We start from the raw sequence: 144,179 nt of genomic DNA, 5'->3' as shown, positions 1-144,179 counted from the left end.
TGGCCCCCTTAGAGTGGTGCCACTGGCATCCCTCTTGTAGAGACATAGGAGTGACCAGAGCGCTCAGCTCTATGGGAGCGAAGACTATTGGGGATATGTTCCTGGACGGGAAAGCTACGACATGGGAACAGTTTGTGGGGCCTGACTTTACCGGAACTTTGTTACGAATATTTCAATTTCATAGAATGAGGCACGCACAGACAGACGTATTAGGAAACGATTTAGATGAACCACCGAAAGTTACAACACTCACATATGTTATAAGGACTGACACACCAACCAAACTTGTATCAAAAATTTATAAATTAACACTGGGGTATCGGGAAACCTTCTACACTAAGGCGAGACTAGCTTGGCAAACGGACGTAGACAGGGAGATAGACGATGCTACTTGGAAGTACTGCTGTGAAAACTCGAAACGGATCTCACTGAATGGGAGACATAGGCTCATTCATTTTAAATTCCTAAACAGGGTGTACTACACACCGGAGAGACTGTGTCAATATGGACTGCGTGACACAGCTAAATGTGATCGATGTGAAGAAACCCGAGCGGATTTCTTACACTTAGCCTGGTTGTGCCCGGGGATGAACAACTTTTGGGTTTTGGTGTTCAGAGACCTAAGTGATATTGTTGAACTACAACTTGTGTCTGACCCCATGCTGGCCTAGTGGGGTACTCTAAGCGACTCGCAAAGGTAATTCGCAGGTTGGTTGACATGGGTTTGTTAATCGCTAGACGCAATGTGGCATGACGCTGGTCCAAAGGCCCGTCCCCTGCTATTGCAGACTGGAGCAGGGACATGGTGTATTGTAGCATGCAAACAGAGATCTTCTCCCCCCGCGCCGTTGACCTAAAAATTTCTGGGCGCTATATAAGACATATTTGTTGACTAAGGGGGAGATGGCTGGTGGAGAAGGGGCAGTCGCATGCGAGGGAGTGGAGGTGGTAACATAATAACTTCAGGAAGGCACTATTGCGGTGAAAGGAACTGAGTTGCTAGCCCACAAATAAATGTTGAGATAGTAGGTAGAACAGGTACCCGGGGGCCGCAAGTTGAAATGAGAGTGGTCTGTTCTAGGAACCACGTTACACGAACTGTCACTAAACATGAGGGTATTTACTGATAATGTGCTATGTGCAATGGCTGCTGATATGATTGCAAACTGATGCAATGCGCACGATTTCCTTCTGTACACACCTGTCAATATGCTGAAGAGTGTCATGTCTCTTTATTATGATGAAACTGTCAATAAAGTTCTTAGGAAAAAAAAGTGAAACCCTAGTCCTTCTAATCAAGTCTGGAATGAAACCATTCAGGAAAATGAAACTAGCCCAGCTGCCACTGACCAATGAAGACACAAGAAGTGAGAGTGACAAAGGCGTCAATCAACAGTAAGTAATGGGTGGGCTCTAAGCCCTATTTAGCAGTAGCTGCTGCTACTGAACAGGCGTGGAGGGGCGGGCGGAGGTAGGTAAGAGGAAATAAAAATTTTAAAAAAACACTTACCTAGATGCTGCCAGCCAGCCCGCCAGCCGTTGCCTCTCCTCCGTTCTCTTCTACCGGGCAGCAGGAAGCACGCAGCCTACCAGACTCCCCTGACCAAACACAACGTTGCCTTACAGCAGCGTTGTGATTGGTCTTCGCGCTGTGGTACTGTGCTCAGACAGGAGCTGGGAGGCTGGGCATGTTCTCCATGAAGGCTATAATGCAGCCTGGGTGGAGAACATGCAAAGTGCGCTTGACATTTTGGCTGGCCCAAGACGGCCGGCCAAAATGGCATATGCATGTAGAAAATGCCTACCACTCCTCCCCAACCTCGAAACAGCCCAGTCCTGCACCGCCCCTCCCACCCCACCCCCCGAACCAACTGAGCCAGTACACTTAAATAAAATGATATGACAGTAAGTTACTATCATTTTTTTTGTTTGTTTTTAAATGCAAAGTGGGGCGACGCTCCTCTGCCTTAGCGGAGGAGCCGCCACTGCTTTTTAGGTCTGTTTACAATACAATAGATCTCGAAGAGACAGCGCATGCATGCTGCATTAGAAGAGACGTAAAACGGCCAGATGCATCAAAATACTCTTGCTTTCCCTCTTTAAAGCAAGGCCTTTGCCACCAAGCTAAGTTTTATTTTACTCTTCAATGATGTTTCAGCCTAGAAGCTGATGTTCAGGTGTACTCTGAGTAACCACAATAAATATGTTTGTTATATACTTCTGGTACCAATGATCAATGAACAACACAGTGGTGACTAGGTGGCTCTCCTTCCTACCTGTTTAACTGCAGTTTGCTGATTTCCACATACACATGTAAACCCTTTCTTGCCTAAGCCTTTCTCCTATCGCCTTTGCATATGCAAACAATAGACTATTCATCAACATTCCCTAACTGAAATACATGTGATTCAAAAACTAGCAGTGCCTCCACTCTACCAAATGTCTTTCAGGGGCTACAATTTCTTCTAGGTGCTATCTGAGAGAAGTGGACTCACAGATAACTGAAACTATTAATAATTCATGAAAAAATAGGCTGTCAGACTCCATTCGGGGGGCCAAAGGGCGGACATAAGGACTTTTGAACCTGGTTTCCGGGGGTCCGTCCTACTATGACTGTGTTAACCATGCCTGGTACAATCTTTCAGCACTTAATTCTCACTGTGGTGAGGGCAAGCAGTCAAAGGCAGGCCTGCTTGGTGGACAAATATCCTGAGAGATGCAGCCTTGTGGCAGGCAGTAAAATCATCCAGCTCGGGATCACACATCTTTGAAATATTGTTTTGTTATTGTTCCTCAGACCCAGCCTTTGAGCAAGCTGTTGGGTCTCATAGAAAGTAGCAATATGGCTGGCTCCAAGCATGAGTATCCAAAACAAAGGCACAATGAAGTGTGAGATCTCAGCATCTGGCTATTATCAGCCTTCCCAAAGCAGTTATCAGGGACAGACAAAAAGCCAGGCCCTGCTCAAAAACTAGGATGTGTCATTTCAGCTGCTGTCTTCATGTGTCTTCTGGAAAGGCACAGTAAGTGCTACTTTAGAACTTGTGGGTCGTTTGTGATTTTATTTCCTCGAGGGCCATTGCAAGGTTTCCTTTATTTTTGTGACCCTCCATGGTGAGTGGTTAGCTGGGTATCAAGCTGTGGGGCTTCCTCATTGCAGGTGTGTGGCTGTTTATGTCTATCTGAGAACTTGAACCGGTCTCAACACTACAGCTGGCTGGGTTACCAAGAAACTGATTCCAAACAGAAATCTAGTCTGGGGAGACAGAAATCACAGACCCAATACCTTCTTGTGCAAATGAATAGTGACATAACCACTTCTAGTTGTCCCCTTCTGCAAACTCTCACACTAGAAAAGTGATCAGACTCCTCCTCATTCGAGGCATGATCACCACTAGCATTCTCGGTACAACAACCATCGAATCGAGGATTCCAGTGCTGACCTGTATGATGTGGATGCCTCTCCATAAGTCAAAGACTTTAATTCTCTAGTAAAGATTACCTGAGTGCTGTCATATGTCCACCCATGCCCTTAGCCAGAGATCCTTCACAGGGTGGCTTTACTGATGGCTTCACCAGCTTTATCGTTTCTGAAGCTCATTTGAGATGTAATGAGACTCACAGCTGGCATGAACTTTTCATGGGGACGGGGTGGTCGGATTGGTTAGTATAAGTGGAAACATTATAAAGGGCTGCTTTCAGAGCTGATTGGCCTACACTTGAACGAAGAGCAAGACCTGAAAGTTCCAGTTTCACCCATTGTCCGTGCAAGCCAGCCATGACCGACTGGCCCTCCAGACCAGTCCATAGAAAAACTGCAATACTATTTGCCATGTAGTGTAATACACCTTGGCAGAGTTCAAATCATAATATGATGTGCCCACACTGCTTTATGTATCTTAATATCAGAGCCATAGGAGTGTATGGCAATCCCCCCCCACCATCCACCATAAAGGATAGCTCCGATACTATAGCCCTTGTGACGCCACCCATACCGGATGCTGCAGTCAATAGACCCATCCACTATATGTTCAGAGGAGGTAAAAGTCAGGATCAATGGGGTAGAAGTGGAGAATGGAAGTGAGTGGATGGCATCCCCATACCTTGCACTACTATTACTGTGGATGCGTGCTCCATTCAGTCTGTGCATGAGTCATGAAAGGATGGTACCACCTTAACTATGAGCTGAAGACAAGCACAACAGAAAGTACAAGCAGACCCTTTCAAGTACAGCTGGATGAGGTATTGTAAAGATGTCTGTTTTGTGAAAAAGTTAACAAATGTGTTAGATGTTGGGTTTCATGATGAGGCCAGACTGCTGGGGAGACATATCTGTCTGGATTTGGCAGCTATCTCTCTCTTTTGTGTGGGTATTCACACCAAATCAGTATTTCGTTATACAAATCTTAGCATCCTTTTGTCTCCTTGGTGACAACAGCTGTCTTTAAAATGTATCAACAAAGCCATCTTCCCTTCTGTTTTAAATGCTGAACCATTTCTATTCGCATTTAAACGGTATCTGTTGAAAAGAAACAAGTGATTTACAGCAAATACAAATTAAAACATTCTTTCACATTTTGATGTTTAGCATTTGCATAGTCAGGAGGGTGACTCAGAACCTCACTTCCACTGCGTAGAGTCCTGTTTTTGTTTTTATTTCAAATAAAGAAAGCTTTAGTTGTAAAGTAGTCCCACATGCAGTTCAATTCAAGCACTGGAGTGGTGGCAGAAGGATACAACCAAAAGGCCAATAGCATCACATAAATACTCGACTGGGCTGAGACAAAACACGATTGAGAAAGTCTCAAGTCAATGGCTGAAAGAAGACGGTGTAAGGAAGTCATTGATTGAATGGGGAACACCCAAAGCCCATTCTATGTATATTGTAAGCAATAGGTCTGGTTCACACATATCCTGTGAAGAGCCAGACCTAAAAAAGACATATCATCGCAACCTTGGATGGAAAACCGCATTTATATCCCAACCCATACTTTCAATTACAGACAGGCAATCTGCAAGAAAACAGACAGCAACAGGCCGACGCGTCCCTTTACAAAAAAGTATGTCTTCATTAACATTTTAGACAATTAGTCAACTGTACAAAGATATAGAATGGCGACAGCAGACTTCTCCAGTAATCATATGCAAGGATAAATATATATTCCACCTCCATAGAAAGGAAACACAACTGCACTGGAGAGTGACGAGGTGGGCAATACGGTACGGAATCAGTATAAACAATCACATTCTATCATATCCACCAAACGAGGGCGGTGGGGTCGGGGGGGGGAAGCAGTTTCTTGGCCCAGGTAAGAGGCCCACTCAGGGGAGCAAAAACCCTGAGTGGGCCACCCACACCTTCGATCAGTGCACTACCTCCGCCACACCGCTCGTTTCACCGAAACACATCTCATTCTACAGTCTCTCCAAGAAATACATTCGCCACTATGAGGCATAGACCATCCACACTTCTCCTGCTGCATTGGTTACAATTCGAAGGAATGGTCGAGAGATGGGATCCCGCTGAGGTACGAGAGAGGTCCACTACAGAGTCCGCCGACTCCTAGCCGTGGTCGTCCCCAATGTGATTAATCATCATGTCCCACAGGTCAAGGTCTCTCTCCGCATGTTCATCCGTATGGACCCTATGGACAAACACTCCATCCACAATGGCCCACTCCAATAGGTCTTTCTGCATTTTTCATGTGTCGGGGGTGCTATCCAAACTCAGTGAATGGCTATCTGGTGCCTGGTAAGCACTAGGGCTAAGAGTGCAAATGTATAACTCATCTTGCGTCCCTTCCTAGGGAGAGGCAGGAGACCCAACAGGCAGTGTTTAATGGTGACAGTCAAGCGGACCATAATCACCCAGATTACCATGGAGCTGACCTCCCCCAATATGGTCGCAACAGCCTACAGTCCCACGTAACATGGGTAAATCCGTCCGGAGACACCCCACATCTAGCACAATCTGCGGCACGGGTGGGTGAATGCGATTAAAGAACTGATGAGTCAAGTAAGCTCTGTGAAGGTAATAGAATTGTGTAAGTTTAAATCTCGCATTACTTGCAGTCTCACATACCTGTGCCCTTGCTCTACACCATTCTGCATCAGTCATAGGGATATCCAGATCCGCATCCCAATTATGACTTGACATAGCTATATCAGTTTACCTATCTCCTTTCATGGCTGCATACAGTTGAGAAACTAGCCCCTTCTGTGACCCGGGGTCCAACGGGACACCTAGTGTCTGAGACTCTTCCGGCTTATCCGGGTACCCGGCCCACAGATCATGGGCCATGTGCGACAGAGCCGCAAATTGTAAAAATTGTCCCCGGCAAATCCAGAACGGCTCACCTGCTTCTGCCAAAGGGATGAAGGTGCAATTTAGAAATAGATCACCCACGTTTTGGCAGTTTCCTTCAATCCTGGGTAGTACATTGATGGTGTCTTTGAGTTACAAAAAGAGCTTGTGCCACCAGAGTGAAAGCATCTTTGAGTAAGACCACATCATAGTCACATAGCTAAAACCTTCACTAATAACATAACGTCAGCATAAGACCCTGGGTCATTTGGGTCCTAACCCGGTTTCGGCAGTATAATTATTAGGGCCTCCCTCATGTGGTCCAGTAGGACTCCCACTGACACCGCCTCCTGAGCTGTTTCCAAACATTCGGGCAAGAGGTCTGGCAAGTACATCTGATAGAACTCGACTGGTAGGCCATCCAGGTCAGGGGACTTGCCCCAGGACATGTCTTGGAGAGCCATCCTCAACTCCTCTAGCTGAATGTCTTCCTCTAAGCCCTCCCTGTTGGTTGCCGACAAGTGTGAGATAGCAACATCTATTAAGAACTCCACGGATTCTAAAGACCTGTCCCTCATGGGTGCTCCATAGACCCCAATCAGATAATCCCTCAGTATCCGGTTAGTAGCAGATTGGCCCCCCATCACCGGTCCATCTGCCATCGTTAAGAAGAGTATCACAGGAGGGGGCCTCACATGCCACAACAGCCAGGCCATCATGCAACCCCAATGGTCTCCTTCCCTGTGGAGCCGCTGACTGTAGTCACGCTGCTTATGGTGGTTCACTCTATCCCATATTTGTTTCACTTGTCAATGCGCAGCCACAAGGTCCTCCAGATCTTTCCCTCCCACCCCCCGCAATCTCTGTTGCAGCTGGGCAAGTTGGGCTTCACCCTCCCGCAACTCCCCTTTGAACTTCCTCCTTGTCCCATAGATTTTACTCATGCATTCCACCTTACTGGTGCTCCATTCAGTATCCCGGCCAATTAACTTCAAAAAAGCCCTGTATGACCTGCTGCACATCTACCTGAAACTCGGGTTCTCCCAATGATTCTGGCTGATGCCTCCAAATCAGGATCAGCGGGTGGTGTCTACTCATATCACATTCTAGCAGTAGAGGGGCGTGATCAGAGAGGAACTAAACCAGATATCGTGCACCCCTAACAATTAGTGCCCACCCCATGGCAATAAGAAATCGATCTAGTCTTCTATAGACATGGTGAGTGAGGGAGTAATCAGAGAACTCCTTTCCCGCTGGGTGTAGGTCTCTCCAAATGTCCCTACATTGTAATCTGGGCATACTCTCCACAAGGCCAGCTGACATAGCTGGCTTTGTGCCTTCATGCTGTCGGTGGCATTCTAACACACCATCCAGTACACAGTTAAAATCACCCTTCCCAAATAATAGGCATATCCACATAATGAAGGAGTTCAGTCTCCAGAGCCGGGAAATAGACTCTGTCGTCCGTATATGGGGCGTAGACATTTAGGAGGTACAATTCAGCCCTGTTCAACCTACCAGCCAAATGACCTAGGTGCTGGCACGACCAACTGGGAGCCTCCCATATGGATACCCCCCTCGCATACGAGGAGTACATTGAAGAATACAACCAGCCCCTCCATTTTTCCTGAAACTTCTGCACTTACACCTCAGTTAAATGTGTTTCCTGAAGCATGGCTATGTGGATCCCCATATGTCTCAGATATGTGTGCGTTTGGTAGCATTTTATAAAGGTACCCAGCCCTCTCACATTCCACGTTAGAATTCGAGTAACATCACCCATCTAATATGTGCAGTGTGGTTATACCCCTGCCACCCACCCCCCTCCTGCCTTCCCCTATGTCCTAGATGCCGTCCTCTCCATCCCATGTAAATTAGACCCACTGGAAATAACTACCCTCACCCTTTCCGGGTAAACACAACAATCCTCAACTCGTGTCCACCCAGTTGGACCAAACCTAATTGGCCCATCAAATCACAACAAGAACATTGAAACCAAAATCACGCGTCACACCTGCTCGATAGTCTATTGTATCACCCAAGGGCCGAAACCTGAGCCCAGGTCAGCATCCCCCTTACCTGACTTTGGGTGCCACTATGGGGTCCCTACCATTCACACTCAGACAACCATACCATCCTTCACACTTCACACAAGTCACTATACACACCACTCACATCACTCAAATGTAAGTGAGACTCAATCACACCAGGGTAAGGGGGCGTGGCTATGATATAATATATATGTCACACACCTACCACTATTAGAACCCTCCCAGGCACCCAAGACCCGACATCTACTTCACTCCCGGGGGCATCCAGTGCACCACAGAACATACAGATCAAAGAAGCCTCTTAAACCACAGACATATCACACTTCATAATCTCCTATTGATTCAAACAATTCAATAATTTTACTATTAACATACAAGAAGGATACAGAGTCATTGAGTAGGTTGTCTTCACTGTCTCTCTCGATGGGGACCCAGCACAACTTCACTGCTTGGTTCCCGACAGTTCAGCATCTGTGGGCGTTGAGTCTACCAGTCGTTCCATGCTGGTGCAGCAGACTGCGCTGAAGTCACTGATTCCACGAGGGCCTTGGCCTGTCCGCGCTCCTGTCGGCACTGCACTAGGTCCAATGCGCCCTCTCTTCAGACCACCACTCGAGACCCAGATCCAGACCGTCGTCTCCATCTGCTGCGCTTGCTGGTTTTTGCCGGCATTCTCCTGGTGTCTCCTGCTCCCCTCTACTACCCTGCGCCGTACTCCCTACTCCATCTGGCCATCTCCACGTACCTCCAACCAGTTCCACACAGCCTCCGGTGACGTGAAAATATGTGTGCGGCCATCACGTACAACTCTCAATGTAGCTGGGAACAAGAGCATATATTGAAGTGCCAAGGATCATAACTTCTGCTTCACCCCAGAGAATCATTATTTTTGTTGCTACACAGACCTGGTGTAGTCCGGTAATATACGGATTACATAGTTTTCGAAGGAGGGATCTCCCCCTCTGTGTGCCCCTTGTAATATAGCGTCCCAATCTCTGTAATTCAGTAACTGTGCTATGATGGCATTAGGGGTGGCCCCGGAAGAGTGGGGGCGCCGTGTTCCAGAACAAAAATTGAGGACAAATTAATAGCTGGGTGTTGCTCATGAATCCACTTTTCTAGGAACAGTTCAAGACTAGATCCCTCCTCTTTCTCAGGAAACCCCACAAAGCGCAGATTGCATCTATGGGATCTGCCTTCTGCATGTGTGGCCCGTAGTTCTAACTTTCGTGTCCAAAGTCATCACAGTTGCTTTTAATGTCTTCAGTTCCGCTTACAGTGTGCCACCGTGCTATTCAGTTTCAATAGAGCATTCTGTTACTTTCCGGACACCTGCATGGAGAGGATTCATGCCAAGTGCCATTGCATCAATTTTATGTTGTGTTGCTGCACTGTAGGTCTCAATGGGCGCCAGGATCTGGGCTCCAGTAAGACCATTGAGGGGTATGCAGAGCATCAGCATCTGTCACTCAGGGGGCCTCCGTTGCTCCGCGTACTGATCGATTGTGGTCTGCTCAGTTGTGCGCGATTTCTTATCGCGAACCAACGTGTGTCCACAAGGGCAATGTCTCCCAGTGATCCAGCCGAAGAACAGCGCAGGATTTATGACAGTACACCCCAGATTGTAATAACACCACAGTCACTGTATCCACCAATCTAGTCTGAGGAAGGGGGCATTATGTCTTTGGGGTCTGGATGACGCTAACCGAGGCCAGTTATGAGGGATCAAGTCACCACATGGGGTAAGGAGCCACCCTCAGTATGGCCAGCTCCTATGCCCAACCAGCAAACAGAGGGCCTTGCAGCACCCAGTCTTCAAGCACCCCAGCTACCAGGGCTATGCTGTAGGCTCCACGCCAGTAGATAATCAGTGCTGCTCCCAGGCAGTCCAAAGCTGAAATTCTAGCAGCCATAAATCTTAGGCACTGTCCTCGCCCATCTCATTGCTCCTCAAAAGACAGGGCCCCGGCAGCGCCCAGCATGGGGGAGAGAGACTCCCAACTCATCCACCACTCCCCTCAAGCTTTGGTGTTCTCCACAACTGCCCCACCGCTTCTCGGTCCAATGGGGCAGTTTCACAGCAGCAGCAAATCCGTATTTCTCCACGGCCACCTCTCCCTCTCCCTCTCTGCCCAGGCCATCCGGCCAGCTGCAACATTCTCTCCGGGGTCCCTCTGCTCCTCTTGCCACTTCCATGGTACCTGGAGTTTTTTATTGAGCCCCAATCGGACATAGTTCTGTCAGCCACATTGTCTTTGCTTTACAGCCCGGAATTCCAGGCAAGCGACACAGGTTACCAACTGCAACATCCCGGGCCACTCTGGTCAAAACCTTCGGAGTACCCAATGGCCAGGCTCAGCACCTCCAGCCACTGTGCTACACCAGCTTGTCTGGTCACACTTCACTCCTGGCTGCCACCCGGGCAGTGTGGCCCAATCCAGTCCACATCGTTAGGGCTCCCCAGGTCACTCACGAGGTGACACCTGTCCCTCGGCCAGACATAGCACTTCCGAGCATCCCACTGCTCCATCTCTCCCGGGTGCCCTCCTCACTCAGTGGCTTCCTGGGCAGCGCAGTCTAATCTGCTTGCGCAGTCCTGCCGCCTAACTTACTTTCTGCTACAGGGGGGCGCGCCAAGGGGCCAATGGGATCTATTCACCATGGCCGTGTTTCATAGACTGCAGCTCCTGGTCGACAGGGCCCAATAATCCGCCTGGGCCAGGAGATTTATGCAGGATTCTTATTTACGGGTTGGGAGCACTAGCTCAGTGCGTCCGATCGGCCATCACGTCCTTAACTTAGACAGGATCACGTTACTCCTTCTCTCAAAGCTCCTCCGTGGGTACCAGAGGTAGGAGAGCAAACAAGATGTAAACCCTTTACATGTCCTTGGATGGGACTAACCTTCTTAAAATCCAAAGTCAACACATGCAATCTGGAGGGAAACATTAGCTCAACTATGGTGCCACGACTGATAACGCCTCTTTATCAAAGAATTTGCCTAGGTGACAGCTCCTTCTCAGTACAGACTTGGGAGCTCTGGACAGCACTCCAAAGAGGATAACTATCATCTTGAATTCACAAGAGGACAAATTATACAGCTTTTCCCAAATGCTGAATTCAATGGAATACCATCACACAGTTATTGACTTGTTTGTATATGCTGCTAGAGATCCAGGGCCTTATTTATGAGGCCTTGTGACAGTTTTGCGCTTCCGTTGCATCACTTTTGGAGCCGCATCAGCGGCGTAAAACATGTCCCCTGTTGCGCCCTATTTACAATGTGACGCATCTAAGCAGATGCGTCACTTTGTAAACCCCTGTGCTACATCATACCTGCGTCAGGTATAATGTATGTGGGGGGCATTCCCACGCAAGTAAGCCTCGTAGAAGTGGCGCAGTAAAATCTACGAGATTTCACTGCGCCACTTCTAGGACGCAAATGCATCGATATCTTACGCCTGCCTTACAGCAGACGTAAGACTGACATAGGCCCTTTCACATGGGGCTTCCCCCATGTGAAAGGACACATTGCTGGAGTTGCGTCACTTTTGTGAGAGACTCCAGCAGTGCGTCACTTTTGCACCTACAGATACATCAGAAATACTGACGTATCTGTAACTCCTTGCGACATGATGCGTCAAACAGTAAATATGGCGCATCCATCATGTCGCAAGAAGGGCGCACTGAGAAGTGAAGCATCGCTGCTTTCACGCATCACGCAGGTTCATTACTCACCTGTCAAGAGATAAGAAAGCACTATGGAAAGCTGTAATCAAATGCACTATAAGCAGCCTGCCTTAAACATTTACTGCTTGATGGACAAACGATTATAAAGACATGAATATGTGATTTATGTGATAATTGTATAAATATGTTTACATGTATGCATATCTATCTATCTATCTACCTATTTTTTTTCAAAGGTATATTTAAGTTTTGAATGTTACAGCAACTAAAACATACTTACTGATCTCCATGGTGTGCCTCGTATTTTATACCAAAAATCGAAAAAGTAAATACTAGGTTCTACATTTTTTACTGATGTATTGTGGCCACAGTAACATAAGGTAATATCATAATGCATCCTTTAATCCAACTCTCATTATCAACAAGCTCCACATTGCTTCTCTGATGAACAGAAATATGTCGCTAATTTCATTCAAGCCCTTGTACATTGTTCGTCCCCTGTCTTCTGCCAGCAAGATAGGTTGTAAATGGGCCCCAATGTCTCTAAGATGCAAGCCCCTAGGCAGCAATGTGCAATACGTTTCTGAGGTTTCATTACATGATGCTAGATGTCTATCTACATATGTATATTCACTGAAAAAAATAAAGGTTAAAATAACTTTATAGCTAGGTGATAATGTCAGTTAAAAGAAAATGTTTCGAACCATAAAAAAAACACTGAAATTCACCAGTTATTGTTAAGTGAAGAAACTACACGTCACCCCAGTAATGTACAGTGTTGGCACCAATTATGAAATTTCAGATCTTATCAGTGATGTTATTTGTGATGTCATACAACATGTCTTAAAAAATGTAGTATGTGACGTCATAAGCAGTGCATGGCAAGGTGAGTCATACTTAACTCTAACTGAGGAATTTCAGTGTTTCTTATAGTTTAAAATGTTTTGTTTTAACTGACATTTTCATCAAACTATAATATAAGATATTACTACCATTCTTAACTACATCATCACTTTAACTTTTGTTTATTTCAGTGAATTATTTAGGATTTTTTTAAAAGTAAAGTAAGAGATTATTATCATACCTTACTATACCCACCCAGCTGAAAGGCCCTGCTCCCAACTCCACAGTTGCCTGCCAACATCCATGGATGAGCAACGCCCTAGCCACCCCATTTTTTCTAGCCGCATTGTGGGTCCGAGGTTCCCCTGCAAATGTACACGGGTCTGTTCTGTGCATTACTGTGGGTCTGCAGTTTCATGGAATCGCAAAAAGTATATAATTTTAAATTGACCGTAGGAGTCAGGGTACCCCTACCCTGCCCACTCATGTGTTTAAAAAAACCATTTCCTAGTGCATTATAAGAGAGTGCACGCATCCTAAAATGGCGACCTCAACGTTGCGGCCAGGTAATCAGATCACGGAGTTTGTGCTTGCGGATCTGCAAATCCTTGCAGACACTCCTCAAAGTTATTCATACATTTTGAACTGTAATTTCTCAAAAACCCATACTTCCTCCTGAGGGGAAAACCCTGTGAATTGCTGGGCATGGTGGGTTAATCTCCTTATAGTTTCTCGGAGCACCATCATTATTCCATTAACATTTTTTGCTCAAAATAATATTTTACTACCCCCATGTAAGTCGTCCTCCCACACCTGTTAGCTGTTCTTCATTTTGGGCCAGTGTGAGCACCGGAACTTGTTTGGGTGACTGGGATTAGTTTTTGATCATCAGACAGCGGCGCGAAGCAAGAGAGAGAAAGGCAGAAGAGAAAGGAGGAAGTGAAAACCAGTGACAAAGGGAGAAAGCAGTGATGAAAGAGAACAAGAAAGGGTAAGTGAAGAGACAGGAAAAAGAAGGTGGTGGAAAAGAAGTATAAGGGGTAAACGAAATGAAGCCCATTTAGTATTCGGCAAGTCCCGCATTAGGCAGTACGGGTGGTGGGCTACTAACAAAAACTTTGGCCTCTGCACTAATTTATTGTTCCAAATTAAACACTTTCATAAGCTTCCTTACTTCAATTCATATACTTATAATCGCCTGCATAAATATTCTCTTTTTTGCCTGTAAGGGGGGATTCTGGGGCTGCTGCTTCGCATGCTCCTCAACTGTGTTTGGTATGGGATGGAGGACTGGGCATGTCCTGGCTCCAGGGGTTGATGGTCTGGGTTAAACTCGACCTCGCACTAACCCCACTATTTATTGTTTAACCCTTGAATGTAATCTTTGTCATTCTGTTCCCAGTACTGGTAGGAAATGTTGCAAGTTTGTCCTTCAAGGAGTATTAGTTTATTGTCTCATTGTAGTAAAAAGGTTTAAAGTCTCCAGGTGCAAACACTCTCTTTGCTGCCCCGCCGGCGAGGGTGGGAGCTGGCAGTGGGTTGAAGACCCGCCTTGCCGAAGACAACACACTGATGAGGAGTTGGGGTCTGACTGAATCTTTACCATGTTTACTCTCTGTCCAGTGCCCCCAGGGTTCTACATGCAAACTGGAATATAGGATACATCAATTTCACCCACCTGCATTCACTGCAAAGAGATGGCTACAGCAACTAGACCCAGGTGGGCACCAAACAGGCTATTCAAGTTGCAGCCCACTCGCGGCTTATCCTAAAAGCAGGCTGTATCCTGTCTCTGTATCAAAGAGACTGCACATCATATCGATAATGCCTGGCTGCCCCCAGCAGATTTGCCATGAAGGTATCTCAAGCGCAAGAACAATCGTCAAGGCCATCCATGCATAAGAAATTGGCCAGTTGCACATCCCTCCACAGACAACACTGAAGGGAGGAATTCCGACTTTCTTGTTGATGGTTAACCTTGCTTCAGACATTCCACCAAGACGTCTGCTTGTTTGCCGACAGTCGCAATGCCACTTAATGATATGGAACTGCCACGGAGAATAGCCGTCCCACTCGATGCTGTGGAACTGCCGCAGGGAGGCACCATGCCACCATGCTATAGCACTGCCAAAAATAAACATCTTGTCACACCATGCTGTGGCACTGCCACAGTGAGTCACCATGCCACCATGCTATTGCAATGCCACAGAGAGTCCTCATGCCACTCAATCCTTTGGAACTGCCACAGAGTCACCATACCGCTCAATGCTGTGGAACTGCCGCAGACAGTCACCATACCACCCTGCTATTGCACTGCCACAAAGAGTCATCACGTCACACTACGCTGTGGCACTGCCACATAAAGTCATCATGCCACTCAATCCTGTTGAACTGTCACAGAGTCACCATACCATTCAATGCTGTGGGCTACCACAGAGCATGTCACTCAATGTTGTGGGGTTGCCACTAAAAGTCTCCATGCTACTCAGTACTCTGGGCCCACCGCAGAGCATGCCTCTCAGTACTGCGGCGCTTCCACAGTCAGTCACATGGAACTCAATGTGTTGGGTCTACCAAACAGCACACCACTCAGTGGTGTGGGATTCCCACAGAGAGTCTCCCTTCAAATCTACTCTGTGAGGAAGACACCAAGAGTGAAGATGATGTGAGACTTGTAAAAAGTGTGAGACACTCAATGGTGTGAGACTGCCACAAAGAGATTTTTGCTTGCTACTGTGTTGCAAAAAAAAAAGGGCCAACATGACAAACTTTCCAGAAGGCGGCTGTCTATGGGGTGGCTAAGCTACAACTTGCGGCGGAGGGAAGCTTGGAGAGGATACGGCAAACCATAAAACTGCCTGAGAATCAATAAAGACAAGGACGCTGGAAATTGGACTCTCTTGATTGTCAGGGATGGATTGAGAACAAACAGGTGTCTTAAAAATATTTTTATAACTTCCACACATGGCACCGAGTGAGCGAGTGCAGCATATAGCCATATATGTCTGTATGGGGTTTGGGCTATTTTACCCAAATATTACTTCATAACAAATTGGAACAATATCCAATTTCTATGATAGTTCTGTAAATTTAGTCTGGCACAGTACACAGAGGCACTACCTCCCCAAAATGTACCTATGAGAAAATTGTGTGTTTTTTCTTCTCTTTGGGTATTTTTGGGAGCTTGGCGGGTGAGGATCGCATATGCTATCTATGCCTAAAAGAAATTTACCTGCCCCCAACCTACCAGGGTTTTTTCACCGTGTCCCTCTTCAGGCGTGCCTGGGGTGTTGTGCAGGACAGTGTACTGCCTCATTCTTTCCTGTGAGTACACAGGGCGCTGACCCTAGTGTGACCATTCCAAACTAACCATATGCAGGAAATTAATCATTTTTAACAATTTTGCTTAATTAAGATGTGCTTAATGCGGACCCCGGAGAGCAGAGTTATAATCCCAGCTTCATTCTTAAACATATTAGGTAACTCTGGGCCATTTTCCTTTTTTGAAGAATCACCTGCCAACAGTGCACGCTCTGAGAAAGGTATTGTTTACAATAAAGGGCTTGAAGCCCACTCATTGCTTACCCTTTGTTTGCTTCATCATCACTCTTGTTTGCTGCCTCCTACTTGTCCAGCGAGTGACAAGCATCACTTCCTTTTCTTTCTGTGGAGCATGGACCAAGCTCAGATTGCTTCCTCTTGATTAATGTCCATCTGCTATACACGATATGATTGAGGTACTATTTCTTCTTACGCTCTCATTCCCCCTTGTCCATGGTGCTTTTTCCCTCTACCACCCACCCTTTCTACTTGTTGCTACTTCGTTTCCCACCCATCCCTTCTCTGTGTTGCTGCCCCCGTCCCCCCACCCGTCTTTACTTGCCCGTACCCAGGGCTTTGAGTGGGCCGGGTCCTGCCGGTGCTCACAGTTCCAAAAAGCAGCTGCTGAGACGGGTCTCTTTCGGGCTCTCCATTTTTGCCGTCACCCTCAGGGTGAAAAAAAATTCTTAACTCTGCAGCAGTGTCACCCTTCACTGCCTCTGATGTGATTTCAAAGAGACTCCTTATAGTTCCTTCACAGCCTCATCATCTCAGAACTGAATCATTTTCAATATTCTATACAATGAAGCCATAGTTGTTCCTTATTTAACTTACACAACTAACAACCTTTGGTGTTCTAGGTGTAATGTTAGTTGTTGTAGTATATATCTGGATGCAATAACAGAAGCAGCAAAATACCAAGGCTCAGGGCAGATTTTTAACTTGCCTATTTTTAAGCCACGCCCTTAATGACATCGACCACGCTCCTCTGAGAGACCCCCTAGTTTTTCCACCTCACTTAAAACCCTGCCAGTACCGGAAGTTTGCCAAAAATCACAAATGTTTAGCAAGAGACCAAAGACCAAATTAAGCACGGTATAAAATCACAATTTACAAGAGGCTGTATGTGGAGACTGAAAGAGGCATCTGTTTATTTCATGCAGTCTGAAACTACCGGTTTTCTTATACAGTCGCACAGGTTGCAAAATGCTATACTGTTGTAGCAATGTTGTGCCTTTTGTTGCAGTTTTCTAGTGCGTGTACTCGACTCGAAAGTACTGGAGGGCTTAACACGAGCACCAGTGACATACACTCGGTCCCATTCTTTACAGGATTGTTTTGCAAGTAGGCACACCTATGCCTCGGGGTTAACACGCCTGTGTGGTCGCGAGGCAGCGATTTGGTCTACTAAGGTATTACGTCACTGCGTCAGTAGTCTCCCTAGAATTGTATTGGCAGTTAGGTTTGTTGGGGGTTTCCGTGCCAGTGTAAACGGTGATCTCACGGCCTCGGTCTCTGCAAACAGTCGCCTCATACTTACGAGTGCCTACAAAGCTTTTTTTACACAGAAACACACAGCTGAACACACAACAGCATTGCATCCTAAGATAACATTCATGTGCTTGTAGTGATACATCCTCCCGTCGAGATGAACTGTGGAAAATTGTTTTTAAATGCCACACACTGACAGTTCTTAGTCACGGCCTGTCACCCGGAAGTAGGACATGAGGTCTGCACGCTCCTGTTTTCTCCATGGGAGTCAAGAAGACAGTCCTCAGTAATTATAACAAATAGCAGTGTGATGGAAGGAATACTTGCATTAATCCTAGCCACTGGCTACCATTTATGGCCGCATTCAGTCCATTGTTTTCACCCACAGTGCCACCATAGACAGAGAACTGACATGTGCAAGTCTCGCCTGGGCCTGCTCTAATAAGAGCAGCCCACCCTGAACCACCAGGCCAAGTTCCCTTCAGAGCGAAATATATTACAAAGAACCCGGGACCGGTTTCGGCCTCCTTAGGCAGAAAATGCAAGTTGCCTGTGGAGTGTGGTGGCTACCTCACTCCATGCCATCATGAATAGTTTTTCCAATCCCGGATCATTGCTATCAAGTGTGTCCTAATCAGTTCAAGAAACACAAATCTGGACTGCAACACACAGAATCCATTAGGTAGTCAGACTATAGCCTAGGATTGGAGACAGTGTCCTGGATGACATGTAGTAGGGTGGCCACCTTGTTGTGACACTTCACTGTGGAACATCTGCTCCAGTTTGTAGGCATAAGAAGAAATTCTGCAGGGAAGACCTCCCCATAAGTCTCAATCCATATGCGGTTGGTGAACATTGAGGCGTAGCCTCAGCTTTTAGCAGCACCAGTGGAACAAAGCTGCCGCCCTAGACCCTGATTCCTCTGAGGAGGGGTGCCATCCAGGACCGAACCCTTGCAGTGTGGTTCAGGATGGCATCAGGGTTAGTCATAGTGCAAGGGAAGACCAGGCAGTTGACGAGACTGCCGCCACCCCATTCACCTCGCACAGCAGAACCATGCTGCTGACCGTGCCACGCCGTTGGTGATCAGGCAGCGATTTGTATTGCGTTGGAGAGGTATAGTTTGGGATCCCAGTGGCTCCAGTTCTGCACATGGGGTAAAGACCAGCTTGGGTGACAACTGGGGGGATCTGAGGGACATAGGAGGAATTTATGAGTGGATAGTGGGGATAGTGGGCTTATGACTACGAGCTCTCGCTAGAGAGGGGGGGGGTTGTCTGGGTTACCGCATCCTTATTGGATTTGTAATGACAACCTCATCCAAATCTTCCAATATGTGACCAACATTAAGGCATACACTTGAAATTTCAGTCCAATCTTATCTCCCCAGTGAATGTTTGATGGCCACATATCTTGTGTATGTTTCATCATGCATGAAGAATCATGCATTATGAAGCTACTTTTAAATATGGATGTATGCCACTGACATCTAAAACACTCATGGACTATGAACAGCCATCCTTATATTCCCATCCGTTTAATTTACTCTACTCCTATTTACAAACAGGACCAAACCCCTACGTCAATAGTGCTCACTCTCCCTTCAACCTATCTTCAGGCGTCAGCCATGTAATTTCAGTACTTTCTGCTTCAAGCACAAGCTGAATCAGACATTTTGTTCATGCAAAGGTGGGCAATGCATATTTTTTGCTGCAGTCCTTTTTACGTCTCTTGGAAGTGAGACCTCAATGGGTCCTGGGCGATCAGTAGCTACAAAGGGGTGATTGTGGTAGGTGCTGCTGCCTTCCAGTGGTGGCCTAGTGCCTTGCTTCGTGTTGCCCTTGAGTTGGATGGTCATATGTATGCACTTTCACACTTGGAGCTTCACGTTTGGTGAGTGTGGGTGGCCAGGAGGTGGCACATTATTTGGAATTCAGATATAGTGTGATACAAGTGATCTCATCCAAATACTCGTCAGACCTGATTCAGGTACAAGTAGGAAACCTGAGCAAGAAACTACTTACAGTGAATGCCGCTGCACAGCCATACAAATGAAAGTATGTGTACCATATACATGCATATAACCTTGTATTAGTATTATTCATATAGATTTATTGATGATTAATTAAAATCATGCAATTTAAAAACAGTTGCAATATCAGTTAACTATATGTTAAAAAAACTAACACTAACAATACCACATAATCACCCAATTTATTTTTCCTTTTTAGTGTAAAGATAAATCTCTGGGGGTAAGGCTTTATGCTTTTAAAAGTGCCATCCCCTGTTGACTGAGTTTAGGCTACAAAGAAGTGGTGCTAAGAAACAACCAATCAGACTGGCGTGCCTTTCCTCAGAAGTAGATTGAGCTAAGTTTCACCATTACCCATAGACCAATCAGAGACATGGATTGGTCAGGAGCAAGCTAAATGGAATCTCGCCATGCTTCCAGCTTTCTCCTTCAGAGGGCTCTGTCCAACCAGTCTGTAGCCACTTCGTAATCCCAAAAAACAAGCATATAATTTTGCGCTTTTGATACTGATGAGGAGAGATTTAAGGGACATCGCAAAATAGCCTAGTTCCTCCACGGTAACAAAGTATAAGATTATTAGTCGCAGTCCAGGTCTACAAGATCTCTCAATATGATGCAAGCCTAGACCTTTGCCTTAAAATCTAATAAACTTAATAGCAGTACTTGAAAGAGACCCGTGAGTTGGCTTTTTTTTGGATTAGATGTATGTAGATCTCTTCCACGTCCCTACTATAACCGGTGTTTGGAGTTATGTCATTAATAAAGGATATTGACAATTAGATCAATATTCATGGCCTTTTAAAAAGGAACATTGGAAGGCCACTTGAACCTGGATTCTATGTCCGGACTGGAGGCTCCGATTATGCTTCTCATTTCTTTACTGCAAGAAATTCAGCAACCAATAAAATAACAGAAAAACAAAACACTACAATACCCATGAACACTTGCATGTTACATGAGCAACCATAGAGTCTCTCCCTATATAAGCTCAGTACAAAGAAACAGTGTCCTCTTTCTTTGCTGCTCCACAGCCAGTTAAGTACTCACTCAATTTGGAAGGCCACTTGAACCTGGATTCCACCAGACCTACTGGCACTTAAGGTCTCTACCAAAATTCAACCTTGACCCCGGGTTGGTCAAACCACATCTCTCTCCAATGAACCACTGACCTGTACAGAGGTGACATTGTCAATCCTTGATCTTTCAAATATATTTTGCCCTTCGGCTGTGTGCAGCAGGGTATTGGCTGGAGATGACAGGAGGAGTGCACAGCCAAAGCCATGAACAGCAAGGCAGTTGGCTGTAAGTTAGGTGTATGCTCAAGTAAGAATATGATCAGAAACTCACAGAAATTCACTGAAAAAAACAAATGTTAGTGACATTATAGCAAGGTGTGGTAACAAGATCTTAGCTTATTTTAATTAACCCCCAGAAAATCACTGACAAAAAAAACAAAGATTAAAGTGAGCTATAGTTAGGGATTGAAATGAGATAAAAACTAAAGTTTAAAAACAAAAAAAACACAAAAATTCACAAGTTATAGTTTAAGAAGCTAACTATAACAATCTATACATATATATACGTTATAGTTAGGCTCACAATTAACACACACAAAACCATTGAAATTCAGCATTTATAGTTAGAGTTATCTCAAGAAACAATAACTTGCGCCTCCACCATGCACAGTTTTCTCACCAATAATTTTACAGCAAATGTTGCACTGATATTATCAATGATGTCATAGAAGATGTTATGAGTGATGCAATATGTGGGGTAATTAGCATGGCAAGGGTGCAAGTTATAGTTACCTGAGGGCACGAGTTATTGTTTGTTGAGATAACTAGAGCTTTAACTGCTGAATTTCTATGGGTTTGTGTGTGTACATTGTGAACCTAACTATACCGTCCCTATAACCTTTGTTTTTTTAGTGAATTTCTAAGGTCTTTTAAATTCTGTAACGTCCCAGTAACCTTTGCCTTTTTCAGTGAATGTCTAAGTTTTTTTTAATGCAGCAGGAGGCTGGCAACAGGGCCTGGCCTGTTGCTTGTATGCAGCCAACACCTCGCCGTTCATGGCCTTGTGTGGGTGTGGAAGTGGCTGTGTGGGTCTGTGAATGGCTGGATGTATTGGTGAGTGAGTGACTACATGGGTCTGTGAGTGGTTTTGTCTGTATGTGAGTGTTTTGGAGGGTGTGTGAGTGTCTGTATGGGTCTGTGAGTGGGTGTGTGAGTGGCTGTGTGTGTCTATGAGTGGTTGTGTGAGCAGTTGTATGGGCGTGTGAGTGGGTGTGAGAGTGGTTCTATGGGTATGTGAGTGGGTGTGTGAGTGGCTGTTTGAGTCTGTGAATTGATATGTGAGTGTTTCTCTGGGTATGTGAGGGATTTTGTGATAGTGGTTGTATCGGTCTGTGAGTGGGTGTATGGGTCAGTGAGTGGGTGTATGAGTGGCTGTATGGTTCTGTGAGAGGGTTTGTGTGTATGAGTGATTTTGAGGGTGTGTGAGTGGGTGTGTGAATGTCTATGGGCCTGTGAGGGAGTGTGTGAGTGGCTGTTTGGGTCTGTGAGTGGGTGTGTGAGAGCCTGTGTAGGTCTGTGAGTGGGTGAATGAGTGGTCATGTATGTAAGTGTGTGTGAGTGGGTGTGGCTGTATGTGTCTGTGAGTGGGTGTGTGAGTGGCTGTTTGGGTGTGTGAATGGGTGTGAAAGTGCCTGTATTGGTCTGTGAGTGACTATTTGTCGGTGAGTGGGTGTGTGAGTGCTGGTATGGGTATATGAGTAGGTGTAAGAGTGATAGGGTGGGGGTATAGTAGAGTGTGTGTAAGTGGATCTGTGAGTGGGATTATTAGTTTTTTATTGGGTGCTGGATCTGCAGATCCATCATGGATTTACACGGGGGCCAAGCTGAGCACCATAGTGGATCTGAGTATCTGCAGATGTGTAAAAAAAAAGTGTTGGGGCAATTTCTTGCCCATCAGAGGTCCCTTACACATGCCTATATTACAGCCATGAAATCAGGGTACCGCTACCCTGACCCCTTCAAAATACATTTAATTTCTATTTTGAGGCCCTGGAACCATGTCTGGATAGATAAAATGGTGGTCACAACTTTTCTATCAGGTTGAGGCCAGCCAATCACGGCACTTCTGTTGGTAAGTGGATCAGTGGATCCACCGTGGTAGATCCACGCCCTTAGATATGCAAATTTCTTTTTTCTTTAAAAAGTCCAAAACTACTGAATGGATTTCCACCAAATTAAAAAAAGAGTTCTTATTGGACCACGATCTGCAGGCAAGCAGGCAGGGAAAGAGGTGAAACTATTGCTCATGTTTGCAGGGAGCTGCTTTTCTAGCAGCTCTCTGTGCGGAAGAGCAGTGCTGGCTTTTGCAGGAGATGGAGTGATGGCTGAGACAACGGAGACCTTGAGGCTCCTCCATGGTCCACATCCTGCACACTGGGTGCCCTGGGTGGGTCCAGGGCACCCAGGGACACATGGTGAGGCCCTGGGGGATTGGGTCACCCAGGCCGAAATGAGCCCAGGGAGGGGGGCCATGTGACCCTACTCCCCGTTATATTTCAGCCAGGCCCCGGGGGATGAGGTCCCCAGGGCTAAAATTGGCCCAGGGAGGTGGGCCGCGCGGCCCCCCTCTCCCATTCAATTAAGGCCGGGCCCCAGGAGTTGGGGTTTCTAGGGCCGTTCTGGTACTGATGCTCATTTCACAAAAATTACACCTCAACAGTAAGCACTTACACATATAAACATAGCAGGTACCCCCACTGAAGCTTCAGTTCTGTAAAGAAAGATATGATTCTAACTCCTGGGCTTGGCGAAGGCAGAGCAAGTGTGTTTCCTTGGCAATTCCATATTGAAAATCAATTTGAAATGCTTTGTGAAGGTGAATGCATTATTGATCTATTGGAGCGCAATCTGTACGTGACTGTGACGAGTGGATTCTTTCTTGTCCTGGTGACAACAGAGTCCATGGTTCTCTCTTTAAATGACTGAGTATGGAAATGCAGAAATCACTTAGAAGCTTCACCTGTTTGGCCCCACCAACCTTAGTAGTATGCAGTCTTCCTGCCTTTTGCCAGGATGATGGACAGCCTCACAAGTGGCCCCCCAGCGCATTTCCTGACGACTTTGCTGAGGAGATCTTGATGCCAAGAAATATGATGACATCTCCACCAAAAAAAGAAGCACTTACTTCATATAGTTAAGAGGAAGGACCCTTGTTTGGTAGCGATTTACCTCTTTGCACTCTAGTTATCTTGTCTATAGGAAGATTTATGTTATCACACATTTCTGGATAAAGACGCACAAGGAACAATCGCATTGCCAAAATGCACACAACGTCACTGGTGACATTTCCTCGTGCTCCATTACGCAGCTGTAGTGCAGAATACGTACTGTACATTTACCCAAGGAGGTAGCACCTAGTAATTAACCAGTAGAAAGTACTCCGCTTGGATAGATACTTAGACACCCACTCACATACTCAGGCAAGCAAACACCCATTGACAGACCCACTCATACACTGATACACCCACTCACCAACCCACTCAGACGCTCACACACCCACTCATAGAGCTACTCAGACACTCTCCCACGCACTCATAGACCCTCTCAGACACTCACGCACCTACTCACAGAATCACTCAGACACTCTCACAGCCACTCACAGACCCATTCAGACTCTCATGACACACTCAGACATGTATACCCACTCACAGACCTACTCAGACACTCATGCACCCACTTACAGACCCATTCATACTCTCTCACCCGCACTCACAGACCTACTCAGAGACTCCCATACTGACTCACAGACAAACTCATAGACTCACACAACCACTCACAGACACCCTCTGAGACTTGCGCACCCACTCACAGACCCACTCAGACACTCATGCACTAACTCACAGATCCACTCAGACACTCATGCCCTCATCACAGAGTGAAACGTGACTCGACAATCACAGACCCACTCAGACACTCATGCACCCAATCAGACACTCACACCCACTCAGATACTCATGCACCCAATCAGACACTCACACCCACTCACACACCCATTGAGACACTCACTCACACACCCACTGAGACACTCATGCACACACTCACTCACTCTCAAAGGTTACAGGTTACATTTAGGAAATACAATTTTAGAAAAACAGAAATTCACTTAAAAAACAGGTTACGGGAACGTTATATTTAGCAAATAGAATTAATACATGTAAAAATTGACTGGAAAAACAAAGGTTACAGGAACGTTATAGTTAGAAAATAGACTTTAAAAAAACCTTAGCAATTCACTGAAAGAAGCAATGGTTATAGGGACACATTTCACTCATACAAAACCAGTGACATTCAGCAGCTATAGTTATCTGAGCGAGCTAACTATAAGTTATGCCCCTGCAATGGACTGCTTATGACCTCACATATTACATTACTCATGACATGTTCAGTGACATCACTCATGACATCACTGATGATATCTCAAATGACATCACAGATGACATCACTTATGACATCATTCACAGAACCACTCACATAAGCACACATCCACTCACACACCCAGTCACATGCCCATACAACCACTCACACACCCACCCACAAACCCACACAGCCACTCACACACCCACTCAGATTCATACAACCACTCACACACCCACTCACACACCCATACAACTTCTCATATAGCCAATCACTCACCCATACAGCTAAGAGTTACCTAGTCATCCATACAGCCACTCACAGCCCCATCACTCACCCACACAATCATTTATATACCCTTTCACACATTTATACAACCACTCACATGCCAACTAACACACCTATACAGCCACTTACACAGACACTTACGGTGCACAACAACTACTCACACACCCACTTGCACTTCTATACAACCACTCAGATACCCATTCACAGACCCATACAAGTACACAACCACCTACTCACCCATAGAGCCACTCACACACCCTCTCACTTACTTAAACAGCCACTCACTCACCTATATAGCCACTAACACACCCACTCACTCACCCATACAGCCTCTCAACACTGCCACTCACTCATCCATACAAGCACTCACATATGCACTCTCACAATCACTTAAATACCCATTCACACATACTCCCACATACACTCACTCACCCATACAGCCATTAACAAAGAGAAACACTCTCCAATACAGCCACTCACACCCAAATCACATAACCAAACAGCCACTCACTGACCTATACAGCCACTCAGTAACCCACACAGTCATTTACACACACACACACCCACACACACGCATCCAGTCACTCTTACAGCCCCTTACTCGGCCATACAGCCACTCACACACCCACTCACTCACCCATGCAGCCACTGAGACACCCATTCCCTCACCAATACAGTTACTCACTCTACCACACAGCTTCTTAGACACCCACTTATACATCCATACAGCCACTCAGACACCCATTCACACACAGATACATACAGTCGCACATCCACTAATATAAGATTTGTTAGAAGTAGTATCACTCATTGGTAGTACAGCTACTATACTAAATTAACTTTTGTAGTAGCTTAGTACATATGTTTAACGGTCATAAACTCTTAGAAAAGACAAACTCACTGGATGATGTCATCAGTGATGTCATTTGAGATGTCATCAGTGATGGCATTGACCATGGCATGAGTGATATAATATGTGAGTTCATAAGCAGTGCATTGTGGCAGTGTACGTTATAGTTAGCTGAGCCTAACCTTAACGTCCCTGTAACCTTTGCTTTTTCAGTGAATATATATATATATATGCATGATCAAGGCTGAAGGGCTGAAACGCGTAGTAGGGGATGGAGTGCTTATATTAAATACCTTAATATTAATTTTGAGTGCACAGAACTTTTTTGTGGCAGAGTTCATTTAGATTTTTTGGCCGGGGGGCCGTGACTGACGCCATGCATCGACCTAATGTTAGAAGCATGGCACTTGTGGCACAAATTAATCATATATATATTAATTTTCTCCGCGGTGTGAATGTTATTCCCTGTCGCTCGTGCTGAACTGAATATTTTGTAATGATCGCATTTGGGCAAACCGTGACATCTTTTCCGCAGCTCATTCCATTGGTCCAATGCCGGGAGTTTTCATAGCAATATGATGAAATTGCACACACAATTGCGAACTTCAATAAGGAGGTGGCCAATGAACTGTTGATTATTATTTGACTGCCAAGCGGCATTATGGGAGAGTTAGTTCTTGCGGGGAAGAGAACACTCACCGGGTGGCGGGCACTCTTGCTGAAATTGCACACAATTGTGTTTAATTTTCTCCACGGTGTGAATGTCATTTCTCCATATCTCCCTTCCACTTGTGCTGAACTGAATACTTTGTAATGATCGCATTTGGGCACACCATAACACCTTTTCCACAGCTCATTCCAGAGGTCCAATGCAGGGAGTTTTATGTTTTATTCAAAGCAATATGACGGGCTTGACAAGGTCTTTGTTTTATTAGCGCTTGGGATGAAATACAGCACCATGTTATGTAATCATATTTTACTTTCATTTTATATTTAGGGCTTCATTTTGTAGAGTGATTAGTGCCATTCTCTTTATTTACAGGTGATGTTCCCTCTAAAGGCTGGTGATTTATTATGTGCACAGGTTTAGATACGTATAATATTTATTATAGAATGGGTTTGCATTATGCTTCACTGTGTTTTAAAAATAATTGCACTATGCATTTTTTTAAACATATTTGTCATGCGATCTTGTAACTCCACCAGTCACATTCTTTGATGTCAGGAGTGTGTTTATATATTGTGGAGTGTCTATATTAGTGCACGTCAAAAAACGCAAAAAAACGCAAAAGTATTTCTTTTATGTTTATTGAGGTCTTTGAGGGGGAGGGACTATATAAATTCACAAATGTATGGCACTGATTAGATTGAAAAAGGCTTCAATGAAGCCAAAACGCGTCTCTCCAATCTTGGGGTCGAGCGTGACTAGTGACAATAAAGAAAGCCATATCGCACATCCTCGAGTACGTGCCTTCTTGCTTGCAGGAGTGGGATGGTGTGTGTATATTATATATATATATACACACACACTGGAAAAAACAAAGGTTAAAGTGATGTTGCTATATTTAGGTGAAAATGTCAACTCGCAAGAGTTGCTCAAAACCAACCGTCCAGATATACAAATATTTTTGAGGCGTAATATCTAGAAAACACCTAAACGGATTTACACCAATTCACAAAAAGACACTTTCTGGACCAAGATCTACCTACCTGCCAAATTTGGTGAAATTCAGCAGTTCTTGCCATCTTTTTTTCCCAAAAAGGTCTATGGAAAATGCATGTGCATTTTGTGTTTTGGGACCCCACCTTTTATCTCGGCCCCCTACTTGATGGATCACCCAGATACTTTCCAGGAAAGAGGTGAGGCGAATGAACTTTTTATTGGGAAAGTTTCATGAAGACTGGTCAAATGGTGCCAAAGCTATTAGAAAACCGATAACTGCTTTTCCTACGGAAAAGGAGACCTAGCTATAACTTTCCAGTGGCGACCACCACAGGGTAATTTATATATATATTTATCAAAACCAAAGACTTAGATAAACCAGGCAACAAGGAACCCTTCAACTCCACCACCTTGAGATTTGAATTATTCATCAGCACCCCTTTAGTAGACTCAGACTTACATAAAACAGACAACAAAGAATCCTTCAACTCCACCACCTCAAGATTGGGATTATTCATGAGCAACCCTTAGGGGACAGAACTGAATGAACTGGGTACATAATTTTACTCATGGGCATAAATGTGGAGTACCTGTGCAAACAGTGAGGATATTTCAATTATAGGGGAGGGCACAATAAGATGCAGTCAACCTAAGGCATATGGATATGAGAACCGTAATGGATTATCCTGGCATTAAAGCCATAATAGTTAAGGTATTATACCTGTGTCATATTGTTACAAACATACTAACCATGGCAAAAATTATTTCATTATTGTTATCACATTGTATGTATGGATTTATTTCATATTATAATGCATTGAAGCAGTTAATTGGAACCATGAACAAGTATGTTGTCTATGCCTATCATTTTGGTTGTGAGCACTGGCACTTTAAATTGGTGAAGTACAGTCTTAGTGATGTCATGTGATCAAGGCCAGTCATGGTGGACTCAATGTGAGATAATTAAAAAGAATTTTGCACGCAAGCCGGATCTATGCTCGTTTTTATTTCCAGGAGGAGATTGGTAGATACCAAGGAAAACACACACCCACCCACGTACACACACACACGTACACACACACACACACGCGTACACACACACACACACACACACACACACACACACACACACGTACACACACACACACACACGCGCGTACACACGCACACACACGCACACACACACACACACACACACACACACACACACACACCCCCTAACGGACCAAGATCTACCTTCCTGCCAAATTTGGTAAAATTCAGTTCAGCAGTTTTTGCTATCTTTTTTTTCCAAAAATGTGTATGGAAAATGCATGGGCGTTTTATGTTATGGGACCCCACCTTTTATCCCAGCCCCCTGCTTGATGGATCACCCACATACTTTTTTAGGTAAAAGCTGAGATGAACGAACTTTTATTGGGAAAGTTTCGTGAAGACTGGTCAAACAGTGCCAATGTTATTAGAAAACCAATAACTGATTTTCCTTTGGAAAAGGAGACCTAGCTATAACAATCCAGTGGCGACCACCATAGGGTAATATATATATATATATATTTATTAAAACCAAATACTTAGATAAACCAGGCAACAAGGAACCCTTCTACTCCACCACCTTGAGATTGGAATTATTCATGAGCACCCCTTTAGTAGACCTAGACTTAGATAAAACAGACAACAAAGAATACTTCAACTCCACCACCTCGAGATTGGGATTATTCATGAGCACCCCTTTAGTAGACCTAGACTTAGATAAAACATACACCAACTAATACTTCAACTCCACCACCTCGAGATTGGGATTATTCATGAGCACCCCTTTAGTAGACCTAGACTTAGATAAAACAGACAACAACTAATACTTCAACTCCACCACCTCGAGATTGGGATTATTCATGAGCACCCCTTTAGTAGACCTAGACTTAGATAAAACAGACAACAAAGAATACTTCAACTCCACCACCTCGAGAGTGGGATGTTTCATGAGCACCCCTTTAGTAGACCTAGACTTAGATAAAACAGACAACAAAGAATACTTCAACTCCACCACCTCGAGATTGGAATGTTTCATGAGCACCCCTTTAGTAGACCTAGATTTAGATAAAACAGACAACAAAGAATACTTCAACTCCACCACCTCGAGATTGGGATGTTTCATGAGCACCCCTTTAGTAGACCTAGACTTAGATAAAACAGACAATAAAGAATACTTCAACTCCACCACCTCGAGATTGGGATTATTCATGAGCACCCCTTTAGTAGACCTCTTTTAGCTCAATTCTCATGCTGTCTGGAACTGCAGGAGCAAGGGGCAGGTACCATCAGTCAGGACTCAGGATACAAGTATTTTGCACTTTAGCAACAATTCTGAAACATAGGATCATTTATTAAACTTGCATATCTATGACATAACATGACATGGCCTGACATGACTTTGGGAGTGTGGTGTAAAGGAGGTCAAGGATCCCCACTTTAGATCGTGCACCGAACCTCTGGGGGGGAGGGGGAGTTGGCATTCTGTACAAGACCAGCCCTTGCCCATTACTATGTCCTGCTTAGCAGAGCTAACATTGAAGCCTATCATGGACCTCCTAACCGTACACTAAGATGGCAGGCGTGTGCTCAATGCGTGCAACAATAAAATATCTTCCTGCACACCCTACAGATGGCAGCTAGTCCATATCTGACAACCATTCTGGTCAAGCTTCCACTAGTAATACAATGGAAATCACCTGCATGCACTAGAAGATATGCAAACACTGACAGTTAACAAACAGGAAACACACCCAAACAGAAGATTTCCACAACTGACGTACCCGCGAGACGCAACACACTCTGCCCCATTTTCACAATAGGTATCTTGCTTACAAAGCTTACAAAATGTTCACTAAATATGTGGATTCAAGTGGAAGCTCGAGCTTAGATTTAAGAGGACACTAGGGATAAACATAGGGCTTTGTCAGACCAGCAGAGCGTCAGCTAGGAGGGTGCTGGAGTTGTGGTTTCTTATTTTAGCTTGGATGAACTATGGATCAGAGCGGCAGATTACGGTAATTTGCAGGTTACTGTGCGGTGCTCCACTTTTATAATTATGGACCTGTTTAAGTAATTTGCACTAGTGTTGTAATTTAACAATTTCACCTAAGAAAGCAGCTTCTGTGGTTCCCAGGAACTTAGTAATTTAGGGGGCTCATACAATTATACTTGATTTACCTGTCGATGTAGGTTATGATTACAGTCTAATTTAAAGCACATACAAACTCCATGAAAACATTATTATCGTTTTGTTCATGCTCCTAACATTTGTGAGCTGGTTGTTGTCACTGAAACATGACTTTGTGAGTGCGCCCACAGAAGAACCTGCTTCATTAGTACTCATATCACAATTATACATCACAGTTCCATTGCCTTACTATTGTGTTGCTTTTGTTTTGTTGTCGTGTTGTCCTGTTATCGGTGTTTTGTATTGTGTTGCTGTGTCAAGTTATCTTTGTGGTTTGCTGTTGAATTGTTGTCTTGTTCTGATGTTTTGTTATTGTGCTATTGTAATGTGCTGTCATATTGTATGACTTTTTTAATCTGAACTACGGCATGACTGTTGAGTTCTATATTACCTGTCACTCATTACATCTAATCAACACAAATCCACTTTCGTGCTTTAGTGGCAGTAGGTATTAAACAGTGTCTCCTTTGAGTAATGCTTTACTTGTCACCAAGAGCATTATTGGCATTCGAAAATATGTAATATGACGTCCATTGTTTTATAGCTGTGAACAAAAGTGTTATTTAGCTGTGGTAAAATGGCCCACTACTCCTGCAGAACTATCCTCTACACCTGGGGAATTTGGGACATGAGCTGGATAGGACAACATCATACCTGCTGAAAAATGACAAGCACATGTCCCCTAATAACGGATTGCTAAATTCTAAACTTGACTGTGGACTGCAAGTGGCAGAATTCAAATAGAACTCCTGTTCTAGGCTAGCATGCAATCAAAAGACTTGAGAGCAGCCGAGTTAGATCCTATGAGGTTCGGATTTTTTTTTTAGAGTTTCTGGGGTGATCCTATTAAATGTGACACTCAGTATTACAAGTTATGGTGGATTTGTTTGCATCACTCAACACTGTGGACAATGCTCTCTTTATTAAGGAATGTCGCCCCTCACCGTGAAATGGTTTATTTACATCCTTTTTACAAGGTGGAATGCAACATGTTAAACTTCATTGGTCTACCTCTGAACATATATGTCCCTGCATTATTGAACATATATATATATTTGACCCCTTTTTGACTTCACCATACTTGTCAGCGGTAGGAGGACCACTTTCAATTTCACAATAGAGTTTCCAGCTCCGCCAGTGCTTTGAACCTCTCCAACTAGGTTTGAAAAGGGCTTTGGATGCATTGAAAACTGTCTCCACTTTAATGGTTGCAAGACAGAGCCTATCTTATTTGCTGGCGGTGGGGGGGGGGGGGGGGGAGGAGGGGGGGGGTCTGGTTTCCAGCCCATCTACTTGCCTTAATTCTTGGATTTCCTTTTACCTGTAGCACACTAAAACACTCTGGGACTGTGAGTTACAGCTGGGTGCGAATAGAGGGTAATAAACAGGTTGCAATAAACGTATGCACTTCTCAGTGTTATTAGCCTATACCTATAACACGGTGTAAAATAACAGAGAATAACATGCGCAAGCTGTAATTGCACCTGTTTTCGACGCCTTAATAATTTTTGCACACTGGTTGGATTGGGCATTAGACATGATGGAAAATCTAGCTGTAAGACCCCGGTCTAACACAAGCGGAGTGCAATTTGTACCAATCTCCTATGGTTATTAGTAGGAATGTCTCACCCCCAACCAGTGGTGGCCCCTCCATAGGGGCGTTTGGGCGTTGCCCCACTGCTTTCTCGCAGTGCTAGAAGCAGAAACATAAAATGGTAAAACGACCATTTTATGTTTCTGCTTCTCGCACTGCGACAAAGCGGAAGTGATGGGTTGGGGCGGGCGGTCCTGCTCGAGGGCAGGGGGGGAGAGGCTTGCCCACTATTGTGGGTACTGACTGTTTGGTCGGCCCCTGGAGCCGACCAAACAGCCAGTACCCACAACAGTGGGTAAGCCACTCCCCCCTGCCCTCGAGCAGGACCGCCCACTCTCCCTTTTTCTCTATGCAGAGAAAATGGCCAGGCTGGGGCGCTCTCCTGCTGCGCCTTACCAATTCACAACGCTGCCATTGCAGCGTTGTGATTGGCTTGTGTAGGGGAGGGAAGCTGCCTGTGGCGGCTTCCTGTTCCTGCAGAAGGAGTGGGACCTAGCTGCACCAGATTACACCGTGACCCGACCGGCCAGCTAGGAGCGGAGGCGGCTTGTTAACCGGTAGTAAAGTCAGTTTCATTTTGAATTTTTTATACCCACCCTCCCTCCTGTGAGCATGCCGGCCATGGCTGAGCTGCGATTTCCCCAGTGAATGGACGGGATAATCATGACCCGCGCTTCCCAAGCCCTGTTTGCCGCTGCCTGGGGCACAGGGGCCTGGCGATGTGTGGTCCCAGCCTTTCCACGCTTGTCGCAGGCTGCCCCCGGGATCAGGAGGCACCCACGGCTTGCCTGCACCTGCACCAGGCCGGGCTCCGCTGGAGCTTGTAATCATCTTTTTGAAGCCATTGAGGGCACGGCCGAGTGAAGTCCGCGCGGCCCTCCGAAAGCCGCTCCTCTGAAAGAGAGGCAGCATGGGGATGCTCTCGAAGCCCCCGGCCTGCCAAATTCCAGCAGAGCCCCTAACAATCGCTTCACACAAGCTCCGCTTCTCTGTCGTGTGTAGGGAACCCCATACTATTGAGAATGCACCTGTATTAGCACCTGCATTCCCCTGATGACGGAGCGTCACATATGCCTTTTATGTGCAGCAACTTTCTTTCAAGCGCAATGCACAATCGGTGGTGCTCACCAGTTCTTCAGCCGTTCGTTTGCACCGCTTCGGTCCTGCCTTGATTCTCGCCCTTAACCCCTGGTCCTGGCCATTGTGACCTCCCCGCAACAGCAAAGCCCGATCAGCCCTGAGCACATGCAGCACACACCAGCCTTTGCCGGCACTTCCAGAGGTAAGCGCAAATAATGAAACAGCGTGAATGTGGGTTATGAAGCTGCCTGCTGTTTGTTTATTACTTTATTTGTGAAAGTGAGGCAGATGTTGATGAGCTGCTTCAACTTAACTGAGAAAGGGGGGTTGCAGGCTGGGGAGTTTGTTTTTCTGCACAATTTAGCTCCCACGTGCCTATTGGTACTTTAAGTACATCTAAAGTCTCTGTAGGTCTTCCTTTCCGCATTTTAAACCTACTTAAAGCTCATCCCTAACTTTTACGCCCGCCACTTTTAAATGTCACCAGCCACCACTGCCCCCAACCCTGTGTTGCTCAGGTGTGCTAGTGTAGGGGGATTACCATTCAACCTCACCTTACATATGGTTGAGGAAGGCGAAAATACACACTATACGTACATTGCCCAAGTTGCTTTCTACTCAACCCTCGCGTTGCCCAAGTGTGGAGAGCCTTTAAACTTTTAAATGCCTCTTGTCCTTCATATTACAGAAGTGCTGGGCCTCTACAAGCAACCACCCAAACCTTGCCCAGGTCCAGGCATGATCCTCCTGCCTTGTGCAAGAGAAGGGCAGTTCTGGTACCTTAACTACCCCACCTTGTTAAACGGCCGGATTAGTATATGGTCGATACCAAAAATCAAAATTGCCTTGCCAGAAACCTGCAAAAAGTCGCTTGTACGTGGGAGAAACCCAGTTAAACCTTCTTTTTGTTGGATAATTTTCCAAAAGAAAAAATGGAGAGAAAATCTCAAACAAAAAATGTATTTTATTTTAGGAAATTTAGCTTGCAGGTGAAGTGGTCAAACTTTGCAACTGCACGAGGTTGGAATATTGCCGATTGTTCTGCAGCTGTTGTAGGGTTCAACCTCAATATCTGAAAAATATGGAATTTATGGGGGCTGGCAGCACCTTCTTCAAATATATGCCTAGTTTTTGGTTATATATGAAATCACAATGCCTGCTCGTAACCTGGCTTATCTAGGAAAGAGGTTATACTTTGCATTGGAAAGAAAAAAGTAAAAATTTGGTATTATAATTAGGTTTTAGATCACATACGTAATCACCTTCATAGCTCATAATCATATGGAAAAGCTTTGATAAGAGTGTCTTCTGGAGTCTTTCTAGCATCCTCTGGGAAGTAGGTGAAATGTTGGCTTTGGGTATAAAGGGTGCATGATTCAGTTTAGAAGGAAATTCGCTACAAACAAACAAACCAAACCCAACTGCCTGAAACCTATTTCTTCAATAACGCGACAACGTAGAGGGGAATAGTTGCCTCCTCTCTACTGAGCATTCACAGTGTGCAGAGAAAGGGGCAATAATATATGACTAGGAAATAAGTCATTCTTCATTCTATTTGACTATGTGTCCTTAGTTTATAGTACAAATAGATAATATGCAATTATAACAAAATACATGAATTAGTCATAAAATGTTAATAGGATAGATACAAACGACAAATATACAAAATGAAATATTAAAAAAGACCTTCCAAACAGATGAGTAAGCCATGAGTCTTATACATAAAATCCCACATTGATATTTATTCAAATATAAACCGCATTCATTCAATCACTCATTCGGACACATGGACAAGACAGAGACAAGAGACAAGACTGGCCAGCTCAACAAGAGCCTAATGTACATAGACCCAAGAATACACAAACATATATTAAGAAAGATTCTGTAACAAACTGTTTCCTAATACAGTGCTGTAAAAATATCAGCAATGGCTGTTATATCTATTAAATTGTTATGTACAATTTATAAACATTTATTTTCCAAATTGAAACAGAGACTTTTAATGGCATACAGTCTTGTAGGATAGTTGCACCAGTCGAGTAGGAAAAAGGCGCTGATGCGTGTTTCGGTGTATAACCCGGATACAAGGGTCACATCTTCTTCAGGGCGCTGTGCAGATAAAGAGGGGGGCAACAATCGTCTGGATAATCTGTTCTGGGCTCAACTGATCGCCCACAGTCACTGGCAATGAAGCCTTGTTAAATAGAAAGAATCCAGCTGAGAAAATGGCAACCTCTGAATAAATATACAAGATGCAGAGCAAGGAGCGTGATGGAGAAGATAGGGACCTGAGCTGTCCAGGTGCGATGGATAAAGGGGAATATATATATATATGATAAGCAAATATCCATATGCAGGGTGGAGATTCAGAGAGTCATCAACGGTAAGGATGGATCCGATACAGAGGAGTGCGAGCCTCGCAGGGCAGGTTCTAATTATCTGCCCACCGTAGTCTCAAGAAGATGAAATGTCCCTTCTGTGTGAAGCTTTATAGAAGGAAAGTCGCAACTGAGATTAAATCTGACCAAATAATTTGGTTCTAATTAATGCTGGGATAGACATATGTGTAATTGTAATTGTAGTTATTTATAATTACCTCTCACAAGGCGTTGGCGTGCTTTTCGGCGAGTAGCACACTACTCTGGAACGCAAAAAAGATTGGTGGTGAATTAGTATAGGGAAATATGAATTCATTTGAGTGGTGGACCAGTGAGTCAGTTAGTAGGATGGAAAAGGATAATGGAGGGAAAGAAGAAGAAAGAGTCTAGAAAGTGTTTATTAGGAAATCATAGTAGTAGGAGGAGGTTTGGCATGAGTAAAGGAAAGATGGAGGGGGTAAGAACCTCTTGAAATGGTTTAGGGAGTTCCTAGTAGTAAAATGAGGTCTCACATGAGTCTAGGGAGGGATACATAGGGAAGAATTTAAAAAGGATTGTTTAGATGATCTTAGCAGTAAAGTGAGGTTTGTGGTGATGTAAGCATGTATGGAGGAGGGAAGTCTCTGGAAGGAGGTATTTTGGAGATCATAGTAGTAGAATGGTGTCATGGGGAAGAGGGTGTAGGCGACTCAATACCTTGGACCTTCCACTCTGCTCCTGCATCACAAGACTCACTTTTCTTCCTTTCACAGGCTGCCTGTGAGTCCTGCACCTTGGAAAACTTCTACAAGTGAACCAGTGGGGGCGGGACTTGAACTTTGGCCCTGGAAGGTAGAGTTTTATTAGCTCCAACTCTTCAGCGTGGTGCTTCAAGCGTCAGAAGAGGAACGTCGAGTCAAAGCAGGAAATCCGAACTCGGGAATGAGAGAAGAGACGTCACGATGGACACGAGAAGCGGTGCCAAGCGGACCCCGTATCATGATGAAGAAGGACGAGCTTGCCGAAAAAGATGAGAGGAAGCTGGGAGGCTACTGTCCGCATGAGTCGCCCCTCCACGTTCCTGGAGGAATGTGGCTAGCCGAGGTATGTGCTTGTTTGCGGGGAGGAACTCGAGGCGGGAGACGGTTGATTGGGAGAACGTTGGGGTTTGAGACCTAGAAGGTTCTCCAGTCTGGGAAGATGGCACAGTAAGTCTCAGGTCACGCTAGTCCCTTCTAAAGCTTTAAACAGTTGAGCAATTCCCTACTAGATACGGACCTTCATTGTTTTTTCCTTTTATTTATTGGTATTTGCCTGAAAAGATGCTCGGACCGGGTGAACAATAACACGGACGAGAATCAAGGACCTTATGTTTCTTTACTGTGCACATGGTGATGGGACAGGAATCTTGAATGAAACTGGGTGTACTCCCTTATGAACCCATTTCCCTTCGTACTATTGATACTGCCAGTGAGCACTTACCTTTGGCTTTTTCTTCTTCCTCCGAAGGCCATTCTTCCTACACGGTGGGCTCGGGTCTCCTGAACCTGGAAAAGAAGACAAGAAGAAGAAATTACCCATTAACTCATGTGACCAGAGCCTTAAATAAACAGATGATAACGTATAAAGACTACAGTCTTTCGTCTATTATTTAAAAAACAGTTTCAACATAATCCTCTCACTTGACCACAAAGGTGAAAAATGGGTTACTTTGGAGATCATAGTAGTAGAACGAGGTTTGGGATGGGTCAGAGAGTGAAGGTAGAGGATATACTGAGAAAGGTATAGGGTGAAACATAGGGTGGTGCATTAGAGAGACGCAATGTGTATTTTTTCAACTGTAGGAGTAAAGTAATAAATATAGAGATACATAAGTACATAGAAGGTAAACCTGTATAAACATAGAAGTTAAATATAAAAATGTATACGGAAGGTAAAATACCAAGATTTACATTGTATTTAATCAACTCAGACTTATAAGTGTTGTTATACTTTAAACTAATTTATTTGTGTGTCAGGTGGCCTCTTCCAGAGACTTCTCTGTGATGTGGTTTATGATTCAGACATAATTGCAAGGCAGAGCAACAATGAATTTCTTTTACAGGGCTCTTGTGTTACTTGTTTAAAAGAGGAGTAAGAGGTTTTTTTGGACCTCTTATAATTGAATGCATTCACCGTCAATCACCTGGTTGGAGAAGTCATCCATTTTTAGGTCATGCCCACAGCTGTCTGTTGTTAAAGAAATAATGCGGACAACACAGTACATAGCGTAGGCGTTGGCTTAGCCCATTACTCAAGATTGGATGGCTTTCTTGTCTATCTCATTTCCTTGCTCTTGATTTGATGGCTTTTCTCTCTATTCTTGTGTTTGACCTGTCCAAGGAACATTTCATCGTCACAGCATGGCATGTATCCCACCACTGCTGATGTCATATTTACATTGTAGCGTTTATGAGGGACTATTTTCTCTACTTTTCTATTCTCACTGCTCTCTCCTCCTCCCGCATCCCCCACTCTTTAGTTAAAAACCACCCCTCCTACAGAGCCTCCAGAAGGGGGTGGGGGTAGTTTTTTAAAAAAGCAAACTGCTTTGGGGGCCACTCAGGGGAAAATACAAGCATTAGCAAAGCCAATTTGTTGTACAGGCGAGATCTATCAGCTTTGCGAGTACTTGCTATGTTTAGCGGCTTCATAAAGTGAACACCTCAAAACTGAGTAGCCTCTAGGTGGTAGAGACTTCGGTCAGTACTTTGCTTGAGGTTAGTGCATACTATGAATATTCCTATTCAACCCGTTTTCGCACTATTTTCAAAATGTCTTGAATGTTCTCATCTGAGTTTGATGAAACCTCAATCATTTCCATGGATTGATTTGATGTCTTCTCTCAGTGCATATGAACCGTCTTTTTCCGGCACAGGCAGGAGCCCTGAGGGAGGCACCCTTCTGTGACCTTTCCATTAAAAAGTGGAGAAGAACCAGAAACTAGGAGAAGATTGGGACACATACATTAAAAATTGAAATAAAGTTTGGCCTAATTCATGTACCCCTTTGGCTCATGAGGATTAAATTGATATTAATGGAGAGAAGCCATCAGTCAATCAATTGGTATTATAAAGGATTCCATCAAACTCAGATGACAACATTCAAGACATGTTGAGAATTATGAGACAATAAATTGGAAATAAATATTCATAGTATGCTCTCTGCCCTGAAGAAGCAGCTTACCACAGCAAAACATGTGTTGGCTGTAGCAGCTGTAGTGATTTTTAATTCTTATGGAGTATGGGTGATCATCTTATGAAAAACAGACTTTGCAAAGTACAAATTAAGCAACAGAATATGATGGCCCTCTTGTACAATGTGGAAATGCTATGATGTTTATAGGACAACATGCATTGAAGGTCTTTGCTAGGTTTTAAGGGTGTGTGTGATAACTAATGGATACAAATTATAAAGAGACAATTCCTCATACATTTTCCTAATAAAGGTATAACATTATATACAAGGATTACCGTTGTTGCCTTCCATAAAAAATGCTAACATTTTGGATAATGCTTCCCACACATGTATAATATTTGCATGCATAGTATTTGACTTCAATTATCAGTCAGTAGGGTTACTAATTAAGAGGGTGGTAGCAAGCACAAAGCCATTGTCATCTGATAACCCAAAATTATAAATCTTCTCCAATGTTTCTTGTGTTGTTCCTTCCCCTCCCACTTCTCCCTCACTCACTATAAACACTATGCAGATGCATTGCATGTGCAGTGGGACTGGGGAGACCTCATCACAACTTGTTATACATTATCTACCCACACAAGTCTAATTACTGCTCCCTCTTTTTCTGCTGTTTTCTCAGTGTGCCCAATCCCCGTATGCGTCTCTTCCATATCAGGTCCTTCTTTCTGTCCCTCTTCCTTCCTATCTTTTCTTTAGCTTTCCCCCCTTTTGACGCTGCCTCTTCCATTTTCTGTGCCTCAACTCCTTGCTGGTTGATGTTATAGGGGAGACCCAATTAGCACTATTGTCTCTGGGAGTGCTGCCTCTAGCTAAGGTGCAAAAAGAACATTTGATAGACAGAATGCTGATCATTGTCAAACATTCACCCCAGTACAGAGATCTGGGCCTAAATCCATTGTTTTTCGCTCCCCATGCCATTCCAGTTTAAACCCCGCCATATGCAAATCAGTATTGACCCTGTTCCCTGTGGGAACAGTCCAGCCCGAACTGCCAGGCCAGGTCCTCCCTGGACTGAAAACAAGAAGCAAAACGTTTGCTTTTGCTAAGGTGCAGCACATCTGGTTTGCATTCTTTGGTGAAGGCTTGTCTACCAAACCTCTGTTTACTGGGCATGTCTCGATCATCTGGAGCCCTCAGTCACACTTATTTGGGTAGGCTGTCAGTTCTGCCTAGCTAAGGTATCTATAAATCCAGACATTCTTAGGGCTGAGGAGAGAGTACATTGTCTTCCACTCTCCTGTCTTGGATGAAGAGCACAGTGTCTTCCACTCTCTACTCTCGGATGCAGGAGAGATAGATGGTTTCCATCACAGTCTCATGAGTAATGGATTGTAGTGTATCATCCACTTCCCCTGAGCAGAGGAGTGTCCAAACTCTGCCCTCTTGGGTGAAGAAAACATGTTATTTTCCACGTTCCATCTCTTGGTATGGAATAGTACGGTCTTTCACCACTGCTCTTAAGAGGGCAGAAGTGTATGTAGCCTGTTTTCACCTCTGCTGCCTAGGGGGCAGGAGAATAGGGCATTTCTACTGTCACTGTCACTGTCTCAGCTGTAAGATTTAGGACAGGATGGACTCTTCCAAATTTTCCTCTTTTGGTAGCTGGAGACTATGATGAATTCCATCACTCTATGGCCCTTTGAATGGGTCCTGTAATGCTGGCCCCCAAGGATACTGTTAACTGCTGGAACTGCATCCGTGGGGGTCACAAAAGGTGGTCCATTAGGACTTGGACCTTAATTATCTACTGGGAATGACTGGGGAATAAGATTTAATACAGAGAATTCTCTGGGTTACTCCTCATTTCAGGATAGATTTTTACCTGTTGAATTTAACTGCTTTGAGCTGCACGACTGCCCTGGGGAAACTGGTGTTTCTGAGTTACTTGTCATCCTGATGGTGCCTGCGACTGCAGTTATCAGGCCCTTTGTATATTATGAGCAACTATTAGGTAAAGGAGATGGTGGCATCTTGTGCTTACGCGCTCATGGGGGCGGAAGAGTAAGGTGTCTTTTGTTTCCCCGCTCTTTAATACCAGAGTGAGGAGGCTGGCCTCCACTTTACCTCTGTTAGATTCAGTTCTAGTGCGGAGTGAGGAGCTGCGTTCACTTTTCCGCTCCTCGTTAGAGGCAAGTGCTATGCTTTCCACCAATCTATCCTGTTGCGGTGGGGGAGGACAGTTCCTACCTCCACGGGGCCTTCCGGCCCACACATTGACCTGTCAGACAGGCAAGTAGGGCACTGTCTGAATGCCTTACAGGCCAGTCCGATCCTGCCTAACACGACTAGGCGCTAAGTCCGTTGCAGTTACTGGAGCTGGGTTCTTACTCCATATATAGGTAGTCTGCCACAGGTGGCTCTTGTGACCATAACTCATCACCTTCACTATGAAAAGTACCCACGCGACGAACAGCCGACCTTGCTGTGCCCGTCCACGGCAGTCTAGAACTGAGCACACACACCTGCGTCATAAAGAAAATGAAGAATCTCTTCCGGGGGAGGGGCTGACGTAAATCGCGTGCATGCAGGTGACGTGAAGCGTATAACCCTGAGGCACGCGCCTATTATTCCAATGCCTCGTGCCTTCTCACGTCATAATTTAGAGAGAAGCACAGGATACCCCTGCTCCGGTCATGAGAGGGAAGTGTTATCGCTTGGGTACCACTGTGAGTTAGGAGCTGGTGCTGCTCCCACGCATTCTTGTGTTTTATGTTTCTGTTCACAGAGAAACGTTTCTTTTTTGCTGGAAACTGTTCACCGTAGGTAAACAGACTGTATCATTGTTAAAAAAAACTATGAAGGTAGGGGGCGCTACATGGTAGATAGTGGGGGCGGAATTTACGAATGTCTGTGTTAAGACGAGAATAGGAAAATGGGTAAAAATCCATTGAAGGGGCGCTAGTAGTGACCTCAGAGCTGAAATCAAAGCATCCCAAGCAGAGGCAGACAAAGCTCCATGGAAACCGGAACGCAGCTCGCCCCTGGAACCAGCCAATCAAAGAGAAGAGTACAAGTCAATACATCAGACACTTCAAGTGATCATTGTCAATGGGGCCTCGCTTCCTACCAGTCCTTAAACGTCCTATGCAGTATAAAGGACTCTCATATACGGCATTCAGTATAATGGAATCTCGTATACAGTATTTATTATACTTTTTTTCTGTTGAATGTATGGAAGGTAACCTGGTTTAGCAGCTGTGGGACATCTATCAAAAAATTGGAAATGCCCCACCCCCTAGTTAGATTTCATAGCCCTTTATACAGTGAAAATAAAGAAGGGAAGGCAACCACTAGTTTTGGCTGATATCTCACATCTGCCACAATTCTAAAGCAAACAAAAAACATCTTGTAGCTCATAACCCTATAATTAGGCACAGCCTTTTAGATGCGTGGCCAGAAATAGCTTCTACGAACCAAGAGGAAACACCTGGTGGTAGCTAAGGACTTCGGAAAGGCGGTTCTGGAATGGAATGGGGAGCCAAGGTTATGCCAGTACATTTCATTACTGTCCAATAGAAAATCTGACATGGCTGAGGTGCATACAGAATATCTTACCTTTAATCAGCTACCTGTCTGGTGGGTGTTCATTCAAGCCTGCACCAGTCTAATACAAGGATTTCACACACCTCTCAAGGAATATTGTGCAACATCTTTCAGTAGTTCCAACTGTTTTGACAGGATTTTACTATTAAGTTCTCGTCATCAAACATATCTGCTTATGCAGCAGCACTTTGTTTAATACACAATCCTACCAAAATAAAAAACTTCGAACTCAACCCTATTTTTTAGAAACACAGTAGTTGTCTAGCTGTTTACTCCTCCCACAACCCCCTCCCCCCCAAAAACCCGCCCTACTTGAAACAGCACAAACAGAAGTTGATGATGAGACCACCTGATAACTTAGGACCAAGAACTCTATAGTAGCATAACCTTGGGAGTGCAGAGAAATTTCAAATGTTAAGGGTAAGGAAGGTGAAACTGTCAAGTGTAACTCAATAGTGGTCCTGCAGGGGCTGTTGTTCCACTGACAGTCTGTCAATACCCTAAACTGTCGGTACTCATTTGTTTCTACTTATATACATAAAAGGAATGCACAATGTTGCTATGCAACACTTTCACCACATTGTGGATCTATTTCAGGAGGTTCAACCCTCTGGACTACTCCTCTGCTGATTGTAGATAAAGATGAAAATGTAATGTATATATAATTTAATATCTGGATTCCTCCACATTACACCTTATAAACTGTTACATAAAGAATAATAACCTTAAGTGTATTCAAAATATTAGTCTTAAGACTATTATTTGGAATTGCTGGCACCACAAAATTGGGAGTGCAGGAGTTTGGGGCTACCCTTCCCTGAAGTTAGGTCCTGTGTGCTGCGTTACATTGGGCGCTTCATATAGTTCGCTGGATGATTTATTTTTTAGATTTGTCTGGGAGTGGGCCTGCCAGTGAATGCTTTGTTTGTTAGTGATGCTGGGTTGGTTTGCTCTTCTGGGATCCACAATGATATCTAAAAAAGGGTTCTGAGCAAATTAGATTAGAGCCACCACTCCCATCACTGTCCTTGTAAACGCAAAACACTCTTGTGATACAAAAAATGATTTTTGCTTGTTTATTGTTAATGTCCAAAGGACATACATACCATAATTCTAACTCAACGCTCCTGGTTCAGATATCCCAGTAAGCAATAGCCTGCATGTGTTTCGCTCCTTTCTAGTCAACCCATGAGATTTCTCAAGGCTAAGCAGTAATTGTACATAATGGTGGTAAGCACGCAAAACACGAAATATGGTGTATATGTACTTTATAGTTCACCAACCAATAAAATACTGAGCAAATTGGATCCCAGGAGATTACAAAGAGGGTGCTAAAGTGCCATTTTAGTGATCAAACTCAACAATTACGGATGAAAGCTACTACCAGAAGTCACAACAGTGCCAAGTGGAGAAGTCATTAGCAATTTTTTTGTGCTATTAAAAAATGTATGTAACATAACCCATGGTCACCAGAGACAAACTACAATTGTAGGGGCCACAACCCTTTATGCCAACAGCCAGAGCTGATTTTTCCTTTGCAATCCCATACATGAAGGAGCTTCTAGGTCCATATTATAATTAGCATAGGCTCAGGATTGGCAGAATGCGTCACAGGCAACATAACATGAGTTTGTAAAGTGCATGCTCATCCATGGGTATCTTGGTGCCGAATAACAATGTTTATTGTTACCCAACTTAATGGCACTCTGTCAACCAATCAATATAGGCTTCATTCGTTTTTTGACAAAAAAAACATAGAAGCAAAACATCCTAAAAACAACACATAAGCTAGAATCCAATCATCAATAAATAGAAATAAAAAAATTCGATTCCGTATAACAGCCATAGAAAAAAATTCAATACAAGCATATACAGTACTTCTTAAAGAGTTAAAATCACAGCAAAGCCATAGTATACTTACTCACAGCTATTTCTCAATCTTACAGCAGCTTTCAGAAAGCTAAGTAAATTAAGAACAACATCCCCTGGGAGCAATTGCAAATTCATAAGGGCTGGTCGGGCTTGAGTAAAATTCGACCTTTCAAGTATCGCTTAATGTACGCCTTCCTGGGCACCATATAAAGATTACAAAACATAGTAAAATGCAAGGTATCCTGCGGAGACCTGTTGCAGCGGCAGGATATGAATCTGTGGCCCATATTCCTACCTCGAGGTTAAGCTAACAAAAAGGGCAAAAGGTCCAACCTAAACCTAGATAGCAAAAAGCAATCATTCCTACTTTTATGTTTAAAACTTTTTTATTGAAACAAAACAAACCATGGGGGAGGGGGATAGGAGGCAGGATACATGGAATACAGTCAAAGAAGAGGGGATGTATCTCCAGAGGGTTGGCAATAGGTGGCGCGGTGGCTCAGAGGGAAGAACACAGTGACTGAACGCTAGAATTGCAAGCTGTGGAATCCCACGCGCGTATCCGAGACCCCAAAGCTGAGCAAGAGCATCCCCCCCCATCAACACCTCAACAGAACACCATCCCCGCCCCCCCATCCCCCATCCTCCCATTAACAAAACAACAACCCTCCCCCCTCCCCCCCGTCCTATGGTCCCGCATCAAAGCAGCCCTAGCCAGGAGCCCCGCACTCCCCCCCCCTCCCCGGGGGTCCCCATCTCACATGTAAGCTAGTCCGCCGGGGTCACCGGCGGCCTCAGCCTGAGAAGCCTAAGGTACCTCGGGCAGGTGAGCTCCCGGAATTCAGTGGACAGCAGCGCTAGAAAGGGTTGCCATAGCTCTTCAAATTGGTCTATCTCCCCCGCAACCGTAAGCGACAGCTTCTCCATCCCCAGCACGTGCCAGAGCCTATGCAACCAACCGGTGATGGAGGGGACGGTGGATGTGCGCCAGTGGACCAGAATGTTCTGAACCGCAGACCCCAGCGCTATTGCAATCTGCCTACCCCTGCGTGACTTCAGTGGGTACATTAGGGCATTGGGGAGGCCCAGCAGGACATACGCCGGGAGACGCGGCAGCTCTATCCCAAAGTGCTCATCCACCTCGTCCAAGACTTCTTTCCAGTAGGCGGTCAGCACTGGGCAATCCCATAGAATGTGTGTAAGGGTACCTTCCTGCCCGCAGCTCCGCCAGCACCCCTTGTCAGTGTGTTTATGCATTTCATACAGTCTCTCCGGGGTGTAGTACCAGTATGTGGACACCTTAGTGAATGTCTCCGTAAGGCCCGTGTGGTATGCAGAGTGCCGAGCCCGATACGCAATTTGGTCCCATTCCTTGTGGCTGAGTGTCCTACCCAATTCCCTGTGCCAACGCTCCCTCCCCGGGTTGTAGTAGTGAAACGGCGGGGGTTGTAGGTGTTTATACAGATCAGTGATCAGTTTAGCGTCAGAGGTCCGAGTAGCCAACCACCGCTCGTACGGTGTAATTGGACGGGCAGCGGTGGCACGCACCTGAGGCTGGAGGGCCCAATGCCGAACTTGCATGTAGCGCAGTCTGTCCAGCTCCGTCAGGCCGAACTCCTGGCGGAGTTGCTGAAAAGGAACCACGCCCTCCGGACCATAGATCTGGAAGAGTGCCCTGCAGCCCGCCCGTACCCAGTGGGAGAAAACCCCCGGCTCCATCCCCGGGGAGAAGTCCGGGTTGCCCGCAATGGGCGAGAGCGGCGAGGGGAAGGTGGTGAGGCCCCGGGTTTCGCAGACCGCGTCCCACACACGGAGGGGGACCCGCGTAACAAAGGAGGCGTAAAGATTAGGGGGGCGGTGCGTGCGGCGCAAGAATGGGACCTCTTGTAAGGTGCGGCCCGCCACTGCCTGGTCTTGAAAAAGCCAATGTTTGTCGGACTCCCACCTGCTCCACTCCACCAGATAGCGAAGCTGTGCCGCCTGAAAGTACTTACGGAGGTCCGGAATGCCGAGGCCCCCCGCTTCCGGAGCGAGCGTGGAGAGGACCCTCTTCATGCGTGGCCTGCGGCCCTGCCAGACAAAGCGGGAGATGTCAGCCTGCATTTGTCGGATCCAGCCCACCGGGGGCTGGAGCGGAAGGGCTCGGAAAAGATATAGTATCTGGGGCAGCACCGTCATTTTGACCGCCGCGATTCTCCCCAGCCAGGACAGCAGGCCTTTGTTCCATCGGCCAAGCTCGTCCTTGATCTTCCTGCTGAGGGAGGCATAATTGGCCGTAACCATCTCCGATAATGTAGGCGCCAGCAAAATCCCCAGATACGGCACCGTGGACGAGGACCACTGCATGGGGAAGAGCCGTTGAAGATCCCTCCTGGTGTCCGCAGCCAGGGACACGTCTAATGCCATCGACTTGCTCATATTCATTTTGAAGCCGGCCACCCCCGCAAAGGCGTCCAACTCTCGGAGGCAAGCAGGTAGCGACCTCCTAGGGTCATCCAAAGTCAGCAGGACATCATCCGCGTAGAGACTCACGGTGTGGACGTACCGGCCCATCCGGACCCCGACAGCATCCGGATTATTACGGATCCTCTGAGCAAACGGCTCCATGTAGAGGGCAAACAGGAGCGGCGAGAGAGGGCAGCCCTGCCGCGTGCCGCGCTCGATGGCGAAGCCACCAGAGCTACACCCGTTTACCCGCACCGACGCTGAAGGATGCTTATAGCAATTAAATACCATGGTGCGGAACTTATCGCCGATTCCCAGTTTTGTGAGGACCCGCTCAAGATACGGCCAGTGAACTCTGTCGAAGGCCTTCTCCGCATCAACGGACAACAACATCCGCTCCCCCGAGATCCTTGAGGCCTTCTCCAGAACATGCACCACTCTCTTGGTGTTGTCAACCGTCTGTCTACCGGGCACAAGACCAGCCTGGTCCGCCTCCACCAAATCGGGGAGGTGTGGACCCAGTCTGGATGCGAGAATCCCCGTGTACAACTTGAGGTCGACATTTAGGAGCGAGATGGGCCGGTACGAGCCGCAGAGGGCCCGATCCTTCCCAGGCTTCGGGATTACCGCGACCGTCGCCCTCAGGAGATCCGGAGGGATGGCTCCCGGTTCGGAGAAGGAGTTAAACAGCCGCGTAAGGACAGGGGCCACGGTCGTGCAAAAAGTCTTGTAGAAGAGCGACGTGTACCCGTCCGGGCCCGGGGCCTTGCCATGTTTCAGCCGCGCGATAGCCGAAATCACCTCCTCCACATGGATGTCCCGCTCCAGGTGGTCAGCCTGAGCCGGGTCCAGTACCGGGAGGGTCACCGACTCCAGATAGCTATCGGCATCCCGTGGCGGGGAGGGCTCCTCAGCATATAGCGCCTCGTAGAAGCCGCGGAAAGTCTCCGCTACCTCCGCGTCCCCGGAGACAACCCCCCCGTCCGCACCCACCAGTTCTTTCACCACGCTGCGCTGTTGCGCGACCCGGAGCCGGTGTGCTAGGAGCTTGCCACATCTGTCCCCCCCAGTGTAGTAGGCATGTTTCAAGCGTAAGGCGGCGTACTCCGCCCTATCAAGATCCAGAGCCGAGAGGAGCTTCCTCGCTGCCTGCAACTGCCTCCATACCCTCGGCGCTCCCGTACGGCGGTGGACCTGCTCAAGCTCCCGGACTTGAGCTGTCAACTCATCCCTCTTCAGTTGCCGCTCCTTATTCTCGGCTGCAGAGATAGAGATGAATTCCCCCCGTAAGACGGCCTTCAGTGCCGCCCATTGTGTCGCCTGCGAAGTGTCAGTGTTGCTGTTGTGAGTGAGATAGTCCCGTATGACCTCCCCGACGCGTTGTACCACCGATTTTTTGTGTAGAAGTGTGTCCCGGAGGCGCCACGCCCCCCGAGAGGGGGAGGCCGCCGGCCACCGGAAAACGCCGGTGACTGGAGAGTGGTCAGACAGGGACAGGACCCCGATGTCCGCCGCCGTGGCAGCGGCACGCATCGGTCCACTCACCAGGAGGTAGTCCAGCCGTGAGTAGGTGCGGTGTGCGTGCGAGAAGAAAGAGTAGTCCCTATCCGTGGGGTGCAGGGAGCGCCAGAGATCATGCAAGTCCATTTCCGCAATCCGGGCCTTCCCATCCTGGGACAGCTCCCCCGTCTGCGGGAAGCGCTGGGCCGATCTGTCCATCCCAGAGTCAAAGACAATGTTGAGGTCTCCGCCCAAGATAATGTGTCGGTCTGGGGAAGCAGTGACATCCACCAGCGCGGAATCTAGGAAGCGCTCCTGATGCTCGTTTGGGCTATAAACGGAGCCAACTGTAAATGCTATGCCTCCCAGGCGCATGCGATACGCAAGGAGCCTCCCCTTCTGTTCAGCACACTTATGCAACACCTCCCCCCGAAAGGAGCTCGCTAGGAGAATGGCCACCCCCGCTGTCTTGTTCGCTGCCGAGGAAAAGAACTGGGTGGGGAACTTAGCTGAGCGCATCCTATGGCAGTCTCGGGGCAATAAGTGTGTCTCCTGCAAAAGGCAAATGTCCGCCTGCGTCCCCTCCAGCAACGACAGGATCGCTCTGCGCTTCACCGGGTTATTCAGACCCTGAACATTAAGGGTCACTACCTTTAGGCCCGGCATTCCTCACAGGGATCGGGAGCGCCATGCAATGGGTAGGGAATCAGCGGGCGGGGCGCGCGGGGCCGCAGCGCGGGACAAGCCAAAACAAAACGGGCATAGACAACATCGGACGGGACCTTCCCAACCCCAAAACAACCCCCTCCCCCACCCAAAACCCACCCTCGGCAACTAGCCATCCCCAAACTCAAACACCCCATAGTCTCAGTCAAGCCCCAAAGGGCAAGTCCGTAGAGAAGAGCAAAGTGGACGTCCGGCCACTCACCTCCCCCCGCTCCCCCCAACCCCCCCGCCCCGTGCCAAGCATGTTAAGAAGCTAAAGACATCTCCCCCCGGAGTGCGTGTTAGGCCGTCAAGGCCACGCTAGAGGAGCCGGTTGAGTCCCCGGCCGCCGCCCTCAGGGCGTCAGCCCTATCCGCCCTAATGGTAGGGGAGTCCGGGCGCCCTGCACTGGTCGCTGAGCGCCGCCTCGTTGACCTCCGCCGATTCCGTCCCTCCGAGGACCTCCACGACGGCGTAGCTCCCTCCTCCTCCGCTGCCGTGAGCCCCAGGACACCACAAATGTCTTGCAAGGAGCGTAGCTGGTGTAATACTCCGTTCCACCGAAAAATCAGGCGGAAGGGGTGACCCCAAGAGTACGGCGTCTCATGCTCGCGCAAAAAGTCAGTGGCAATCCTAAAGGACCTGCGTTTCTGCAGAGTGATGGCGGAGAGATCCTGGTAAAGCGCCACTGGCCGATCCCGAAAGGTCAGGGGCTGTTTCCTGCGGGCTTCAGCCATAATACGCTCCTTTAGTGAAAAGTCGGGCAGGAAGGCCAGAATGTCCGGCGGGGGTGCCGATGGCTGGCGCTGACGGCCAACCCTATGCGCCCTGTCGATGCTGATGGGAAAGTCCGTAGCCTCCCCCAGGATCTCTCGAAACAGGGCCCGCAGGTAGCCCCCCAGATCGGACCCCTCATCCGCAGTCGGCACGCCCCGCACTCGGATGTTGTTCCTCCGAGATCTGTTCTCAAGGTCCTCAGAGTGGGCCTGGAGCTCCACACACTGTTCCCGGAGGCGAAGAACGTCCTGCTGGAGATGGGCTATCTCCTCCGCTCGCTGTTGGCCCTCCGTCTCCGCCGCTTCCACACGCTCACCTAGGCCCTCCACCTCTCTGCGCACTTCTCGGACCTCGCTGGCCACCTCCCGCTTCAGTGTCTGAAAGTCCTCCCTGAGGGAGCTAAACAGTTCCTCCATAAAGGCCCTCGTGACGGGTGGCTCCCCTCCAGTCACATCTGCCGGAGCCCGGGAGGGCCCCGGTGAGGGCTGTGCCCTGTCCCGCAAGTGCTGGGCCCTGCCAAGCATGTACGGTAGAGTACGGTCCCCTTTCTTCGGGCCTCCTTTTCCAGACATCGCCAGCTCCGCAGTCGGGCACTGGTCCAAGTGCCCCAGGGAAGCTCAGCCGCCGGCTAGCACTCGGCCCGGGTATCCCCCACAAGTGAGGTCGCTGCGTCACAGGTGACAAAATGGCGGCCTAGTCCGGTCACCGGCAGCCGCAAGAGCTAGCGGGAGACAACCAAGGAGGCCGCAGCGGAGGGGTCCCAACAGCTCATCCCTCCGGTAGGCAGCCCAGCAATAGCGGGAGGTCGCCCGCCGCCAGCAGCCAGGACTTCAGCGGAAACCGCCACCACTGCTCCTTCGGGGACAAAATGGCGGCCGGTCGGAGCAAGCCAAAACGACTAGGCCCGGCGACACCTCTGGGGCCCCGAGGCACCCCGCAGTAAAATAGGTTCCACCCCCGGCTCCCGATTGTCACGCACAGGGGGCCAGATGGTCCGACCCCATCAGAGAGTCCGCCGTACCTCGGCTAGGGGTCAGGGCTTCCGTAGTGCAAGGTGTCGCCATCACCAGCCCGAGTGCCGGGGCACCCGTCCTAAGCCGTCCACACCGTTGGGCCCCTTCCTGCCAGGCTCCTTCAGTCACCGTCAAGCGGCGGGCCAGATCCCCTCCAAACCGCAACTTTCAGCACCAGGCCCAACCGAGGCGCCCGGACAGCTCTTCAATACGCTCCGCCCCTCGGGCTCGCCGCCGTCGTCCCTTGATCTCGGGCGAACTTTTGGGGGGGTTCCCCCGGGGCGATCCGGACAAAAACAGCACCGGTGTATGCCCCTGATGTTCCGCCACGCTCCTCTCCCGCGCTGAGCCTCAGCGGGGGGAGAGAAGCATAAGAAAAGGGCTTTAGCTTGGCCGGGCCGGAGGAGCTACGGGAGGAAGCGTCCGCTCACCCCGCCATCTTGGCCACGCCCCAATCATTCCTACTTTTGACAATAAGGAGATATGACTCTGTAGATGGCACGGTTTCAACATATTGTGGCGACGAACACAAGGCTTCAGCAGGGCAATCTCTTCTCGAGGCAGAAATCTCTGAATAAAGAAGTATTCTTTCACCCATTTATGGTCAGCTTTAGATATTCCATCTGAGTTACTAAATAAGTCCTCCCTACCTAACCCTGAAAAGAGTCCCTTATACCCTTGTATGCCGAGGACGTAATGGTTACATCCTCGGCTGTGGCGCTGGTGTGCCGAGGCCGTAACCGTTGCACCCTCGGCACACCAGCCAGAAATCCCTCTGCTGATTCCTTTTTTAGTTTTTCAGCCTCAGGAGCTGGGGAAGAGCTTCTCCAACCTCCCAAGGCATTTTCTTCCCCAATGTAATGACGATCGTGCACATGGTGCGCTGATGCCATTACATTAAAAGTGAAACTAAAATTTGCCGATCGGCTCATTTTAGTTTCACTGCTTCGGTGCCGCAGTCCCTCGAGCACCGAAACACACGGGAGAGGTATTGTTGGAAAGAGGAGAATCTCCCTTTCTAATGGTACCCTTCCCTAGAGGATCCCTGCATGGGGATTGGTGCAGGAGGCCGATCCCCAAGCAGGGATCCACCACTAGACACCAGGGAGGGAGCGGCCCCTTGGGCAAATGCTGTTGCTCTCCACAACTGTTTTGGGCATATTTAGTGTTTCTGTCCCCCCTGGGGGTTGGGCAGAAAACCCACTAGGAACCAGGGATTTTTAAAAATGTAAATTTAGGGGTGGGGGCTACCCTGAATGGGCATGCCAAAGCCCTCACCCCATCCAGAAATAGGCACAGTCTTTCTGCCCCTCGGGGGGGGGGGGCAGAAAGCCCACTAGGAACCAGGGATTACATTGTGATGTAAAGTTAGTGCTGGGGACTGCCAGTGCCCCCCCCCCCCAAATAGACGCATGCTTTCTGCTCCCCTTGGGGGCAGAAAGCCCACTAAGCACCAGTGAGTATTTTATTGAGCCAAAGTAGGGGTGGGGCCTGCCTAGAATGGGTATGCCAATGCCCCCACCCCACTCAAAAATGAATGGACAATCTTTCTGCCCTCCCTGGGGGCATTTGGGGCAATAGCCCCTGTGCTGCCCCTCTGGGAGGGCAGAAAGCCTGCTAGGAAGCCAGGACTTCTTTTTTTAAGTTGTTCAGAGGTGAGTGCTGCCCAGAATGAAGATGCCAATGTCCCCACCCCCTAAAAAAATATTTAAAGTCTTTCTGCTCCCCCTTGCGGGGCAGATGGGAGCAATAGCCCCCAATCTGCCCCGCGGGGGCAGAAAGCCCACTAAGCCCCAGAGAGCATTTTTTTAAGACAGAGAAGGGGTGGGAGCTGCCCAGAACAGGCATGCCAATGTCCCCACCTCCCTCAAAACAAATTAGGCACAGTCTTTCTGCCCCCTGGGAGGCATATGGGGGCAATAGCCCCCGATCTGCACCCCAGGAGGGCAGGAAGTTCACTAGGCACCAGGGACTTTTTTTGTTTGCATATTAGGGGTAGGGGCTGCCCAGAATGGGCATGCCATGCCCCCCCCCCAAAAAAAATAGCCATAGTGGGGCAGATGGGGCACAAGCCCCCAATATGCCCACGGGGAGGCAGAAAGCCTACTAGGCACCAGAGATATGTTTATGGGCATGTCAGAGAGCGACCTCGTAGGCAAGGGTCGCTCCCCTTTTGTTGTGCACACATTTTGTCTCCACAATACGTTTTGGGCTCACCCTGTTGCACATACTTGGCCCACACACACAAGTGAGGTACCATTTTTATCGGACCTGTGGGAACGCTAGGTGGTAGGAAATATTTGTCGGCCTTGTGATCCCACAACTTTCCCACACAGAAATGTGAGGAAACTGTGATTTCTTTTAGCTAAATTTGAGGTTTACAGGGGATTGGGCAGGTAAATGTTGGGAGATCTACACAAGCGACAACTCCCTGGACTCTGCCAGGTGTTTAATTTGCAGAAATGTCTGGGCTTGGTAGGTTTCCTTAGATGAGCGCCGACCCCAGGACCAAAAACCCAGGTGAGTCCTTTGCAAAACCAGGTCTTTTTGTGATCAATAATTATGGAGTCTCCACAGTATGTGTTGGGCCATTTCCTGTCGCGGGCACTAGGCCTACCAACACAAGTAAGGTATAATTTTTATAGGGAGACATGAGAAAGGGCTGCGCGGGTGCAAGTTTGTGGCTCCCTGCAGATTCCAGAACTTTTTTTTTACAAAGTTTGAGGTTTGCAAGGTATTCTGGGTGTCAGAACCTGGTGAGAGTGACACAAGTCACCCCATCCTTGATTTCCCTGGGTGTCTAGTTTTCAAGAATGTACAGGTTTACTAGGTTTCCCTATGTGCTTGGCTAAGCTAGGATCTAAAATCCACAGCTAGGCACATTGTGAAAAAAGGATTTTTTCACTGGAAAAAATGATGTGTCCATGTTGTGTTTTGGCCCCTTTCCTGTCGTGAGCTCTAGCTCTACCCACACAAGTGAGGTACTATTTTTATTGGGAGACTTGGGGGAGTGCTGGGTGGGTGGAAGTTTGTGGCTTCCCGCAGATTCCAGAGCTTTCCATCACAGAAATGTGAGGAAAATGTGTTTCTTTTGACAAAATTTGAGGTTTGTAAGGTATTCTGGATAACAGAACCTAGTAAGAGCCACACAAGTCACCCCATCCTGGATTTCCCTGGGTGTCTAGTTTAAAAAAAAAAACAGGTTTTCTAGGTTTCCCTACGTGACGCTGAGCTAAAGTCCAAAATCCACAGCTAGGCACATTGTGAAAAAAGGGTCAGTTTTCACTGGAGAAAATGATGTGTACACGTTTCCACGTTGTGTTTTGGCCCCTTTCCTGTTGCAGGCACTAGGCCTACCCTCACAAGTGAGGTATCATTTTTATTGGAAGGTTTGGGGAAATTCTGGGTGGGTGGAAGTTTGTGACTTCCCCCAGATTCCTGAAATTTCCATCACAGAAATGTGAGGAAAATGTGTTTTATTTCACAAAGTTTGAGGTTTGCAAGGGAATCTGGGTAACAGAACCTGGTGAGAACCACACAAGTCACAACCATCCTGGATTCCCCTGGGTGTCTATGTTTTAAAAATGTACAGATTTGCTAGGTTTCCCTAGGTGCAGGCTGAGCTAGGGCCCAAAACCCACGGCTAGGCACATTGCAAAAAAAGGGTCAGTTTTCTGTGCAAAAATGTGATGTGTCCACATTATGTTTCGACCCGTTTCCTACATTATGTTTCGACCCGTAGACTAGGCCTACCCACACAAGCGAGGTGCCATTTTTATCTGGAGACTTGGGTAAATGCTGGGTGGGTGGAACTTTGTGGCTCCCCACAAATGCCAGAACTTTCCATCACAGAAATGTGAGGAAAATGTGTTTTTTGTAAAGAAAGTTTGAGCTTTGCAAGGGATTCTGGGTAACAGAACCTGGTGAGAGCCACACAATTCACCCCATCCTGGATTTCCCTGAGGTGTCTAGTTCAAAAAAATGTACAGTTATACTAGGTTTTGGTAGGTGCAGGCTGAGCTAGGGCTCAAATTCAACAGCTAGGCACATTGCAAAAAAAGGGATCTTCTTAGGTGGAAAAAGGTAACATGTCCACGTTGAGTTTTGACCTGTTTCGTGTCGCGGGCACTAGTCCTACCCACATAAGTGAGGTACGGTTTTTATCAGGAGACTAAGGGAAATACAGAATTGTAGAACAAGTGTTATTTCCTATTGTCTTTTCATGCATTTCTGCCTTCCAAATGTAAGACAGTGTGTAAAAAAGAATACATTTAGAAAAATGCCCTCCAATTCACATGCTAGTATGGGTACCCACAATTTCAGAGCTGTGCAAATAACCACTGCTTCTAAACTCCATATCTTGTTTCCATTTTGTAAATACATAGGTTTCCTTGATACCTATTTTTTAGTCTTTATATTTTACCAAATGAATTGCTGCATTCCTAGTACACAATGAAAAACCATTGCAAGGTGCAGCTCAGTTATTAGCTTTAGGACCTCGGGTTCTTGGTGAACCTAGAAGGCCTATATATGCCTGCAACTATAAGGGTCCTGCGGACGTAACAGTAATTTGCTTGAAAACATCTACCATAATTAGAATAAGTTACAGGTGAAAATTTAGGCGCTAATAGCAGTTTTTTTCAACTCAATTTCAATATTTTATCATTTCAACTGTTACTGTTGGAAAACCTTGAAGGATGTACACAAATGACCCCTTGCTGAATTCAAAATATTGTCTACTTTTCAGAAATGTCTTGTTTTCCAGGGTCCATGTTAGACCTGGCATCATTGGCGTGAGTCTCCCTTCCATTTTGTCGGATTGCCTCCTCTGTTTTTGATATGTTTTTGCTGGTTATATGCTTTGGGCACTGTGCCACTGCTATTCAGTGCCACCGTGCAAGTGCTCCCTATGTTAAATTGATGTATTGATTAGTGACTCCATGATTAGGTTATTTTATTTACTTGTCAGACCCTAGTACAGTGCACCATGTGTGCCCAGGGCTTGTAAATCAAATGCTGCTGGCGGGCTTGCTGCACTGGTTGTGCCACCCACAGAAGCAGCTCGTAAAGTTTGTCTCAGGTCTGCCATTGCAGAACCTAAGTGCAGTCTGGTACTGCCATGCTGACTGACCAAGTGCACCCGCTTGCCACTCCCTAAACTTTCCCTTTTCTTCATATCAGACACCCCTATGGTAGGCCCAAGGGCAGGGTGCCTTGTAAGTATAAGGTAGGACATGCCCTGGTGTGTGTTGTCCTAATAGCGAATTACAGCCATTTTCGTTTTTCACTAATGCAAGGTTACCTGTTCTCCATAGGCCAGAATGGGCAGTTAGATTATTACATCTTATAATTCTAACTGACTCGTGGAACATGGTAGAAATTCGAATTTAGCATGCCTGAACTCAGAATGATAAAATACATCTTTTAGTAAAGTTGGTTTTAACATTCTGTGTTTGAAAATACCACTTTTAGAAAGTAGGTATTTTCTTGTATAACTATCCAAAGCCTGCCTCTGCTAGGTTGTGTATTTCTTGTCTGGAGTTTGAGTGACAGGGCTGGGGAATTCCAGGAGACAGAATGAGTCAGCCCAGTGGTGAATAGGGAGATCTGCATCTAGATGGGAGGGAGGAGTTGCACCTGGGACCTGAATAGGGCTGGGCCTTCCCTCCACAATGCTGGCTCCACCTCCTGGGGTGCGGCTGATGTTTCTGCCCTGCACTGTGAAAGAAGAGAAGGAATCATGTCAACAAAGTGCTCCAGGGCTGTGCTTTCCCTCCACAATGCTGGCTCCACCTCCGGTGGGGCTTCTGATGTTTCTGCCCTGCACTGTGAAAGGAAAGAAGGAGTCCTGTAAACAAAGTGCTCAAGAACTGGTTTGGACTAGGCAGAGGCCTCTCTGCCTTCAGAGAACAAAGGATTTTGGGGTATAAATATTGGGACCCAGACCCAAGAACTTTAGATCACTTCTGGAACAACAAGAAGAAACCTCTGCCAAGGAGAAGAACTAAAGGAAGCTGTAGGAGTGGACTGCCCCCCCTGCCAGTGTGCTGTGTTGCTGGGTTGGCCTACAGTGGTGTCTTCAGTGCCAAGGAGAGGAGAAGGAACTTTGTGTGTACTTCATCATCTTGCAGAATATTTCTCCAAGGGCTTGAACTTGTGCTTGCCTCCTGCTGAAGTCTCAGGGACAACAGACTTCACCACCAGCTCCCCTCTGAATTTCCTTGCTGGGAATTCTATCTGCAGAAGCCTGCGTGTCGCTGGGAACTGGAAGCGCAACGCAACGAGAAGAAGCATGTTGCTGCCCCAGCTGTAGTCATCACCGGAGAAGCGTGCCGCCGCCGCATCTCCCAGAAACGTGCCTTTGTCGCGGCTGTCTGCTGTCGCATCACTGGAGAAGCGCGTTGCAACCGTGAGGGTCGCCGTCGCATCATCGGAGAAGCGTGTCGTAGGGCCTGTCGCGGCTCCAAAGAACGAGAGTCGTCGCAAGGCTGCCAGGCGTGTCGCATCGTCTCAACGTCGCCGCATCAAGGGCTCCATCTTATCTCATCACACCGGATTGTCGCATCGCATTAAGGCGCCATCTTCTGTATCGTAACCAGGCTGCAGCACGAGAATCTACGCATCACCTCCTCTCCGGTAAGGATCAAGACGCATGCCCTACTCTGCGCAAGCATTGAGGCGCGACGCACCATCTCCCCCGAAGCAAGGAACCGATGCATCTCCAACGCTGTGAGCCTTTTGTTTATTTTGCGTTACGCATCCAAGTACTTTTGTGAGAACTGTGTCGCATTTATCACCAACTTGAACTAAGCTAATTCTACCATCTTGAAACCAATTTAAAGTACAGTATTGTGGATTTTTGTCGTTTGTGGTCTTGTGTTAAGTCTATATAAAGAATACTTATTTTTATAAAACCTGTGTGGTGTCCATCTGTAGTGTTTTCACTGTATTACTGTATATGTTCACAAATGCTTAACACACTGCCTCTGAGATAAGCCTGTATGCTCGTGCCAAGCTACCAAGGGGGTGAGCAGGGGTTATCCAGTAGTGTAATCCCTTTCCCTGACTTAGAAGCAAGGGTCCCTATTTGGTCAAAGGTACCTACCTCTGCCAACTAGAGAACCCCAGTTCTAACAGTCCATTATTGGTTTTTCACCTGTTTCTGCCGCTAACAGGAAAGAGGTTAAAGCACAAAAATAGGAAAAATAGGCTATGTCCCAGTAAAATGCCAAAACGGTGTAGAAAATGTTGCTTTTCCAACCAAAATCCATCTGTTCCTGAAAGCTGGGAACATGGTCATTTTAGCACCGCAAATCCTTTTTTAAAACCGTTTGCAGGGAAAAAAACTGACACTTTCTTCTGCAGCACCTTTTTTCCATTGTTCCCAAAAACTCAAACTTTAGCTTTATTTTGGCTAATTTCTTGGTCCCCTCCAGGGGAATCCACAAACCCTGGGTACCTTCCGAATTCTCCGGATATTGGGAAAAAAGGACGCAAATTTGGCATGGATACCTTATGTGGAGAAGACGTTATGGAGGCCTAAGCCCTAACTACCCTAAATATCCAAGAAAGGGTGTGGCAATGGGGGTTGCAGCGAAGCGGTTCAGCCATAGAATATATTGTGAATATCGCCGGCCAGAGGACCTGGTGGAGGGCAACCTGGGACGAGCCGTGACGGTGCTTCGGACTCAGATGGCGTTCTGGAGTACGCTTGCCCTGTCTGTCACTGGCCGAATAGCGCTAGTCAAGATGGTAGTGCTGCCTCGGTTGTTGTACTACTTTGCCAATCTGCCGTTGTACTTACCGGCGTCTTTCTTCGCAGGCCTCATGCGCTCCCTCCGGGATTTTGTATGGGGAGCGGCACGCCACAGGGTTGCGCTGCCCAAACTATGCCTTCCCGTTGGCCAGGGCGGGCTCGCAATGCCCTGTCTTGAACACTACTATTTGGCGGTGCAGTTGCAATGGGTGGCCCGGTGGCTGGCGGACAGGTGTCAGGAGGATACTGCAACGGCGGAGGGTCCTCCGATGGCAGTGGCGGAGCTTCTGCGGATCTTTCACCCGACGACAGGTGCTTCACGACCAGCACCGGTGCTGTTAGCGGTGGCGTGCAAATGCTACCGTAGAAGCCTCCGGCTCACCAGTGCCAGGATCCCTTATGCCCCAGCTATGCCCCTGGAGGGTTCCCCTTGTGGCCGGGACACACTTGGGGCCGCGGAACTGAGGGACTGGCATGCGGTGGATATCCACACTTTAGAGGATCTCTACCGTGAGGGAGAACTGTTGCCGTTCGCGACCCTTGCGGAGGAGACGGGGCTGGTGCAGGGCCAGTTCCTCCGCCATCGGGCCCTGGTGGAGACGCTCACAGGGCACTGTGGAGACCTACGGGAGGAGCCGGAACAACACTTGGTGATGCAATATCTCCACGTCTTGGGCCGAGGGGGGCACCTGATCAAGTGGTTTGCCGCGGCCTTACGCACACATGCTGTGCCAAGCCTGGGGGCACTACGCGAGAAATGGGAGGGAGACCTTGCCCGCCCCATGGGGGACAAAGAATGGGAAAAGGTGTTACAAGGGCCGAGGAGGGTACCTAGAAATATGAGATTCCGCCAAATACAGTTCTTCGTCTTGCATAGGGCCTACCTAACGCCTGCTGCCATTAATAGATATTTCCACCGTGTGGATGCCAGCTGTCCCCGTTGTGCGGAGGTTGATGCTGATCTGCTTCACATGCTGTGGGGCTGCCCGGAACTGAGCACATACTGGCAGACGATACACGGGATGCTCCGTAGGTGTACGGGACGGGAGATCCCCCCTGAGTGGCCTACTTACCTGTTGCACCTCTTTTATAGGTCGCCCCCGGTCAAGGTAGCATCTCGTTTTATAGATCTGGGGATCATAGTGGCAAAGCGACTCATCACTAAACGCTGGAAGGCAGACGCTGCGCCACACGTGCGGGCGTGGCGCGGCTCTTTTCTAGTCTGGGCCAAGGCGGAGGAGGTGGCACTTCGGAGGGAGGAAACACTGGGCCTCCGGATGACACCGATCGCATCCCAACGGGGAGAGATGCTGCAGGTCCTGCTACAGTCTGATGGGGTGACTCTGGCTGGGGACGAGGGCGAGCTGCAGGAACCGCGTTAGCTGCAGGGAGGTAGTCCGATCTGACGGGGTGCCGCAGCGCTGGGGTTGGTTTGCTTGGATTCTGGCGTCCCTACATGCCGCAGCCCGGATGATAGTACACATGACATTCCTGGGGGTGGGGGCCGGGGGAGGGACTCGACGGGAGGGGGGTTTGAGGGGGAAGGACGCCTAGAATTAAAACAGGAGAGCTGCTGTTGGATGTTGTTTTCGTTGTTCTGTGGCAGGAAGGACAGCTCCCCAGTTGCAGTATGGAAGCACAGAGATGTTTGATTATCGATCAGGGGGTACACTGGGCAGCATACGTCTTTGGCGAACGAGACTGCGACTTGCTACTTTCAGCTAGCACAGAGACTGCAACATCACGCGTGATGATAGTTATCCTTCCAGACTCACGGGTTACAACTTTAGTCAATACTGAACGCCCCTCAACTGGTGTAAAGTGTTATGATTATATGTGATATGCTCTGAGACCTTACTGTGTATTAGTTGTAATTATGCTCTTTGCCATTCTGAACTGCATTGTATGATTTTTTGCTGCAAAACTTAAAACTTAATAAACAGATTTCTAAATAAAAAATAGAATATATTGTGAATAATCAAGGGCAGGGCCGGACTGGCCATGGCAGGCATCAGGCATTTCCCCGGTGGGCCGCCAGGGTGGTGGCCGGTTTTGGGCCCCTGGGGGTCAGTTTTTGTTACCAGGGGCCAGCAATATCGGTCCCCTGCAACAAAATTGTCCGAAACCGGTCCTGGCAAACAGCTCAGCTGCACCATGGGGGGACCAGCCAAGCAGTTTGCCAGGGCTGGTTTTGGTTCCCAGTCCGGCCCAGATCAAAGGACATACAATCCTTTAAAATCTCCTTGTTTAGTTTGATTCCAGGCCGTAACTATATGTCCCACCGGATAGAAAGGAGGTGAAATGCTGTGGCATCAGTTATGAACCCCACTCCCAGTTCTTCGTGCACCAAAAGTGTAGGGGTACTTTTTGGGACACACAGTAGGCGTCTCAATTTTTTTTCCAATGTCTCCAACTCACCCTGTTTAACGTACCCACAAATCTCTCTCCCATAAACCACTTTGGAGATACATTTTTCATGGTAAATCTGCAATACAGCCCCAGTAGGTCTACTACCCAGCCTTGAAACAAAATTAAAAGCAGACACATTTGCCCATATAAAATCCTCCTTCTTTCTACTAACAAGGGAATGACAACTCAATGCAGAATCAAACTTCAAGTCCAAGTAGGAGACAACTCTGGCCTTTGGGAGGGAGCAGGACCCCAGATTAAACCTATTCAATTTTCTAGTGCATGGACCAACAACCATCAGAAAGGATTGTTTCTCATTGACTGATAAGTCCCGCTCCTCCCAAAAATTAGTAAAGGAGTTCAACAGAAAATGCAGGTCCCCTGCGGTTGTAGCCATGAGGACTGAAACATCCGCGTATAATAAAACCGGCAGACAACAGGACCCAACTTGCGGACAGTCTGCTTTCATATTGACCAGGGCCTGCTCCACTTTGTTAACATACAAATTAAACAAAAATGGGGCCAAAATACAACTCTGTCATACTCCTCTTTTAATGTGGAAACTTTGTGTACACTTTAGATCTTTAGAATAGTGCACCAAGGCCATGGTGTCATTATGAAGATCTCTTAAAAACAGGACAATATCCTATTCCACCCCAATAGACAACATAATCTGTCAGAGTTTTGTTCGAATGACACAATCGAATGCTGATGTAAGGTCCATGAATGCTAAATGGATGGAACCAGGACGTGCAACAGTGTATTTACTTAAAACCAAATACAGGTTCAGGCACTGATCCACTGTTGACCTACCTGAGAGAAAAACATACTGGATTCCATATAAAAGTTATTTTCATCATCCCACACAGAGAGTCTGTCCAAAAGGATACGCCCCACAAACTTGACTACTGAGTCCAACAAAGAAAGGGGCCAATAGCAATGGGGGCTGTCCCCCTTTTTAAAAATGGGTATGATAATATACGATGGCCATGACCTTCGGGGGCCTGCTATTACTGCTGCATTAAACAGGGTAGTAAAAACTGGGGCGCAGACCACAACATCATTTACAAAGAGATCATGAGGAATTCCATTGGGGCCTGGTGCCTTGTTTCTAGCTAAGCACATAACACCCTTTTTGACCTCCTCAAGACAGAATGTCAAAGCAGCAGTCCCTACCACCTCACCCCCACAATTGTCGATGGGAACTGAGTTATAGGATTCCAAAAAGTAAGGTACCCAGCAGTCTTCAGTGATATGTGCACCCAAGGATGCAGCTGTTCCTGGTGCAAGAAAGGGACTATTAACTATATCCCAAAATTTAGAACTGCATTTCAAGGTACATGATCAAATCCATCCAGGCCTTCTCCTTTAGTCATTTTTATGCCTAACCAACTCCTGTTTGTATTTTTTTGTACATTTTTTAACTAAAACAGAAACCCTGGACTTAACACTCAAAGAACTCTTGAGGTTCCTTAACGCCCGGGAGCATCCTTTGTCAAACCATCTAGGCTCATGTTACTCTTCCGGGTCACAGGTACTTCCAATTAGGGGCGGCTCCTACGTTTGAGCAGAGGAGCGTCGCCCTTCTAACCAAAATGCTGAAAAACAAGCCCTAGAGATGAAAAATAAAATGGTAATAAAGTTAATTTATTACCTTTATATTTTTCATCCACCCCATCCCGAACCGAATGTCAGGAAGGGGTGGAACTTGTTGCATGGTAGCAGCAGGGAGGAGAGTGTGCTGCCTGAGCACTTTTCAAAGTGCGCATGTCCCTTTGGCTGGCCGTCTTGCGATGGCCAGCCAGATATGCACACTTTGAAAGCTCTAACCCAGCTGTCTTAAGACTGCTGGGTTAGAGCAAGTGCAGGGCTCCAGTGTCCTTGGGAGTGGCGAGGGAGGCCGCTCCCTCTACTCCTCGTGCTGCTCTCATGCAGCATGAGAACAGCGCCGGGATTCGTTAGGGGAGTTGCTGAGTGTCCTGCACTGGAGGAGAAGAAGAAAACAGTACCAGAGGGTGGATGACATTCGTGCAGGAAAGTGTGTTTTTCTTTTTTTTCTTTATTTAATGTGTCCCCCAACCATTGCCTGCCCCACCCCTCTATAGTGCTGTCAGCCACGACTGCTTCCAATAGACTATATACTGCATTAGAAATCTCTAGAAAAGCACCCAGAATATCACAAGGGATGCTCCTGTTGGACGTGCAAATATCAAACTCCTTATCACAGTGGGAATATGGAGACTTATAAAAATATCAGGTATTTAGGATCACTTCAGTCTCCTGGCCTCATGTATAGCCTTAGTAACCCCTTTGACTCCTACTCTTTGAAGTTCAGCAATAAGCAATAACAACTTACTTGGGACAACAGTAGAGAACAATAGAGCATGCAATGTGGAGACTCCTGCAGATAACAGATCAAACCTCCCTTTAATTGCCAGAGAAACAGACATAATCAGTTCCTCCTTAGGTCTGCCAGCCTGTGTTTCAATCGCTGGATGAAAAAAGGTCTTATAGCTCTCTAGAAAGTAGCAATTCGAGGTTGCCCAAGTCTCTTGAAGACAGATCACTCCAAACCCTTGAATGAAATCCAGCGACTTGGGATCGTTGAACTTGCCAGCAGGACCTACAATGTTCCAACTGATGAATTTACATTCCTTGGTGTTAGAGTCTAATGGGGCCTCTTTCCACTGTACTGATGAGTCTGTCAAATCCCCTACCGATTGAACATCTGCAGCCAGTCAATCACAGGCATCCAGGGAGGTCAGGGGGCAAATCTGTTTGAAAGATCCATCTCAGGTGGAGCTACATACTGGTCGACCCAAGCCGGGGCATGGCGCCTCAGGACATGCCACTGATCTAGCTGTATAGCACGGTCCGTGGTACTGGTTTGTACAAAAAAAACATGGGCAGGGCTAGGATTAAAGTTACGGGACCGCTGCATAGGGATGCCTGGTGGATGCTAGAATCTTTCCCACCACAAATGGCATATTAAAGTTAATTACAGAGTCTCCTTCAAGGGTTTTCTCAGCTTTACCTAACCGGTTAACCCATCGTACCGTATTAATGTAGCCTCCAACCGTGTCCCCCAATGATGAGTTTGAGTCTAACCAGTGCGTTACTTTATTCTTCAGTTAATCAAAGCTCTCGGAGGAATCAGCCATGCGGGGGGACATTACCCAATTCTTCAACATAGGGTGTAGCGTCAGGGAGTAAATTAAGAATAAAAGATTTTGTTGGGGGAAACCTTGACTCACGACTAGAGGAGGTATTGTCACAACCCCTAGTTGTAGCATCTTGCCTTGAGACATGATTCTGAGCACAGCCCCCACTGTGCACTCCTACCCCTGTGGTAGACAGGGGGGTTTTCTTATCTCACGTCTGGTGGGTATGAGACCAAGTAGAAATGGAGATACCCTGATCCCTCGTTGACTCCACATCCTTTTCCCCTACCACATACTACAAAGGCTGCAAAGCAGCAACAGTGGAAGGACGGGTAGAGACAGGGATGGAAGTAGGAGCTCCCATGGGTTGCGTCACCTTGTTCCGCTTAGAGAGGTCCCATTCAATTGCTGCTAGATGATGACATATAGTCTTCAATCTGATGTCTGAAGCAGCAATTAAAGTATTACGGAGAGAATCCATTAAAGTCTAGGGTTCTCATCCCTAGGTTACTGATCAATATTGACCCTTGGGCACTTAGATTTTCCGCTAACCTCCAATCTCTTCCTCTTTCCTACCACTCTAAAACCGTTGCTCAGCTCTTCCTGGACAGCCGGTTCTGCAGAGGAAACAGCGTCACAGGGCATTGAAGCAAGGGGAGCTTCCAAAACAGAGTGTACTGGTGTATGACCCGCTCGATCTCCACTCAGCAAGGGTGAAGTCAGCGTGGACCTGTGGTCCAAGTCTAGGAGAATGTCTGCTTGGTCAAGAGGCAGGGAAGTGGGGGAAGAAAGGGATAATCTGCGGGCAGCCAACTTGATCTCCTTATCAATAATGCCCACAGCACATTGCAGAGAGGCATTCATAGTTGTAACCGTATTAATGCGAGCCTTAAAAGCACAAGCATGACGCTTGAGTTTCCCTTTCCTCATATCCAGCCCCAAGCTAGTCCGACGGATGTCCAATCCCCGAGATTTTACCTTGGCTCTGAGAAAGCAAATTTAACGAGGTGGCACCTCAGTCACTCCTGTTTCATCCCTCCAACATACACAATTGAGGGGGACAAGGTATCAGGAGACTCGCTGTAAGGAATAGACCACTTTTAATACCAGCTCACAAGCAGTCAAGCGGGCATAAACAGCCAAGAGGCATGTTAAACAAGCATTGGCATAGCCAATAGGTCTCGCCTTTGGGACCTTATAAGTGTTTAGCTATGCAACAGTTGCATAACTAAATACTTATAAGGTCCCAAAAGCAAGACCTACTGGCTATGCCAAGCGGCCGTGCGGCCGCGAAAGTAAAAGTGATCGCGATCACGATCAAACATCAAAGCGGCCGTAAAAGTGAAAGTAATCGCCGTAAAGCGCGGCGCACGCTCCCGCGCACATGCACTGTAGCTCTAGGCTGGCCTGGTAGCACTTTTTGGAGCCCTCTCAATAAGTCTCGCCAGACCAGCGCATGCGCTGGGTCAGGCGAGACCTTAAAATGAAAAGGGGGAGAAAGAAAAGACCTCTTACAGGCAGGCTGGAACACACTGATGAGAAGGGGTGCAAAAGTAGCCATTGCACCCCTCAAGAAGACACAACCACACTCTGCCGTCTAATTTGAAGAGATGGAGGAAGTTCAGCAGAGCACCAGCAACTGACTCCACCCATACACCGAGCCCAGAGGAGGGCCCAGCCCTGCCTCCTCCAAGCTCCGACAGGCGCAGGCGGACCCACCCTTGGCCTGGGCTTTGTAGGAACCTGGTCAGGGCCCTCTTCTCACTAGTAACAGGATTATGGGACACAGGGTCCCGGGCAATGGGACACAGTACACCAGACGTCCCGCGCTGCGGTAGGTGGAGGTGTGCTTTTTATCACGCTGTGCGGGGAAACTGGACATGGGCCCCACCTCCTCACTGGCAACAGGATGATGGGACACAGCACACAGTCCACCAGACGTCCTGCGCCGCAGTAGGTGGGTGGCGTTTTTCAGTGTGCGGTGTGGGGAAACTGGCAACGGCCCCTCCTACTCACAGGCAACAGAAGTATGGGACACAGAGTCCCTGGTAACAGCACACAGTCCACTGGACGTCCACAGTAGGTGAAGGACGCTTTTCAGGGTGCAGCGCGGGGGAACTGGTCATGTGCTCCTACTCACTGGCAACAGGATTATGGGACATAGAGTCCCGGCAACGGCACACAGTCCGCCATACTCACCACAATGGCACTCATATCATCCACCTTGGGAGAATGAAAGGCTGAGTAGACAGCTGGGTTGTGAGCTTCTGGCCATATGGTAAAATACAGTAGCACAGTAGCACACCACACTCAGAAAGATGAGATGTGGTGACCCGGAAACAATTCAAGGTCATGCACAGCTGTACACTGCCACTGAGTTTTGAAAGTAGCACACCCTTCTATGGAGAGTGATTTTTTTGAATAAGCAAATAAATTCAAGTTAGATTCTACATAAGAATCTTACTTACAAACCAAGCAGGGGTATAGTTAAATCAATTATGTTAGAGGAGTATGGGTCTGAGATTTCTAATCAAGAAATGTGGTGTACCCAACCAAAAAAGAATAGGCTGGGCTTGGCCCACTGGACGGGATAATGAACAGGGTGCTTTTTGGAGATATGTAGAAAAGTAAGACCAGTCAGCACAGGGCCCCAGTGAGATAGTCTTGACTATGTTGTCCACTACAGTCCAGGTGCTCCGCACAGCAGTGTGCCCAAAGGTAGCAGCCCTGACACCAGCACAGACCTAGTATCAGCTGCCCAGGCTTAGCAAATGCAGGGAGAGCAGTGAGTGCCCAAGGTATATTAAAATCAGAACTAGGGTGTCCGTGGGAAATGGTGTCCTCACACCCTACAGGATTACTCTCCCTCTTTTATTAGAGTGTATGTTTATCTCTTTTTGCGGGGTATTTAAAAAGCCATGAGAAGTGGGCCTGCCCTGTTGGGAGGTCATCTTACACGTTGGTTTGCTGACTCACCCCAGGTGCATGCCGCTATACCACAGACATTGTTGTGACAGTGCTGGGAGACTGATTTAGGTCATCAATTGCACTACAAAAGAGTGGAATATGCTTTTAGCGGACCCTACCTACATCCCTCGAATTGCCAGATTTTGACTGATACAGCTTTGTATTATACAGAGGTCATACCTAACGCCTGATAAGATCAATCGCTATTTCCATAGGAAGGATGCTGCCTGCAATCGCTGTGATCAGCTCTATGCGGATATTCTCCACATGCTGTGGTTATGCCCCTCACTGCATTATTACTGGAGTGAAGTGACGCGCTATCTGTTCACATGTACAGAGAGACAACTTAAACATACTTGGGAGTTTGCCTGGTAGGCCTTTACCCTAAGGACAAGAAACATAGAGCAACCACATGATTTCTGCAGCTAGGCTTCTTAGTGGACAAGTGACCGATCGCCCGGCGCTGGAAGTCCTGCTATCCACCATCGGCAGAGGCCTGGTCACGATCTGTCATCTTTGGGCTAGAGCAGAGGTGTATCCCTACATTGGGAAGTTAACCTAGGCCTCCGCAAATACCCCCTTTCCTCTAACTGGAATGCCATTCTGGCCCACCCTCAAGTCTCCGTACAGGTTGATGCGGAGACACACGAGAATGCTCACCCACTGCCTACACCTGCAGAGGTACATCCGCATAGCCATGATGCTGTGATCAGTAATACAATATTATGGTCAGGACTACAGTGTATTACACGAGCAAATTGGATGTATTATTAAAATGTAGCCATTGAACCCCTGATTGGCATTGCTTTTGCCTAGAAACTGTTGGCCTTTGAAGGACAGTCTTATGATTCTATCACATTGTGTCACTGTAGAGACCAGCCCCATTCTCAACTGGATTATACTTATACTGTGATTTACTGTGTCCTAATATTGTAATGTTTCTATACATAAAAACAGTGGCGTAGCTAGACCTTTGACGGCCCAGGGTGGTCCCTGCATTTACACCCCCATGGTGGCATCATTGAAGAGCGGGAGGGGGGTGCTGGTGATTCCTCGGATTGCCGCACAGCAACGGCCGCCACTGAAGAGTGGGGGGAGGGGGGGGGGTGGCGATTGCCACCCCAAGACGGCAGGTAAGAGCTAAGGAGAGGTTGCTGCCCCCAAAATTTGTGCCACTGGGGGCAGACCACCCCCCACCTGCTATGCCACTGCATTAAAAATGTATTAAACAGATCGAACAAAAAAAGGGAGCATTCCCTCTATTCACACTGTCCTCAAGGGTGCCTTGTCTCATTAAAAACGTATTATGCACCCTGGACAATTCTTGTCTCCACTGGTGGATCAACATATACTCTAATAAAATAGGGTGAGTAATCCTCTGTGCATGATAAATGTTACATGTTGTATGTCCTGACCAATAGGGATAGGACTCCTAATGGTACAATTACAAACATCCAGGGTTTAGAAATAGTCCTGAAAAAAGCCTTGAACTCATAGAGGCCAAATGCATAAGGCTGAAACATGTTGACTCTTTATACGGTAAAGGGACACTATATCCAGCAGATACTCTGTTGGACTTGGCCCTTCTGGCAAGTTCACCCCTAGAACTTTTTGCATTATCCTAGCCTTTTTCCTGTGTTGTACTAGTGGTTTTAGGCCTCTAGGCGCTTTTACACTGTGTCCCAGTGGAAAGTGCGTGCGCTCTGGGTTACATTGAGTGAGAATGACCTGCCCTCCCATCGGAATGCATGGGGGATCTGAGTGACCATGTTAGTTCCTGATGCGTGGGGAGTGCAGGGCCGAGTTTGGTATGTGCGGACTCGTGTGATGAAATGCTGCGCGATGATGTGTGTGGCGTCAATGTACCTAGTGTGGAAGTGCCACTTCTAGAAGTGGGCATTTCTGTGTGCAGTGTGAGATGAGTGCCTTGTCTGGCGATTGGCTGCCTGAGGTCATGTGATGAGCTAGGGAATCCCCAGAGTCAGGAGGAGTCACCCAGTGGTGAATGGGGAGATCAGCAGCCAGATGGGTGGGAGGAGTGCACCTAGGACCTGAATAGGGCTGGGCTTTCCCCACACAATGCTGGCTCCGCCCCCTGTGGTGCGACTGATGTCCCTGGCCTGTCCTGTGAATAGGGAGAGGGGCTGAGCAAAACAAAGTGCTCAGGAACCAGTTGTATCTGGTTCGCCCCTTCCCTGCACCTTTGAGAACAAAGGATTTGGTGTATAAAAGAGGGGCTGTGACCCCATGAAAATGTTCTCGTCCTGACTTGAATCTGCCAGGGGCGTGCTGCTGCTGGGGCCCAGGAGGGACCGCCATGGGGGCTGCCTCCCTGCTGGAGGATCCTGTGTGCTGGCCCCTGGGCCCAGCTCTGCCCCTGACACCTCTCCTGGACTTGTTCTCCTTTGCTGCAGGACTTTTGCCTGCTCCTAGCGCCTGGTGAGCGCTTTATCCCCTTATCGAGAGCCAAGCGCTTTATGGTTCCCTGAAGAGGAGCGAGCAGGCTTTGCAGCGCTGGGCTGCGATCTCCGCCGAGGGAATCCCGACGTAGGGATTCCCCCGTGATGCTGGTCTCGCGGGTGCCCACCCCGCATTTATCGTTATTTAGTGGGTGCCCACCCCACATGGCCGCCTCTTTTTATATTTGAATAAGCGGGTGCCCACCCCGCTGTACGTGGTCACGAAGGAGGGAGCCTACCCCTCGTTTTACGCCACCGAAGAAATCACTGCCGCGGCCCACAGGAAGCCAGGTATCCTTGCCTGGGACGTGGGCGGAGCCTGCGGTGTAGCAGGAAGTGCCTGCCCAGACGGGGCTCCCGTGCGCTGTTGGGAGCCCCGGTGCACACTGAAGAAAGTCCAGGCGGGAGCCCACCCCGCACTGGACAGCGCCCAGAATGAAGGAGGCAGCCAGGGGCCTCGCGGGCCCTATCCTGAAGTCCCGGTCCCGAGACAGGGGACCGGGTGAAGCCTGGTGCGACAGCAAGGCGGGGCTCCCACTAGGAGGGAGAGCCCCACCAGCGCGAGGCGGATGGCGGTGTGCAGAGAGGAGGACGGGAGCCTACCCCGCCTCCACGAGTCCTGGGGAGCGAAGTCCCGGGTCCCAGGAGGGGGCCAGGGTGAAGAGTAACACCGCCGCCACCGCCGGAGTGTCAGGAGCAGCGCCTGAAGAGTCCGGTGAGTGGGGCTGTGTTTGGTGTCCGGGGAGGGGTGAGACCGAGCCCCCCCCCCAGGCTGCCGAATGCCCGAGAGTGCCAGTGAAGGCACAGTGTTCCGGTTTCCTGGGCGGCCCCGTCTGGCAGCGGGTCACCCCCACGATGGGGCATGGTCATTCTAGAGCCCAGAGAAGGCTCCAACGGTTGGGGCAGTGTTTAATTTAGAGCGCTAGTGCGCTCAAGCTTCGGGGGCATTTCCTTGGTGTTCTGAGCCCACGAGGCTCCAACGGGGCATATTTGTTTAAGAGCCTAGAAGGCTCCAACGCCGCATTGTTTGTTTAGAGCCCACGAGGCTCCAACGTTGTCCCAGGGCATATTTATGTTCTAGAGCCCACGAGGCTCCCACGCTGTTTTGGGGACATTCCAGAGCCCAGAGAGGGCTCAAAAGGCGCAGTGGTGCCCCGGCTCATTTTCCCAGCTGCCCAGCACTTAGTGGGCAGCTGCAACGTTTAGGTTGTGGCCTTTACGCTTTGGCTTGCGCAGCCTGCGTAGTCTAGCCCTGACTCTGCTGGACAAAGGGCGTTTGAGCCCCTGAGAGGCCAGGTTGGCCTAGGGGACAGGTCTAGGTGATCTGTGCGCTATTTGTTATTATTGCCAATATGATTTATGTGCTAACGTGATTGGGTGTTAGGAAATGTACTGTGTATAGCATGTTTTGCGCACCCTGTGTCTTATACCTCTAAATGTGGTCATTTCTGCCTCGGAGGTTGTTTTACCTGTTTAGGTGGATGTTAGGGAGATTGTACTTCCCTGTGCGATATACGCCCCTAGTGTAGGTACACTTAGGTGGTTAGGTCTAATGCGTTAGACCAATGAGAAATTGCATAATGTGTTTATGCCCCTGTGATGGATGCAGGATAGGTTTTATACCTGATGCTAGTGTGATGACGCTGAGGTCATTATTGCGCCAGTAGTTACTGGTTGTGCTCTACCGTGCTAATTTGTGTTACAGTTAGTATATGTCCTATATGTACAAATTGGTGATTTGTGCTAATTCTGACAGTGGCCCATGTGGCCCTGTCCCGTGTAAATAGTCCCTTGTAAAATTCTGCCCAGTGCCAGTTGGCACAGTGTAAATTGTGTGAATATTATCTAATGTGTTTGGTACAATACAAAGGCTATTTTTATATAATACCTTGTGTGGAGTTTCTTTTGTGGTGGGCCTTGGGTGTTGTTGCTGGGTGCGCGCGCAAACGCTTTACACATTGCCTCCGGGATAAGCCTGACTGCTCCGTGCCACGCTACCAAGGGGGTGAGCAGGGGTTATCTTTGGCGTGTAACTCCCCAGCCCTGACTAGAGTGGTGGTTTCTGCCTGGCTTTGGCGCAAGCCCTAGCTAACTAGAAATCCCATTTCTAACATACTCTAATTCTGATTTTAATATACCTTTTACTCACTAATAAAGGGATCCCTGGGTGACCCTATGTTAGAAATGGGAGGTCTCTAGTTGGCACAGGTATGCACTTGCGACAAGCAGGGACTCTCAATTCTAAGTCAGAGTAAGGGGATCACCCTTTCAAACAACCCCTGCTCACCCTTTAGGTAGTGTGGCGCAAGCAGTCAAGACTATTCTCAGGGCGTCATAGGTTAAGCATTTGTGAACACATACAGTAATACAATGACACACCACAAATGGGCACCAGTCAAGGTTGTATCAAAAATAGGTTTCTTTATATAAGGCTTAGCACAAGACCAGAATAACGATTAAAATGACCACAGTATTATTTTAAAGTTCAATGTTTTTGTAAAAAGGCTTAAAATGCAAAAATAGGCTTCTATTACTCAATTCTGCTTCTTTTCAGGCTTTGTACGGTTCGTACCTGGGTGTACGACTCGTCCGCATTAAAAACAAAGAAAGTACGAGTCAAACAATCGGTGCGGAGTCCGGGACGTGCACACTGCAGTGCGAACAGAACAAAGTACCTTAAGTTCGTGGGGTCCGTAACGGACAGTGCGGGACAAGTTGATGGGTCCGGGTCGTAGTTCGGCAGCGTATTCGGTCTGGTCCGGTCGCGGCGTCGTGACGCGGCGTTGGTACGGGACCTTCAGGGATACGTGCGGACGATCCGGATCAGCTTGCAGAGTCCGTGGCGTCGGCGTTCGGGCCGTACCTTCGGTGCGGATCAGCGGCGACACTTCTCGGCGTCGTACAGCGTACGGGGATGATCAGCGTACGGCGGCTTCTCGGCTCTGAGTACGGCACGGGCAGTACGTTAGCAGCGTACGGACCGTACCTGCGGGACGATGGAGCTTGGGTCCGGCGTACAGGGTTCGGCAACCAGTGATGTACGTCTGGAATCGGCAGGGAAGGTTAGATGCAATGCAGCCGGGAGGGATACAGTGCGAACTAACGCTTTTGGATCAGCGTAGACGCACGGTGCCGGGTGGCAAAGACACGGCTTCGCGGCGGATGTAGTACGAGGCGTACTGGGGCCAAATCCAGCGGGAAACAAGCACAGATCGTCCAGGCAACTCAACTTTAGAAGGCAGATGAGTCCAATGGTCCTGGGACTTAGTTCAGGGGGCAAGCTCTTCTTCCAAGCCCCAAAGTACAAAGTCTCTTTCAGTCTTTTCCTCTCCTTTCTCAGCAAGGCGCCAACTGCAGGCCAATCCCCCAGGTCAGGGAAAGTTACTCCTCCTTCAGCTTCTTCCAGGTCCTTCTAGTCAGGCAGAGTTCCTTCGTGGTTCAATCAGGATCTGATTTCTTAGGAGCAGGGCTCCTACATTTATACTCAGTTTATTTTGTCTGTACAGGCCAGGGGGGCCTTTGCATAATCCCAGTCCAGTTCTTTTCAGTGAGGAGCACTTTGTTGTTGAGACTCTGGCTTCTTCTTTCAGCAGGCAGGGCAGAGACATCAGACGCTCCCCAGGGGGTGGAGCCAGCATTGTGGAGGCAGAGCACTGTCCTATTCATAGTCAAGGTGCACTCCTCCCACCCATCCTGGTGTAATCTCTCTATTCACCACCTGGCAGCCCCAGCCTGTCTCCTGGAACTTCCCAGCCCTATCACTCAAGCTACACACAAAGAAGACAGCCCTCCCCTCCAGAGGCGGACTGAGATGGTTAGGCACGCAAAGGCTAACTTTCTAAAAGTAGCATTTGCAAACCCAGGATATTAAAATAACCTTTACTAAAAGATGTATTTTATTATTCTGAGTTCAGGCATACTAAACATGAATTTCTACCATGCTCCCTGAGCCTGCTAGGATTATAGAGTGTTATAATTTAGCAGCCCATTCTGGCCTATGGAGAGCAGGTAGCCTTACAATAGTGAAAAACGAAAATGGCTGTAATTCACTATTAGGACATGCCACACACCTCAGTGCATGTCCTACCATATCCTTACAATGCACCCTGCCCTAGGGCCTACCTTAGGGGTGACTAACATGAAGGTAAGGGAAGGTTTAGGGACTGGCAAGTGGGGACACTTGCCCAGTCAGCATGACAGTACCAGACTGCATGCAGGTTCTGCAATGGCAGACTTTAGACACATTTTACCAGGCTGCTTCTGTGGGTGGCACAACCAGTGCTGCAAGCCCACTAGCAGCATTTGGATATACAAGCCCTTGGCACCCCTGGTGCACTCTACTAGGGACTGATAGTAAACCAAATAAGCCAAACATGGAAGTCAATTCACATAATACATTTTACCATAGGGAGCACTTGCCCTGTGGCACTGGATGGCAATGTCACAGGGCCCTGAGCAGCTAACACCAGCACAAAAATACATTGAGGCACAGACAAAAATGGAAGGGTGACCCACGCCAACGGTGCCAGGTCTAACACGTGTCCCCTCCAGCTGAAATGTGGGGAGAACTACCCTACCCCAGGGAGTTCTTTATCACTAAGGCGGAAAAATCTGGAAAGACCATCAGCGTTGGCGTGGTCTGTACCGGGGCGATGTTCCACCGTGAAATCCATCCCCTGTAGGTAAATGGACCACCTAAACAACTTAGGATTCTCACCCCTCATCTGCATCAACCATCTGAGGGGCCTGTGGTCTGTTTGAACCCGGAAGTGAGACCCAAACAAGTAGGGTCTTAGCTTCTTCAATGCCCAGACCACAGCAAATGCTTCTCGCTCAATCGCACTCCACTTTTGTTCCCAGGGAAGTAACCTCCTACTTATGAAGGCTACAGGTTGGTCCCAGCCCTCCTCAGTCATCTGTGAGAGAACAGCCCCTCCACCATGCTCTGATGCATCTGTCTGCACAAGGAATTCTTTGGAGAAGTCAGGAGCCAAGAGCACGGGCGCCATGCACATGGCAGTTTTCAGGGTGTCAAAGGCCTTCTGACAGGCGTCAGTCCATATCACTTTCCTGGGCTGCTTCTTCGAAGTCAGCTCTGTCAAGGGGGCAACGATGCTGCCATACCCCTTGATAAACCTCCTGTAGTACCCTGTGAGTCCTAAGAAGGCCCTCACCTCCGTCTGGGTTTTTGGGGGCTCCCAAGCCAGGATGGTTTCGATCTTGGGTTGTAGGGGCGCCACCTGGCCGCTCCCTACTTGGTGTCCCAAGTACACCACGGATCCCTGCCCGATCTGACACTTGCTTGCCTTGATCGTGAGGCCTGCCTTGCGCAGTGCCATCAACACTTCCCAGAGACGTTGCAGGTGTTCTTCCCATGTGCCACTGAACACCGCAATGTCATCCAGGTATGCGGCGCTGAACTCGGTCAGCCCAGCCAACACCTGGTTGACCAACCTCTGAAAGGTGGCAGGGGCATTCTTCATCCCAAATGGCATAACCCGGAACTGGAAATGCCCATCTGGTGTGGAGAATGCGGACCTCTCCTTTGACCCATCAGTCAAGGCGATCTGCCAGTACCCAGACGTTAGATCAAACGTGCTGAGGTACCGTGCAGCCCCTAACCGATCGATGAGCTCATCAGCTCTGGGGATGGGGTGCGCGTCAGTCTTCGTGACTGAGTTGAGTCCTCGGTAGTCCACACAGAACGGGTGTGGCACCCGGCGAGGCAGCCTTTGGGACCAAGACCACTGGGCTGGCCCAAGGACTGCTGGAAGACTCAACCACCCCTAGAGCAAGCATCTTTGAGACTTCCTCCTTGATGCAGGCTCTGACCCTGTCAGTTACCCTGTAAGCTTTGAGCTTCACAGGTAAGCTGTCTCCTGTATCCACATCATGGACGCACCAATCTGTGATACCAGGAACCAGGGAGAACAGGTCAGGAAATTGCCCCAGCAGCTGGCGGCAGTTATCCTGTTGCTCAGGGGTCAGGGTGGGTGAGAGGTTAACTCCATCCACTGACCCGTCTTGCTCTGAGGCTACCAAGAGGTCAGGAAGAGGCTCAGACTCCTCCTCCGTCCCATCATCGGTGGCCAAGAGCATGCCCACCTCGGACCTCTCCAAGTGGGCCTTCAGTCGATTGACATGTAGGACCCTTAAGGGGTTCCTAGGGGACTGCAAGTCCACCAAGTAGGTGACAGAACTCTTGCGCTCCACAATCTGAAAGGGTCCTGTCCACTTGTCCTGGAGTGCACAAGGCTCCACAGGGGCCAGGACCCATACCTTCTGGCCAGGTTGAAGCTCAACCAGAGTGGCATTCTGATCGTACCACCGCTTCCTCTCCTCCTGGCTGGCTTCCAGGTTTGCCTCAGCAAGTTGCCTGAAACGCCTAGTCTGGTTCCGAAAGGCCAGCATGTAATTGTATACATTCTGGGGAGGTTTCCTGGGAGATTGCTCCCAGCCTTCCTTGACCAGACTAAGAGGTCCTCGCACGGGGTGGCCATACAGGAGCTCAAAGGGACTGAACCCCAGAGACTTCTGTGGCATCTCACGGTAGGCAAAGAGAAGGCATGGTAAGAGGACGTCCCACTTACGCCTCATAGGCTCCTCAAGGCCCATAATCATGCCCTTTAGGGTTCAGTTGAGTCTTTCAACAACCCGTTTCCTTGGGGATGGTAAGGAGTGGTGAACTTGTATGTCACACCACACTCTCGCCAAAGGGACTTCATATATTTCGATATGAAGTTGGTCCCCCTGTCAGACACCACCTCTAGAGGGAATCCCACTCGTGAGAAAATTCCCATCAGTGCCCGTCCCACCACGGGGGCCGTCACTGTCCTCAGATTGATGGCTTCAGGGTACCGGGTGGCATGGTCCACCAAGACCAGGATAAACCTGTTGCCCATGGCTGTCTTGGGGTCCAGTGGCCCCACAATGTCAATCCCCACTCGCTGGAATGGGGTACTGACCACAGGGAAAGGTTGGAGTGGAGCTCTCAGCTTCCTTCCACTCTTACCACTTGCCTGGCAAGTCTGGTATGTCCTGCAGTGAGTGTCAGAACTCCTGCGCATTTGAGGCCAATAGAAGTGGGTGACAAGCCTTTCAAAGGTCTTGTCCTGCCCCAAATGCCCTGCTAACGGAACGTCGTGAGCCAGCCCCAGTCGGAAGGCTCTGAACTTCTGGGGTACCACCAGCGCACGGGCTGACCCAGGTTCAGCAACCTTAGGCTCTGAGTATAGGAGGTCGTTCTCCCAGTAGATCAAGTGAGTACCGGACTGATCACCATTGGCCTGGGCTGCAGCCTGCTGCCGCCTACCCACTAGAGAGGGGCACTCCTTCTGCTCCCTGCAGAACTCCTCCCTGGTGGGGCCTCCTTCTTGCTGCCAATGGGTCAGCTCAGGCAGGTCCCCCAGTTCGGCTATCTGTTCCCCGGTAGGCTCCAGGGCATCCCCCTCAAGGTCTGCTTCCTCCTGGGCCGTGGGAACTTCAGGAGCCGGTTTCCCGTGCCTCCTGCGCCCTCTCTCTAAGGCCGGTTCCTGGGCCTCTCCTTCAGGCTCCAGGGCCCCTCAACACCCCTACTGGCTGCCATTGACCGGGTGGTCATACACGCCCAATCAGGTAAACCCACCATCCGCAGGTGAGTTGTCTTCTCCACCTTTTCCCAAGGGGAGCTCTCCAAATCATTTCCTAGGAGACAATCAACAGGCATGGCAGTTCTCACAGCGACTTGCAGAGTACCAGAGACCCCCCTCCCACTCAAAGGGAACTTGAGCCATTGGACACTGACTCTCTGTGTTGTCAGCGTTGACAACACGGCAGAATGCGTGTGGGACCACCTGCTCTTGAGACACCAGGTGTTGCTTGACAGCAGTCACACTGGCTCCTGTATCTCTAAGAGCCCCCACCCTCTTGCCATTTATGGTCACCCACTGCCCATACTTTTGAGTATTGGGGGCAGTTGGGCCTCAGGGACCATCTCACTGTCTCCTAATGAGACTAGGGTCATCTGTACGGGAACCCCCTCCCTTTGGACATCTACCTCCCTCCCAAAGGCTACACTAGCCACCTGCTTGGGGGGTGGAGCACCAGAGGGTGCTGGTTTACCATACATGGGGCACTTGGGATCCATGGAATAGTGCCCCAGGTTGTTACACTTCTAACATCTGGGGGGCCCTCTTTGAACAGGGTTACCTGTCGGGGCCCCGGTCTGCTTCGGGGGTGGGGGTGGCTGAGAACCTTTCCCTTGGTTCCCTTGGGAATTACTTTGGGGCCCTCTGTAGAACTCCCTCTGTTTACCCCTGTCCCCCCCCACTCTTCTGCTGGGGACCCTGACCACCTTTGGCGGGGCCTCCCATGGGACCCTTGTGGACCCTGGTGCTGATCCAGCGGTCCGCCTCCTCAGCAAGCTTCCTAGGGTTAGTCAGCTTGCTATCGATCAGGTGCTGGCGTAGCTCAGGAAAACAATTATCAGACAAGTGCTCCCATGCAATTAAATCAAACAGCCCTTGGTAATCATTCACTTTGCTACCCTTCACCCAACCATCTAGCGCTCTGGAAAAAAAAGTCACATATTCTACATAAGTGGTACCAGGTTTCTTTGTGCAATCCCTAAATCTCTGCCTGTACAACTCAGGAGTTAACCCATACCTTGTCATCAGAGCTTCCTTCATGTGTGGATAGGATGTGTGGACATCAGAGGGGAGATCCAGCAGTGTGTCCCGCCCCTCACTCAGGAACCTTCCCCACAACCCCGCTCCCCAATCTTTCTCAGGGACCCGGTGGGAGGACATGGCTACTTCATAGGCCCTGAACCACTGCCCAATATCATCCTGTTTATAATACTCTTTCACTACATCTTTAGGAATATGCACCCTTGACTCTGTTAAATTGCTGCCACCAGAGGGAGCGTGGTCTAAACTCTTGGCCTTGATATCCAACTCCCTAATTTTTACCTCATGCTCCATGGCCAGCCTTTGTCTTTCCATTTCCATTTGAAGTTTTGCCATCTCCACTTCATGTGCTCTTGCAGCAATCCTGTCAGCCATCTCCTCTGGCGACAGGCCTCTGCCAGGCTCAGAAACACCTTCTGGGGGTATCACCTCCTGTGCATTCTCTGGGAACTTTGATTCGTGCCAGGCCCTCAGCGCCTTTATGTACTGATCCTTGTTTGTTAATCCAGCTTGTTTAATTCTGTACTTGGAGAGATATCCTTTCAAGACTTCATTTGTGCACTTCCTCAGTGCCTCCTGTTCCCAATCTATGTCATCAACTCCAGAGAATATAGAGGACGCTCCGCCTCCATTGACTGAGCTAGGCATGGCTTCTTAAAGTGGAGATTCTTCAGCAAAACAAAAATCAATACTGTGTGGCTGCGTTATCGGTCTGAACTCACTACGTGGTGTTCACTCAATCACTGTACATGAATCACAAATGCAAATTCAAATCCTCACCGCTGACCACCAATGTTAGAAATGGGGGGTCTCTAGTTGGCACAGGTATGCACTTGCGACAAGCAGGGACTCTCAATTCTAAGTCAGAGTAAGGGGATCAGCCTTTCAAATAACCCCTGCTCACCCGTTAGGTAGTGTGGCGCAAGCAGTCAAGACTATTCTCAGGGCGTCATAGGTTAAGCATTTGTGAACACATACAGTAATACAATGACACACCACAAATGGGCACCAGTCAAGGTTGTATCAAAAATAGGTTTCTTTATATAAGGCTTAGCACAAGACCAGAATAACGATTAAAATTACCACAGTATTATTTTAAAGTTCAATGTTCTTGCAAAAAGGCTTAAAATGCAAAAATAGGCTTCTTTTACTCAATTCTGCTTCTTTTCAGGCTTTGTACGGTTCGTACCTGGGTGTACGACTCGTCCGCATTAAAAACAAAGAAAGTACGAGTCAAACAATCGGTGCGGACTCCGGGGTCCGGGACGTGCACACTGCGGTGCGAACAGAACAAAGTACATTAAGTTCGTGGGGTCCGTGACGGACAGTGCGGGACAAGTTGATGGGTCCGGGTCGTAGTTCGGCAGCGTATTCGGTCTGGTCCGGTCGCTGCGTCGGGACGCGGCGTTGGTACGGGACCTTCAGGGATACGTGCGGACGATCCGGATCAGCTTGCAGAGTCCGTGGCGTCGGCGTTCGGGCCGTACCTTCGGTGCGGATCAGCGGCGACACTTCTCGGCGCCGTACAGCGTACGGGGATGATCAGCGTACGGCGGCTTCTCGGCTCTGAGTACGGCACGGGCAGTACGTTAGCAGCGTACGGACCGTACCTGCGGGACGATGGAGCTTGGGTCCGGCGTACAGGGTTCGGCAACCAGTGATGTACGTCTCGAATCAGCGGGGAAGGTTAGATGCAATGCAGCCGGGAGGGATACAGTGCGAACTAACGCTTTTGGATCAGCGTAGACGCACGGTGCCGGGTGGCAAAGACACGGCTTCGCGGCGGATGTAGTACGAGGCGTACTGGGGCCAATTCCAGCGGGAAACAAGCACAGATCGTCCAGGCAACTTAACTTTAGAAGGCAGATGAGTCAAATGGTCCTGGGACTCAGTTCAGGGGGCAAGCTCTTCTTCCAAGCTCTTGGAGATAGTTGACAACACAAAGTACAAAGTCTCTTTCAGTCTTTTCCTCTCCTTTCTCAGCAAGGCACCAACTGCAGGCCAATCCCCCAGGTCAGGGAAAGTTACTCCTCCTTCAGCTTCTTCCAGGTCCTTCTAGTCAGCCAGAGTTCCTTCGTGGTTCAATCAGGATCTGATTTCTTAGGAGCAGGGCTCCTACATTTATACTCAGTTTCTTTTGTCTTTACAGGCCAGGGGGGCCTTTGCATAATCCCAGTCCAGTTCTTTTCAGTGAGGAGCACTTTGTTGTTGAGACTCTGGCTTCTTCTTTCAGCAGGCAGGGCAGAGACATCAGACGCTCCCCAGGGGGTGGAGCCAGCATTGTGGAGGCAGAGCACTGTCCTATTCAGAGTCAAGGTGCACTCCTCCCACCCATCCTGGTGTAATCTCTCTATTCACCACCTGGCAGCCCCAGCCTGTCTCCTGGAACTTCCCAGCCCTGTCACTCAAGCTACACACAAAGAAGACAGCCCTCCCCTCCAGAGGCGGACTGAGATGGTTAGGCACGCAAAGGCTAACTTTCTAAAAGTAGCATTTGCAAACCCAGGATATTAAAATAACCTTTACTAAAAGATGTATTTTATTATTCTGAGTTCAGGCATACTAAACATGAATTTCTACCATGCTCCCTGAGCCTGCTAGGATTATAGAGTGATATAATTTAGCAGCCCATTCTGGCCTATGGAGAGCAGGTAGCCTTACAATAGTGAAAAACGAAAATGGCTGTAATTCAATATTAGGACGTGCCACACACCTCAGTGCATGTCCTACCTTATCCTTACAATGCACCCTGCCCTAGGGCCTACCTTAGGGGTGACTAACATGAAGGTAAGGGACGGTTTAGGGACTGGCAAATGGGGACACTTGCCCAGTCAGCATGACAGTACCAGACTGCATGCAGGTTCTGCAATGGCAGACCTTAGACACATTTTACCAGGCTGCTTCTGTGGGTGGCACAACCAGTGCTGCAAGCCCACTAGCAGCATTTGGATATACAAGGCCTTGGCACCCCTGGTGCACTCTACTAGGGGCTGATAGTAAACCAAATAAGCCAAACATGGAAGTCAATTCACATAATACATTTTACCATAGGGAGCACTTGCCCTGTGGCACTGGATGGCAGTGTCACAGGGCCCTGAGCAGCTAACACCAGCACAAAAATACATTGAGGCACAGACAAAAATGGAAGGGTGACCCACGCCAACGGTGCCAGGTCTAACACCCTAAAGTATTTTTATCTTTCAAGATCCCGGTAGGGAAATAGAGAAGGTGCTTCCTGGAATCTAGTTGAGGCACAGACAAAAATGGAAGGGTGACCCACGCCAACGGTGCCAGGTCTAACACCCTAAAGTATTTTTATCTTTCAAGATCCCGGTAGGGAAATAGAGAAGGTGCTTCCTGGAATCTAGTTGAACCCAACTTGGTTTATAGTGACCAGGATGAGACCCGATGATGAATCTTGCCACTAATAGAGTGGGTGAGGGTCTAACAAAACAACCTATTAGGGCTCCCCGTGTTTTATCTTATTAGGACGCTTTTAAATTGTCTCTAAACATTCAAGGGGTATGATACCTGTGCTGTGGTTGTTGCCTTTCATAAACACTGGAGGATTTGGTGGAAGAAAGATGATGCTGCTAAGGGAGGCATTGAATCTTAAGTCAGGTGTTCAGCTTTATAGTGCTCGCTGTACCAGAAGTACCAGAGCGCCACACCCTAGGCGTGACAAAGGACCACGCACTAATGCTGTGAGTAGGTGGGGTTACTGCTGGATTAATGGATCATCATGGCAGGTAACCCTGGGCGTAGTTTGCGAAGTAGCGCCACGCGAAGCTACACAAAGTGCACTTCGCACTACGCGAGCTACGCGTAGCACTTCGCGAACTGCGTAGTACCCTGTTCGCACTGTGCCAGATGCTGTTTTCAATGATTGCACAGTGCGGACAAGCTTCCGGCACTGTGCAATCATTGAAAACGGCATCTTGCACAGTGCGAGCTGAAGTTTTCTGTCGCTCGAGTAGATTTTTACTCGAGCGGCAGCTTTCTCAAAGCGAACTGGTAGTTTCTCATCGTGAGCGGTCGCGAGCATACGCGACCACTCGCAATGAGAAACCTGACCTCTCCGCGTTGAGAATCTCGCCAGGAGGTTTATTTTCCACGTTCGCGATCGCCAACTTGATGTTGCTGATCGCGAACGAGGAAAAAGTCTCGCCGGGATGTCATTTTGCTTGCTCGTGGTCGCCAACTTGACGTTGAGGACGGCGAGCAAGCAAAAAATGACCGCTGCACTACGCAACGCTATGCTATGCGTGTTTGCACTATGCTACGTGCAATTCGCGTAGTGCGAAGTAGCGCAGACTTCGCAAACTACGCGAGCGTAGCGTAGTGCTTTGCCCAGGCTTAGGTAGTACACAAAAGTGGTGTGAGTGACAGGCATGGCTCCAATCAGCGTCACCCCCCCAAACAAGCTACATGCCTCCCAAGCGCTTCAATGGTATCCCCGCCGTGAAAAGATTCCCCACCCTCCCAAAAAAGTAATCTTTATATTGACTTTAATAAGATCACCCTCCAAAACTACTTGTTCTCTCTCTCTCCGTCATGACAAGAAAGCATGAGACGTGTGTCCTGACCTGGCAAGCAGCCTGGTGAGACACATGTGACGGGGGAGCCTGGGAGAGCCATTGCATCTCAGAACCACATTTCTCAAGTTCATACAATATTAAGGTGTTGTTTTATTTCTTTTCTGTTTCAGAAGATACTGGTGACACAGGACATCAATCTGTAATATTATCTGGATCAATAATGATATTAGGTATTCCCTGCTTCAGTGCGTTGTATGAAAGATATATATTCTGTTATTATATTTTCTGCTCCTTTTTAGGTCTCGCCTGAGACAGCGCACGCGCTGCTCTGGCGAGACATTTAGTGAATGGGCTTTAAAAAGCCGACCACCACTTTTTGGGTAGCATAGAGCGTGCGGTTACGCGCACAATAACGCACATTCCTCGCATCCCTCGATCAGGCGCCATCTGGCTTTCCTCTCGCTTGCTCTCCCAAGTGCGCGCTTTAACGCTCCTCCCCGTCCCCCACCACAGAGTTTGTCTCGTGGCCGCGCGTCTTGTTTCATGTATACCTTGACTTTTAAGTGGGCTTTTTTTCTTTTTCCTCTGCTTGTTTAGTAACTATCCTGTTGTGATTCACTTTGCTGCTGCCGCCCTCCCCGTTGTCCTATTCCCTATGTTTCCACCCCCTCCTGTTGTCCGTGTTGACTTTCTTCCTGCCCCCCTCCCGCCATACTTTCTGTTGCCTTTCTTCCCGCCCCTCCCGTTGTCTTTGTTGATGCCCCCTCCTATTGTCCGTGTTTTTTTGTTGTTCACGCCCCACTCCTGTTGTCCGTGTTCTTTTTCTTCCCGCCCCCCTTCATGCTGGCTTTTTTTCCTGCCCCCCTCCCTTGCTCAAACATGGCTTCTTCCGTGTTAGACCATCCAAGAGCCTTACATTCATTGGGCTCCACCTCTATGCGTTTTTGTGGGTTGACCAAATTGCTCCGTCGGCGAGTGTTATATTATCGCACAATTTCCAGTTCCGGATTAGTTCAGTTTCTGTTAAAGGATCGCATGCTGTTTCCGGCAGAGCAGTTTTTGCGTGACACTCCACTCACATTGAGCCTAAGGAACCGAAGCATGTAATGATGGCCGGGGTCACTAGAACTGCACAGGTAGGTCTCATACTCAGGCTGCATGCGCTTTTCCAGCACACTGGTCTTTTGTGTCCGTTTCCCATGTCGCCTACCCCGACCCCTGTTGTGCCTGTCGCTTACTCATTCTTAGTTGATTGATTGCTTCTCCATTTGAAATGAACGACTACTGTAAGTCCCAGAATGTACAGTTTTAAAATTATAAAACATTGTGATTCACTTTGCTGCTGCCGCCCTCCCCGTTGTCCTATTCCCTATGTTTCCACCCGCTCCCGTTGTCCGTGTTGACTTTCTTCCTGCCCCCCTCCCGCCATACTTTCTGTTGCCTTTCTTCCCGCCCCTCCCGTTGTCTTTGTTGATGCCGCCTCCTATTGTCCGTGTTTTTTTGTTGTTCACGCCCCACTCCTGTTGTCCGTGTTCTTTTTCTTCCCGCCCGCCTTCATGCTGGCTTTTTTCCTGCCCCCCTCCCTTGCTCACTCGTGACACGCACAGCCATAACTGCCTGCGGCCTCACTCGTGACCCGCACAGCCATAACTGCCTGCGGCTTCTGTGTAAGAAATAGACTCCACTCCACACAGCAAAGACGGAGGGCTGGTCAGCTCGGTTCTCATGTCTCATGCTTAGACTCCAGCTGTTATTAAATAAACTGGTAAAGAAATGTCTACAGATTCAATGTGTACTGTATGCCCATTTGTTACACAAAACCTGAATATCCTTGATCTTAAAATGTGTAGCCGCCAACAAAACATGTGGCTCTTATCCTGAGAGTTATTGTTAACCAGTTACACGAGGAATAAGTCACATTTTATTGTGTTCTGTTATCTCACTCATTCGTGTGCCCCTTGCTTATAGTCCCCCGAATGAGCCCAGTAATCACAGGGTGGCCAGCCGACATGTCCCTGCCATGTACATGCAGCACTAATGCCCCCGGGTCGGCAGTGCAGATGTGGCACAGTCATTTTTATCAACATGCACCCGAGTCCATGGGGCTTCCGTGCCTTAATTAGTAGCCGCACTCTCATGGGTTTCTTCCCGGCCCTCCCGTTGTCTTTGTTTATGCCCCCTCCTATTGTCCGTGTTTTTTTGTTGTTCACGCCCTACTCCCGTTGTCCGTGTTCTTTTTCTTCCCGCCCCCCTTCATGCCGGCTTTATTCCTGCCCCCCTCCCTTGCTCACTCGTGACCCGCACAGCCATAACTGCCTGCGGCTTCTGTGTAAGAAACAGACTCCCACTCCACACAGCAAAGAGGGAGGGCTGGTCAGCTCGGTTCTCATGCCTCGTGCTTAGCCTTCAGCTGTAATCCTTCGTCCTATTCTTCTTTCTCGTGTTACTCTTTCCCTTTGTTGCTTTCTTCCTTGTTTTGTTAATTTTGCGCTTTTGTAATGTTATGTTTTACTGTTGCGTTACATTGGTAATAACGTTACGCTTTTGTGTCTGCTACAGGGTGTCCCACAGCAGAGCTACCCCTCGATTAACACAGAGCCCAGTGTATTGTGCAGTAGATAGCAGAGCCAGGCCTCTACCTACTCAGAACAGATGTTTACGCCTCAGATAGCTGAACTAGCCCTTGGGGAACAGAGAGCATTCACGCTCAGGCCTCAGTCACTAGAGCTGTCTCACAGGTTACCCCGCATATGTCACTGTTGTGACAGCCTTGGACTCTAAAGTTTCACAGCACTTACATGGCCGAGTAAACATAACGTGGATCAATCAAAATAATTGTCGAGGGTCACACGTGCCAGCAAGGAACAGTGATCTCATAAAGCAAAGCGCAACCTCTGCGCTGCCTATCTGCTGTCCGCCCTGCAGAGCCCCTTCCTTCCTTGGGCAGTAGGATGAATGTTCTGTATTCAGAGTTCATTTCGATTGTTTTGATTTCACGTTTTGTTTTCATTCATGAAGCAGCTGTCGCCACCATTCCCTTCAGTACAAAATGTCGCACTCATAGCCTCTCGTTGATATTTCCTCTGTCTCTTCGTCTTCCTTTGCTTCTCACTGTTTGCAAATCTCTCGTTGACTGTCGTTAATCCCAAAGGTGTTTGGAAGGAGGTGCGGGTCTTTACACAAAATGCTCCTCTTAATAAACTGTTATTTCTGTTAACTCCAATATCAACACTAATAAAAACAAACAAGCATTGGTATAGCCAATAGGTCTCGCCTTTGGGACCTTGTAAGTGTTTAGCCATGCAACTGTTGATATTGTTGCACCAAGGATATTTTGCTGAATAACTAAATACTTATAAGGTCCCAAAAGCGAGACCTATTGGCTATGCCAATGCTTGTTGTACCATATTGTACAGTTCTGCTAGGAAAGAATGCTTGTTAGAAATGTGGAAACAGATAACAAAAAAGCTTGGGTGAGATTACTGGTTAGTGGTATGGGAATATATTAAAATAATTAAATAAATGCATAATTAGGGCTTCCAGATGCTGTTATTTGTATCTTTGACATGTCCATCTGTATTTATCCATATTTATTTTTTGCTCATTTATCTGTATTTATACATGTTTACTATGTGCTTAATGGAATAAACATCAAGCAATGAGGATATTTCCACATTTATTCAACCGACAATGTTTACTCATGTTTAAATGTGCAATGAGTTTTAGACATGTACAGTACAATAGAGTCATCTTAAAATATTTGGATTGTAAAAAAACCTATAACAGCTGTACTGCTGCAGTTATTTAAGCTTCAGGAGGAAATCGTTTTTCATTTTTTAACACCCCTACGTGTCAGTCTGCACAGCTATTGACCAAGCACGCATGATTGAGTAGTGAGAGTCGTGCAGAAGAAAACCTATTTTCTGTATTTTTCCATAAGTGAAAATAAATACAGACAAGAAAATAGCATTTATATAGCGCTATTACCCCTTGTGAGACCTTGAGGCGCTTTAACGGCGACTAGCAAATTAATCTGCAACCCAATGTCAGAATTTCAGCAAAAGAGAAAAAACAACTAAGGTGTTGACTGAAATATCCTCACTGTTAAAAGTGCTTCTCGGCTTTTAAAAGCGGCCTTCGAGCATCATTGGCGTATAAAATAGCGACCTTGGCAGGAGCAAGGCTCTGCCTCCGTCACATTCAAAGGCGCCAAGGCTACCTGCAGCGGCACTATTGAATGACACATGGCGCGTGGTGGGGAGCAGTTTCAGGCTTGTGTGCACCGTATGGCCCGCCAGTGCTCGGGTGGGCTGTTGTGTTAGGCTGTACGCAGCGCCGGTGTCAGCGCGCTTGGCTGGGTGCCCGGATGAAGTACATTCCCTAGTCAGATAATTTGGCGGGAAGCCTGCTTGAGGAATATTCCCCCGCACCAGAGACCTTGGCTCCGTGCCCGCCTGGGGTATATCCCTCAGTGCTTTGGCGTTTGATCCTCGCCAGGCTGCTTTCCAAGCCGTCGGATTAATTATCTGTCTAAATGCACATTCTTCTGCATTCAATCGCCGGACACGGTAGTTTCTTTTTCGTAATTCTATTTCTCTTCTTTTTATTTCAAGCAGTTTCTGCTACTCAGCGCCTCCGTGCTCAGTGCACTCATTATCTCTCCGTGTGCTCTCTCGTTCCTTCATTCCTATGGTTTTCGTGCTATTACTTTCTTGCATAATATTTATTCTGGTTTTTCTAAAGCACAAATATGCTATCACCGTGGAAGCAAGTGGGGCGGTTCCAGCGCGGGCTCAGCACCTGTGTCCATGTTCTTACATTTACCACAAAGATACTGATCGCTTTTTTGTCTTGACAACGACTGTGAGCACCAATCTGGTAATCCGTGTCACTGATGCAGTCATGGTTTGCATCTCAAGCATTGTTGCTTGTTACATGTGTTCCAGCTCCCTAAGGGTTATTTACTTTTCAGAAAATCTTGAGTTTCCATAGTTATGCTTTTCACGCAACATAAAAGTCTTCCCAGCGCAGACTGTGAACTGGGTTGTCTCTATGTGTGTGTGTGTTCATATGTGTCCAAGGTGTGAATGAGTGCTCACATCAGGCACAACTGAGAACCCTGGAGTTGAGTCTGAAGACAGTGCAAGTTTATCAGTGCCCTTCCCCGAGTTTAAAAAAGTTCAAACTACATACTCATCCACTCTTTGGCCTCTCTGCAGAGTGCACAGAATAATGGTCACAAATGTGCCAATTGTAATTACGACTGTGTGACATAGGACCAGATATAGGAAGACTTTTTGCTGTTCACTGAAGGACAACTTCCTACTCTTAAAAATGTTAATTACATTAAAAAAAAATCCTGTTTACCTTTAAAGAAAATGGGCTGCAGTTGAAAAAAGATTGCTTTATTTAAAAGCAATCACAGACATGGAGGTCGGATGACCTCAACAGGCCATTTATCCCCGTGATGGGTGAGACTCCTAGTGGGTTGCAAATTGTGACATACCTCATTAATATTCACGAGGTAGGTCAATTTGTGAATCACGGTTTTGTGAACCCATCTATTAATATATATGTTGGTTCACAAAATAATGCGCTGGTTGCATAAATACTGGTCACAAATTATGACCAGCATTTTGCAACCAGAGCTTGGTTCAGTTGGCCCAAAGTGGGTAAAGGAAGTCCACAGGTGTCAAATTATTGACAGGCACTAAAGAAAAGAAAACTCAGCGTTTACTGGTGGGGAACAGTGTGTGTGCAAGTGTGTGTGTGTGAGAGAGGGGGTGGTAAAGAGGCGAGGACAAGATGAAATGTGTTGGGAGACAGAAAGAATTAACAATGCGGAGGAAGGTGATGAGGTTTGAGGCATGCAGATAAGAGGATTTCAGAAAAAGAGCTGCGGGGAGTAAAAAAACAATTTAATAGGACAGAGGGACAGATGGCATGAGAAAGTGATGTAAATTATATGTGGGAGGAACAGCCCCCCCCCCGCCCCCCAACAGACCTTTGTAATGTTTATTTCACAATCTCATATTTTAGGATTTTTGAGAGCATCATATATTCAGCATTGAAACATTTTCAATTCTACCTACACTATCAGCATTACTTGTCAGATATTGAATAATGATTAATGTTAATAAGCACTGGCAAAACCAACAGTTTGACCTTGTCTAAGGTGCATGTGCATTCGTTGTGTGATTTGTTTGGATGCACTAGCAGGAAACACACACAAAGACACATGAATACTGGTTAGGTGGAATTTACTGTGTAACACTGAATGATAGTTCACATGTTTTTAGCCCCATCCTTAGTTTGAGTTACATAGGTCATGCCTGTTGTAATGGAATCCTGTTTACGATCAGTTTGCCACCCCTTTTTGCGACTGCCGTGCCTTTTTCATTGTACCTTACTAGTGTGTGTGAAGATGTGCTACATGAAAGGGAGTGTTCATACAACATGGGCTGCACACGTGCAACAGCGCAGTGGAAAACACAACAGTAGCATTAGGCAGGGGATATAAAAGATGAAACCGAGGTCCATGTGACATTCCTCTGGGTTTAACATATACCTTCTTATTTTAGGAGAAAATCGGTGAAAACATTTCTGGACAGAACATCAAGGCTCCTTTCAGGATTCATATCATGAAGGGCGCCTGCTTAAGTACCCTAGCGTAAAGAATGAAGTGGTTCTGACATGTGTTTGAAGAAAAACAATAAAAGAAAAAATAAAGAAGAAAACAGGCGTATCTAGTGATGAGGTTGAAAACCAATCTATTTAAAAATGCATGAGAATGAAGGGGCACTTAACAAGCAATTTCCAGAAATACATCAGCACTGTATCATCACAGTCCAGTACAGTTGGAAATCACAAAGGAACATATGTCGATGTATGAAATGTCCACTCTCGCAGTTGTGTAATATTGAAGAGTAGATAGTCCATAGGTGATGAAAATGGAGGTTGTATAGAAGGACAGACGGAAGTATCGTCGACCTTTCGCTCTTAGGTGAAGGGAATCTGCGAAGCCATCCTCATGACAAAATTGACGTGGGAGGAATTGTAACAAAAGATCCCCAAAGGAAGTCAAAGATGTATGTTGATTATACGTTAATACCAGTATCCAACGATAAGTGAGTGGAAAAATTTGCAAAAGAAAGTCAGGCAAGAGTGACGTCAAACAATTGCGGCGCACTCGTAAGTGAAAAAAATCATGCCACTTTTCTTTCTGTCACACCTAATTTGTAATTGAATCCTGCTACCTGTAGTCTTACAAAAAGCTAAATTACAAGTGCTAGAAGGCAAAGACGAATCCAGGCTTGGATGAGGTATTCATGCCTAACATGGGATGACCGGTAAGGAGAAGACATACTGAAGTCTTCTTCCGCAATACAGAGGCCCAAGGTCTGCCCTTATAAATTGTCCCATGCCAAGGGCGACATTCACTCACCCAGACCTGTTGTTTCACGGCCTTTAGAATTGCATTTAATATATATGCAAGTACTGGAATGTCAAGGGACTAGATATGGTCCTCAACCTCCTGCTCTCCACATGCACCAATAGAGACCCATCCACACAGCATCCACCCCCATCTTTATTTACATCATGGACTGGTCTCTAACTACTAAGATGTCCAGGCACAAGTTTCAAGGATTTTTCTGTGAATATGCATGACTTTCGCATGCAATACTCCTAGCTTACTATAGAATTCTAAGAGCCAGTATACCCCTTGTTGACTCCTACTTTACTCTTGGAATTCAGTAGTAAGCCAGGAGTACCACAAGAGTAAGTCATAGCAAAATGTTTGTGAATTGCCCCCCAGAGAGGCATCCACAGAGCTCACAGTGCATGTTTAGCCTTGTTTGGGTGGCACTGATATCACAATATTGAGACATACACAATGCACTTATTTTCATAGTTTAACGTTTTTTAATTTATGGACTTTACTGAAGAAGACCATTTAGACATGACATGCTTACTGTATTGGCAGGGCAGTACAAAATGCAGCAATCTTGGTGTGTCACATTGAGAAGGGATGGTGGATGTTGACCAATAACATGCCAAGACATTGATGTATCATAGATATATAAAGCCGGAAATGGGGAATACAGGCTTCAGATGTGATGTTTATGCCCAGGAAGAAGGGGCCTTTTGGCCTTGAAACGCGTCGGCAGGGATACATTAACGGCGCAGCATGAAGGCAGGCTGCACACTTATGCTGGATGGCAGAGCATTGTCGAGTGCTCTTTCAATGCTTCAGGGCATTTTGTTTAATCCATATCCACACACGGCGGCCCGGCCGTGGGGAGAGCACCATCGTCAGCTGAAGAAGATTGTAGTCATCAGCTGGGAGAGGCTGTGGGTCCAAACTGATTGAGACTGAAACGCCACAATATTCCAGATGCTTACTGAGCAGGCCTTCATGCCTCGCGACTCACTATGAGTTGATAATGAACAATAATATTTTTAAACGCACGCCTGAACTTACTGAAAGGAAACTACTTACCTGTATTCAGGACTCCATGCCCCAAAATGCACCGAGGTAAAGTGCAACAACTACACGCCCACGGGAGGCGGGTATGGTAATGAATAGAGCCGGAAATGGAGAATACAGGCTTCAGATGTGATGTTTATGCCCAGGAAGAAGGGGCCTTTTGGCCTTGTAATGCGTTGGCAAAGATAAATTAACGGCACAGCATGAAGGCAGGCTGCACACTTATGCTGGATGGGAGAGCATTGTCGAGTGCTCTTTCAATGCTTCAGGGCATTTTGTTTAATCCATATATATATATATATATATATATATATATATATATATATATATATATATATCACTTAAAAAACCATAGGTTTCACACATGTTATAGTTAGGTGGATATTTCACTCGTAAAAAACCAATGAAATTCCACCGTTATAGTTAGTTCAGATAACTATAACTCGCGCGCCCGCAATCCTCTGCTCATGACGTCACATATTGCATCACTTATGACATGGTCAGTGGCATCACTCTTGACATCACTGATGACATCATCCTTGTGATAGAGTGGCGGTCGCGCGAGTTATAGTTATCTGAACTAACTATAACGGTGGAATTTCATTGGTGTGAAACCTATGGTTTTTTAAGTGAATTTGCAAGGTTTTTTAAATGCTAATTCCTAACTATAACGTGTGTGAAACCTATGGTTTTTTCAGTGAATTTGTACAGTTTTTTAAATGCTAAGTTATGTATGTATTATTATTTTTTTTATATTTTTATTTTTCAATAAACTACCCCGCGATTTAAAAAAAAAAATTTAAATGTATTTTTCATACTTTTGGGACCTTCTTGAACCCCCTGACAAACGCTAGGGGGTCTGCAACTCTCTTCGTTGCCCCCTTTTCACGTTCTCCACCTTTGTTTATCAGTGTGAGACACACAAAATGGCGGCCGACACTTCCTGATTTCGACCGATTCGAATGTTTACAGTCATGTAACCACCAATCAGAATTAAGCTCGCGCACGGCATCGTGCGCTTACGGTAAGCTTACCGTAAGCGCTCGGAGCGCGCTTATAGATATATATATTGATTTAAATGCTATTTTCTCAGCAAATACTGAACACATTTACACCAGACCTACAAAAGGCACATCCCTGACCTGAGGACTACCTCTCTGCCAAATTTCAAGTAATTCTGTTCAGCCGTTCGGGCTGTAGCTTGGACTAATGGTCCTATGGAAAAATGCATGGGGAAAACACGTTTTGGGACCCCCCCTTTTTCTCAGCTCCCGTTTGACAAATCCCCCCGAGACTTCCAGGATAGGAGCGGAGCGGTGCGCCCCACCTATTTTGAAAATTTCGTGAGGATTCGTCAATCGGCGCCAAAGTTATTCAAAATAGAATGTTGCGGATTTCCTATGGAAACACGGTCCTAACTATAACTATCTACTGGCGACCGCCAGTAGATAATATATATATATATATATATTCACTTAAAAAACCATAGGTTTCACACATGTTATAGTTAGGTGGTTATTTCACTCGTAAAAAACCAATGAAATTCCCCCGTTATAGTTACTTTAGATAACTATAACTCGCGCGCCCGCAACCCTGTGCTCATGACGTCACATATTACATCACTCATGACATGGTCAGTGGCATCACTCTTGACATCACTGATGACATCATCCTTGTGATAGAGTGGCGGTCGCGCGAGTTATAGTTATCTGAAGTAACTATAACGGGGGTTTTTTACGAGTGAAATATCTACCTAACTATAACATGTGTGAAACCTATGTTTTTTTAAGTGAATTTGCAAGGTTTTTTTAATGCTAATTCCTAACTATAACGTGTGTGAAACCTATGGTTTTTTCAGTGAATTTGTAAGTTTTTTAAAATGCTAAGTTATGTATGTATTATTGTTTTTTATATATATTTATTTTACAATAAACTACGTATTAAACATTTTTAAATTTTTTTTTTATGGTTTTTCACCCCGCGATTTTTTTTTTTTAAATTAAAATGTTTTTTTCTGCCTTCGGGGTCCTTCAGGGACCCCCTGACAAAGGCTAGGGGGTCAGGAACTCTCTACCCTGCCCCCTTTTCACGTTCGCCACCTTCCTTTTCCACTCTCGTACTGATAACAAACAAAATGGCGGCCGACACTTCCTGATTTCGACCGATCACTGATGACATATGTGTCTTTATGAAAAATAAATATTTGTAATATATGTATAGCTAAAGATTAATGGAAGAAGACATGGGTAAATAAGTGTCTAAATACAGTGATGTAATATCTGACGTCATCAGCAGAGGATTGCGGTCGCGTGAGTTATAGTTGCCTGCAGTAACTATAACGGGGGAATTTCATTGGTTTTTTACGAGTGAAATGTCCAGCTAACTATAACATGTGTGAAACCTATGGTTTTTTAAGTGAATTTGCAAGGTTTTTTAAATGCTAATTCGTAACTATAACATGTGTGAAACCTATGGTTTTTTCAGTGAATATATATATGTTTAGGGATAGATTTAGTGTGGAATTAAGTTAGTTAGAGCTATTTCTGTTTGAAGGGGTGTGGCTGGAGCAAGTTTTGAATGATAGGTATAGGGAGATGGACCGCAGTAGTAAGAGAATTCCAGTGTAGTGGACTCATAAGTGAAAGGGTATGACTCTCCATGCTGCACACAGGGTCGGACTGGCCGTAGCAGGCACCAGGCGTTTCCCCGGTGGGCCGGAGGGGTGGCTGCCGGTTTTGCAGTTGTGGGGGGCTGGTTTTGTTACAAGGGGGTGGGTTTTGCAGCAGTGCTGCAATATCGGCCCCCTGTACCAAAATAAAAGCAACAGCGGTGCTTGCCCCCCCCCCCACCCCCTGGGGCCGGTGGAGTGTAATTGCCAGTGCTGGTTTCCCTTCCCAGTCCGGCCGTGGCTGCACAAAGAGGTTTGGATGTGGCTAGAATGTTTGTATTGATTCATTACAAGTTGCAAGGAGCGACATATCTATTTTAGGATCCTGGTGGGAGATTGAGATGGAGCCATGTATAGATCAATAGCTTGTAAAGAGCTCTGTTTTTAGTTAGCAGTCAGTCAGGTTGGTGACAGTACCGAAAGGTAAGACCGTGCCTGGGAAGACTCAAGAGAGTCATTGTAGCCACCATGTCCGTTGATATAAAACAATATAGAGGGAGGTCTCTGTGAGTAGACTGCTTAGAAACCTCAGCTGCAATCTCAACCTTCTAACATGTGCTACATTAGTGGCACTTCGCTCCAGAGATCCCTTTAAATAATGCACCATTTAACAGCTGCTGCTCACACAGGGCTAACAGGCATGCATACATGTCTGCATGCACCTTGAGGCAGAAGAAAATAGTTCAGGTATAAGGCCTGCTAATGGCAGGCAGAAGATAAATCTAAAGTGGCAACTTATATTTTTGGAAGTACACTACAGTATCTCCAGTATTCAGTCTGCTTATCTATCAAAATATTATTATTCAGCTCTCTCATGTCTCAGTTAGGTTTGTAATCTATTACAACATGAGACGGTGATCCATAGGCTTCAGCTGGCTAGACAGTGGCGGCATTTCCAACTCCTCCTTCAGTGATCCAACTGCAGTTTTAGCTTGGTAATTGTCTGGTTCTATATGTACAAGGTCCGACATTTCAATTTAAGTCCACTTTATGATAAAAAGCCTCAGATGTGACATTTTCCCATTAAAACTTATTAAAAATTATTATTGGGGATCCTAACTTGTGACCTGCACTTGATCTCCAATTCACCATGTTATATTAGTCCAGTAATATTTGTCCATTTCCTGAACATCACCTCCCTAATTACTTGATATGTATAGCTCTTGCCCTGTTTATTTATTTGATTTGTATATTTCGCATTTTGTTTTCAATATCTTTTATCTACTTATATGCCATGTTTGGCCCAATTATTATTTGGGGTCCTAACCTGTGACCTGCACCTGATCTCCAATCACCATGTTATATTTTGTCCAGTAATATTTGTCCATTTCCCAAACATCATCTACCTAATTACTTGAAGTGTATAGCTCTTGCACCTGTATATCTATTTTGATTTGTATATTTCACATGTTGTTTCATTATCTTTTTATCTACTTGTATACCATGTTTGCTTTATATTATCTTCTCATGTAAAGCGCTCTGATACCTCTGGGTCTAGCCGGCGCTATATAAAACTTTTAAAATAAAAATAAAATAAATAAATAAATAAATCACTTCTGGAAACATTTCCTACACATTTTCCATTTGTAGAAAATAGAAAATGGGACGTCTCATTCATGCACACCACATCATCCATGAATGAGAGCTCTTCTTTTTTAAACTTCTCCTCACAGTTGTGATGAGTTCCACTCGTGTCCTTTGGCAAGGAGAAGTCTTGATACTCTAAATGGTAAAAATGTGAAGGAACATGTAAGGGAGTATCCCTAATAAGGTCCCCTGAGGATAAAGGCCAGGGACGTATGTGCAGGAGAATTCTACTTTTTTAGGGGGTTGTACCACCAAATCTATTGTTACAAAACATTACACCTACAATTTTTTTAAAGTAAAAAAAATTGGCAAAAGATTTACAGAAATCCCTTTTAGGATACAAGTCATATAACAAAATGTTGCGACGAGGACCAATGATTCTTGTTGCCAGGCTGGGGCGTTCCCATCCTCCCTAGCTGCTAAACACAATGCAGAATTGTCCTCAAGCCAGGATCTCTACTTTCAGAAGCATCCATCCGTAAATCAAGTCCCTTCAGTTGGAAGGCTCAATCTCTATTCACAATATAGTCAGAACGCTCTAAATCTCTGGACAAAGTATCCTGGACACTTTAAAAGTCACAACAGCCACAAATGTAAACCATACATTCTTCCTAGGGTTGTTTGACACAATATTAACCACAACAATATTGAACTACACTAACATCGCCAAAAAAATATCAATTAGAAAAATATCGTCACCCTGTACATAAATAAGAAAAACACAAATATCTCTTCCAAAAATTTTGCCTTAGTAGACATCAAAACTACCTTAATAATGAACACAAAAAATATAGAAACACATAATATTGTCATAACATTATGGCCCTACTTACGATGTTGGTCGAAGTTGCCTCCGACCAACATCGTCTCAGTGTGGGAATCAACTGATCGTAGGTCAACGGTTCCGAACACCGTATTACAATGCGACATGCTTTTCATGTAAGAAAGCCCGACATGAAAAGCCTGTTGGTAACCGACATCACAATTCTGAAGGTAGAAACGCCGCCCGTAGGGGATTATGTGCGGCCTCCGACAGGTCTACGGGCTCCGTGAGCCTGTCGGAAGCCAGTCAGTCCGACTGGCCGGTTTGAACTCCGACCACCTACATTGTAATTAGGCGGTCAGACTTTGAACCATAGATGTCGGTCGGAAAGCCTCTGGTCGGAGGCTTTCCGACCAACATCCTAATCAGCCCCTAAATGTATACAGGACAAAAATATTGAAAACAATAATGTCAACTACAAGAATATTATCTAAAACAATACCAACTTTCAAAATTAATTAATAACAATAAATACATACTTAAAAAAACACAAATTAAAAAAACACATTTTAAAATGTATAATTTATTTACTGTATAGAAAAAATAAACTAATAATTAATCAAACAGTAATATCTGCTCACAAAGAAGGTAAAATAAAAATACACCATAATAAACATTTTAATATAAAAATAGTATATTGAAACCAATAACCAATATATTAACTAATTAATCATTGACAACTTGTTTCCTAATAAAACATTATACATTATACTTGGTTATATAAGCTTTAAAAATATACTTTATTTATGCAGATACATAGAATTAAAACATAAAAAATAATTAGAACATCCTGACAAAAAACTCAAAATACAACACAAGGCAACTAATCAGCTCCAACGTTAAACAAAGTAACCAATGGACAACCTCTCATAATTAAATTAACAGTATAAAAAGACCACAAAAGCCAGTTTAACTTTGCATAAAAAATGCCAAATCTACAAAAAAGTGACAATCTGCCCGATACCAGAGGAAAAAAACGGGGACCTAACCTTCAGAAAAACTACAATCCACTTGAAAAACTAAATGATATTAATACACTGACTCAAAACTAAATTATATGAACTCCTTACCGTTTAACTGAAAAGTAACTACTAGAATATGTATTTTCTTTATATCATCAAACTGTAGTTAACATTGCAATACCCAACGTGGAAATACCAACTAACAAAATAGAATCACCACCTTCCCAAATAACACAATTGACAAAGAAACATTTAAGAGTATGTACATTTAATTGAATATTAACCAAGTAAAACACCATATGTGTTCAAAATAAAACTAACATAAATGCAATCTTAAAATTAAAAATACTTTTTCCAACAGGTAAAAGTACTCATCCATCTCTCATCTCAACAAAATTAAGGAAAACCTGAAGAAACAATTATACAAATTAAAACAACTGGAAACATGTAAGAATGTAATGTAAACATTGTAATGCATTTTAAAATATTAGTGCTAAGTATGGAAACTATAATATGTTAAAAATTGTAATGAAAAGAGTACTTGTAATGAAAAGTATGTGAAAAAGTAATCAATATAAACGTATGTGTAAAATGTGCCATAAATATACATTACTAAAATCTATGTTGAGCAATTAAAGTATATATATTATTTATGAAAATACATACAAACATGACACTCCCCAATAATAAAAAAAACGAACACATATTTAATAAATATAATGTGTTATTGCCATTTAAACTGACATTACATTGGGGAAGATGTTTAACATTAAAGCAGTTAAACCTACTATTGCCACACCAATCTAAGCTACAGTGGGAAGGGTGTTTGACATTCAAGGGTTACATTTACAATTTCGACTCCAAACCAACTTGCATTAGGGAGGGTGATGGACATTAAAGGAGTTAAATTTACTCAGGCCGGCTTTATGGCGGTGCAACTGGTGCACCCGCACCTAGCATTGAGCTCTGGGGAGTTGTGTTTAGAAATAATGTATTGGTCAAAAAGTACCTGCTGCAGAGTTCCTTGGTGTGTCCAGCAGTATTTAGGCAAACATTGAAATGTCAAGATAACTCTGGTGAATAATGTTCCTGCTGGAGAGAGAACAGAGTTTTCCCTAGTGACAGTTTTGACTCATCATGAAGTAGCACAGAGGGTCTGCTGCAAATGACGCGTACCATGCAGATCACAGAACTGTATTTTATGTGGATAGATCAGTGGGTTAATGCTTTTGTCACAGAGACGCTTTTGTTACTTGCAGTATATAAGTTCCAATCTTAATATAGCACAGTCATCTATAAACTGCTATCAAATAGCTGCATTCAAACTGCATGGTACAGTTTAGAATGTAATGTTTTCCCCCCAGTCTTTCATTATTCTAATTTTGCTAAAAAGTGTTTGTTAGGATAGAAGTACGTTCTTATTAGTAAAGCAATCCCGACCACTGTGGTACGTTTTAAATCCTGAGTTTGCGCTTCTCCTGACTGAACATTCTTAAAACATATTTCCTACCAGTATTGATGATGTGATTCATACACACTTATGATTCATTGTCTCTGTATAATGTGTGTGTTATGGAAAGTGCTCTGACACCCTACAAAAGGTATGAGTAGCACTATAAAACAAATAAAATGCATGTGAGAGAGAAGCTATGAAGAGATGAGGGGAAATGCAGGAAGGTAGTAGAAAGGTAATTCACGGAGAAGGATGTGATGAGGGGGCCAGACAGATTGTAGCACCAGGAGCTACCAGCGCTATAGCTGGCCCTGTACTTACTCCTCCCACTCCCATCTAAGCTGTATTGCAGAAGATGTTGGACATTAATGGGGTTACATTTACTATTCCCACTACAATGTCAGCTACATTGTGAAAGGTGTTGCAAAAAATGCTTTTCAGATGTAGCAATCCCTATTTTGCGAATCGGTAACCGATTACTGAATCACAAAATGGGTTTGCGATTCGCTATTAGGAAAGGACGTACTTAGGGCGTCCCTTCTTAATACCGAATTGCATCGGTATGTATGAATATTTTGCGACCGAAATGTGGACGCAAAACATTCACATTTTACCACCTACTTCAAATAGGTGGTAACCCATTTGCAAATGGGAAGGCGTCCCCAAAGGACCCCTTCCCCTTTGTGAATGTTTGTAAAAGCATTTTTATAAGAGCAGGCAGTGTTCACACGGACCACTGCCTGCTCTTAAAAAATGAAAAGAAAACTTTCTTTTTTCTTTTTGTAAAGCATTTAATTTTTCTTTAAGGAAAACGGGCTGCTATGCAAAAAAGAATTGCTTTATTTAAAAGCAATCACAGACATGGTGGTCTGCTGATCTCAGCATGCCACCATCCCTGTGATTTTTGCGATTCTAATGGGTCGCAAATGGCAATCTACCTCATTAATATTCATGAGGTATGTCATTTGCGACCCATTAGGAATCGCAGAAAGTGTGCAAAACACTTTCATACATGCCGTTTTGCGATTTCCTAATTGCGGATCTCAAGGATTCGCAATTAGAAAAATGCAGAACGGTTTATTGATAAATCTGGCCCTTTATGTTTTGAATATGACATACATGTACACTTTAATAATTAAAATTTCTATGTATTTTTTTCCCGATATTTTGAAATTAAATAAACATGTTAGAATTTTCCACATTTTAACAGTTATATTTTTAAATATATAAATAGATACAATACTAAATACTACAAAATGTAATTAGAAACATAAAATGTACAAATCAAATGTTCGAATTGCATGCTCCCTCTGCATGCCTTGCCCTTTTCATTGAGGTGTCTCCTTCACTCACACAGCATTTCGCTTCATACATCCTTTGTGAGTAGCATGCTCACCTTGCATGTCTTTCTCAACTTATTAGGACTTCCACAGCTAATTATTGCAAGTTAACCCCTACCCCTTCCCCTCATTGTTTTCTCTTTGTTTCACACAGGATGTCCCAATATTGGCAGCCTTGATGATACCCCTACATCTAGTTGTGGGTCGTAACGCTGTGGACAGTATAAACAGACAAACTTGCCTAATTCTTGCTAACTATTGATGTTATTATTTAATCTGATGAGTTGTCTGTTGCCCAACAACAACTTTCCTTCTTTTGTATAATATTTTTGTGTTTGTAATCTGTATGTGTTTTTTTTCTTTGCACTTGGGGCATATTACATGTATTTGTATACACATTAGAACTACCAATGACGTCAGTTGGAGCTCTAGGTTAACTGTGATCTACACGTAAAAATAGAATAGAAAAATTACTCAAATCCTTCCATGTTCATTGTGATAATTTTTTGATTGTTACGTGTAAGTGAATTGTGTGTGCCAATATTTAATTTAGTTGGTGGGTGTCTCCTTACACTTTTTTCATATTTATTATAATTTCTGCTGTATGTAATATATTATACTGTATGGTATCCTGTGAGAACCATTGTAGCACTTAAAAATTGTACACACAGGTTCCCATTGGTTATAGGTTTGCTTTTGTAGCTCCTTACCGTTTAACTGAAAAGTAACTACTAGAATATGTATTTTCTTTATATCTTCAAACTGTAGTTAACATTGCAATACCCAACGTGGAAATACCAACTAACAAAATAGAATCACCACCTTCCCAAATAACACAATTGACAAAGAAACATTTAAGAGTATGTACATTTAATTGAATATTAACCAAGTAAAACACCATATGTGTTCAAAATAAAACTAACATAAATGCAATCTTAAAATTAAAAATACTTTTTCCAACAGGTAAAAGTACTCATCCATCTCTCATCTCAACAAAATTAAGGAAAACCTGAAGAAACAATTATACAAATTAAAACGACTGGAAACATGTAAAAATGTAATGTAAAAATTGTAATGCATTTTAAAATATTAGTGCTTAGTATGGAAACTATAATATGTTAAAAATTGTAATGAAAAGTGTACAATCAATATAAACGTATGTGTAAAATGTGCCATAAATATACATTACTAAAATCTATGTTGAGCAATTAAAGTATACATATTATTTATGAAAATACATACAAACAGGACACTCCCCAATAATAAAAAAAACGAATACATATTTAATAAATATAATGTGTTATTGCCATTTAAACTGACATTACATTGGGGAAGATGTTTAACATTAAAGCAGTTAAACCTACTATTGCCACACCAATATAAGCTACAATGGGAAGGGTGTTTGACATTCAAGGGTTACATTTACAATTTCGACTCCAAACCAACTTGCATTAGGGAAGGTGATGGACATTAAAGGAGTTAAATTTACTCAGGACCGGCTTTATGGCGCTGCAACTGGTGCACCCGCACCTAGCATTGAGCTCTGGGGAGTTGTGCTTAGAAATAATGGAAGGTGTACAAGTCCCAGTATGTAATGGAAACAACGGACTAAATGAACTATTCACTTCTGATATGGAGCAATATGAGACCTCTGAGGAGATAGTCTGAGGACTATTTAGAGGGCATGCTTTGTATGGCCTGGGACAAATATTGTATGCTGGTCCTAACATATCACATGCACTTGTTTCTAAGTTAAATTTCTATTGGCAAAGCCAATAGGTGTGGAATTGACTGCCCGCCTTTTGGCTTTGTCAGTGCTTGTTTTGCCACATGATGTAAAACATTACTGGTGGGGAAGCTATGTGGCCCTTACCCATATAATGTTTTTTTTAATTGGCTAACAGCAAAATTGTTTTTGGTCACAAATTGTTTGTAGATGTGCTCTTGGGAAAGATCACGAAGCGCAGAATGCCATCAATATCAGTGAAGTTAGCCAGTTGCTGTAGCCGACTGACCCATTGCCCGATGCGGTATAATGTAGTGGCCGGGAGAAAAACGTGAATTACAATTGTGTGCATAATGCGTCACTCACATTGAAGTTAGCCAGTGGCTGAAGAAGGCTGACCCATGCTGTATGCTATAGTGGGCGCAAAAAAATTTGATTGACACAACAACAGAACAATGGATGTTGAGGGCTGGATGAAAGCCCGTGTAAACAAATATACTGTGTATATACACTGTTTAGTAAAATCAAAACCAGACCTAAAAATGTCCTCATGGAAAGGGAAAACACAGCCGCTCGGGTATCTGGTGCCATCTAATGGTTTTAGCTGTGTTAGCTTTATGAATAAACAGGTAAGGCTTGCTTCAAAATCTATAAATAGATGTTGCAGTATTGTGCAGGGCCCTGTCAAAGCACTGGACCTGGGAAAATAATGCCTCCTCTGACCTGCCCTTCTTTTAATTTCCTTGCTCCATATGCCAGATATTTCTGTTCCGCGCCTATAGTAAAATGCTTCACTCTCAGCAAAATGTTTATCACAGAAAGAACTCTGCCTTGGCATCAAATTGCTCATGGCTTTCCATTAAGCTTTAAAAAAAAGTAGATGTTTCCCAGTTCTATAAACTTTATTGGTTGATGAGGACTGACTGTGCTTTTAAACATTTCGCTGTCTGAGCAAACTATATAACTTAATACGCCTCTGTCTTTTTAAAAAGAAATCTCCTAATTGCAATAAAATGTAACATATTTTAAGCAGCAATAAAGTTAGAAACTACACTGTGCATACCACAGAAATCCAGGGACAGCCTCAAAAAATGACATAACTGTTGCCTAATATGAATTAATGAGTGCCAGCTGGAAACCAAACTTTAACATAAACCAAACAGGGAGCAGCAGTTCTCAACTCGTGACTCACAATCCTGTCCCACGCATAAGAACATGCAGGACTTTTGGACCCTGGATTATGTGCCTGTGGATTCACTGAAGCAGTCATTCTATTCAGGGCCACGTGCGTTGCTTGTTTACCTTGAACTTTGAGGTGCACGTGCAAGGGCAATTGTATTTCTGGACATCTCACATATGGTGGGTGAATTGTAACAGAGATTGAGAGAGAATATTAGTTATTTCATGCTAGGATTGAGTTTGGATTGAATAGAATGAGTAGTTCTTCCAGCCCTCTTTTTGGGTCTGGTTCGAGATAGCTAAAACTATGTCTCAGAGGTTATGCAAACTGTGCAGGCATAGGGGCATAAAGACAGTGCACATAGTCACTGGCTCTGTATCACTCACTAACAGATCAGCACAGTGTAAGCGCCATTTCTTTCATATGTAGTTTTGTCTATGCCCACGCATAGAGCCTTTTTAGGCCTGATCTAAAGTCAGCTTGCACACCTAAAAGTAATATACAAAATACATATGTATATAGAGGCGTTTAATCAACATTCTCGTCTGCTCACCAACTGGTCTGAACAAATGTCACTCACATGATGCTTCCTCCCACCACAGAACAAAGACATTTCAAAATAATATCAATGGACTAGCACACTGCAGCCACAGGATGCTTTCATTTTATAAGCCTGCATTTTGCTCTTGCACATATACATACATTTAAAACAGTGCCCGAGCAGTAGAACTTTTAAGACACTTGTACTTCCAAGGCACTACCAGTCCCTATGCATATTCTGGTGCCATCAACTATTTCCAAAACACTGATGACATTTATCGTAAGTTGCAATGTTGATTTATCACTATAAACTAGGGGACAGATTTACAAGAAAGTGACGCATCTATAGAGATGCGTCACTTTCCTTGCGCCACACTAAAATATGCTTGCGCCACCATGGATGCACCGTATTTACAATACGGCGCGCCATGGCGGAAGGATTGACAGATGCGTCAGAAATTCTGACGCATCGGTTGGGGCAAAAGTTATGCTCTGCTGGAGTCGTGTGGCAAGCATGACGCAACCCCAGCAATGCATTTTGTGACCTATTCCCACTACACTGCGTCACTCCTTACGCCTGCTTCAAGCAGGCGTAAGGTTTTGACGCAATGGCATCCTAAAAGTGACGCAGTGAAATCTTGTAGATTTCACTGCGTCACTTTTACAAGGCTTTCAGGTGTAGGAACGCCCCCCTGCATACATTATACCTGACGCAGGTATAATGTGACGCAGGGCTTTACAACGTGACGCATCTCCCTAGAGGTGTCACGTTGTAAATAGGACGCATTGTTTGCGCCGCCGTTGAGTCAAAAAATGTGACGCAATGGCGGCGCAAAGAGGCGCAAGGGGCTTGTAAATCTGCCCCATGGTTTGGTATATATAGTTATCCCTTAGAAAAAGAGCACAAAACATTTGAGTGAATATGCAAATTTCCAGGTTGAAGCCACAACCCTTCTGCTTTGTGATTGAAATTTCAAGCACTAGTATCTGACTTTAGCAGGACCTTTGGTGATGACTTGAAGAACTGCAGCTTCATGAAAGAATTTCAGTGCTTTTGAATCTGACTCAAAATGAACATCTACTAATGACTTGAGGAATCGTGTGCAGGTTTCTCAATATATGTCTATCTCTCTCCTTCGCTTTATTTCACCAGTGGGTTGTTCAGTTGTTACATAGCCAATACCCACTCCCCGCAAGAATATGCTGCCAAACAAAGGGCCTGAATTACATCTTGGCGGATGGGTTACTTCATCACAACAGTGATGAATATTCCGTCCGCCGAAATATAAATCACATTATATCCTATGGGATTCATATTTCAGCGGACAGGATATCCGTCTGCAAAGATCTAAATAAGGCCTAAAGATTTTAATAGGATCAAAACAGATCAAGACACTTTACTCAGTGATGCACAAATGATACATTTTTACTGAAACTTAATTTCCATACAATCGTTTGTGTGAAATTTAGTTTTATACGTAAAACTGTGGGGCAGATTTACAAGCCCCTTGCGCCTCATTTACGCCGCCGTTGCGTCACTTTTGTGACGCAGCGGCGGCGAAAATCCTGCGCCATGGTGCGGGGTACTTACAACGTGACGCATCTGGGAGATGCGTCACGTTGTAAAGCCCTGCGCCACATCTAGGCGTTCCTGCAAGCAGGGAAGGTCGTTCCAGCGCAGGAACGCCTCCTAAAAGTGGCTGAGTGAAATCTACAATATTTCACTCAGTCACTTTTAGCCCATGCTGCGTCAAAACCCTGCGCCTGCCTGAAGCAGGCGTAAGGATTGACGCAGCATTAGCAAGACTGGGCCCCCCAGAGCATTGCTGGAGCTGCGTCGCGATTGCGACGCAACTCCAGCAATGCGCCACTTTTACGGCACGGATGCGTCACGCATCTGTGCCGTTTGTGCCCCATGGTGCGCCGCATTGTAAATGCGGCGCATCCATGGTGGCGGAGCTGTGGCGCACAATAACTGACGCATCCCTGCTGATATGCAAGGATGCGCTAGTTATTGTAAATATGCCCCTTAATGTCTGTGCAAATTTAGTGGTGATTTCAATGAAAAATGTGCTGTCTATGAATGACAGTGCACAACTACACTATGCTTTAATTACGTTAAAAAATCACCTGCCTCATGTCCATTAAAGCTGGTGAGTCGCAAACGTTCTGTCATCCTAAATATTGGGTCGTGGTTCTAAAAACTTTGGAAAGCACTGATCTAGAAGGCTTGTTGCATTTGACCCCTTTCTGCCCCTCTCTTTGGTCACTACATTATAATCTTGTACTATAAAAAGTGCTGTAAAGCCTGAAAGAAAGAGAGGGAGCATTTAAAAAAACATTTCCGCTCACTCTTTTCTGTGGGGCATAAACATTACATATTATAAAAGCACATGTTCTATAAGTGACAGTCAAAAGTATTGCCCTTTCCTGTGAAATAACTTTCCCCTTTAAAATTAAGAATTCACAACTTTTAATAGAATCCCCACTACGGCTTTCATGTTTCTACCCCTGACCATCCAGAGTCACGAAGTACAGTCTTCACTTATTTTCTTATCGTCATGGGAGAAAGGAATGTAATATTTTTGTAGGCAAAATATGTCTGACTTCAGAGCTATGCAGTCTACATACACTACTGCTTTTTTATGGTTTTGCTGTATTCCCCATACATTAAATGCAGAGATGGCGAATGCCATCATTAGGAAAAAAAAAACAGTTTGCACCCATTATTTTATATTTTTGGGTGACCACATCGACTCAATATTTTCTATTACTTTGGCATTTTCTTCTTGAGAAGAGGATGCAATCGCCTCAAAATTCCCTGCGAAATGGAAATCAACATACATTGGGGCTTATTAACAAGCCAAACACAATAAGGAGCAACAGAGGGAATAAACAATCAGGTCGCCCTCCACTCTATTAAGTCGCAATATGTAGAAGACCTGATTGCACTTAAAACACCCACTAAGGTCTGAAGATCCCGAGAGCAGTATAATAGTATCCTTGCTCAGATGCTGGCTTCCCGAGAATACCAATCACATTCGTATCCGGGTGTACAAGTCTCACTGTTTGTCAAACTATCAAAATGTGAGCGGTCTTGTTAAAGTAATCAAGAAAAAAATGTGTGAAAGGTCAGGAAGTACCTCACATAAGCATCACCAAGGGAGCTGCTGGTTGGTACTCATCAGTTTGCTCACTTCTTTATCATTGGTGACTTCCATGACCATGAAAAAAAGAGAGTAGATAGGTGTCAAGATAATGCTCAAGAGGTGAAGAAGGAAACATAAATGATATGTGAGAGAATGCACAAACAAGTGCTAGTGTCATTCTATGCCCACTGGACCCCGTAGTGAAAAAAGAGCAAAATCTGCTTCTCCAAGCTAAAATGAGTTGTAACTCGCTGGGATTAGTGCAAGCCGATCGCGCCCTGAGATAGTTGTCGACGAGCGGCGATTGTGACTATTTACAGGGCATGTGTGACTAAAAAGTAGGAACACTCCCCAGGAAGTGCGTTGCCGGTATGAATCCAGATAGCAACCACCTGGGTGAGCTACCAGTAAGGTAAAGACTGGTCCCTGAAGCTCTGATGAAATTGCCCCAAGGTACTGGCAATGAAGCATGTTGGCCTTTCCTAAATGAAATGGTCTGAAGCATACCGTTTGTTTTAACCTGAGTGTGCTCACGGCACCCAATAAAGTACATATATGTGCAAGTGAGTTAACATAATACAGCGCATTCCTGTCTTTTCCCAGCACTGGTGCACAATGCGCTTCCTAGCACCAACGCAGGTACCCCTGCACCATGGCACAGGGTCGCCTGCATTGTAGGCAGAATTGTTTTAGTGTCGGAAGGGACACCTTCCTGCACAAAAACAACCCCCTGAGGCATTTTCTTCTTTCTATGTGCGCTGCAAAATGCAGCACACATAGAAAAAGGAACAAGTATTTACAATGCAATGGTCTCGGCAATATTATAGGTAGAGCTATTGGTATTGTTCATTATTTTTTTATTTTTTTTGTATCCCTAACTAAATGGCATTGTCATTTCTATTGGCATTAGCTTTTTTTTTGCATATGTGATACCTATTGCATTAGCAGAGAGAGTGAGGTAGTGAGATAGAGAGAGAGAGTGAGGTATTTAAATAGAGAGTGAGGTAGTGAGAGAGAGTGAGGTAGATAGAGAGTGAGGTAGTGAGATAGAGAGTGAGGTAGATAGAGAGTGAGGTAGTGAGAGAGTGAGGTAGTGAGGGAGAGGGATGTTGTGAGGTAGTGATATATAAGCATAGAGTGATGTTGAAAAAATGGCGGATGGAAGCTTCGAAATTTTTTCGGATTTGGGGGCGTGTTCCTGCTGTTCGAAAAAGGGCATGGCTAAAAAGTGGAAAGAACAGCACGGAACACACCCCCGAATCTGAAAAAGACAGAGCCTATTTGGAGGGACGGCTCTCTCCTCCAATGGCTGGCCTCCGTTTAGGAAGCCAGCCAATGGAGGAGAGCCAAAAAGAGAGGCGGGCTAAAGAGCCACTCTCAGAAACATAAGATCTCCGGACTTCCGGTTCTGCCTTCGGCAGACCGGATGGTCCCTCGACCTAAAAACCACACCGTGAATCCCGCCGCCACGCTCACTGACCCCGCCCCCATTGCACGCAGCATCACAGTTCCCATACTTTACCACTGCTCATAAGTAAGAATATTTTGCATATAATTTTCGTAAAACCAATAGATCTTGACTAATGACAGACTTTAAAACATAGCCCTGTCAAAGGCTTCAGATCTTCGCTCTCCGGCTCCCTGGGTGGGATTTTCTATCAACACATTTCTAAAGCACCCAGCTTTGGGTTCTTCCAACTTGCTCCGCCCCCTTTCAGTGACGTGAACCCTCAGCGAGGACACCCACGCCTCTATTACAGCAAGACCTTCCTTCTAGTGAGTCTGGTGACAGCTGTGCCCATGTCTCGGAAGAGGCAGAGATGGAATGTACTGAGGCCGGTGTGGGCATCGGGTGGCAGGACAAGGGAGACATGACGCGGGTTGTGCACTTCAAGCGCCGTCTTGGAGAAAGGGCCAAGTGCCACACACACACATGGACACGCACACACTATCGCGCTCTCTCTTAAGCAGCACACACAGTCAAACAACACACAAGCAGACACACATCGACAGGCAGGGAGATGGACGACCACTCAAAGAGATGGGTGCAAGCAATCACGTATGCATCACACACCGGCAGGAATCTGTGCACGCACAACCTCACACTTTCACACACACAGACCACAAACTCACAGGCACAAACACGCACAGCTCAAAATACACAAATCCTCACCCACACAGGCGGTGCTTTAAATGGGAAAATAAGGGCGGCCCTCACCCAAACGAGGCACGGAGTTTGGAGTTAAGGTGCAAGCACTTCTCTTCCAGGCCGGAGGTTGGGAAATTGAGTACCAACAAAACTGTAAAAGCATCATCGATTATTTACAGTGCTTAAGCAATGAAGCATGAATCTAAGCGCTAAAAATAAAGTGTATCCTGCCAGTGAGGATTAGGCCACAATTGTCTGATATCACACGTGTTGTGACCTGCCATTTATTTTGTAATAGAATAAATGCATTGTTAATGCGGAATGCTTGTCGACATATTTCGTTAAAAGTGACTTAATCTATTTCCATTCTTTAAAAGTGCACATGATAATGTGTCCGTTTGGAAACTGCCTTTTGTGATAGATTGGTGTCTGCCGACAGCAGGGTTTGAGGGGTGCGAGGAAGTGCTGGCAGCGTTTTGATATCGGTGAGAGCTGGCCACAGAAGCACACACAGTGCAGGCACACACACTCGCGCCCAACGCTAGTGACGTCAGATGAACACGCACGTCGTTTGAAAGGTAATGTAAGACAGAGTACTTAAGGCTGCACAGACCCGCGTTCTCCTTGCTACAGGGCTCTCTCTCCGTGTGCCCAGGGTCACACACAGAGCTGAAGTGCCCTGTACTCCCCTGATCCGTTGGGGTCTGAGCGGTTCTCATCCAGTTCAGGTCACACAGACTGTTCCTCACTCACGTCTTGTGAAACCCGCGAAGCGGGTCATGCGCCGACCTTGGCCGACAAGACACGTCACTTCACCTGCACCGCTTGGAAGGTAGGTCGGGGCGCCTTGTGCTTATCTTCGCAGGGCTAGATTAGACCCTGCTGTCGGCCACGGTGTGACGCGGGCCCTCTCCACCCCTGGCAGGCCGAGGCAGCCCTGGTGAACTTCAGAGGAGCGCTACTGGATTCTCAGCAGTAACTCCGCATTGGGGTACACAGAGGCTCTATGTGCCTAGAAACCCCTCGGGAGCAGAGAGGCTCCTGCGCTAGTAGTCATACGTACCTAACCCGATCCTGCCAAGCCCACCGCCCTGCAGTCCATCAGTGTCGGTACTCTCCCTAGCTAAGGACAAGCTCCGGTACTGAAGGGTGGGTCATTCAGAACTGCCGGTACTGGGTACCGATGAGTCCCGGCCCATTTAAAGCACTGCATAGGGCTAATGGCATAAAGGCAAGGGTGTGCACAACATAGACGTGCAAGGTACCCATGAACGCGTTAGCAGACAAGCAAGGCACCTATGCAGACACAACACAAATGGAGGTACACAGACACACACACACGCAAAGACAGATGACAAACCGACCGATGGACAGACACATACCTGTCCGACCGGATTTACCTATGCTATTTAGGGCCTCTGTGGAGGAACTCATATCTAAAGTGGTAAAAGAGCAGAGTGTCCAGGACTCAACCCTTGGCCTCTCCTTGTGAACATCACTCGCCCTGTGTGAGTCACTCCTTCAGTGGCGTGTGCTTCAAACCCTCCTTCTCTTACGATCTCTCATAGGTAACAACACATGTTCCCTACATAGGTATTAAGAGGGAACCTGACCTGATCGTAGTCCAGCTTCTGACCGTCACCGCCTGCCTGTTGACGGCGCGGTCTAGTTATTTTTACAAGCTGGCTGTACTTAAATGTGACGCTGCGCGAGCCCTGACACCAATAATCGCTTCGCTCTGGCGCGGCCAGACGACCGCAAAAAAATGGCGGATGGAAGCTTCGAAATTTTTTCGGATTCGGGGCGTGTTCCTGCTGTTCGAAAACGGGCGTGGCTAAATCTGAAAAAGACTTTGGAGGGACGGCTCTCTCCTCCAATGGCTGGCCTCCGTTTAGGAAGCCAGCCAATGGAGGAGAGGCAAAAAGAGAGGCGGGCTAAAGAGCCACTCTCAGAAACATTAAATCTCCGACTTTCGGTTCTGCCTTCGGCAGACCGGACGGTCCTCGACCTAAAAAACGTGGAGAAATAAACATAGTTCTCCTTGTTACGCCTCCCCTGGGGATGCAAAGCATTTTGATGTATTCCAGGTCTACCAGTAATGGTAAATGTGGGAATGGGCCAAAATCCATGGATGTTGAGTGGGAAACATCCAAGCATCCAAGCCCCACCCATGGAATGCCTCCCTTCGGCAGAGAGACGCACTGCAGCGATTTGTGCTGCATTGCATTACTCTATATTTATCAACCCACTCAGGGCCATGTAAGGTGGCCTTGAGCTGCTTCATAAATCTAACTTATGAGTTGCATCGCTCTTGCGCCCCTTTGCGTGGTGCACGGGCGACGCGACTCATTCATAAACTTGTCCCCAGGACTGCTGTGCATCCAGTGCTTCCCTGAACCCTTTGTGGTGTAGTCACTGAGGCCCATCTCATCAGTATTGAAGAAAGATGCCATAGATCCTGTCCTGGACTGTGGGAGAGAGGGTACAAGCACTTGTTAATGGTTGTCCCAGATCAGACCTATAAAGTCCAAACAGAAGGGGGCAAGCACAGATCCCTTTGTTAACTCCTCATAACAGCCACTCACAGTCCCAGGAAACCGCTATGGCAAGCAGAACCATGGACAAGGTATCCTGATTTAGAACAATAATCAAAGAGAAGTGTGCACAACCCCCAAACTAGGAGTGTATGGCGCAACAGTTTGCTCTAAACCTTATCAGAAGCCGTTGAAAATGTATGGGAGCACATTGAAGCCTGCTGCCCTCGTGGTAACACCTGCAGCAAGAAGAGCAGGAGCCTGCCTGCTTGTATAAAATAAGATCCCACAAAGTCCTTATGAGTCAGGTGTGCCAGTGCCCAGGAAACCTCCATAGAATAGCCAAATAAAGCTATTAGCGGATATACGTTCATGGCACACATTTGGGGTGTGGCCCTTGGGACTGCTTTACCTCTCGCACCAGATCATTGTTTTGCACAAAAAAGCATATATAATACACATGCATGAAAGGGGTTTGGTCAGAGGACACCAGCCCTTACTATGTTATTTGTCATTGACATTTTGAGTCTGCTCACCACAGCATGGGGCAAGAGGTCCCCCCACTTTGCCTATTGGTTCCCTTCACTTTGAGTGGCTGCACAAAGCCTGTGCACATTGTTCACATTCCCAAAAATGTTTCCTTCTTTTTTTGTGTTTTAATTCTTTATTGAGAACGAGATCACATAACATGTGCACAGGTTGGAACATAATACGAAATTCAGTACATTACAGTGGGGAAAAGGGGGTGTCAAGGGGATAGATCAAATGGTTCACACATTGCTGACGTCCCCTGCACTTTATACACCTTCAAGTGTCAGTTGTCAGTGAGCCATCGCCCCCCTGTGGGAGCAGGGGGGGGGGGGCCGGCCAGCCAGCCGCGAGAATAAGGGGGGCAAAAATGTTTCTTCCTCTTCAGTGACAAAGCTGGTTAAAATGTTATTTTAAAAAACTTTTTTTTGTCTGCTCCTCCGGAGCCCAGCAAGAGGAGGATTTTTTGCGTGTTTCCTTTTCAAAGTAGCTATTACAAATTCTTGAAGTGACATTATATCATTGTACCTCTCTGCAATTTGACTGTTTGGTTAGGAGATGATTTATTCTTCTCTTTTAATAATAAAATGCATGGCACAACTGAAAGACATAAAAAAAAATGTCAAATGGCAACGTCATTAAATATTTTTTTAATTTACATTTTTTGTTGCAATCATATATCGACCTCGGTTTGGTGCCAGCATGTTTCCTTTGCTATTGTCTTTTTGTGCCTACTGTCTGCAATAAAAAATATATAAATAACTGTCTCACTAGCTTGCAAAGGCCAAACCTATTGGCTATGCCAATGCTTGTTTTAGAAAGGGATACAAATGTACTACTTGCAAGATGCTAGAAGGATAGGCATGGTCGATATAACTTTATAATCTCTACCCAACCGGCCAGCAAAGGCAGAATTAAACACTGGGATTTCTAAACCTCTCTAATAACTATGTGTCAGCATCAGACACCTCCATATCACTCACTTTGGTCTCCCAGTGAGGAAGAACACCATAAAGTGTCCTAATAATTCAGCCATATAATCTCCTGAGAGGGAAGAAGGGAGGAGGGGCACATAACTTTGCAAAATCACATCATCCCATGCAAGTATAACCTTCAGAATGATTTTCCAATTGCTATTTGTTACAGACACCTTTTTTGACCTTTGACCTTTGTAAGTGACACAAGTGCACAGATCTCATTCGCCGCTCACAGAAAACCTCGCGCCACTTCGTTTGAGGTGCCACTTTACTTAAGAAACGCTTCATCTCTTGCACTGCGAGGACCTCCCAGAAAATAATCACCTATTGCCTTTCAGCTAAAAGGCAAAGACCTTGGTGAAGATGCAAATATTCCTTAATTGTTTTTTAATTAATTCACTGGAGTACATTTTGTTTCAAGTTTTGGCGAAGTTGAACAAAATACCACAATTTTAAGTTAAATATGGCATTGGTGTCACCAACCTTGAACTGCCTGCAATAAGATAAAAGTTGCCAAACCCCAAAAGGCTTAAGGTTTGGGCTATTCAATCCATCTTGAGTGGCTTATGTTTTGGTCTGATGTATTTCTATTTTCCCAGACAAGATGACCTTTGACCCTGCTCCTCCTGTACATGCAACTCACACTCGTAGTTGTGTACAAAGAATAATCTCTGGAAGTCACTACAAGACTACCGTTACATAATGCTAATGTTCTGTGGGTTTACCTGAATAAATCAATATCACAACTTAATAAATGAAGTTATGAATTAATGAGACGCCGGAGGAACATTATATAAACAGAAAAGCATAACTTAGCACTCAAAGTTAATACAACTTAATTAAACACGGTTTTCAAAGTATCTTCCTTTCGGATCTACACTAAATTATTGTCTCATCTCATCTCCAGTTGAAAACAAGCATTTGCAATGCAATAGGTCTCGCATTTGCGAGAGTTTGAGCTGTTGGCATTGTAAATGACAATGCCTTTTATTTACGTGTTGGTTTTTAAATGAAAGGAACTGCCATTTACAATGCCAATAGCTTAAACTCTTGCAAATGCGAGACCTATTGCATTGCAAATGCTTGTTTAGAAAGGTGATATGGTGCTGGCTGAGCTTGTAAGTGTGCGAATGCTCTAACCTCAGATTGATTGATTATTTATGTATTGTTTATTTATTTTGCAGTTTTAGATTTACATGAGCACCAGGCACATTACAGAAGTACACATGGATTTTTGTGTGTGTGTGTGGGGGGGGGGGGGGGGGTTAGGCATGGGGAGAATAAGTGATTTGCCCAGAATCACAGGATGTTGAGCCGACGCGGGGACTCGAACCCGCTTCCTGAGTTCCAAAGTCGGCAGCTCTGGCCACTTGAGGCGTGGAGCACTTTCACTGTAAACATGTCGCCATTCCATAAGTGACACGCACCTCGGCATGGTCTGACACCTTTCTGGACAAATCGGGGTGAGTGTGAAACAGAAGAACTGGTTTAGCACCTGATAAGAGGCGCAGTTGTCTTCAGGGCTTTAATGGGGTTAAAAAGAGATTAAATAAAACGTGAAATCAAAGAAACTGCCATGAATTACCACAATGCGCTTTACTTTCGTTGTTGAGAATTTGATCAGCGTTTTTACCCGTAAAGTTAAGGACATAGTATATGGGGACCCATTTCAATGTCCGTTATGAATTACTTTCGGGTCTGCGATCCGGAGGGACCCGCCTCACCTAAAGCTCTGGTTGTCCCGGACTGTATGCATGAGTAGCTCATATAAGGTAGTCCAGCAAACCCGTTTTTTTCCGCCCCCACCATTTGGGAAACCTTCTTCGTGAATGTCATCTAAAATACGTGATGGAAGTAATAAAAGGACTACTTTCTCTTCCTGGTAAACCGCCCTGCACCGTTACCTTGGTTTTAAGCATCTGCGCAGGTCGCAGGCACAAGTCCCACTAAGGTCGAGTCTGACGTCAATAAACGAATACCCATATCGATTGGCTTATAATCACTGTATTTAAAATGCTATATTAAAAGCACAAACTAATTAACAGGTATTGCAGGCCTTAGCATTACTGTATGTACTTTAATTTACTGCAGACGTTGTTTTTGTAGAAATAATTGTTCTCTAATCTGTCTGCCCCGATTTTATTTGTGGAAATAATCAATAAATATGTGTGATACAAAAAACACAGGGAGACAAGACAGCTGCAGCTGTCAGCACAGAAAGCCAACCGGCTGTCACCCCCCAGCCCCTTTCTCCAGGTCCCGGAGAGAGAGGGGAAATAGGGAAAATCACTAAAAGAATCGGCGCAAAAATGATCTCTGTTAAGGGAATGTAGGTTCAACCCCGCGTCGGAGAGATTGACAGATACTGAAGGGCCCTTTCAAGTTCGGGAAGATGCCAACGAGTCAGTTTCTCAACTCCACCGTCAAGCAGCTCATCCAGTCCAGAGAACAGTGCATTCTGGGCCCTGTAGTTTTTTATCCATTAAAAATGCAGGACTTTTGTATGAGAATAAATAGAACGTACTGAATTGGGAACTCACAAGGACCAGGGCAGCGCAAGAACTGTGAAACAGTTGGGATTGACCATCTGGCCTCATCGGCAGCCTTGTTCAAGAGAACCTCCTTGAAGGCAGGCTGAAGCTGTGGGAGCGCTATATGAGCACAAAATGCAACAAAATGATACACGTTGATTTTAGGGGCAGATAATACGAGAACCCTGTAAGGGAGTCACTGTAGGTGGGCACATTCCTCCTTGGAGTCTCCCTACTCCCACTGTCCACGTCTGTCACTTCCTGCCCATCGCCCCGACTTCCTGCATCCGGTTGACTTTTGCAAGGTTGCGCAATGGATTTCTTGATCTATAGAGGCATGAGCCCCCAGGGACAGCTATAAAATGACAAATGTGTCCTTGCAAGTCGCATAGTAGGAAACATAGTGTGTAACAAAGTCACATTTAATTTGCAGGTATGAGAGTGCATTAAGCTAACGTGAGTTGATAATAAAACAAGAAAAACAAGCACGCGAGTGGTGCACGCGCGCGCCACAGCGAGCCATGTGGTTTCACTTATAGCACCCGTGTCTGGGCACGATAAATGAAACCACATGGCAGCGGTGCGCGTAATAGACACCAATAGGCCATGAGTGGAGCAATGCGCCCGCCTTTGGCCAATTGCATGCTGTCTTTGTTAAAAAGGCGCACGCAAAGGCCAATAGCGTGGCCCAAAAGGAAAAGCACACGCTCGTGCGTGTGCTTTTCCTAGGTCAGTTTTCAAACCCCCTACAAGAGGTCTCTCGCTGCGCGAGCAGGGCTGCGCACTGCAACGCTAGGCACGAGACCTAAAAACAGTTTAGCAATTTAATAAAAGGTTTAGCGACCACAAACCCTAGCCGGAATTTGTAGTTTACCTGATTATATGTGTCATGTCAGGCCAGGATGAAATGGGTGTTGAGAAATTCCGCCAACCACAGGAGCCTTTGATGTAGCAGTGAGTGCTAAGCCTTGAGCGCGCTCCAAGTCGAGGACTGTAAACAAAGATGGAGAGATCAAAGGACAGAGGCCAGAGCTGCACTTTCTGCTGCAGATTTAACAAGCACTGGCAAAGCAAACAGTTGTTTGTCTTGTATATAGAGAAAATTTCTTCAGTGTTCACCCACAAACGGACTCAAGAAGTCAGACTGGGAAAAAGAAGAGGTGGAGGTAGAGGTGGTAAGAGTGTATTTCTGAGAACGGTTATCAAACATCTGAGGTATAACCGTGAAGGTAGTGTACTACCAGTCAAATTATGAGTGAGGCACATTAGTGTATTTTACTATATTTCTTAATTGACAATATTGCTGGCAAGATTGTGTTTCCTGCCAGACATATACACATTTAAAACATTTCCAGGGTCTGTGGAAGAGGGAAATCAGTCACAGGGCAAGAAAGGATGCATTAACTAAACTGAAACCGTAAACGATATTCCACACAAGTTTGGATCAGCCTTGAATCCTGTTCTTGTTATAAATAAGGCTCTGAAAAAAATGTATTCAACACATGTATTTTTCATTTTTTTAGGCTTGCGAGAAATTCTCAAACCTGTATTAATTTAAGTTGTTAATAGATGTTCCTCTCGAGTCAGAAGGAAGATCTTCAGAATTCTTTCACAAAGCTACAGTTCCTTACATCCATGGAAGTCGATTCACCAAGATCCCAGGGGGTAGCGGAAGTGACATCACTTGCCCTTTGACCCCCAAGTACTTCACAGAAAGTGACATAATACAAACTTTCACCCAATGTCATTCTAGGAAGTGAAGCTTCATGACACTTTACTCTGGTGATATCATAAGAAGGGTCATCACTCCAGTTACAAAGCATGCAATAACTGCAAGGCTAATAAACACAGAAACAACAGTTACAAAAAGCAAATAAATGTCTATTTTAGTTCCAAACAATACTTTATCTAAGTATTCCTCCAAGCTAAGCCAGAGGCATAAATATCACCTCCTCAGCTATAACCAGTGGTCACAGGCAAAGTTAGACACATTTTCTAATGCAGACCACATGACTACAACTTTGCTCAGACCTGTTGGATCTACATCAGAGATAACTACAATGATAATCTACATAAGTTTAAACATGGGTCTACATGATCTGTTAAAGCCTGGACAAATCCCTAGGTAAGGCCCACGCTATGGAATAAAGCACACATTGGCTTTCTCTTTACCTTCATTGTCCTGAACTTTATCCACCTAAACCAAATAAAATCCCCACTTTATCCACTATTAGGGACTTTTTAGTGAGTTAATGTTTCATCAATTGGAAATCTATTCCAGTGTTGGTTCAGCTATTAATCTAATACAAAACCTTTCAGAGTGGGGCTACCTCTGTGCTGTTGAATCTTGTGTTTTTTTGTGAAGCCTTGAACACTAATTGGCCTTTCGGTCTCTTAGTTGATGGAAATTTTAGAAAACGCACAAAAAGTCTGTCCTACGACAGTAGTGGAAATAAATATTAATGCCCCAAAAGAATGCGTAGTTAGTATATTCGGTAATTTCCAATGTGTATGTATCAGTGAACAAGCATCTATTCACAGACACACTCACAGAGGGTCCCAACCAATCCCTGAATGCAAGGCAGACCTGGCAAAAGACAGATTCCATTTCAAACCAAGGTCTGATCTCCTAGAGATAGAAGAATCAAGGCCTTTATATCCACATGCGTCATCCAAAACAACACTGTTTTGTTGTATTACATGTTTAAAAGACTTTTAGAAAATATTAATGCCCAAGCAACATAAGTGGTCAAACTGCAAAAGGGTATGTCGGCTGTTTTAACACAGAATAGTCGCCAATCATTTTTCTATAGTATTCCGTTCACCCATACACTTATGTTATATAGAAAGGGCTGCAGCAGCATGAATAGACACGTGAGTAATACCCAAAGCTTAGACCCACATTACCCTCCTGGGCAATGCCAAGAGGGCATACTGTCATTTCAGTGGAGGTGTGCCCTATGCAAATGAAGGAAAACCTTTGCCCATCAATCTACCTGCACCACACTGATGATGGTGCCACACGGGCAAAGAGACTCTTGAAAGGTGCAGAAGTTGTGGCAAGTAGGAAGAAGTGTCATAGAACTAGTGCACTCCCTAGAGGTTAAGGAAGGTGAGTGGGAATCCCAGGTGCATCATTCATAGGCAAGTCTTTCTGCAGGTAGTGGAACATGGAACCGCACTTTCAAACCACTGTTCCGTCTTTTACTACTGCACTTTCTCCAGCGCAGATGCCAACTCCCAGTTCACAGTAGTGCCTGATCTATACATGCCAACAGACTCTACTCAGGAGGGACACTCCTGATTTGTAAAGCCAAAATGGATTTATTTTACCTGTCTCCCACTAAAATTGTCCAATTCAGTGTTAGTCAATGGAGGAAATCAATTCCCCTGTTCTTTTTCACTAACTCCCTCTTTTCAGTTTCAAAATGTTAACATGTATTCTGAAAGAGGATTTTGGAGGGAATCGGGTTCACAATCCTGGTAGCACTGGACGCGCCCAAAGAAGGTGCACACCGGCATAGACTGGGATCATAAAGTTGCACAGAATACATGCCCAACATCTCAAAATACAGGAAGGTACAACTGTACTACTAATCCAGAGTATGAGCACATCTTTCTGCTAAGTTTTGTGGTCCTTCTCTGTCTGTTCTAGATTTCTTTCTCTCACCTCTCCTCACAAATCTTTTTTTCCCTCCCTTGTCAACCATCTTGCATGTCTCTCTCCCCTAACCAGTTCCTCACATTCTCTTGTTTTTCTCCCACTTTCTGTTCTCTGTCATCCTTGTTAGCTCTTCTGCAGTCTTATTTTCTCCTGACATTTGCTCTTATTCCCCATCTTTCCCGTCTAACTGGTCATCTTTCTTCTCTCCCTTTTCAATATCACGTGTTATTGCACCACCTACTCCTATATCTTTCTCTCCAAGCTGTCTTTTGATCACATTTCTGCATTCCTTGGCTGTCTCATTCACGACAAGTGTCCAATGTATCTGTATTTTGCTTTTTATAATCACCCCTCTTTCCCTCAGCAGCCTCCCTCTCAATTGTTTTTGTGGCTTTACCCCCTCTATATCTCATCTGCCTCCCCCTTTATCTCTGTGATCTTTTCCTCACTTTTCTATATCTCTTTTTCATCCATTTCTCACAAGTCTTTCAACTCTGTCTCACTTCCTCAGCAATCTCTTTCATACCCGTCTGTCACATATTTGTTTATAGCCTACCTCTCACCTGCCTTAATCTTTCAACTGTCCCTTTCTAACATTTCTCTTTATCAACCCTGTCACCTTTTCTGTCTTTTTCATCTGTCTTTCTCATCTATCACTATTCCTTATTTCTTGATCACCTTCCCCTCTATTGTTTTCTTCTCTCAAGTCGCTGTGTCTTTGTGATCTTTTTCTCACCTGTCTCCCCAACTCATCCAGCTGCCTCATTATCAACACACTCATGTGTCTTCCCCTCAGCTCTCACTCAGCCTGTGCCATGTCTGTCTCTGCTCTCACCAGTCTTTCATCTCTTGAAGCTATCTCTGTCACTTACATTTCACCTGTCAATCCTCCCTACCACTCTCAGCTATTTGCATCAGAACTTCGGTCTCTTTATCAACCTTCACTCTCCCATCTGCCTCCCTCTCTCTAAGCTCTCGCGACAATTTCTCTTTTCCCCTTGACTTATCTCATACTGTCTCTCTCTGAACAGCCTTTCCCACCTGTGGCTCCCCTCTCACCACTCTGAGATGTTTTTTCACATGTCTAGTTCACTTGACTCCCTATTACTTCTCTCACCTGACTCATACTTGTCTCACTCTCTCACCAATTTCTTTCCCTTGCTCACCTCTCTCTCCCTGTATCATCCATCTTGCACCAGTTCATTTATTCACCTCTCTCTCAGCTGCTGCTTCCCTCTGTATCATCTCTCTCTTGATTATCTGCCCCCTCTCTCTGCGGTATGATTATCCCTTATTTCTGTCCATTCCCTCTCCTCTCAATCGTTTCTATTCCCTCTGAGTCTTTATTACCCGCTCTCACCTGTACCCCTCTTTCTCTCTGAGCTCTCACACCAGTCTATCTTTATCATCTTTCTCACACGTGTCTCATACTCTCCGTCTCTGTTTCCCTAAACTGCCCCCTACACACCTGTCCCTCACCTATCTCTTAGATGCCTCTTTTGCAGTTGTGACCTTTCTCTGCTGTGCTTTTCAGGCATGTCTCTTTCTTACCCCTTTATAACATGACTCCCCTCTATTTATCTATTGTGCCTTATTCATCTATCTGCCAGTTATATTTCTGTCTTTTTATCTGTCTGTCAGCTGTCTTTTTTTTGTCCGTCTTAAACCTCTCTCCTGTCTCTCTCTCACACACCTGGTTGTCTCTGGCTCTCCAACATGTATCTCTTTACCACTCCATCTCTCTCAGCTGTTTCTATTTCTTTCTCTCTATATCTTTCTATCACTCGCGCGCGCGCACCCGCCCACCCCCCGGTTATTTTAGTGCTGGGTTCTTGCTTGAGATGCACGCTGCAAATCAGTTCGGGCCATGTCCCACAGGTAACAACTTGTAACATTTTGTTATAGTGCACTACAGTTTCACTACTGAATTTATGAATGGCAGCCAAATGTTAATGTTGGCTGAGAGAGAGTTCGACAAAATTACAAGAACAAATTACTGTTTAACATTCCTGGCACTGTGACATACTAGGACTGGGGTCGCAAGGGAAGGGTCAGGGGTCGCAATGGCCAAGCCAGGGGTCACAAATGCGACCACTGGCGACCCCTAAATGACGTCCATGCTTACATCCTTACTAGGTGTCCCTCTTGAGTCAAATCCAACTGAAATCTCCACAAACCCTCAATACCTCAGGTTGTTACTTGAGATCCTTCTTGAGTAAGTGCCTCAAATAACCTGCTACAAGCTGAAGGTGTGAAGCTTTAACATATACATTTGCACAAACATTCTCTGGTAAGTACAAGTGCCTTCAAGTAACTAACTTTAGGTGTCTATGTTTAGGTGGATGTCCAAGTGTGCAATTTAAACGTCGCCTTGAAATAAATGTATTCAATGGCGGAGTAGTCCTTTCACCTATTGTGTGTGATGTGGTTGGGAGAGCATAATTTGAGCAACAACTGAGCAGCCTAATGGATAAAAATGGTTAGATACTAGACTTTTATCCGTGCATATTTTAATTACGATTTTGTTTTTAAAAACGCCAGCCTCACAACTTTCAATAAATGACTTTGTTACCATGAAACACTTCTGATAACATTCTAGTATAAAGCACTGGCAGTCACTATTGAATTCAAGAACCTTCAACCTTATTTTTAGCTGGTTTTTGAGTGCCACTGCATATGTGGGCCAATAATCGCAGTTTCCTGTAATAAAAGCCACAGCCTTATGCAATATGCTGTGGTAGCAAGAATCAAAATATCAGTGGAGCGACACCATAGATATACATATTTGATAAAAGGATTTTGTAATGAGATTCTGTAATCCCTGAATAAACGTCAGTCATTAATTTCTTTATAATTTTTGACTTGCGACGCACCAAGTCGACAGTTATAAAGAAAAGACGTCAGAATTAGACTATTATAAGATTATTACAGTCGAGTTCTGATGTCACAATGACTGCTGCCAGAGCCAGAAGCCGAGGTGAAAGGTAGGTCACGGAGCATAGCTGAAGCAGCTGTTTAAAGCAAAAAAAGGCACGTTTCCTTTCTTTCTTCAGCTCTATTTTAATAGCTTACAATGACAAGCAGAAAGAACATGTTTATTTTTTGCATTCCTTAGACAAAGGATAAAATCTTTCTGCATGTTTCTACATGTTCCGAGCAACTGCAGCCTTTTTTTTTTTTATTGACTTGTTTTGAACTGTTTCTAATATCTGTTTGGAACAAATATCTCACAGGTTTTTGATGTGTTTTAATTTTCACTAGGAATTTTATTTCTATTCTTCATGTTTGCAAACATGCTCACTCTTTCATATGAAAGAGCTACGCACCAATGTTTTAAGTGGTTTGTGGGAAAGGTGAGGGTGTGACCATGTATTATTTGGGATAAATTACCCCTTGATGTACATGTTAAGGATATTGCAAGTCACCTCGGAGTCCAATAACCTTATAAAGGAACTCAGCCTGCAGCCACGTTCCTCTATATGGTTATGGAACTCCTCAGTGACTTATCCTTATAATGTACGGCCAGGGGGTACTTTATCATTAAAAAAAAATATATATATATATTCACCGAAAAAACTACAGGTCACAGGAATGTTATAGTTAGGCTGACATTTCACTTGTACAAAACCTCTGAAATTCAGCCGTTATAGTTAGCTGAGCTAACTATAACTCGCACCCCCGTAATGCACTGCTGATGACGTCACATATTACATCACTCATGACATGGTCAGTGACATCACTGATGACATCACTGATGACATCATCCAGTGACTGTGAGTGTTTCTTAAAAGTTTAAGAATGATATATATAATATATATTACCTACTGGCAGTCGCCAGTAGGTAGTTATAGTTAGGACCTATTATCCATAGGAAATCCGCAACATTCTATTTGGAATAACGTTGGCGTCGATTGACAAATCTTCGCGAAATTTTCCAAACTTTTGTCCAGCTCCGGTCTGCTCCTATCCTGACAATTTCACGGTGATTCGTCAAGCAGGGGCCGAGAAAAAAGGGGGGTCCCAAAACGCGTTTTCCCCATGCATTTTCCCATAGGACCTGTTGACGCAGCTACAGCCCGAACTGCTGAATGGAATTACACCAAATTTGGCAAAGAGGTAGTCCTCAGTTCAGACTCGTGCCCTTTGCTTAAATGGTGTAAATCAGTTCAGTAGTTACGGAGAAAATCAAAAGTAAAATCACATATATATCTGGGCGGAGCCTAACCATACAACTCATCGTGAGATCTGATTGGCTGTCAGTACTTCATCCAAGAAGTGTTGGCAGCCATCTTGGGACCAATATACATGATAGCACCTCATTAAAAAGCATTGCAGTTAATAGAAGGTTTTAAGACTTTAGTTACATTATAAATCATTTGTTGCTGGGACCATACTCATTTTAGGAATTGTGGTGTGTTCTAAGGTGATTTTACCATGTGAAAAAGCCTTCTGCTGTGATATCATGAATCATGTTTGAGAGAAAACTATTTTCTCATGCTTTTCCCACAGAGGTTTTGAAGGTAATCTATAAGCTAAACTGAGAGCATATTTTCTGCAAATTCACATTATCTTTCTCAGTGATGTGAGAATGAAGTCTGACATTCTCATTAAAACATGTACATCCAACAAGGGCAGAGACTGTCAGTTGATTCCTTTGTGTTCTACTGCAGCTTCCCAGAGTGTTCTAAAGAACAACTAGAGCGCTAACAGTCCTACTTATGACAAAAGTATGGCATACCTGAAGCCATCTTGATTGGAATAAAATGGTAGCACTTAAAACATTTAATTTACAAAGGAACAAAATGAGGGGGTTCATTTTTCCATAGAAATTATGATTAGTGCTGCAGAAAGAAAAATTAGGGCACATTTTGACTTCTCAAATCCTCTTCTATTTCATAAAAAAATTCTGACATGCAGACTGAAACATGCACTTTGAATACCAGCAGCAGACTTCCCTGGTGAGCAGTAGCTTTACTACAGTGATCTAATGAGCAACTAGAGTGCTAACATTCAGAATTTATGGCAAATGTGTGACACATCTGAATGTCTTCTTGATGGAACCAAAGTAAAAAACTGAAAGTATTTCCTACTGAGGAGACTGCAGTAAATGAGGAAATTACGAAACTTCATAAAAAATAAATCTCCCAAGATGGCCACCAGAGACAAAAGAGCCAAAATGTAGCCCAAATATCACCCAGATGTAGCCCAACTATAGCCCAATGACAGAATGTCCCAGAGTGTTCTAACGAACAACTAGAGCGCTAACAGTCTTACTTATGACAAAAGTATGGCACACCTCAAGCCATCTTGATTGGAATAAAGTGGTAACACTTAAAACATTTAATTTACAAAGGAACAAAACGAGGGGGTTCATTTTGCCATAGAAATTATGATTAGTGCTGCAGTAAGAAAAATTAGGGCACATTTTGACTTCTCAAATCCTCTTCTATTTCATAAAAAAATTCTGACATGCAGACTGAAACATGCACAGTTAATACCAGCAGCAGACTTCCGTGGTGAGCAGTAGCTTTACTACAGTGATCTAATGAGCAACTAGAGTGCTAACATTCAGAATTTATGGCAAATGTGTGACAGATCTGATTGCCTTCTTGATGGAACCAAAGTAAAAAACTGAAGGTATTTCCTACTGAGAAGACGGCAGTAAATGAGGAAATTATGAAACTTCATAACAAATAAATCTCCCGAGATGGCCACCTGAGACAAAAGAGCCCAAATGTAGCCAAAATATCACCCAGATGTAGCCCAAGTATAGCCCAATGACATAATGTCCCAGAGTGTTCTTAAGAACAACTAGAGCGCTTACTGTCTTACTTATGACAAAAGTATGGCACACCTGAAGCCATCTTGATTGGAAAAAACTGGTAACACTTAACACATTTAATTTAAAAAGGAACACAATGAGGGGGTTCATTTTGCCATAGAAATTATGATTAGTGCTGAAGAAAGAAAAATGAGGGCACATTTTGAGTGACTTTTCAAATCCTCTTCTATTTCATTAAAAAATTCTGATATGCAGACTGAAACATGCACTTTTAATACCAGCAGCATACTTCCGTGGTGATCAGTAGCTTTACTACAGTGATCTAATGAGCAACTAGAGTGCTAACATTCAGAATTTATGGCAAATGTGTGACATATCGGAATACCTTCTTGATGGAATAAAAGTAAAAAACTGAAAGCATTTCCTACTGAGGAGACTGCAGTAAATGAGAAAATTAGGAAACTTCATAACAAATAAATCTCCCAAGATGGCCACCAGAGACAAAAGAACCTAACTGCAGCACAAATATCACCCAGATGTAGCCCACATGTAGCCCATTGACAGAAGTGTGCAAAACACTTATTTTTTGTGTATTTGCAGTTTTATATAGTGCAGACTTGTCAGGTATTAGAGTGCTTTACATGAGCATTGGTTACATCACACAAGATCAAATTCATTTTGGTTGTAGACATGGGGAGATTAAGTGATTTGACCAGAATCACAGAATGTTGAGCTGAAGCAGAAACTCCAACCTGGGTCCCCAGTTGCAAAGTCTGCCGCTCTGGAAGTAACACCACATCCTCTCCCTTAAGTGCAACATTTAATCAAGTGGTCAACTGGATAAAAAATCATAAAGATTACAAATAATTTAAAAGTGCTTTGTCGCTATTTGAAAACTCAGAAAATATGTTCTCATTTTAGTTTTTTAGAGCACTAACCATAATTGTGATGCAAATAAGACCCTCTCATATATGTAATTTCTAAAGGAAATGCTCTAGGTATTACAGTTTTGATTACATCAAGATGACGTCAGGCGTTCCACACTTTTGTAATAAATATAGAATGTTAGCGATCTAGTTGTTCATTGGGATACTGTTGAGAGGCAGAGGCCAGGGGCACGGACTCTGAAAATTGAAGGCAGGTAGGAGAGTGCAGAGGCAACAATTTGACCACACTGGGCAGGCAGGAAGGGCAGTGGCAGCACAACAGACTATGGAGGGCAGTGGAAAGGGGGACAGGGGCAACAAACCAACAATACAGGACTGGCAAGAGAGGCTGTGGCAATATAATAGACCATTGTGGGCAGAAATAAGAGGCAGGGGTAGTACAACCATACATGCCAACAGACCCATTTCAGCCAGAAAACGTCCAATGTTTTTACGCTCAAATGGGCTTTATTTGATCTGTCTCCTGTCTACAATCTCCTCTTTTTCAATGTAACTCAAAGGGGAAAATCACTACACCAGTTTTTTTTAAAAATTTTTCCTCTTACCAAATTCAAAATGTTCGCAAGTATGGTACATTGGATCGTGGTAGGCAGGAGGAATTGGAGTAGGGACATGGACTCGGATAACAGAGGACAGGAGGGACATGGAGAGGTACACCAAACTGACCCTACAGGGCAGGCATCAGCGTTTGCAGCAGCACAATACACCACACAGGGCATGCGGGACGGGAGTGCAGCACAACAATCCATAGAAAGCAATAGGGAGGGGACAGGACCATGCACATGGACAACAGAGAACAGAGGGGAAAGAGGCAATGGTAGCTAGCTGACCATAATGGACAGACAGGAGAGAAAGCTGCAGCATAACAGACCATAAAGGACAGGAGGGACGGATCAGGGGCATTACAATGGAACAGACAAGCCAGGAGGTAGGGAATAGGGGTCTGCACATGGAAACAGAGGGCTGGGGGAAAGGGGGCAGTGCAGGTGCAGCAAGATGACCATGGAGGTCAGGCAGGATGGGCACTAGAAACAAGACACACCATGGAGAGCAACAGTGAGACTATGATGGCATACACACAGACCATGAAGGGAAGGTAGGAGGGGGTCAGGGGCAGCTAGCTGATCACACAGGGAAGGTGGGAGGGGCCATGGCAGCACAGAAGACCATGCATGGCAAGCGGGAGGGTTAGTGGCAGCACAATGGCTATGATGGGCAAGAAGGAGGGTGCAGGGGCATGCACAAAGGACCATGGAGGATAGAAGGGAGGGTCAGGACCTGGGCACAGACAATAGAGTTCAGGGGAAGGGGCCTCACAACATACCGTGCAGGGCAGGCAGGAGGAGCAGTTGCAGCACAACAGACCAGGGAGGGCAGAAGGGTGTGGCAGTAAAATGGACCATGAAGGACAGGAGGAAGGGGATAGAGGCATGGCATGTGGACAGGCAGGGTGGAGGTGGCAGGGACAGGTTACAGTCATCTGACAATGCTAGGCAGGTGGGAGGGGAGTGGCAGCTCAACAGAACACTCAGAGTAGATAGGAGTGGCAGGTCCATGGAACATGGTGGGCAAAAAGGATGGAGCAGGGGCATGCACAAAGACATCGGAGAGCAGGGAGAAGGAGAATAGGGGCAGCAAGCTAAGCACAGAGGCTAAGCAGGAGGTCAATGATGGGCCAAAGAATTGGGCAATGGAGGGCAGGAGGAGTGGACTGGTACATCATGCTCAATGGAGGGCAGTGGCAGCACATCAGACCATGCATGGCAGGAGGGAGGAGGCTAGTCCATGGATTGAGACAACAGAGGATAGGGAGGAGGTGGATGGGGCAGCAAGCCAACTGTTCAGAGAAGGTGGGTATTAGGAACTTTATTGTTTTTAAAATGTGTGTCTGTGCGAACTACTTAAAATATGAACAAGTATGCAGCATAATCTCACTTTTATTCAGGAAGAAGAGGACGTTTGTGACTGTGACTCCGGGCTCACTTGGCAGAAACACCCCCTGACACTCCACCCCCCATCGCAAAATGTAATTCCCGTGAAAAGGGTAGGTGGACGCAGTGGTATATAGAACATAGTCCTGAGAGCATGATTGAAAATGAAAACTAGATATAGTATATGGTATAAACTTTGCACCAAAAAGTGTGATATAAGATGAACCGGGCGTGAAATATAATATGCAATACATTGTGCGCAATGACAGATTCATTGGAGAGCGCGAGATAGCACAGGCACTAGCGCGTGCTATGCGATATGCGCCTTGGAGTGTAATATGCACAGGGCAGTGTTGTGTAACCTAACTAGTCTCTAAAGTTGTAATATAAAATATGTGCTGGGGAGTGTAACATTGCATATGCACTGTGACAAAGATATGGATCCCAGATTGTAATATGTATGGCATAGCGCTGTGCGTTATAACATAGGCATCGAGGAAGGCACATTAGATGGAGCAATATAACTCGTGCGAAGGCAAGTGTGGCATGACATATTCACGGGGTGGTGTTGCAGTGCACATGGGCTAGAGAGTGTCATAGCATATGCACTAGCTGGTGGAATACAACACAGAGGTGTGTGGCACTCTGCGGGCACTGGTGGGTGTAACACAACATTGGGCTCAGCCAGGAGCACACTGTGACTCTCAAGTGAGGTTTGTCTCCTTTCCAGAGAGTAAAATAAAAAGTATTACACATCCGGCGGTGGATGTGTGTGTCATTAACCGTGAGGGGGGTTTCTTGCATAGTTTGGTCGAATTTTTGTCGAATCCCCTTTGAATGGCTTGGTGTGCGTGTGTATTAAATGTGCCCGTCAATAGCTACCCATGTTTGTATAAATAAACAACAAGGGTGTCTACTTGGAGAGTACCCTCTGGCGGGGGCGCCGGGATTAGGCACGGTAGGGCGTCAGACACGTCAGAGCTTCACTAGTGGTGTAAATACATTCCACGTGGATTCATAGTATGCATAGTCGCCTTTTAATGAATATCACGCAAATCGTCATGGTGATAGGTACATACGGTTTGTCCAGCATGTCCTAGGTGTTTCTATAAATATATATTTTTTTAAAATAATAAAAAACAAAGGCCGGCCCCGGGGGATGGGGTCCCTGGGGCCATAAGTGGCCTGAGGAGGGGGGCAACGCAGCCCCCCTCCTAAAGAATAATAAAAAAAAAAGGCCATGACCTGGGGGTTGGGGTCCCCGGGGGCCGATTAAGGCCTTGGGAGGGGGGCCACGCGGCCCCCTTCCAAATTTATTTTTTTCAACAAAAATAATTAGGGTGCAGGCCCTGGGGGATGGAGTCCCCAGGACCAATAAATTAGCAAAAAGAAGGGGGGCAACACAGCCCTCCTTCTTAAAAAAATAAAATAAATAAAAGACCGGCATCGCGCCGGAGGCCACGCCCCCTCCTTGCAGCACTCTGCAAACGCACCCCCTGGCCAGTTGTAAGTTGGGGAATTAAGTCCCCTTCAATACTGAAGGTCCCAACAGGTATCTCCAGTAGCACCAGGGAGCTGCGTTGCAGACAGTTGTTCTGAGGCCACGCCCCTTTTTACACCTCTATGCAACGCAGCTCGGTGGCGCTTACTGGAGGTACCCAGTGGGCTAGTTTGACCCCAGGGACCCTTAGGATTCAAGGGGACTTAATCTCTCAACTTAGAACGGCCACAGGGCGCGTTTACACAGTGGTGAAGGGAGGGGACGGGGCCTGAGGTGACGTGTGCAAACACGCCCTGTGGCGCGTTTTAAGTTGGGGAAATAATTCCCTTTCAATCCTGAGGGACCCTGGGGGCCAACTAGCCCACCAGGTGCTTCCAGTAAGCGCCACTGCTCTGCGTTGCAGAGAGGTGGTGCAGGCCATGCCCCTTTTTACACCTCTCTGCAATGGCGCTCTCTGGACGTACCTAGTGGGCTATTTTGCCCCTAGGGACCCTCAGGATTCAAGGGGACTTAATCTCCCAACTTAAAACGGCCACAGGGCGTGTTTACGCAGTGGGGAAGGGAGGGGGCGGGGCCTGAGGTGACATGTGCAAACACGCCCTGTGGCGCGTTTTAAGAGGTAGTTTTAATCCCCTGCCCTATTATACTAGGGGCTTACAGAGGAGGTCATGCTAATCACAGGGGGACCTCAACGCATAGTGTTCCCTAGTGTATGTAGGTGTTTTCACTGTATTCTGAGTGTCTTTTAACATAGCACTGGCTCTAGGACTGGTTAGTCAGACTCAGTTACCAACAGTATCCGTCTGAAAAAGTTGAGGGTACAGGATGATTTTGCAACAAGGCTTCTTTCTGCTCTTCTTTTTGTTCTTTCTGCACGTTATCCTTCTTCCTGCACTTTTCTTCGTCTTTGAGGACTTCTGTTGCTGCTTTCTGCATTTCTTTTTTTTCTTTCTGTGCGTTCTTTCTTCTTTCTTCACATGTCCTATCTCTGTAGGCATAGTTAGAAATTATCATTTAAAAAAGCTTTGAAGTTCACTGAAAAAACCGTAGGTTTCAGGCACGTTATAGTTAGGAATTAGCATTTAAAAAACCTTAAAAATTCACTGAAAAAACCATAGGTTTCAGGGGCGTTATAGTTAGCTGGACTTTTCACTCGTACAAAACCATTGAAATTCACCCGTTATAGTTAGTTCAGCTAACTATAATTCGCGCGCCCGCAATGCACTGCTGATGACGCCACATATTACATCACTCATCACATGGTCAGTGACATCACTCATGACATCACTGATGACATCTAAAATGGCATGAACGGGTGAATTTCAATGGTTTTGTATGAGTGAAAAGTCCAGCTAACTATAACGCCCCTGAAACCTATGGTTTTTTCAGTGAATTTTTAAGGTTTTTTTTAAATGTTAATTCCTAACTATAACGTGCCTGAAACCTATGGTTTTTTCAGTGAATATATATATATATATATATATATATATATATATATATATATATATATATTATCTACTGGTGGGACCGAGTTTCCATGGGAAATCTGAAAATTCTATTTTGAATAACTTTGGCGCCGGTTGACGAATCCTCACAAAATTTTCAAAACTAATGCGGCGCTCCGCTCAGCTCTTACCCTGAAAGTCTCGGGGTGATTCGTCAAGCGGGGGCTGAGAAAAAAGGGGGTCCCAAAACGCGTTTTCCCCATGCATTTTCCCATAGGACCTTTAGTCGAAGGTACAGCCCGAACGGCTGAATAGATTTACTTGACATTTGGCAAAGAGGTAGTCCTCAGGTCAGGCATGTGCCTTTTGCATATATGGTGTCAATCTGTTCAGTAGTTCCTGAGAAAATTGCAGTTAAAAGTACATAAATATCTATAAGCGCGCACCGTGCGCGCACCCTAACGTGCGCAAGCGTAATTCTGATTGGAGGTTACATGTCAGTCAACATTCGAATCGGTCGAAATCAGGAAGTGTCGGCCGCCATTTTGTGTGTTTTGTGTGCGACAGTGAAAAAGAAAGGTGGAGAACGTGAAAAGGGGGCAGGGTAGAGAGGTCCTGACCCCCTAGACTTTGTCAGGGGGTCCCTGAAGGACCCCGAAGGGTGAAAAAAACATTTTTTTTTTTTTAAATCGCGGGGTGCACGCACGGTGAAAAACCCTAAAAAAAACTCACAAAAAAACATTTTAAACGAGCCATTCCATATTAGAGGATACAGTCAATCTATAACTACATACATAGGTAGTTTATTGTAAAATAAATATATAAAAAATATATTAATACATACATATCTTAGCATTTAAAAAACCTTACAAATTCACTTTAAAAACCATAGGTTACACACACGTTATAGTTAGGAATTAGCATTTAAAAAACCTTGCAAATTCACTTAAAAAACCATAGGTTTCACACGTTATAGTTAGCTGGATATTTCACTCGTAAAAAACCATTGAAATTCCCCTGTTATAGTTAGTTCAGATAACTATAACTCGCGCAACCGCCACTCTATCACAAGGATGATGTCATCAGTGATGTCATGAGTGATGAAACTGACCATGTCATGAGTGATGTAATATGTGACGTCATGAGCAGTGGATTGCGGGCGCGCAAGTTATAGTTATCTGAACTAACTATAACGGGGGGATTTCAATGGTTTTTTACGAGTGAAATGTCCAGCTAACTATAACATGTGTGAAACCTATGGTTTTTTAAGTGAATTTGCAAGGTTTTTTAAATACTAATTCCTAACTATAACGTGTGTGAAACCCATGGTTTTTTAAGTGAATATATATATATATATATATATATATATACACGAAAATCCAAACCAGCAGGAAGGATAAGGCGGCACACCAATTCAGTAGCAGTAGTTATTCCAAGTGAAAAGAAACAAACCGAACAACGCGTTTCAGCCCGAAACGGCCTTGTCAAGTTCAAAAGGCATCGCAAGTATTGCACAATATATCCGCATACGTCATAATCGACACAGAAAAAATACTTCATTGGCGGTTTTTGAAATCGCTAATACCAAATTTTGTAAAAGCAAATAAACTTGGCTTTTGATGGTAAAACAGTGAATTAAATAACACAAATAATGCATAACATTTCATTGTTTGTGTAATGGTGCCCGGCATACGCTCAGGTTGCCCCTTTCCCTGAAACACGATAAAACAGGAGCAACGGTGTTAATATGATACAAAATGTGGCGGAAGAGATATCTTTCCGCAACAATGGTGGCACCCCTCAACTCCCAGTGGAGAATTGTCACAAATATCAGATCTGATAATCAAATATTTACAATCTATAAACAATGTCAAAGGCGTCAAAAACATGATTGAAATTCATAAATAATTAATCACCGAGTGGCCACCTGAAAATGCAGCTACATAATCAATGCATCGAAAACCATACTCCTAATTGATAAGATGTTAATCTCTAAAAGAAGCCGCCTGAAGTATAACCTCATTATAATTTAAAATGATATCATTGACGCTAAGCAAAGTGCAGATAATACAATCCAATGTCTAAAAATACAATAGTGAATGTTGTGAAAAGAAACACACCTCCTGTGGAAAAAATTAATAATGATAAAAGGTAAATATATCTCTCTCCATATATATATACAATGTCTATGGATGGCAAAAAGATAAACCATGCAAATGCTTGACACCCGATATGAAGACCTCTTCAATCTCGATTAGAACGGGACAAATGTCCCCACGATATTCATGTAATATTATCATTATACATAATGTCTTTTCCTTATTGGAGGTGTGTTTCTTTTCACAACATTCACTAGTGGCTGTGTGGGTGGGGGGGTGTGACTCTCTGCATGGATGTGTGAATGGGTGATTCAGTGGGTGTATGGGTTCATGTGTGTCTGCGAGGGGTGTATGGCTGTGTCGGTAAGTGAATGGATGTCTCAGTGGTTTATGGATGAGTAACTGAATATGTGAAAGGTAGTATATGTGAGTGTAAGAGTATATAAGTGACTGTATGTGAGAGTGAGTGATTGTGAGAGTGGCAGTATGGATGAGTGTGTGCTTGTGTAAGTGATTGTAGAGTGGTGGGAAAAGGGGGCGTGGCCTCCAACCACCTCTCAGCAATCCCACTGTGTGGGGCTTACTGGAGGTGACAGGTGGGCTAGTTGGTCCCTAAGGACCCTCAGCAGCGAAGGGAACTTCATCCCTCAACCAAGAGCGCGCCTGGAGGTGCGTTTGCAGAGTAGTGGAGAAAGGGGACAGGGCCTCCGGCAAGTTGCTGGCTTCCTTTTTAAAAAAAAATCTTTAGGAAGGGGGGCTGTGCGGCCCTCCTTTCCTTTACCCTTTTGGGCCCCGGGATTACATACCCCGGGGCATGACCATTTTTAAAGAATTATAAAAAGGGAGCCCCCTTTCCCTGGTCCAGTTTTGGCCCCGGTGACCCCATTCCCCGGGGCCTGCCATGTCTTTTATTTCATAATTTTTGGAGGGGGGCCACAGGCCCCCCCTCCTGAGGCCAATTTCAGCACCTGGGACACCATCCCCCGGTGCCAGGCCTTATGCTTTTTTAAAACAATTAAAATAAAAATGGGTGGGGGGCCTGCGCGGCCCCCCTACACGGGCCGATATTGCCCCGGGGAACCCATCCCCTGGGGCATGGCCGCGACAGTGGGGACCGTAGGGCAAGCCTTAAGGTCCCTCTGCCCAAAAGCAATTCCGCTCCGCTTCATGGAAGTGAGAGTATTTTGCCCTGCTCTCGCTTCCATGAAGCGGACCAGAGTTTGCTATTGCTTGGCAGGAGCAGTGCTCACGCCAAGCCATAGCAAACTGCAATGTCCCTGGGGTGGGCCCTGGGGGATGGCGGTCCACAGGGCCAATTACGGCTCCACAAGGGAGGCCGTGCAGTCCCCCTCCAACAGTATTTTAGCCCCAGGGAGGTGGTGGTCCCCGGGCTGTGTTGGGGGGGTTGGTGCCCCTCGCATCTTTATGAATTTAGCCCCTATGATGTGGCGGGCCCCGGGGCTGGTGGTGGGCCGCGTGGCCTCCCGCATTTAAGATAATTAGCCCCAGCATTTTTTTAAAGATTAAAGCCTCCAGGAGGTGTCAGTCCCCGGGACTGCGTGGGGACCGCATAGCCCCCCCACATTCAATTTAAATCCCGGGTGAGGTGGCGGACCCCGGGGCATGCGGGGGCCTGCGCTGGCCCCCATTTCATTTCATCATTGCCCCTGGGATCTAGCCCACCCGGAGGCTTAAAGGAAATGAAGCACGGGAGTTGCACTATGTTTAAAAAAAAAAGAAAAAGCTTTTTTAGCCCTTGGGGTCCCACTTTAGAGTCTAAAGGAATGATGTACCACGATATTTAAGTTCCCACATTTTTCTCTACCATATGTACATCCAATTTAAAGGATTTTGATGTCTACACTGCCCTCTTATTGCATCTTATTGTAATCTTGGATTTGAAGTGCTTCATCTTGGGCTAACACCTGGAGTTTAGGGGTATAGCAGCTATCTAATTTTAGAGGTGTTTTTCTGTTTTTGATAGCGGATTGTAGTCATCAGCTTATAGAAGCAATGACGTTTTAATGTCTTTACTTATGGATTACTTTCTGTGCCCTTGGTCATATGATTGAGCATATCATTTATGTATAGATGATTGATAGCTGGTCTAACCAGATGCCTTATTTCTTTACTCTCTCTGTTGTGAACTGCTTGGGCAGTTCTACCCTTACTCCCGGGCAAACCTGTGACATTATTTCCTGACAGCTCTAAAGCCTGGACATAAAAACTAGAAACATCTAGACCCATTGAGAACCCATCCTGCAAGAACTGTAACACCCACTGGGGCTCAGAGTCACAGGGATATAGAGTGTTCCCGACACCAAGAGCGATAGGAAGCAAATTGATGTTCGTAAGACTTCCAGGTTGAACCTCTATGCAATTCCTGAATGGAAGCTGCCAAGGCAGAGCAATAGAGGCCTAAAGCTGCAGCCCCCTCTTCTCAACCAGCAAGTAGACATGCAAAGCTGCTTGCAAAGAGAAGAGAAGAGAAGTGAAGGAAGAAAACTCTTCAGAAAGCAAAAGTCCAAAGGTAAGTTACACACAGGGGCCAGAGCCATGTTTGAAAGCCGGGTAAACCATCCCATGGGAGGCTAAAAGGGAACAATCAGGATATCATAACAAAATAAAGAGCCTGGCTATCAGGAAAAAGGGTGGGAATGCATTAAGAGGAAGAGGAGGCCAAGGACCCGGCAGCACCCACCATCCGCCTGGAGAAGAAGCAGGGTAGCAGGGCGTTGCTAGTTCTCACAGAGGTCCACCTGCAGGGACCCAAGTCTGTAGCACACCTCCGAAAAGTTTGACTGAGACAGCAAGGAGTTGTGGTTTGGAGAGAACATCATGATTAGATGATCATCCACTCTATGTTGTCTACTCTTCAAATGTGTGCGGCTGACAAAGCATGAAGATGGTGCTCCGCCCGCCATCCGATTTAGAAGGCCTGGGTGGCCAGGGCCACTGAACCAACCCAGACTGTTTGTTTACATGTGAATTTATGAACTTGCTGTTGGTGCAGAGAACCATGTGGTCTCCTGAAGGTGAGGCCCCAACAATCGAAGAGTCCAGCTTCCTACGGTGGGATAAGCCAGACTAATCCAAATGGAGCACCTGCCCCTCTGCTGAAAGGCTTCTCAAAGCATCCATGATGTTGTCAGTAAAGGGAGTCCGACATTGGACAGCCTGGGGATTCGGAATCAGATTCCAAACCAAAAGATGTAGGTGCTGGTGAGCTCATGGCACTACAAATACACAGGAGGCCTGCATAATGAGAAGAATACAAAACCTAAGGATGTTTAGAGTAAAGCCCACGATCTGCCAATCCAGGGTTCCCTAGGTCTCCTGCACCTGGAGCCTGTCCGTAGCGGTGTACTTTCCTGAGCCAATGAGGTAGACAGGTGTTGATGTAGTCTAGAAAATCTCCAGTTGGGAAGAAATACATTCCCAACAGAGCCAGATCAAGCCCCAACAAACTCAACATCCTGGGAAGGGCTCGTGTGACACTTCTTGTGATCATTGAGGAACCCATAGCAAGCAAGGGGCCTGGCATATCATACTCATGTCCATCTTGGCCTGGAAGCTGAAGGGTACTTGAGTAGGCATTTGTCCTGGCACTGGTGACAAGAATTCAGAAATTGTGTAAAATCGCCACCAGGTGCCCCAGCACCTTTGAGAACATCCTCAGGGAGGACTTGAGATAAAATGGTAATACTGTGAACTTCCAATGGCACCCCAGCACACAGAGCCGATTAAACGTCGTGTGGCCTGTTTTAAGAGGAATGCGACGGTAGGCATCCTGTAAATCGATAAAAGTCGACTACTTCAAGGTGGAGGCAATGGAATGATTCATTGCAACAAGGCCATTTGGAAGAGTGCCATCCCGCAGTAGCAGTACAGAGTCCTCATAAGGAATAAAAATGGTACACTTTAAGGGGCATATTTACAAGCCCTATCACCATCACAACGTCATTTTTTTGGATGTTGTGGTGGCAATAGGGGCTGTGCTTTATTTAGAAGGCAGAGTTAAGCCCCTTAACATGCCTTAACGCTGCCTTGTAAATAACACAGATGCTAATACTGGTATCTTTTCATATAATCATTCACGCCTGAGATCACACACGTGTTATGATCAACAGCAATTTATTACTTTTTTCTGTTTCTTTTTCTTTTGATCTACACCTTTTTTCTGGAAAATCATTTCAAAACTCAATTTACAAACATAATTTGGACAATCTTATCAATACACAGGGAAAACATCCACAACATATAATTGAAGAAGAAAAAAATCATTTTTTTCTCAAAAATCACAAAACAGTCACAATTGTACGAAAAAAACTATTTGTTTCATTGATTATTAGGGCCTAGCTTTACTGATTATGGGCCTAACCCTGTGTAGTTCTATTTATTGCCTTGTAAATAAGGCACCCTTTCACGTTATACTTAGTGTGGGTGTTGCGGTGGGCGTTCCACCGTAACACCCATTGATTTTGATGCTGCCCCATATTTACAAGGGTGGCGTAAAAATGGGACAGTGCCAAAATTAAGACCAGGGAAAACCTGGATTTACCCTGGCGAAACGAGGAGAAATGTTTAATTTCTCCTTGTTTTTGCTGCTTCCATGTGTGCTGCGTTGTTGCAGCAAACTAATGGAAACAGCAAAATGCCTTTGATTGTTTTTGTGCAGGAAGGTGCCCCTTCCTGCACATAAACCATCATTTAAAAAAATGACGTTTTGTAACTTCTATGTGTGCTTCGTTAAGCAGCATACATAGAAGTTTCAAAATGTCATTTCGGATTATGTGCAGGAAGGGATACCTTCCTGCCCATAAACAATCTTCCCCTACAACGCAGGCACCATAACACACTTGCACTATGGTGCAAGGGAGTCTGCGTTGGTGCTAGCTGGCTAAAATTAGTGCCAGGGAAACGCAGGGCTGCACCGTATCCTTTTAAATACTGTGCAGCCCTGAGTTTTGCAAGTGGCGGAGTGTGGCGTTAAGCCAAGATGGCTAACGCGTGCTCCGCCACTTCCTTGTAAATATGCCCCTGATAATTTTAACATCACAAACACTGTTGAGAACACAACCAGTATGTCATATGTGCAAGTGGTCGGCGCCAACACTTATATTTGGGAACAGAGACTTATCTTTCTTCATCAGACTTTGACCCAGATGGAGAGAGAGAAGGGCAGAACATACACAGAGGAGGTCGGGAGTAGGAAACAGTGGCAAAGGGAGAAAGCAGGGACGGAAATTAACCTGCTTGAATGAGTTAAACGGGCGGAACGTACTGACTGGAATAAGAAAGAGGTGAAATAAAGACTAGGCTGCTTTGGTCATCAGTAAATCCAGCATTCGGCGGTGCAGAAAAACCTTGGGGCAGATTTACAATAACTGGCGCATCTCTGCATATTAGCAGAGATGCGCCAGTTATTTTGCGCGAAGGAAAAATAGCCTTGCGCCACCAATGATGCGCTGCATTTACAATGCGGTGCACTGTGGAACAAGGATAGACAGATGCATGATGCATCTTGTTGGCATAAGGGCAGCGCATTGCTGGAGTTGTGTCGCAAGCACGACGCAACTCCAGCAATGGTTAGGAATGCCTATTATTAACATGCTGCGTCACTCCTTATGCCTGCTTCAAGCAGGCGCAAGGTTTTGACGCAGTGGCGTCGTAAAAGTGACTCAGTGAACTCTTGTAGATTTCACTGTGTCACTTTTACGAGGCTTCCTTGTGACAGAACACCCACCCTGCATACATTATATCTGACGCAGGTATAATGTAGCGCAGGGCTTTACAACGTGACGCATCTCCCTAGATGCGTCACGTTGTAAATATGTTGGATAGTGGCGCATTATTTACGACGCCGCTGCGTCACAAAAGTGACGCAACGGTGTCATAAAGCTGTCACAAGGGGCTTGTAAATCTTGCCCTTTGGTTCCCTGCAAGTATTTATTAGGTCTCGCCTGAGCTATCGCGTGGGTTTAGAAAGTGCTACCCACATTTTTGTGCTGGCGACAAGCTGCAGTGCACCGATGGCGTGCACGCGCACAGCTGCTCCCCGCATTCCCCCTCCCTTCTCACCCAGCCATCTGCCTTCAGCCCCATATCCGCCCCTCCCAAGCTGCTGCGCGCATCGCGATCGCAATCACTTTCGCTTTGAGAGTGATCGCGGTGACTACACATACATTCAGAACTAACTGCACATCACCTACGCGCCTGCTGTATTTTAGCAGGGATCAGCAATCGGCACCCAGAGATTCCACTTTTTTTAAAGAAAGGTTTGCTGATATTTTCTTTCTTTAATTTAAACATGAGCTATTGAGACAGAAAACCAGCAAATGAAAAAACACCCTATCCAAGAATGTAAGAACAATGGGAGTCACTTACGGGCAGATGTACACTAGGTCAGTTTACGTTCCCCTTTTGGTAACCCGCTCTGCAAACCCACCAGCGGATTAAATTGAAAATGGTGTGTAGCATTGAGACTGGTTTCCTGCAATCAATTCTCTAGCATCTCGCCCAGTGCTGAATATTTGAGCCAAGACGCCAATTACTTTTATATACCTCTGATCCCACTTAGGTAACAATTTCGGGGTTCATAAGTTCCATCATGAGTTTAAATTTCGATTTTGAAAAGGTTAGCATCAGCTAATAAGGCCCTCGACCTAACTTCTAGGCCCACCCCCCAGGAGAGGCTTCCAGGTGAACAGCCTTGACCTCTGTCTCTGGTCCCAAATCGCCCAGAGCAATCAAACTTCAGTGAGGGCTACCTTCTGAAAGCAAACTTCTTCAAACCAAAGAGCAAAACAGGGGTCGCAATAACCCTACTCGAGTGGATACTAAAATCACGTAGCACGTACTATCTTGTCTTGGCGCCAGGGCACTCCTTGGGGTAACCAAGCGATTCTGTGCCTTTTTTCTCCTTCTGTCCCCTTCGCTGCCCCCGTGATTCTGTTCCTTTTTCTCCTTCTGTCAACTTCGCTGCCCTGTGACACAACCACACACACAACCACAACCACACACAAAACCACACACAACCACAACACACACACACAACCACACACACCCACACCGTCAGTGCACACTTTCACCGGGCACAAACACCACCAGCCGTCAGCGCACGCTTTCACCAGGCACACACACACCACCAGCTGTCAGTGCACACTTTCACCAGGCACACACACACCACCAGCGGTCAGTGCACACTTTCACAAGGCACACACACCACCAGCCATCAGTGCACACATCAATTGTTAACGCATCCACAATTAACTATTGTAGCAATCGCAGTATGGCGCACTTTACTTTTAAACATATTCATCTAAAGCGCAGCATGCCACAATTGCTACAAAAATCTATACACATTTTTTGGCCCTACAATTTAATGACTTTGGTTGCAATTGGTGTTGCAATATTTAGCAATGCCAATAGCTCAAACTTAATTAATGCGAGACCTATTGGCTATGCCAATGCTTGTTTATTTTACAAACTGAGCAATGTTTTTTAGGAAGCAGTTTTTATCTGGTCTATGAACTTCCGTTCTTGCCTACACCTCAGTTGTGTGCTGCGTTTCAGGTTGTTGTTTTTGTGTAGCATGTAAACTCTGGTGTATCCTAACCCTTCTTGTGAGGCCTTGGTGCATAAAGAGGGAATCATGACACAGGTCGTGCATGTGGGTCTGGTGGCTTCTCTGCGAGGAGGTGAGTGTGCCAGTGTGTGCCTGGTGGAAAGGGATGCTGCGTCTCTTGCTTTCTGGGATTCACAAAGGCATCTCCAGGTGCATAAAAGAACTCTTACGTGTCTTTGTGAATCAACCCCCAAACTTCTGAAACGAGAATGAAATGGGAATATTTGGGTCATAGTCCTGCACAATTCAGCACAAATAGAAAGGACTGTGCTTTCTTTACACTTGTGCTAACGGAGTTGGATGTTTCAGGGCCAATTCACAAAGGTATGTAAGCGTAAGTGAAAGAGTACTCCTGTAGTACTGATGGACATACTTAGAAATCATTTTCTGAATTTACCCCAATGTTTTTAGTTCTTTTTATTACTTTGGGCGGGAGGCAAAGTCTTTTTCAATTGTTTCTTTTCTGTAGATTAAATTTCACTTTAAAACTTGATTAGGGGAAAACATTTGCCTAGTAGCAAAGAACTGAGAGTAAAAGTATATTACTCTGCTCGTTTAATACACAATTATAATAAAACTGTGTATTGCCCATTTTAATGATCTCTAAAAGGTGAAAGGTTAGGTTCACACTCACACTGGTATAACAACATAATAATGATTATTATTATTGTTCGTATTTATATCACACATAGTGTCTCTGTTGACATTAACCAAGTCATTAAATAATATTAATAATAATGAGTTAATATCACGCTTCATAGCAGTTCCTGCAGCCTCTAAGCACTGTAAATAATGATATGTCCGCTGTTTCTATTACCTGATTTAATGGAACTGAATTTATCAAGGTTGGAAGGTTGAACTGCTGAGTTCTCAATCCACAGGGGACTGTTTTCCTGTGATTTCTGAAACAGCAGCTGAGAAAGAGGACAATGAGAGGAGAAAGGTAGAGCCACACCCCAGCCTCAGTGGTGGGAGAGCTGTCAACGGAAGGGAATGCAGGAAAAGATGTCATCTGTAACTATCAAGTGAAGGTAGAATTGAACACAGATATCTGCTGCCCTCTAATGGAAGAAATGCAAAGTATTGTTTATGGAGATCAAGAGGTCTGTCCACTCATAACGGTCCTCCCTCCACACGCTGAATATCCGGATGTCTTCCTCTCTACTGCATCAGGTGAGCTAAAATTAGTATTGGTTTCTTCAAATTCTATCCTAGAGGTCTCCTCACATACAACTCAAACACTGTCCCTATTTGCTTCAGGATTTCATCTGCCCGCCCTATACTCGTGATGAAACCCACTCTGTAACAACAGCGCCTCTGACTTTTATTTTTAATGTAAACTGCTAAAAAAAAAAAAGTCAATAGCTACGTATTTCCTCCTTCTGTCTTTCTCGCCTAATGTTATATGGCATTTCCAATATGTAAAGGTCTCTGGCAAACTCCATATTGGGTGTAAACTGCTGGAATGATGGCCAATATCGTTTATGCATTATGTATTTCGATGTTTCTGTGTATTTGACTGTACGTTACACGGTGTGCCCCATTTTTGTAAAGTGCTCTGGCACCCTGGTAAAGGGTTATGATCGTGCTATTCAAAGAATAAATAAATTAAAAAATAAAATAAAAAAACGTCCCAGTGAAGGCATTTCAGTTGCGTGTCGCACCAAGATATGAGTGGTTCACTCTGCATTTTAATCTCTTAAATTAAAAAAAACTCTTTAAAAAAAATGTCCAGGTAGTCCTCCCTCTGACAAGGGTAAATATTTTATCACTGTCAAAGGCACTACCTTTGCATTTTGCAGCACACCTAGAAAGAGGAAAAAGCCTCCAAAAATGTGTTTTTGTACAGGAAGGTGCCCCTTCCTGCACGTAAACAATCCTGACTATAACACAGGCACCCTTGGATCATGGTGCAAGGGTGCTTGCGGTGGCGCTAGGCTGCCAAAACAGCGCCAGCGTTGAGGGAAAGGACGGGAAGGCACCGTATTGGATAAATACATCACATTGAAGCCCTTGCCCTGTGATGCAGCGCAGTACAGCAAGGTGACTGGCTGCGCTGCCCTGTGCCACAAATTTCATAAATATGGCCTTAGTGTCACCATTCTTCTCTTTCAAGTTCCCTTCGGTGCAAGGGACTACTTTGGTAAGTTGCGCTTTTTTAGACCAAATGTTATTTTTATTTGTAGCCAATGTCGTTTTAATATATTGGCAAGGGGCTGCCAGCCCTCCCACAAGTTAAGTTTTACAAAAACCATGACAAAATAAAACAAGCAATCACACAGCCAAAAGGTTTGCAGCCAATGGCTGACATATTTGTTTGTTGATGTCTTCTATATTTGTACAGCTGCCTTCGAGTATTACTAATGCTTCAAGAAGAAATGGTTTGCTTCCACCCACACCCAAACACCCATAACCAGCTGCTGACACGCCATCCTTGCCACACAAGAGGCGAAGCCTTAAATCAACTCAATGAGCTCAGGGAACATTCTAGGGCGAACAGAGCATCAGCAGCCCCAGGGGAAGATGAACTGCTAGAAGGAATACTCAAGCCATCCGAGCTTGTCTCAGTGTCCTGCCTTTACTAAGTGTTGTGCAGGTGTTCGTTTTGGGCAATGCCCAAATCAAATGTGCAAACTTTGTCCCATGCAAGCGACCATGCACAACATTAGCAGCTTTTTTTGGCTTCATTCCTACATTAGTGGCTGGACAGATAGCTCGTGTTTTTAAACAGAAGGGCGATGGGAGCACTCTGCTTCACCTCCCAGCACAGTTCACCCCTTAGCATTATGGTAAATGCAGTTCATTTTAAATGCTTACTTGAGTTTTTGCTGAAGTATTTAACCAAAGTTGGTGCAGGTTAGTGCTGTCAATCTCTAGACACATGTGTTTCTGGATATCATACTGGTCACTGCTTCAACTCACTAATAATGACTTCACATGGAAGGTGCCTCAAACAGAACTGTAACTTGCGTTTGAACAAGAAGTGCTAATATTTCCCAAATTAAACTTTCTAGTGGAATCTATAGCAGAAGGATGAAAGCTCGACTCTACCCTACTAGGACGTCAACCTCTGAATTAAGATTCCTGGGCGTACATTCCACAAGTGTCCTGAACAGCGCCTTGAACTATCAGTGTGGGCGCTAGACAATCTGCTGTTCATCAGCATCCATTTTTTCTCAAATAACTTGGTAAATGAACATAAGCCATGGAGTTCAGAAGTACTGCCTGTTGAGATAGGAGAGCTGAGTTCTAGTTATACTTCGCCAACTTCACTAATTTTTGTG

Source organism: Triturus cristatus, chromosome 10 (assembly GCF_964204655.1).
Source record: "Triturus cristatus chromosome 10, aTriCri1.1, whole genome shotgun sequence".
In the NCBI taxonomy this organism is placed as follows: domain Eukaryota; kingdom Metazoa; phylum Chordata; class Amphibia; order Caudata; family Salamandridae; genus Triturus; species Triturus cristatus.
This window is presented reverse-complemented; position numbering follows the sequence as displayed.